The sequence below is a fragment of the Felis catus genome, chromosome F2, assembly GCF_018350175.1.
Source record: "Felis catus isolate Fca126 chromosome F2, F.catus_Fca126_mat1.0, whole genome shotgun sequence".
Lineage (NCBI taxonomy): Eukaryota > Metazoa > Chordata > Mammalia > Carnivora > Felidae > Felis > Felis catus.
The window spans coordinates 9,431,272-9,575,450 of record NC_058385.1 but is presented as its reverse complement, the minus strand read 5'-3'; positions in this window follow the sequence as shown (position 1 = coordinate 9,575,450).

Here is a 144,179-nt window from a genome sequence, read left to right as displayed (position 1 = left end):
GCACACATACACACGCACACATACACACACACACACACACACACACACTCAACTTGAGGAATTAAAAAAAAATTTTTTTGGGAGATGCCTGGGTGGCTCAGTGGGTTAAGCACCCGGCTTCAGCTCAGGTCATGATCTCACGGTTCGTGGGTTCGAGCCCTGCATCGGGCTCTGTGCTGACAGCTCAGAACCTGGAGCCTTGCTTCGGATTCTGTGTCTCCCTCTCGTTCTCTGCCCCTCCCCCACTAGTGTTAGCTCTCTGTCTTTCAAAAGTAAATAAATTTTAAAAAACTGTTTTTTAAATCTTGGTACATTTATGACCTTCATGTATTGTTTAGTCATTTTCTTTCACACAAATCAAATTTGATTTTCTCCTTCAAATATTTTCTTCTCTTTCGTTCTGAAAAGATGCAGGCATTCATCAATTTTTTTCACCCATCCATTTTTCAAGTGTTCATTATTACCTAAAATATGTCAAATATTACAGTAGGAGGTGGACAAAGAGGAGTGTGTGTTTCTTGTTCAAACAGGAGTGCCTATTTGGAGAGATAAAAGTCTGCGACGGTGTGCAAGAAAATTTTAAGTCCTCTATAGATACGGCAATAAAAAGGCAAATATGAATAAAACGGATTCAAATGATAAAAACTGAATTCAAACAATATATTTAGTTATTTTAAAAAAGAAAGGATATAAATTTTAAAAGAGAAAGAGTATAAAGACTATAATCTAGATTTCACATTATTTTTTTTTAGTCAAAGAAGAGTTTTAATTCATTTACATTTTTGAAATAAAGTTAAATATTCCTAGAGATATTTTTCTTCATTCCTTTTTACACTATTGACTATTTCTATGTTCTTTTTATTATAAAATATTTGTATGTATAAAAAAGTAGCTAATAATATAGTCAGTCCAATACCCAGCTTCAACAATGATCAACATATGGGAGATATTCCATCCATGTTCCTTCTCCCAAAACTTTTCTCTACACCCCACACTTAATTATTTTAAAGCAAATTCTAGACTCATATAATTTTTTGCGCCAATACTTAAGCCTCTATCTCTAAAGGAAAAGATTTTTTTTTAATTTTTTTTTCAACATTTATTTATTTTTGCGACAGAGAGAGACAGAGCATGAACGGGGGAGGGGTAGAGAGAGAGGGAGACACAGAATCGGAAACAGGCTCCAGGCTCTGAGCCATCAGCCCAGAGCCTGACGCGGGGCTCGAACCCACGGACCGCGAGATCGTGACCTGGCTGATGTCGGACGCTTAACCGACTGCGCCACCCAGGCGCCCCGGGAAAAGATTTTCAACATCATCAGAGTACCATCGCCACACCTGAAAAAATTTATAATGTACAGCAAACTGCAGAAATCATATAACGTCGGGGCATCTAGGTGGCTCAGTCGGTTAAGCGTCTGACTTTGGCTCAGGTCATGATCTCGCGGCTTGTGAGTTCGAGGCACAGAATCTGAAGCAGGCTGCAGGCCTTGAGCTGTCAGCCCAGAGCCCCACTTGGGGCTCCAACTCACTAGCTGTGAGATCATGACCTGAGTCGAAGACGGATGCTTAACTGACTGAGCCACCCAGGGGTCCCTGGCAAGACCCCTTGTTAGGTGATGCTGTGTACTTAACTGCATGATATCAGGAGGCATATAATGCTGGGTTATTCCTCTTTTCCTCATGGGAAGATGGTTAAGCAAGTTTAGGGATTATCGATGCTCAGGCACCGATTTAGAAACCTTGACATTATCCCTTCACACAATGGTGTTAGCAGCCATTGATGATTACTGTCTAGACTCATTATTTCTTTATTTCATTAACACTGTAAAATGCCAGTACTCTGATTCTGTCTCTCCGACAGCTTTTCTTAGCTGTAAATCTCCAACCAAGAAAGCATTTTCCTCATCAACTGGTTGGTTATCTTGAAATACAGTTTTTCCAAGAAAAGTAGGATGTATTACTGATCATTTTTTTATCGGTATTTTTAGAATAAAGACTTGGCCTAGCAATCTTCAAAGCTCAATAAGATTTTTCCCCATCATTACAGATTCATGTATTTTTAAAAATATATCTGTTGCTTCAACTTATTCCTTCTTTTTGATGCTTATATCGTTCCATCTTTGGCCCCTAGGAGCCTATTCAAGTTTTTTTCTGTTCGTATTTTGACCTGAATCTAGTGGCCATTGGATGTTTCCTCCCATTTCCATGTTATAAGACGTTACAACCTCATCCAGTACACTTGCTTGTTCTGTATATGGAATTAATCATTTCTCCATTTAAAAATGGCTTCTTTTCATGGAAAATCATTCTTACAGACTAAAACTGGAGCTATCCTTGTCATTCTTACTGGGCTTGTTCCTGCTTCTGGAATATCGATTGTGTGAAGCAAATATACCCATTTTTAAAAATAAAAATAACTTCCTGTGCACATAATGATATTTTCAATTCAAATTTAAGGTCATTGATTTCTTGTTTAGCTCCTTTTGCTTCTATATCTTTTGTCTTTGGGCTGAAAATTTTGCTCCCCAATGACATTAATGTAATTACTTTTTCAAAAGAGAACACGTGTGTATGTGTATGTGTGTATATGTCCAGAAACTATGGGTGCCCTGCCCTGCCCCCTTGTTCCTTGTCATTGCAGAGCACGGGATTGGTCAGGACCCGTTTGCGAAGCTGGGGCTGGGTGGGGTTCAGTTAGGAAGGAGGAGCCGGGCAGGGAACCCAACAACGCCCACTACAAATGTCTTACTATTCCCACTGACATGTTACTTCTAGCAAAAATAAATCATTTCTGGTCCACATTTTCTCCTCATCACAACGGCTTTTTCTAATGTCATAAATGTAGGGTCCTTCTAAATTTACTTGAGAACACAAATCAATATTTCAGAAGAAGACAGTTAACGTGAATGTGCAGTCAGTTCCTCTCTTTGAACTAAGGGCTCTTTATTTAGGCCTTGCAACTTTAAAATTTACATTTGCGAAGAAAACTTTATAATGGCTAAGTATTATCTCTCAGCCTAGTTTTTGCACTGGTTTCTGACAGAAATCAGGTATTTTAGTTCTAATTCCTAGAAAAAATTCAAAGAAGCTAGAGCTACAAGGAAGCACAATTTGGGGACTGTGGTAAGAAAAGCCCCCTTTTTTCTAACCCTCCAAAGATAGTTTTTGCACACACACACACACACACACACACACACGTGCGTGTGCTCTTTTGCTAAGTAATTATATTAATGTCACTGGGAAGCAAAATTTTCAGCCCTAAAGAGAAAAGACATAGAATCAAAAAAGCTAAATAAGATATCTAAAAATCAAAAAATTACTTTTCTGCTTGGTGTGATTAGCCATACCAGAAATAACTCTTGGTTAGGTGATTCTCTAATTATGGTGTGGTCACCGTACCAGGAAATCCCAATGGGCTTTTTGTATATGTTGCTGGGACTTCTATGCTACAGGTTCTCAGAGGTAAGAGAGACCTCAAACTGTGTCCTTCTGACACCCTTTGAATCACTTCATCTCTAGGTCTTATAATTCATGTAGGGGAAAATGGCAATACCTCCTGTTGGCTTCTGAGACGGACTGTAGTCTCTCAAGCAGAGTTTTTGTCTGTCGCCCCTCTATTACTTTCTAAGTGTGGTCCCTTAAGCATTATAGTTATCTGGAATCCTTTTTTTTTTATGTGGATAGTGCTTATTCCTAGTTTTTGGAGTGGATGTGTTCTTTTCTTATGTGTTAGAGTTTACTCGTTATAGACATTTGGGAAAAGAAGGAAGAGCTCAATGTCTGGGCTATTGCCTAACTCTTAGCAATGACTGGAAAAGAGAATTTAAAAACTGGAGGACAGAGTTTAGTGAATAAAAGGATATCATATACTCTGTGCGGAAGGGCAGCACGGAGGGAAGGTGTGGAAAGACAAGGCTGGAAAATTGGTTTCTCTCAAGTTGGAAGACCTACCTTCCATGTGATTCCATTATCAACACCAATCAGTACCACCATCTTTGTTCTCATCCTGGACAAAAACCAATCACTGGCCTCCTCTTTGTTTAGGGTTCTGTGCTCTTTGTTGGAGATTTATGCCACAATGAGTTACCCTTCAAAAAGGCAGTGTTAGTAGCTTCAAGGGTAGTCCTTGAAGGTTAGTCCCTTCAAGGATAATGATGATATTCACAGTGGCGTAGTGACGATGCAATGTATGGAAACAGATTACCCATGAAGGAGAAGGGTAGAGGGCAGATTGATAAAGACAGTGAGTGTGCGAAAGTGACTAAGAGAAAAGAGTTGTGTTTCTGCAAACATTTATTAAAAATCTAGTAGAAGCCCTGGTCTCCAGGGCAATGAGAACTAGCTGTTTGTTACTTATTCTGAGTTGGTTAAAAATCAGGGAATCATTACGTAACTAGTCACGCTTTAACATGAGATGTCCACATTGCTACATACAGCAGATTGGGATCTCTTCTTGTCTATCTTACATACGTCACATTTGTAAGGTGGTAGGTTGGGAGATGGGCAGTGTGCAAAATGCACTGAACAAGAACGTGGGGATGACTTAAAGAGCTACGTGACGAGGCGCCTGGGTGGCTCAGTCGGTTGAGTGTCAGACTTCAGCTCAGGTCATGATCTCACGGTTCATGAGTTTGAGCCCCGCGTCGGGCTCTGTGCTGACAGCTCAGAGCCTAGAGCTTGCTTCGGATTCTATGTCTCCCTCTCTCTCTGCCCCCCCCCACTTTGCTCTGTCTCTCTCTGTCTCAAAAATAAATAAACATTTAAAAAAATTAAAGAGCTACGTGACAGGATCCCTCACCATTCAGACCTCATATCTAGTTGGACATATAATGCATAATAGCAGATCTTAAGTGGGACTTTTTTTTTCAAGGAAAATTGAAAGCAAAGGATGTTAGGTGACCACATATTTTAAGAGAAGGACCAGATCCCCTATGCAGAACATGCTGAGGGTGACCCCCACCCAACCCCACATGCACACAAAGTGATCTGGGACCCTGAGCCATCTTGAATTTAGAAAAGGAGTCAAGGAGATCAATTGGACGATAATGGGGAGAAAAGATTTCCTTGGAAAGGGTTCCTGAATGGCTCTTTGTCTTGGCTTCCAGTCTGATGATGGCAGACAGCATTGTTCTCAGACAGTGAGAGTGCTCCAGAAGGAAAGCTGGACCTTTGGCTTCAAGAAGTGTGTTCCGAGCTGCCAAAAGTAGCCTAACTGTTGTGTCCAAGGACAAAGAAGAGAGAAGGAAGAGTACCTGTTAGCCCTAAGAGCTTGAGAGATGCAGCAAGTGTGTTGCCTAGAGAAGTCTGTGGGTGAGAAACTTCTAGAAAAACCTTGATGATGGAGCGAGTAAACAGAGTCATGGAAGAACAAAAGTGCCTGAGTGCTTCTGTGGGCCAACGAGACCCTGTGAATGTAGGCAACCTTGAGCCATCCTGAGAATTTGCTACACAGGTTGAGACGATAGAGGCAGCCGGAGGGGGGAGGTGTACCATAAAATATCGATGCCCAGAAGAGGTGGAGAAGCTATTGGGCAGAGGGGAGAGTTCCTGCCAGCAGCGGTTCATGTGCAGGTCTACACAGAGGAGATCTCTGAAGAACCTACAGCAGGGCTATATGTTAAAAAATGCACGCGTGCGTTGAGTTATCTGTTATACTCGAGAGTGTCGCAGCTTCAGTAGAGTAGATCCTTTCTGTCTGTCACCTTTTTTTTCTCCTGCCACTCCAATCCCCAAGGAGCCAGAGGCAGAGGGAAGAGTAGAAAAGGAGGGATGGAATATTAAGGTGAAAAGCAGCGAAGATATGGATGCACCTTCCCTTCTTTAGGCCTGAGCTAGGGGAAGACAGAAGTCTTGAATTCAGAAGGTTTGACGTTGTGTTTTTTTTTTAATGGAACTGAACTACCTACCTAACACTGTTTACCAAGTCCTCAGGAAAAATGGTAATGGGGTGAAACCATGGAAGTAAGTTGTGTTTTCTGATCATTGGGAGTCCCATCTAAGTTGTACCATCTAAATCCCTTAAATAATTAACAAAATTTGATATGTTCTCATCAATTTTGCACCCAGTTGGAACTTGTGCGTTATTGTTAAATGTAGGATTAGCTTGAACAGCACCCAAGGTTCTTACTGCCACAGTTACGAATTTGGTGTTTTTATTGCAAGGTAACATCAATTTTCTAGAAAGTTCCATGCCGCTTGTTTGGTGTTTGTTTATTTGTTTTTTAAGTCTTGATATAAGCAAACATAAGCAAACATTTGAAATTTATTTCATGCTATGAGAAAAGCTTATCTTGAAACAGATGTACTGTTGAAGAAGGAAGAGTTCATAACTGCCCAAAAGCTCCGATGTTCACCTCTGATGCCCCCCAAGTCTCATGCTTGGGTGTAATTCTTACACCCTTAGGTGAGTTGGAACTGGATAAGTATAAGGTAGTGGGTAGTTAATGGGTACTTAATCAAGTTAATCTTTATTAAAGTGCAATGAAATGACTATTTTACCATTAAGAAAATGTTCACTATTCACATCAGATTAAGAGCAGGCTAAGGGTGTACTCTTATGTTGAAAGGCCCTCTAGTCACACAACAAGAGGGGCTCTTAATGTGTTTCTAAATTTTGTAAAATTTTATGTCTTAGCACTGCAACAGAGAAATTTTATCCAGAAAGGGCAAATTCAAGACTTTCCTGCTCTGAATTTATCCTTCAAACAACTTACAACTTAAGCTGATTTTTCAAGAGCAGCTAAGCACCAAATCTGACACTTACTTTGAACTTTGCTTGTATTTGTGGATAGATGGCTGGGTTTTCCCCATGTCTAGAAAGGGCTAGAACATTCTTCCCTGCTTCTCACTGTTCCTTCCCTTTGTCTGTTGGGCTCATCCACCACTTCTCTGCTTATCCCTCCAGCAAATGGTGGACTATCCACGTGGGCTGATGAGATTTTGTTGGTGGAGAGGGAGGAAATGGAAGAGAGAGAACTAAAAAGAAGAAATTCGTCTCTAATCCAAAAGATTTACATGAAATAAACACTTTCTGGCAAAACTGCTGGATGTGTTGCTGATGAGACTCTAGAGTCTCTGTGCATGGAAGTCAGGGGTGGCTGAAGTATGGTTTTGTCAGGTGGAGACCAAAGTGTGGCCCTCACCTTCACTGGTGGCTTGGCTGGAGGCAACTCTGGAAGGTCCCAAGCTCCCCCCAGCTGCCTGCATGGTCACCCTGCATGTTTTTACCACTAAGTATTTGAGCTGAGAGGACCAAGAAGCATGACCTATTGAAAGGCCAAGGAAAGATTGATTTCATTGTGAAGAATAAACTGAAATGAAGAATTTGTCCCCAAACACATTCTCAGGCCAGTGCATCCATTAACAGAGAAGTCTGTGTGGCAGAAATTAAGCATTTTGGTCTACAGAGTGCTTTGGCTTCCCCCAGTTGAGTTGCTGTGGAGTTAATCCCAAGATAAGGACAAAAGATGCTGACCTATTTTTGTAAGGATTAGCACCTCAGACAACTATTATAGGTGAACAAATGTCTGATCCATTTCCACGTGTGAAACCTGGTCTGCAAGCTGGTCAGACGGCCGCTGCTGAGTCGCAGCAAAGAACAGTGCAAGGGCATCTTTTAGGGGCCAGAGGCATCACGACAAGAACCCAGACAGCAGGCCCAGAGTCCTAGTTACAAAACCATGACAGGAATCTGCTGCAAATTCAGCTCCACCATTAGAGCTGGAAGGTGCTTCCTTATCCACCACAGTCTTTGTTCTGGTCGCCTGGTGATTTTTCTCCCTGTGCTACTACCGGGCCTACGTTTCTTAGACAGAAAATTCAGTTGAATGCCGCTACCTGCCATTCCTCTGGGGGGTCTGAAATGCCATGACCTTGAATTAGCCTGCAACATGGTGCGTCTTCACAGGTCTGTGAGCATATTGCCCCAGATTGGATAAATCCCTGGGTTCCAAGGGGTTCAAGTGCAGTCTATGTGTGGTGTCTACGGTGGACCCAGGTGTCTGATTACTTGGATTTGAATCCCAGTTTTCTGACTTCCGTGCTGGGTACCATTTGCTAAAATATTTCACTCTCCCTCTCTGTGAAAAAGTGGGGAGAATGAAGTACCTAACTCACAGTGTTGACAGAGGAGCAAATGAAACAGCGTATATAAGGCACTCAGCGCAATATCCCACTATTAATGGATAGTGATATCTAAGAACAAACATGATGCTAATCAATCAGGTAAATAAATAAATAATGATACAATCTAATCAAACTGGCTGATCCCAACCAGATCTTGTCACCACAGAAATGCCCCTGAGGCTGTCCAAATATTCCAAGTAGTTGCAGGAGTGAGAAAAAAATATCCTAGGACGCTGGGATTTTACACCTTTTCCAAGGATGGGTGTGAATTTCACATGTTCCAACACTCTCAGCCTTGCCTCTCCCCTACAGGCTATTAGAACAGGTTGCTTGCTAAGTCAGCTTCTTCCGGGGAGACACAACGTTTAGCACCTCGCTTCTTGCACATGCCCGGGAGAGATCTTTATTGGTTCCTATCTGAAACAAGGAAGTTCTGTCTGGGGGGGGGGGGGGAGGGCACAGTAGATGGCATCCTTCTCCAGAAGGATGAATGGCACCGTGACCTCCTCTATCAGGACAGCTGTGGCAAACAGGATGCTGACCCGCTCAGAGTACAACACGGAGGCTCAGTGAATCTGAGGACCCACGAGAGCTCCACTTTATCACGAATGCAGCTAGTGTCTTCTTTAAGAAACCCAGAAATAGGGAAAGAAATAAGTTTTTAAGTCATGTAACTGTAAATATGCTGTAAATATGTAAATATATCCAAGGTGATTTTTCATTAATAACCCTATTCTATGTTCATGCATGTTCTTACCCCCCAATATGTCAGTTTGAGGATTAATTTGCAGAAGGTATAGTCAGAGAAGTCTAGAGACTTGAGGTGACCCCCTCAGTGTGTGTGTGTGTGTGTGTGTGTGTGTGTGTGTGTGTGTGTTGGAGAGGGATAGCATAGTGAGTAAGTACATAACATTTAGAAAATTTGGTCCCAGTTCTCAAGACACCTCAAGGTATAACCTAGCATGACGCTAGGCACATAGAAGGCCAGAAATTTCTGCTAAATAGTACATAGTGGTACTTTCTTCTCGAGAAAACTCACATGTATATGCAATACTATGTCAGCACATGAATTTTCCCTCGGGTGTATTACCAGTTGGGGGGATACTCCTGCCTCCTTCCCTCTTGGATGCAGAGGCCAGGGCTGGAGTGGGGGAGCACCCTAGCTGTGGCTGGCCCATGGGCTGAAGAGCCCAGGCTGGCCTTGGTACAAGTTGGGATGACCAACTCCTCTCCAGTGCTCCCTCTCTGCTCTCTTTTCTTGTCTTCACAGACTCCTTCCCCGTGGCACATCCCACCGTGTTTAGACACGATTTTACTGTTTCTGGTACTTAGCAGTGTCTATCAGAATTACATAAATAGCTAGACACTTAAGGCGAAGTATAAACAAGCCTACGAAGATGTTGCTGAGACTCTTGCATTTGTACTTTTCCAGCTGCCAAAGAAGACCTTTCAAAGCTCTTCTCTACAGTTATGCAACAACAACAACAAAAAGACAAATGCTCTATGTTGACCTTCTGAATATTTATTTATTCATCCAAATATTGTCCAGGGTCAGGAAACACAGGGTCTAGGGAGGACCATGGCTGTTGCTTGTAACAGTTCCTCAAGCATGTTCATGTCCCAGACTACGCGCCACCCGATTTTCAAAATGCTTTAGTCAGACAACGCTTCCTGGGGTTTTCCTCTTTAGCAGTGCTCTTGAAAACAGGCAATTCATCGAACGCATTTTGTCACGCATGCAGCTTTTATGGATATCCTAAGGTGTCTACCAAAAGGGTGGAACCATTGCAATTATGTAAAAAACACTGACAGAATGAGGGGGCCAAGTTTAAGTTTGTCTTGAAAGCACGTCATGCCACATATCCATTGCTCCATGGAAAACCATAGGGTTCACACCAAGTTTTACGCTGAAAGTCGTCTGTGACCTGGCTGCCACCACTCTTCCAGACCTGTTAACACTCATTCTTCACGTGTCCCAGACATACCCAGGTATGCAGTGCTCTCTCTTCCACTCTCCTGTGCCTCTGCTTTTGCCAACTAGCAGCATTTCACCTATGACAATACTCACTTTGTGCTTTTCACTCCTTCTACGCGTTTCTTGTCGCACGGACTAGATCGCATGGATGTCTAATACGCTAAGGATATGAAAAAAACGTAATCATTCATCAGCCTTTCCAGGCAGCCCTATTGGAAGAGCGCACCCTAATAACTAGAGCGGATTCATTTTCTGAACACAAACATATTCATCATCTTCCGTGTGGTGTCCTTTAAAATGACTTACGTTTTATGTAGACATACAGATAAAAAGAAGCCGCACAGTTCGAATATCAGAGAAGATGTAAAGGAACACAGTGAAACGGCTCCTTCCCACCCTTTTTTTCTCATCCATCCTGCTTTTCGGCTCCACTTTATTTTTCCTTTGTCTTTACTGAGGTATTCCGTGCGTAGAAAGTCAACATCAATATTCCTTTCCTCTCCTCCATTTTTACACAAATGACAGCACACATATACGCTTTCCTGCAATCTTTTGTTAACTTTACAATAGGATCATCATCTGGGAGATCTTTCCCTACTAGCATATAATACGGTCTCCTTTTTTTTTTTCTAGTATCCGTATATTATCATATCTTACGGTTGCATGGACCCAGAACTCATCTCTCACGTGTAGGTGGACACCTGAGTTGTTTCCAGTCTTTTGCGTTTACAAATGCTGCTGTGGTGGGAACCTTGCCCTGTCTCTCTTTTCATGTGCTGGCATAACTAGAATGCATTGTGACAAGAGGACTTATAAGATCAAAGGTACATGGTTTTGTGACTTTGGCAGATAATGCCTGCTTGCCTTCCAGACAGCTTATACCACGAAAATGCCCACTCAGGTGTGTGGGGACACCTGTCTCCCCACATCTTCCCTAATTCTATTGCTTTCACATACGATATTTGCTAGTCTGATAAGTGAAAATCAACACCTTAATGTAATTTTTATATGCCTTTCTTCTTGGTATGAGTGAGATTGAACCCCTTTTCATTATTAAGGGCCACTTTTACTTTCTTTCCTATGCGCTATCTATTCATGGATGTTGTCTATTTTTCTTTTTGAGTATCAAAGGCTCTTTACATATGGGGGGATTAGCTCTCTGAGTATATTATATGTTTCATATATATTTTTCCATTTTATTGTTTGTCTTTCAGAATTGCTTAAGAGGCTTTGGCTCCAAAGAACCCTTCCCTATTTTATATCTTTAGCTTTATTAGTTTTTTTCTTTCTTTTTTTTTTTTTTTATTAGTTTTTTTCTATCATCACTTCAGAATTTTGTGTTATACGCCCAGCCCTTTCTCAACTCTGGGAGACTGTCCTGCTCTGCCTGGTTTCCCTTCCCTGCACTTTGGCCTGGAAATTCAGTCCAGGTAGTACTGGGCCACCTCAGTATACACCAGGAGTAGAATTGTTGGGTCCCAGGGTGTGAGTGCGCTCAACCTCAGCTGTCAGGAAGTTTTCCCAAATTACTGCGCCAACTCACAGTTCCTGAATGAGAGCCATGGCTGTCCATTCCCTGGCTACCACTGGTTATATTTGTCCCTTATTTTACTCATTTTGGTGGGAATGGTTTTTATATTTGCATTTCCCTGATGACCAATAGAATTCAAGAGAGGAAAAATGGACCGGTCTTTCGTCTTACGCCCAAATGGTAAGGATATACTCATAGAACTGGTTTTAAACCGGCACCAATCAAGTGATCGCAGAGAGCCAAGGGATTGAGTGACTTCCCTTCCTGGTCTTTTGCTGAGATTCAGTTGTAACATAAGCCTGTCTGTGACGGGGAGCTGTGTTCTCTGAAGGCTACCTGCTGATAAGTAGAAGTGCCTAGCTTTAATTTACTCCTATTTGTTCACTTCTTCAATGTGGGGGGATGCTTTCTTGTACCGTGCTAGAAATCTTTGCCTATTACAAGGTCATAAAACATTTTCCCATGTTGTATTTCAGAAATGTTATTATTTTACCCATCCCTTCTGATCTTGTAAATGTGGGATTGAGTTTTTTATTTGGAGTGAGGTAGGGGGTTGAGATAGTTTCTAATGTTCTGTGTATCCAATTGGCACAGAGCCATTTATTAAGAAAATAATTTTTCCCTTTTTCAATTGCTCTGCAGTGCCGTTATTGAAAGACATCAAATGTTCTTATAAGCATCAGTCTTCTTCTGGATTCTCAATCAACTTGGAATTTTCTATTGTAGGAAGATTTTTAAACACGAATTCAATTTGTTTTGGGCAAGAAGTTACATAGATTTTCCATTTCGTTGTATGTTTGTTGTGTTAAGCCGTGTTTTACTAGGGGTTTATTCTTTTCCTCTAAATTTTCAAATTATTAGAATACAGTTGATCATTCTACTTTCTTTCTCCTGTGCTTTACTATGAAAATCTCAAACACATATGAAAGTAAAGAATTTTACATTGGACACCTGTATACAAACCACTCATATTCTGCAATGCATATTCACTATGCCTCATTGTTCATTTATTTGCTTTTCCATTCTCCCATTTATCTTATTTTGTAATAAATTTCAAAGTTGGAAATGTCAATACAGTTTCTTCAGCTACTTCAGAATGCTTAGTATTAATCTGTGTCCAATTTTCTTTTTACTTCTTTTAATTTGAAGGTAAAATATGTTAAACTATACATTATACATGTCTTAGATGTACCATCTGGAGAGTTTTGACTTTGCAAACCAAACCCCTACCGAGATATAGAATGTCATTATCACTCTAGAAACTTTCTTCATGCCCTTCTCAGTGAATCACCCTTTCCCCCCAGAGCCAAGCATTATTGTGATTTTTTTTTAACCACAGACTCATTTTTCCTGTCCAGTGTTTTATGTATGTGAAATTATATGGTATGTTCTTTTTGCTTTTAAGTTCCATAGCAATGTTCCTTTTGTCATTCCAGATATAGATATTCCTCTATATTTGACTGTCTTCCCTGTTTGTGTTTTGGGTTTTTTTTTTTTTTTTTTTTGTGGAAGGGAGGATTAGTCTCGACAGGCTTATGTCAATTTTATTTATCTTTTTAAAGAAATAACATTTAGCTTCTCAGTGTAGGTAGTTTGTTTCGGTTTTATTAATTTCGACTATTTATTTTTTTCCCTCCCACTTTCTTCTAATTGAATTAGCTGCTTTTTTACAAATGGCTTTAAATATTTAAATATTTAAGGGGTGTCTGGGTGGCTCAGTCGGTTAAGCTTCTGACTCTTGGTTTCATCTCAGGTCAAGATCTCACGGTTCGTGGGTTTGAGCCCCATGTCTGGCTCTGTGCTGGCAATGCAGAGCCTGCTTGGGATTTTCTCTCTCCCTTTCTCTCTGCCCCTCCCCCTCTCATGAGGTCTTGGTCTCTGTCAAAATAAATAAGTAAAATTTTTAAAAAATTTAAATATTTAATATTTATGTTATCTTTTTATCTGATTTATGCATTTATGACTTACTTTCGTTATAAGATGGATTCGTTTGCATTTTGTGTATTTTGATACATTTTATTTTTAATATTATTTGATTGAGTATATTCTTTATTCCATTATGATTTCTAAATTTTTTTAATGTTTACTTATTTTTTTTAATATGAAATTTATTGTCAAATTGGTTTCCGTTCAACACCCAGTACTCATCCCAACAGGTGCCCCGTCAATACCCATCACCCACCCCCCCTCCCTCCCACCCCCCATCAACCCTCAGTTTATTCTCAGTTTTTAAATGTCTCTTATGGTTTGCTTCCCTCCCTCTTTCTCACTTTTTGTTTCTTCCCCTCCCCCATGGTCTTCTGTTAAGTTTCTCAGGATCCACATAAGAGTGAAAACATATGGTATCTGTCTTTCTCTGTATGACTTATTTCACTTAGCATAACATTCTCCAGTTCCGTCCACATTGCTACAAAAGGCATATTTCATTCTTTCTCGTTGCCACATAGTATTCCATTGTGTATATAAACCACAACTTCTTTATCCATTCATCAGTTGGTGGACATTTAGGCTCTTTCCGTAATTTAGCTCTTGTTGAAAGTGCTGCTAAAAAACATTGGGGTACAAGTTAATGTTTATTTTTTGACAGAGAGTCAGAGACAGAGCGCAAGTCGGGGAGGGGCAGAGAGAGAGAGGGAGACACAGAATCCAAAGCAGACTCCAGGCTCTGAGCTGTCATGACAGCACTGAGACCGACGCCCACGAATCTTGAGATCATGACCTGAGCCGAAGTTGGATGCCTCACCGACTGAGCTACCCAGGCGCCCCAATTCCATTATGGTTTCTAAATAGATTTGGATGCATGGGTTATATAGAAGGGTGTTGCTTATTTGTAGGTGGGGGGAAGATGGGTTCTTATCTTTAAAAAATTGCCTTCTAGCTTAATTACAGTGTGGCCGGAGAGAATAGTCCATATGATTTCAGTTCTTTGACAGTTCTTGTCATTTGTTTTATGTCAGTTTTACCAAATATATCTTGTACAGTTGAAAAAAAATAGACACTCTGTAATTGTTGCTGTCAATGTTTTTTAAATAGAATAGGGTCTCATTGTTAGGTATACCCTTCACATTTTCCTTTCGTTTGCTAATTGTTTTTTGAAGCATTTTGAATTTTTTCATGATAATGGTTTATTTCCACCTCTGTAGCTCTTTCAATTTAGCTTCATATATTTTGAAGCTTTATTATTGGGAACCTACAAATGTAGAATCATTATATTTTCCTATTCAATTAAGAGTATCGTTATTGTTTTTTTTTTCCAACGTTTATTTATTTTTGGGACAGAGAGAGACAGAGCATGAACGGGGGAGGGGCAGAGAGAGAGGGAGACACAGAATCGGAAACAGGCTCCAGGCTCTGAGCCATCAGCCCAGAGCCCGACGCAGGGCTCGAACTCACGGACCGCGAGATCGTGACCTGGCTGAAGTCGGACGCTTAACCGACTGCGCCACCCAGGCGCCCCAGTATCGTTATTGTTTTAAATATTCCTTTTTATCTCTAGAAATTCTTCTTGCCTATCTGATACTGCTAGAGTTACACCAGTTTTTCTCTTGATTAGCATTTTCACGGCATATTTTTTCACATCCTTGCACTTTAAAACTTTCTATTCTTTTATGTAAAATGTATCTCTTGTACGAATATAATGTAATTTTGTTTTCCTATGTCTAAAATTTTTATCTTTATTTTTAGTGAAATTACTGTCCTACTTGAGCTTAAACCTATGATTATAATGTTTGTTTTCTTTTTGAAAAAGTTTATTTATTTATTTTGTAGAGGAAGTGGGGGCAGAGACCTTTGTTTATTTTATTTTTTTAGTTTTTCTTTGGTAGATGCCTTAGAGATTTCAACAAGTATCTTTAACTTATGAAACCCAATATTACTCAGTAATTTTATCATATCTAGTACTGAAAGAAACTTAGAATATTTTAAATCCATGTGCCTCCTGCCCCCTCTCACATATTATGTTATATCTTTCCATTACGCACACACACACACACACACACACACACGCACGCATGCACATATGAAGATATTATTGCCTTATATGCTAACTGATCATTTAGATGATTCCTTTCTGTGTTTCCATGCTTCCCTATGAGATCATTGTCTATTTGCCTAAAAATACTCCTCTTAGTGTTTCCTTTAGTATAAAGTTGCTTGTGATGATTTCTTTGCTTTGTTTGTCTGAAGAGTCTTTATTTTACCTTCATTTTTAAAAGATATCATTACTAGGCATAAATTGTCATTATCTTCTGCTTCCCATTGTACCTGTTGAGAAATAAGTTTTTAGGCTTATTGTGGCTATTTTTAAGAGCTGTTCTCTTTCTCTTTTGTTTTCAGCTTTTTTAAGTACAATAAACCCTGGAATATCTCTTTTTTAAGTTTTTTTATGTTTATTCATTTTTGAAAGAGAGAGACAGAGCACAAACAGGGGTGGGGCAGAGAGAGAGGGGAACACAGAATCCGAAGCAGGTTCCAGGCTCCAAGCTGTCGGCACAGAGCCCGTCGTGGGGCTTGAACTCAAGAACTGCAAGATCATGACCTGAGCCGAAGTCGGATGCCCAACTGACTGAGCCACCCAGACGCTTCCCCCCCCAGAATATCTTAATTGTATTTATTCCTTTTGGGGTATCTAGCATTTCTTGAGTCTTTGGTCTTGTACCTTTAATCTCTCTGGAAAAATTATCAGCCATTTTGTCTTTAAATATCTTTTTCTGCACTGTTTTCTCTCTCTTTTTTTTTCTGCAAGTCCATTTCCATATATGCCATACTTTTGACTACATTCTGTATGTCTTTTATACTCTGTTTTGTAACTTTCATCCGTTTTCCTCTCAATAATTTGGTCTGGATACTTTCTTCTTATCTAAGGTCCAGTTCAAGAATTCACTCTATAGCTGTGTCTAATTTGCTGACAAACACATTCTTAGTTTCAGTTTCTTTTTCAGGTTAATAATTTTCATTTGATTATGTTTTAGTTTCAAGTGTAGTGCTGAACTCCATCTTGACATCTAATTTCTTGAATGGATTAATCAAAGTTATTTTTAAGATCCTATCTTATAACTCTGTCATCAAAATCTTGTTGGATCTGTTTTATCATCTTTGATTTCCCTGGATATTTGAACATGTAGTCTTATCGTCTATTTGCTTGATAATTTTTGATTGAAATCCTTCTATTCTGTTTGGTGAATTACAGAGAAAATTTAAGACACTTGACGTTGCTAATTTCCTTTAGAGAGGATTTGTTTTTGTAGTTAGATGAGAGGAAATTAAGTTAGAGGCAGAATTACTAATCCATTCAGGGATTCAGTGTTTTGGGGAATGCTCTACATCGTGTTTATCCCTATTCGTAATGTATCACCCTTGAGAGGGCTTAAACTGAGCACTCAAGGTGTTCACAAACGCGTATTCTTCCTGGAGAGTCTTAAGCTCTAGGGTCCAAGTTTTGCACATTAAATCTGTAGGGTGGTCAGTAACTCTGCTCAGATTTTTGTCCTCTCAAGCTTCTGTTTTCTTCTCTTCTTAACTCCCATGTTGTACTCAACAAATTCCTCGAGAAAAAAAGTAACATCCAGGTACCTCTGTGCGCTTCTTTACCTGGATCTTGGTGCCTCAAATCTTGTTGCCTTCCAACAAGGGTTTTCTGTTTTGTTTTGTTTTTAAACATCTTTTTCGGCTACTCTAGTTCTCATGCTAGACGTGTCCTCCAGTCATCTATCATCTCGCTCACCGTTATCATAGTCAATGCCTCTTAGTATCTTCCTTAAACTACTAAATATGATTTCAGTTCTCCTGCTTGATATAAGGTTTTTGAACTCCAGCTATTAGAGGTGAGGCACGTAGCATATGCCTTCTTCTTTCCATTTCCAATTCTCTTTCCTACATTTTATGATGTTTATTACTTTTACAGTGTTCAGACATAAATCATATTATTCTACTCTGCCAATCAAATGTTCAGGCTTATTTTAGTGATAGTTTTGCTACCAAATGTGGCTAATGTTTACATCAAGTATTTCTGAAAACTTCTTTCATCTTCATTTGGCTCCAGTTCTTCTTTTGGTGGTTTTTTAAGCATTTGGGGGAAAAGTATAATCTGATTTCTCAAGTGCCTACATCCGTCTGCTTATAGGCTTTTATCTTTGTTATTTATAATAGGTTTGCTCGTTACAAAACCCTTGGTTCTTTTTCTCTCGTTTAAAGTATCTTACAGACATTTCTTCATGTTCTCGTTAGCTTTCTCCTACACGTTATGACACTTTGTGTTGTAGACTCAAGTCTTTTATCTCGAAACGTTTTCTTGAATTATATCTTACATGTTCGTGTTGGTTTATCACTTTGTGTGTTTTCTTTCCTTTTACAAATACAATTGAACGTATGTTGTACATCACTTGCTTTTCTTTGTCATATGCACACGTATCATTGGTATTTTTTTTGTTTTATTCCCTCCTTTCATTTCTACACTCCCTAACCTATGTTGTATATTCTGCAGTATCTATCTTTAGAGACTTGTTAATTTCACTCCATTCATTTAATGGTGTTATTCCTCTTCCATCTATTAAATAAGCTCTTCAAGTTCACATTTCACTTGTTTCCTGTTCTCTCACCATTTTCTTCTTGAATGCTGGCATTTCTGATGGGTAGCCTCTTGCCATAGACATTGTTCTTCCATTAAATTATTTTATTTTAAATTCATGCCAAAATATTTGTCCATAACTTTTATCAGCCCTATGGGAAAGTTTTCCTTATGAATATTCTTCATCTTTTAAGAAGTCTTGCTACTATTCCTTTCTGTCTAATACTATGTTTATATACTTGCAACATAGTTCTTTTTATCATTTGTCATTAAATGAGATGGTTTTCCTGGCCTAGCCATTTGCAAAAGTGTCTCATATATATGAAAGATCCATACATAGGACATCTCTTCAACTGTCAAAGTCTGACTGCTTGCTGGAAACATGGCTTGCTTCTGTGATTGATCAGGAAGCACTGTCTCCTCTGTTCCTCTGAAACAAATCAGATCCAGGATTGCTTTCTACAATCAGCAGTTGGCCCAGTGCTGTTGCAGGCAAGAATTTTCCCTTCAGACTGCTCCTCTCACCTTTAATGAGTATAGTTTTGGTGGGGCTTTCTGTGATGTGGTATTTTCTCATTCAATGTGAGATCTCTCCTTGGCTTCCCTGAACTTCTTTCCATATGGGCCATGCATGAATGTTACTATTTTGCCAGTCTATTACATATATTATTGCGTCCTTTCCTTGTTTCACTGAAAACAAAGATTTTGGTTTTCTTATCCTTCTTCTTCCTCTGAGTAGTTTCAAGAAGGAGAAGGGGGAGATGTTTTAAGAACCCAGATCATACCGTGTATGGCACAGCTACTCATCTGAAGATAGTGGTTGCATATGTGCATGCCGAATAGAGAGTCGGGAGACTTAAATTCGCTGGTTAGTGTCTGAGCAATAAAGAGAGCCCACTCAAATGCCCAGTGGAAAAGAAGTCTTGAGGATGGGAAGGACTCAACTACTCAACTGCTGAAAACCAAGAAGTGAGGCCAAATGTGAAGATGTCTAATGAACACATGTGTTGTTCCAAATGAAAGAAATCTTATTTGGGGGATTGGAAGGAGGAGGAGGAGGAGAAGGAAAGTGAGGGAAGAAGAGAAAGAAAAAAAATGGAATCCTGATCCAAGGCTGATACGTGGTGAAAATAGACTGTTCATGGCATCCAGTCATATCTAGTTTACAACACTGTCTAGGGTCATTAGGTAGCAATCGTGTTCTATTGAAGAAGAGATAAATCTTTGGAGATAAATCTGAGAGGAGAGAAACTTTAGCTGCTTAACGAGGGATACAAACAGAAAAGATGTGTTAATCATCAGAAATAATTTTCCAATCTGCCTCTGCCTTGGGATGGACTCATGACTGGGAAGACAGGATGAGCAATTTGCAACAAAATGCAGGTTCTAGATACTTGGAAGGTGAGGAAGAGAGAGCGACAGAGACATAGAGACACAGACTGAGAGAGGGAGAGATCAGTTCTGCGAGCCTGGATCCAAGAGCATGCTTGTCTCCAAAGTTCTGTATGCGTTGTATGCAAGGATCCTGAGATGTCACTCAAGCCAGGGAAAATGCGCCCACATAGATCTGGGGTGGATGGTGGGTGAGTCAGAGCATACACTGCGTTCTAGGGAAAGTGGGAAGACTAAAAACCCTCTCAAAGACGCATGTGCCAACTCAAACAAAGAATTATATTGATTCTCAGGGTAATCTACTTAATATTTTGGGTTTTTTTAAAAGCATTTCATTTATTTCAAGTTTTAACTATAGCTTTTTGAGATTTCAAGTTTTCATAGGAAACATGGTGGAGACAAATTCTGTGAAACTAAACACCTAGAGAATTGAATTTTTAAATGCAAGAATGGAGGGGCCCCTGGGTGGCTCAGTCAGTTGAGCGTCCGACTTCACCTTAGGTCATGATCTCATGGTTTGTGAGTTCGAGCCCCGTGTCGGGCTCTGTACTGAGAGCCCAGAGCCTGGAGCCTGCTTCAGATTCTGTGTTTCCCTGTTCCTGACTCTCCCCTGCTTGTGCTCTCTCTCTCTCTCAAAAATAAAGAAACATCAACAAAAATTAAAAAAAATATATGAGAATTGAGCTGCAACAATAAAGATCCTTTTTCTAGATACTTCACAGAAAACTGAGAGAGGACCATTCTGAGCCCTCCCGTCGGCATCACGGCTGGTAACAAAAAGACTCACTGTCCATTTTGTCTCTCAGTGGCAGTAGTAATGTTTCGTACATTATGTGGCTCTCTAAGGTTGCAGAAGAAAACCATTCCAACTTGGGAGTCAGAATAACAGCGCAATATGACAACTGTGCATGCATGTCTGTGTGTGTGTGTGTGTGTGTGTGTGTGTGTGTGTTTTCAGTGCCGGATGCTATAAGGAGGTGGGAAATACAGCTTTTACAGGTGATGGGCCGATCTCCTTATAACCCAGAAGTTAATCCACTTGATATTTAAGATGAAGGAAGGGAACAAGATGTGCTTACATATATTAAGACAATCCCTTTCCTAGTACAGTGGGAAGGATCAGGCTGAAGAAGTCCAACATAAGACAATCCTGTAAACATGTAAAATAGAAACTGTTAAGCCCAAACGGCCTTAAGAGGACAAACCCTGCAGTCACCCACCCCCCTGCCACCCCAGAAGCCACATGCCAGCCTGAGTGCCTGTAATCGTGTAGTTACAGTGTGAGGTCAGCAAGAGCAAAGTGCGTGTCCTTCAGTAATGAAGAGAGATGGGCCCAAAGCTGGTCACAAGGCAGTGATTTACGTCATCTGGAAAGCTTCTCAACTCAAGTGCAAGACACATAATTTACGCCTGCATAAAGTCATTTGGGTTTGAACCTGAGATCCTCAACTTAAAGCAACTTAAAGATGAATTCAATGGAAGTTTTTCAGAGATCATTCCATATGCGGCTCTCTGGTTATGTTATGATTTCATCGCCTTAGTCTTTTTGTTTATCTGTTACTGGATGGTAATAATACTCAGTGCTATTTATTTGGAAAATGTGGTTAGATTGGAAATATTTTAATGTAGTTAGAGTACTCACTCTAAAGCTGAACAGGGAGGGGTGGCTCACACTAAGATTTGGACATATTGTAGGAATCGTATCATAGGATGGATAGTTCTCCCAGGGGTCTGCAATTTTGCAAGTTCTGGGAATCCTTGAGGAAAAAAGGTGATACAAATAGAAGATATATATACATATACACACCTACATATACACACCTACACATATACACTCCTATATGTACACACATATATATTTACATTTATTGTATGCTTATATTATATATAGGTATATAGAGGTATTATATTACATAATGGTATATATATATGTGCATTTATACTTACATGTATTTACGCATTTACATGTATTTATATATGTGGATATTATAGGTATTATAAAAATCATTAGATTTTGGTCCAATACCAAACCATCTTATTCATCGTTTCTTTGTAATTATAATGAGATTACTCCTAGCCCAGGTAAGAGTTGCATTAAAATTACAAAATCGCAGCAATTTTCTGGACTGTGTTGGGACCCACAGGGATTATCTTTGCCCTCAGAGTTCATGCTCTCTGTGGTCTGTGCCACACACAGCTCATGACCTTGGTGTAGGCTCTGGTCCTTCTCTGTGTCTTTCTTCTGCCATGGGAAGTACTCAGATACTGCCCATACGTGTTTGCAATACAGTCCTCAAACCTTCCTCCTGTCAGCTGAGGCCTGCCTTTCTCTGCAAATGCACGGTCGTCCCCCTCTCTGCCCCGGCTCCTGCTCCCACGACCTGCCACATGCTCCAGTGTGGTCGACCTCTGCTGCTCTTGTCCGGTCCAAGTGCAGCCAAGGCCGGGACGTCTCATCACCCGTGATCTTCACTCCTCACCCTCTCCTCTGTATCCCCAACCCTCCTCAAACCCTCTGCCTGGGAAGCGATTCTTCACTCTCCTTTTCTTCCTTGGCCTTTGCTCTTACCTTCCGAAGCCATTCTTCCAATTCTGTATGTCAAAGTCAACAGACCAGACTAGCAATTCCCTTAGAATACAAGGGGAGCCAGCTAAGCAAGGGGGAAAAAAAACGTGCTTTCAGTGGGCGTGTGGGTGAGGCAGAGGAGACTCCCATACAAACCCATTTTGTCCGAATGTTGCTTATGAACATGAAATCCTTTCTCTTTATCGTGTAAACATATTCCAGATTCCTGCATGCTTAGGTTTTCAGTTCATGTTTAAATGGAGACCTCTCTTAGGAAGAAATAATGGAACACAGCAGTGCTTGTCAAAGTTTAATATACACACTAATCACTTGGGGAACTTGTTGAAAAACCACAGACTCTGGCCCCAGGCTCAAGTGATGCTGCCTCCAGGCTCAAGTTCACACTTGGAGGAGAAAAGCTACATACAGACTATGGGGTCTGAAATATTTCATAACTTCTAATTTAAGACATATTTTACCTAAAGCCTTTAAGATTTATATTTGGAAATCAGTATGGAATGATACAACACTTTCTTAGGGGTAAGACTCAGAAAAAAAGCACACTGCATTTCTTTCCTCAGAACATCTACCAAATCGGACCATCCGCATCCCCCCGGGTGCTGGGCACCAGGAGTCTCAGGAGAATAGAGAGGGAGCTGGGCTCTCTGCCCTCTTCCCTGCCTTCGTGTAGCCTAAATGTCGCCCACAGTCACTGCACAAGACTCTCCTAGGAAAATAATGGTGAGAGCGTGTGGAGGGAGTGTTCTTGCTGAGAAGAGGTGGACACAATTTTGGACTGTAATTTTATGAATGAATGATGGAGAGACATATTCACTTCTATGTTGCTCCTACCAACAGATCCTCTACATAAGCAGCAAAACCAGACCGCCCGAAAGGCAGAGGGAACAATGTGACATCCTAAATACATGAAAGATTTTGTGTAAACACCCCAATAATGAGTACCAGGCAAGGCTGGTAACAGAATGAGGATATCCGTGGGAACCACGCTGGACCTTAAGAGAAGCTGAGCTTAAAACAGTTTCAATGTGACTCACGAAAGAAAGGAACCAAGTCTGGAGTGAGGGCCAGGAAGTCCAAGGAAGATGAAACACATGAGCAGAGACAAGACAAGATGTGTTGGATGGGTTTGTCTCCAGAGGTCCTCACCCAAGAAACACACACCAGAGTCTAGGGTCTCATCTCAGCAGTTCAGCAGTTTCCCCAGGCAGGATTGTGGCCACAGAGTAAGGGCGCACGTGGGGTAAAAGGCAGACAGAACAGTTGTTCCAGCCTGAAGACTGGGCATAGCATACCGAGGTCTTGAATAGGCAGGACTACTCAACAAGAGAAAGTGAGGACATGTAATGAGGGAACAGAATCTTGCGGTCTTCTGCCCTAAGAGCCAACAGATGTATCCACAGAGAGATCCAGGTCAGACCGTGCTGGTCAGTCTATGAGGAGACAGGACTCTCCTGGTGCTGAGATACAGGAGAACCTCTACGAGTGGTGATGGGTAACGGTCTGTTAATTTGGAGTCACAAACTCCTTTCAGCTGTGTAGCCTTGGGTGAGCGGCCTAACCTTTCCGACTCCCTGTAGAATAATACTAATATCTCCCTTGGATTATTGTCTGAATCAACAGTAATGATGTAAAGTGTTTCTTTGTACCTGGCTCATAGACAAGACTTAACAAGTTGGCTCTGTTAACGTGTCACTTAGCGTAGGATTATGGCATAAAAAGACAAGACGAACAGTAACTTAAGTTACTTAAGCAACTACGCCATTTTCTAGATGACGCAAACAATGAGGAGGATGGAAGAGGAAAATACATGGTTTGGGGTCCAGAAGGGTTTCACGGGTTTACCCAACCAGAGCACGAGTCGGTCGTCCCACCCGCGTTGCACTAACTTTTGCATTGCGAAACAAGTTCAGCTCTTCCAAGCTGGCCAGGTACTCTCAAGTACCAGGATTTTGTTTTAGCCCTGTTGCCATTTCCGAGGCAAATACTTAAATCCCTTCTGAGCTTCTTCTCCCAGCTGAGCAACAAGCAAGTGAAGGCAGTGCAAGTACAAGGTGTTCAGCTTTATTGGAAATGTAAGAAGACAGTTAATTGTCCGGTAAAAAATAAAGGTGTGACCAGCGAGGCAAGCTTCTAAAAAAAGAAAGACCCGGAAGCAGGCGCCCTTTCAATAAAAAATAAAAAGTTGATGGTTGAGGGCCACGGTTAGTAAATCTACGATTTCATTAGAAGTTGTTAGACCAGACTTGCTCTTTGAGAAGTAGATATAATAAATTATGAACACCTTCGTTAGCGATTCCTTTAGGTAATATTTTTGACATATTTTTCCTCGAGACTGTCAAAAAGAAAAAAAGAAAAAAGCGTTTAGCATGATGATTCATTGAAGCACACTTGTCAATCCCCTTCTTGAATTGAGTTCCCTTCATCCCCAAGGTTCAGAAGGGCATTATGTAAATCATTTTTTTTCCGTAGATGTGCTTTTTGTTCCTCTGAAATGCAGCCGATTTCCAGTAAGCTCTTTGGATATCTGTATTCTTTTTTTTTTTTTTTCTTTTCAACTTTTTTTTTTTTTTTTTAATTTTTATTTTTGGGACAGAGAGAGACAGCGCATGAACGGGGGAGGGGCAGAGAGAGAGGGAGACACAGAATCGGAAACAGGCTCCAGGCTCTGAGCCGTCAGCCCAGAGCCCGACGCGGGGCTCGAACTCACGGACCGCGAGATCGTGACCTGGCTGAAGTCGGACGCTTAACCGACTGCGCCACCCAGGCACCCCTGTATTCTTTTAATCGAACACTCCATTCCAGGTCCAGACGCCTTGCTCCTAGCTGCTCCCTGGGCTGCTTTGGTCCCATGGCAAAGAGGGACGCCTTCGTGGGTTTGGAATCCCCACCCCCCGCCCCCATGACTTTATGTTACGTATTTATTTTGGGACCTCAGGGACACAGACCTGAGTTAACCATGTGGTGGACTTTTGTCGTGCTACAAGCACCGCAAGCACTTCTCTTGTTTGATCATATTTTGGTTTTCGCCGTCCCATCTCTACTTGGATGTAGCGAACGCGCCCCTCCCCAATTCACCCTCTGTGTGTTTATGTAAATATGTGTAACCGTATCCTGGCAACCTGGCAGGATATTTGTGTGTTTTTAAAAATTGCATAAACTGAACTGTGCCATGGGTCTCCATTTGCTTCCCTTCCTTTTCTTTTCCATTTCAAGTCCTTCTGATCTAGCCACGTTGTTATAAACAAAAGGAGTTCGTTATTTCTGGCTGTCCAGAGTATGCACACATCAAGCTCATGATCTTTTCCTCCAAATTAGGTGGCTCCCTTGTTGCTAGGGCTAATACTATGGCGATTATTCTCGTACATGTGTCCTGATGGATCTGAACAGGTATTTTGCTAGGACAGAGCCGGGGGTGGGATCGCTCGGTTCCATTCCTACTTGATTTCTTTAAGGAATTTTAGGTTGCTCTCTAGCTGAGCTATACCAACGTATATTTCTACCCACAGTTCATAGAAGGTTTTCTTCCCCACATCCTGGCCAGCACTTGCTGATAGGTTATAAGATGCCCAACTCACTAAAAATTGGAGACGGAACTCAGACTTCACACGTTTCCACCATTATTTCTTCTTCTTCCAGAGAGAGGTGGTGGTGTGGTGGCTATAAGCAGCATTTGGGCTGCATGAAGGCAGGGGAGAGGGCAGAGAGCCGGGCTCTCCCCTCTGTTCCCCTGACTCCTGCTGCTGGACACTCGGAGAGGATGGCTGATGGTCTGATGCGGTAGATGGAAGGGAAGGAAAGGGAAGAAACACAGTGGAGTTCTCAAAAGTCTCAAAAGTCTTACGTTTAAAAAGTGCCAAGTGCTTGGACTGATTCACAAACGGTTTTTAAAACCCGAAGGTAAAATATTTCTCAAATTCAAAGCTATCAAATATTTTATATATTCTAAAATCAGGTAAATATCTCTTCCCTCCTTATTGTTTAGTTTTCAAGGTTTTACCTTTCATATTTAGAGATTTTTCCAAATTGGGAGTTTGCCTGGGGATGATGTTTGAGGTTGGAATCCAGCTTTGTTTTCATACTATGTATCTGTCGATGTTACCAGCATCATCTACTTATTTTAAGGGAAATCTTCCAATTTTAACTTATTCTTTTTTTTAAAGGTTTATTTATTTATTTTGAGACAGAGAGAGAGAGAGAGAGAGAGAGAGAGAGAGAGACCACGTGCCTGCACAAGTTGGGGTGGAGCAGAGAGGAGAGACAGAATCCCAAGCAGGCTCCGCACCATTACCACAGAGCCCAACGTGGGGCTTGAGCTCATGAACTGTGAGACCGTGATCCGAGCTGAGATCAGGATTCAGACACTTAACTGACTGAGCCCCCCAGGCACCTCTCAGCATCGTCTGCTTAATGTGTATTTTCCCTAATGATTTTCGATTTTCTTTGTTTGTTTTGTTAATGTTAGGAACATTTGATCCGAATCCCTCTTGTTCATAAGATCAGCTTTTTTTTTTATGGTATTTTATTTATTCATTTTTTAAATTATTTTGTTTCGATTTTATTTTTTATATTAGATAGAATTTATTGTCAAATTGCTTTCCGTACAACCCCCAGTGCACTATCTATCCTATACCAAGCTTCCAAGTCCACTTCTGGGATCGCTGCCATGTTCCCTTGTATTCCATGTTCTTTGTTCTCTATATGGCTCATACTGTTGAAAAGCCATCTTCATTATCGGTGGAAATGTATCATTTTCTATAATTGTTAGAACGCATAGAGAGAAAAAGTCCCCTCTCCGATTCTGCTGGGATATTTGGTTCTAATTACTTGACCCTCATTGTGTAATTTGTGGAGACTGACATCTTCATAATTTCAGGCATCCCGTCTATAAACCAAGTATATATTCCATTCGTTCAGATTTTCTGTTGTATTCTTTCGTAAAGCGTGATTACCTTTTCTCCCCATGAAGATTGTGTGCATTCTTGGTAGAAGATTGTGTGCATTCTTGGTAAGGTGTTTCCCAGTCTTCTTTGTTTTTGTGCCAGTTGTGAATGGCTCCATATTTTCTTTTATATTTTCCAGTTGGCTGTTACCAGGGAAGGAGACGTCCTAATGATCTTGTCTATAGCACCCGTCATAATCTTTCACTGCTCGGTATTCATTATTCTCTTCCAATCCTTATTCCGCCACCCGTTACTCTTACATAACTTTTTTCTTTGACCCTCAGTACTACATCGAAACTTACAGGAAGGCTTCTAAAATGTCCTTACTAAAAATGAGGTTTGATTTGGCTCCTTTAGATGCTGTTTTGGGTGTTAAAACTTTCTCCGATTCCTGAGGTAAGACGTAACTCAGCATGAGGTATGTTTTCCATACACTATTAGGTTGTATCATTTAATGTATTATTTTAATGTTTGCATTTGTGTGAAACTGTCTTCCAATATCATTTTTTCTTTGAACTGTTCTTCGTAGCATCATAAAATAAGGGTGACAGCTTTCTCCTTTTCCTATTTAATGGAAATCGAATAAAATCATCTATTCCTAGAGAATTTGGCACGACTTAAGATATAAAACCACCTAGCATTGGCAGTTATGTTGAGGGAAGGGGGCTGGGGGTGCGGTGTATTGGTTCTTGACCCACATTTATTTATTTTTTTAATGGTTATTGGTCCATTTGTTTCTTTAGAATTTTAACATCTCTATAACAAATCTAGCTAGACATTCTTTTCATGATTATTTGGCTTATACATAGCTTTTCTTTTTTTCTTGAGAATGTATAAATAGACATTTGTTTAAATTAATAGCTTTTGGGGAGCACCTGGGTGGCTTAGTCGGTTAAGCATCCAACTTCAGCTCAGCTCATGATCTCACTGTTCCTGAGTTCGAGCCCTACATCAGACTCTGGGATGACAGCTCAGAGCCTAGAGCCTGCTTGGGATTCTGTGTCTCCCTCTCTCTCTGCCTTTCTCCCACTCAAGTCTCTGTCTCTGTCTCTTAAAAATAAACATTAAAAAAATTTTTATAAATTAATAGCTTTTTTAAAAAATCCAGTTTGTATTTTGTTAATTATTTCTATTGTATTTTTGTTCTGTTTCAATTTCACCCTTATTTTTATTCTCTTTCTTCATATTTACTTTTATTCAGTTGGCCTTTCTGGACTTGTTTTTTTTTTTCCTGCCCTCCTTTCTTGTTTTCTAATTTAAGCTATAAATTTCCTTGAAAGCAATTTTTAAACTAGTTCTCATGAAAAAACACGTGATATTTTCATTGTCATTCAGTGATCAGTATTTTTAGAAATTTCCTCATAATGTCTCATTAACCCAATGTTATTTTAATTATATATTTTTTGTTTATTTTTAAATTGATTGCCCGGCTATCAAAAATATACTCTATGTTATAGTCGGTTTTTTTTCATTTATTGAGATTTTTCTCTGTAGCTTAGTGCATGGTCAATTTTTATGATTGTTTTCTGTGTGCCCAGAAATATATTGTCTGTGTTTATAGAACATAAAAATTCGGTTTATCCATTAACCCAAACACATCAGCTTCTGTGTCTTTTTCAATTATTTTGACTGTCAGCCAATTACTTTTCAGGAAGAATTTATTGAATTTCCCATCAGTTGTCAATTCAACTGTTTTTCCCCCTGTAATTCTGCCAGTTGTTAAAACTGTATTTCTAGGTGCATATAGGTTCATAGTCATAACGTCTGTTGGATTATTGTTTCTTTTACTAACACTTAGCAGCCTTTGCCTTTTTTAATTTTTTAAAACCAAACATCATTTGGTCTTATGTTAAAGTTCTTTCTCTGGATATAATTTGGTTCATATTTCATGCGTATATCTGTTCCTCCACTTTTATTTTTGAACTTTTGCCTTTTGTTTAAATACGTTTCTTTTAAATAATATGGTGATAGAGGCACCTGGGTGGCTCAGTCAGTTAAGCAGCCGACTTTGGCTCAGGTCATGATCTCACAGTTCATGAGTTCGAGCCCCGCGTCGGGCTCTGTGCTGACAGCTCAGAGCCTAGAGCCTGCTTCCGATTCTGTGTCTCCCTCTTTCTCTGTTCCTCCCCTGCTCATGCTCTGTCCTCTCTCTCTCTCTTTCTCTCTCAAAAATAAATAAACATTAAAGAATTTTTTTTTTTGTAAATAATAGAGTGATCGTTTTCGCTTTTATTCAGTCTGAATCTTTGGCTGTTCATTGAAGCCTTTTTGGTAAAAGCTGTCACCTAAAAACTGTCCTATTCTATTTCCTATTTTTACGTACCACGCATTCACACACCTTTTTCTTTGTCTCGTGATTTCCGACCTTCAATCAGATTTATGAGGTTTCCTTCTTTTCTTTTTGAAGTTCACCATTTTCCTGCTATTATCGTGACAATGTTCCTGTTAGCATACTTGTCCTTATTTTTTGTCTTTGTTTTCACACATTCTAAAGCTCATCCACAACTGTGTCTTCCTCTCAGCCAAGACAAGTTCTAGGTTAGCATCCTTCTCCTAGTCTCTCCCCCACCCTTAACACGTTAAAATACTCTTAGAGTTTTATACACATATGTGTGTTGCGTTGCTTATTGAGACAATCGTGAAATTATTGGATTTTGAGGCACTCTTATGGGTGGTCATACGTTGCTTTCTCTGCTTTCTGGACTCCTCCGAGAGTGCTCTCAGAGGATCTTTGTATAGTTAGCCATGTGGGGCTTCGCATGCCTGATAATATCTTTATTGTATCCTCACGTTTAGAAACGACATTAGTTCTTTGTCTTTCGCGCTGTGAAACCATGACTCCGTCGCTTTCTTCTATCCAGGGTTACGATTGTGAAATCGGTTGCTTCTTTGAAGTGATGGGCTCCTGTTTCTTTCCAGGAGATTGTAGAACGTTCTGCACCATTGATTTCTTAAATATTACTCTAACGGGTTTACAAGTTGGGGGTTGCTTATCTATCCCGGTCAGGTGTTCCTATCGATCTTTTGTCTGAATCTGGGAGGTCTGCAGGAAATATTTTCTTATACATCTCCCCGCCTCTCATATGCTTATTTAATTCTTTTCTTCTGTGGCTCCTCCAAAATACCTAAATCCCTTCAACTTCTGCCTTTGTCTCTTGATGTTTCCCTTGTTCTTTGTGTCACCTAATTCTGTTCGGATGCCTGTTCTAAGAGTTCTCAGACACACCTTGCAGCGTGGTAATGTGCTCTTTTTTCTATACATTCTGTCATTTCACCCATCCACCTGCCCTTTATTTCGGTAGTTACATTTTGCACACTCAAGAACCCACTCGAACATTCTGCTATTTTGTGCACATGCCTCCTGTCCCTGTGTCCTTCCTCATATCCCTGAAGATACTTATTTTCGCTTCCTTGAAATTCTTGTTCCGTCTGGTTAGTTAATTCTGCGACTCCTGCCAGGGGGTGTAGTTTCTTGCTCTTTAAAATGCTGATCCTTCTCGGGGCGCCTGGGTGGCGCAGTCGGTTAAGCGTCCGACTTCAGCCAGGTCACGATCTCGCGGTCCGTGAGTTCGAGCCCCGCGTCGGGCTCTGGGCTGATGGCTCAGAGCCTGGAGCCTGTTTCCGATTCTGTGTCTCCCTCTCTCTCTCTGCCCCTCCCCCGTTCATGCTCTGTCTCTCTCTGTCCCAAAAATAAATAAATGTTGAAAAAAAAATTTAAAAAAAATGCTGATCCTTCTCAGATGTTACTTTTTCCCTTTGAGTTCTGATTCCTTTGGAATCCTCTGTCACCCAGGGCCGGTGATATGGGTCTGGGAGAGGGGAAACGTTCCGAAATCCCAGCTTGTTCTCTCCCACAGGAAGTTTGGGTTTAGAGGTTGGGTCTCAGGACAGAGGAGACTTGGGTCTTGCAATCTAAGCTGTACAAATCCCCTTTTCCTCTCCTCCTCTCTATCTGGTGAGTCTCCCCCCGGAGGAACCCCAAAAGCCCCCCCCCCCATGTACTGCTGTTCCCCATCATGGCATCCTCCTATAATTTCTTAATGCAGGGGTGTGGTTGGGGGAGTGGGGGGAGGGGATTCCCCACAGTGACAATTCCCACTACATCTCCCGCTACTGGAACTTTACCCTGCACGGGGTCCCCAGCGCCCTCCCACAGGACCACATCTCCTGCTGGCTTGGGATGATGCGTGGCCCCCCTTTTCCACAGAAGACACGGGGTTGACCGTGGCCACCCCTATGTGTAGAGCAAGGGTGTGGGCCAGAAAAGGGCACAGCAAGGGTGGCCTCTTCTCAGCCAGTCTCCTGCCTTTGACAACTGACTCCCTGCCTACGTTACTATTTCTCTTCTAAACAGGAATAACATTTTCTCTCTCTCTCCAGGCATTCCTCACGGTTTTTCTGTTCAGAGATTCGTCCACCGTCTCACTTTTGTGGCCTCTCCAGAGCGCGATCAGGAGAGGAAGCCACCAGATCACGCAAGCTTACCGTTCTCCGCCAGAGCCAGAAATCGTCGCTGACTTTCGCAGACAACTCCTGCAATAGCACCCACTGGTCCATGTATCCATTTATTTCTTTTTGAGAATCACGTCCACAGGCATCAGCACTACCGAGATCAGGAGATTTCAAGTCCACTGCAACACGGCCACTTACCGACGTTTCCCGGAGCGTGTTTACTCCCTGAGCTCCAATTTGCTCATCTGCAGGTTGGCAACATAACAGCGATACCCCTTTTGATTCGGTAGCCGCTGTGTGTTAGGCACTGAAATGCAGCCCCGACCACCTCCCGAGGCTGCTGGGAGAATCGAAGGAGAGATTACGTAAAGTAGCTGGATTTACCCAGTGCGCCCGTATTGAAGCGGAAAAGGCACGTCAGGATTCTGTCTCTGGAGTGACAAAGATGCACATTCAGATCTTGTCTCTCTCGCTCAGCTCTGCGACTTTGAGCCTGCTACATGATTTCTGGGAGCGTTAGTCTCTCGCATGGTAAAGGGGAGATGATATCTATATGGAAAGATTGCTATGGACTTCACGGAGATGACCTAATTAAGCACTCGGTGGTTACCCAATGCTATTATGTGTTCATAATATTATGTCTTCAATAAACATTGAAGTCTATTATGTGTTCAATAAACATTGGCCGTCATTAGTGTATATATTGGCTCCTTCCTTTCCGGCAGGGCCCCACAGCCTTAATTACTTGTCAAAGGAAATTAAAGGGACATTGACCTTAGGTCATTTGATGTTGCAGCATCTAAATGCAGTAAGGAGATTCTTTATTAAATACTGAGTGACTATGATCATTCTCTCTTGCCATAAAAGCATCTCTTGAATTCTTGAGTGATCTGGCTCACTGTCATGGCCTTTGAAGCAACAGCGATACGTTGTTGAACCACTGCCCAAGAACCCGGTCTTGCGGCCACTGAAGTGTGTCAGGAGGAAATGCTTTGAATCGTCACCGCTAAAAACTTGAGGAAATGTGTGCGGAGGAGATTAGTCGATGGAGGGTGGGGAGGGGGGTGTGGGTAGAAAGGAAGAAAGGCAGAGGTTATAGGCTGAAGGGCGGGACTGCCGTGGCAAAGCCCCCAGCTCCACTGATCCCAGTGTGCATTGCAACCCAAATTGGGGGGATGGAGAGGCATATTCTGGAACAGGACTAATGTCTCCTGTCCCATACCTAGCTGCTACCAGGTGGGGCTCTTACACATCTGAAATATGGTCAGCGTGATGGAGCCGGACTTAAATTCCATTTGATCTCAACTGATCTCAATTTCAGTCGAAACAGCCACACGTAGCCAGTGGCGGCTACGTTGAAAAGCGCAACGCCAGAAAAGAGAATTGGCAAAACATGATGTAAGACGAAGAGTGGGTAATGAAGGAGTGAGGAAAAAAGGTGTTCACAAAGACCCCCGGGGGAGGGCTTCAGGGAGCCAGGGGGAGACAGATATCCTTCGTTTCCTTCAGGGTCCTTGAGACAGCCATCTGTCACTGCCGCATTCCACACTCTGTGCCTCTGTAACCTTGTCATCACCCTGCGATGCCTGTTAGCGTGTTCCCTTGTCATAACCATAACCCCGTGCTCAGAGCCCCGGGGAGCAGCACGCCATATGGCACGGAGCTCCACCAAGGCCAGAGGAGCAACACTGATGCCAGAGGGCAGGGATTAGTATTCACGGCATCGACGGAGGTCCTTCTGTGCACGCAGCACATGGCACCCGTGTGCTGGCACGCGGAGGCCACAAGTACCTCTTGAGATGGTGGTGCGATCTCTGCGGACTCATCGAAAGCCAGAGCCTGCAAGCTACTGAAAAGAAATTTTAGCTCAATGTCTTGTATGTTTGGGCAGGATGTACATTTAGATTTGGGAAATGGTGTGTGTGTGTGTGTGTGTGTGTGTGTGTGGTTAAAAACAAATAGCCCTGCAGCGTAGATAATAGCATTCTGGGCAGAAGAAGCTTAGAGAAAGGAAAAGAGGTACTTTCTCTTTTTAGAAGTTAATGATTTGAAGATGACCTTGTTGGGTGCCGTCTTCTCAGCCTTTTCCCGCAAATCTGGAGCTGTGTCGAGATTTATGCACAGAAGTCCCCTGGTCTAAATAGCATGTCAAATACTCTCCCAGGAGCACTGCTGACTCACCTGGGTATGGGTCGCGGCGCTAGAGACCCCCCGATGGCCCCCTTTTTGGAGCCTATGTAGTGGGGAGATCTTCTCTAAGTAGCAGGTAGGTGGTACGTCAGAGCTATCTCTGGACAGAGCAAAAGAGCAGGTGGACCTCGCAGGAGGGGCGCAGCGGGGGTGTTTTGATCACCAAGACTCCTTGCCACATGGTAACAACTCTTAGTGACTGGAAATCTGTTTTGTGGTTCCGGGGAAACATCAAGTGTCTTCTGTGGTTATGGCAAAAAGCATTTTCCCATCTCCTGAGTGGTGCTCAAGTATTTACAAGGTATTATGCAGCTGAACGTTGCAGTTAGAGGAACCCGAAAAGCTGCTATTGAATGTATTATTGGCCTGAATCCTAAACTAACATCAAGTTCACGAAGAAAACATATTTAAGATGAAAAGCTTCTCTAATCTTCCATTACTGAATAAACTATATTTAGTCCTGTGACCTTTATCCTTATTTATTTGCACTCTGGAGCAGGACCCAGACTTCTATTATACATGTAATAAATATACACAGATCGCGGTTTCAGATAAGGTCTATTTTCCTTCACCTGCTGTTTGTCGAGGTGACTATGTGACGCCCCCAATTATCCGCCGTACCCTAACCCACCTAACAGGCGCGCGGGGTGGTTGGCCTAAAGCATTCGAGTTCTCCTTTTCCCGCATGGTACCTTGGTCATTGCTCCAAACAAAAGCCGGTTGGCCCCTGTTTTATCAGTATTCGCTTTCTTTTGCTGTTGCTGCTGGCGGGCTGCTATACATCCTGTGTGGCTCTGCTGAGCTTTCTCCCCCTTCCCTCTCCTCCTAAAAACACGCTCACCAGGTTCTCAGCCGCAAGAGCTTCTATCCAGACTGGACGTGCCTTCATTTCACTGCACCACCAGGTGACAATTGAGCCGGCTGTGTTTTCCTCTCACCCACGTTACTTTTATGAACAAGCGACTCAACCCTCTGTGCGAGTTTGTCCGTTGGAATCTAAATGTGGAAAAATAATCTAAGCAGGACTAGGCAGGTGATCTTTGACCTATTACGGCATCTGGTGAATGATTTTTGAAAATGATTTTCGAGGGCCCCTGGCTGGCTCAGTCAGTGGAGCATGAAACCCTTGATCTCAAGGTTGTGAGTTCGAGTCCCTCACTGGGCACAGAGCCTACTTAACGAAAAAAATAATAATAAAGAACTTGATTTTAAGGTTCTAAGGTCCATAGAAAACCTTAGCAACTCAGTTCTTGAAGTTTTCCTTTTCCTTACTCTTTTTATTCAGGAATTTAAATTAACACTACCTCGGAGTCCTATAAACCATAAAGTGTTCTTTAAAACCTTTTGATTTCTAGGGGCGCCTGGGTGGCGCAGTCGGTTAAGCGTCCGACTTCAGCCAGGTCACGATCTCGCGGTCCGTGAGTTCGAGCCCCGCGTCGGGCTCTGGGCTGACAGCTCAGAGCCTGGAGCCTGTTTCTGATTCTGTGTCTCCCTCTCTCTCTGCCCCTCCCCCATTCATACTCTGTCTCTCTCTGTCCCAAAAAATAAATAAATGTTGAAAAAAAATTAAAAAAAAATAAAACCTTTTGATTTCTTTATTGGTTACTTTCTTTTCTAAAATCCACTAGTTAAAAGAAAACAGTCGATCATAAGAGCACATCTTTGCATGATGCTTGTTGCGGGCCAGGTCCTTGTTCTAGGTGCTTTGTGCAAATTAAGTCACTTCATCCTCGTAGCTCACCTAGCTCAACTGTTTTGTAACCTTGTTTGAAAAATAAAGAAATGGAGGCACATTTTCATGCAGTCCAGGGCTAACGATCTTGACTTCAGCCACGACACCTTGTTTGTCCGGGGAGTGCTGGGTCGGTCATCACTTTCAAATGATTATTAATGTTTGGATATTTACTTTTAATTTAGCTCGTAAGTATAGACCTGTTTGAATCCCATAAAATGTTGTCTGCTCACCAATAAGCCATGCAAGGTGCTGCCTGCCTGGGGAACCCACTGGTGCCGTGTTGGGTCTAGGGATTACTGTGGGATTTTTGTCAGCACGTACAGTGGATTCATTTCTCTGAAAAGATTCACATCAACCTATCTCGTGAGGTGGTAAAGCTGATGCCAAGGAAATTGAACAGCTGGGATCTCTGGCCTGCACCTTCTGCGGACATAGATGAGCTCTAGGGGCCCGTAAGCGTGCCCAGTGAGCTCATATCAGTAGGGGGTAAGGGATCATGCGGTCTGAATATTAGCTGGCGTCAGGTTATTACAAAATGCTTGATACGCTGTGGATAAGCCCATCATTTAATTTTTTTTTAATGTTTATTTTTGAGAGACAGAGTGTGAGCAGGGGAGGAGAAGAGAGAGAGGGAGACACAGAATCCGAAGCAGGCTCCGGGCTCCAAGCTGTCAGCACAGAGCCAGACGCAGGGCTTGAACTCAAGAGCCACGAGATCATGACCTGAGCTGAAGTCCGACGCTTGACCGACGGGGCCACCCCAGGCGCCCCTAGGCTGGTCATTTACACTAGACAGATCCAATCCTTCGGTCAGGGCCCCCTTGACCCTGAGTCTCAACAAGATGGCTCATACAACTCTCCCTTCCCAGAACTTAATTTTTGGCCAACCCCTCCCAACCACCCAGATGACATTTAGTTTCAATATGTTCCTTCAACGAGTTAAGCCAGGAGATTTCAGTCCTTTTTGACCAGATGCAAAATAAGAAATGCGTTTGAAATTCATATTCTGCACTGGCCTGTCTTCCCCTTCAACTTGTCGTGGCATTTTACCTCCACTGCCTCGCACTGGGTTTGTAGAGTGACTCTCGGGAGGCAACCTGGCAGGCACCGAGGAGGTACCCAGCTGGTGCTGTTTTCTCCCAGAGATCACGCAAACAACGTTGCTCGTTGAGGAATGATCAGGCCTTCGAGAGGAAAACCGCTGCCCGTCCGTCGGGTAGCGCTGTGGCTGCGGTCCCATCAATGCATTCGAGTTATTCATTGATTCGATAATTCTTTATTAGGAGCCTATTATTTTACTCATGGCTCAGTTAGGCAGACAATTCATCGATTTATTAATTCTGCTTAGAGTGGAAGTTGCTGCTCCTGACACACTGTTGTAAAACCCTTGGGCACTGTGCGTCTCAGACCAGAAATACCTTACCTTAAAAACGTGAATGAACAAATAAATAAATAAATAAATAAATGTCATAATGTACTATTGTTCTTTTATGGCAGCACAGGTGACGTGTTAAAAGGCCACCAAACCCGCAATGCAAAATTAATGGGCTGTGCCCTCGGATTTGGTCTTCTACTCCATAACGTGTACTTTAAAAATTTTTTTAATGTTTATTTTTGACAGAGAGAGACACAGAGCATGAGCGGGGGAGGGGCAGAGAGAGAGGGAGACACAGAATCCGAAGCGGGCTCCAGGCTCTGAGCTGTCAGCACAGAACCCGGCACGGGTCTCAAGCCCACGAACCGTAAGATCATGACCTGAGCCGAAGTCGGACGCTTAACCGACTACCCAGCTACCCCCAGAAAGTATACTTTTAAAAAGCACAGATTTTGGATCTGCAGAAATGAGCCACTGCATACAAGATTCCTTTCTAGTAATGTTTTTTTTCTTGGCTTAGAGAAGTTTCATGTCTTCCACGAAATCCTTCTCGACCACACGACCTACAGTGAGAGCTGATTCCTGTGATTCTTTCCCTCCTCACTTTGCATATGTGAATTTGTGGCCTGGCTGGGGACCTGGTTAACTTGGGTTAAGTCGCCTGGATGGCTCTGCTCTTGTGAGTGTGTGTGTGTGTGTGTGTGTGTTCACTGCCGGCTAAGGTAGATGCACTTTTAGCACAGATACAGCTGGCGTCTGTTGTGACCATGTAGTACGAGGACATCCGGTGTGAGAGGATCCCCTAAGGAGTCTGCTGAATCAATGCTTCTCATCCCCAGACCCTGGAGAAGGCTGGCGGGGGGTCGGGGAGTGGGGGTGGCCGTCACCCATGGCGGCTGCGTGGTCTTCAACCATCTGCTTCAGGGAAAGAGTTGATTCGAACAATCTGTTCTTTCTTTTCCAGGGCAGTTTTCAACACACCATTTGGTTTACTTTTGGATGGCCATGAAAATACAATGAGGAAGTAATTTCTTAGAAAAAATTCCTTTATTTCTAATCAAGATCTACTTTTGGCCGCCGGATCGGCCTGTCCTTTCAAGTCCCCAGATTCCCCACTCTCAGCGTGCTTCTCCTGTATCCCCACCAAGAGGACCGTCACTTCTACGTGGCTCTGCCTTGTGACAGAAACACAACCACCGACACCGTTATGACTCCCCCAGCTATTGACGAGGAGAAGACCGTCCTGTTTCTGTTTCTAGGTTGCCTCCTTCCTCCTTCTTTCCTTCCTTTTTTTCCTTCTTTCCTCTAGAAACAGAGAACGCAGAGGATAGATCAACGTTTTCTTGACCATTGAGAAAAGAGTGGAAGCATCAGGGAAATAATGAAGGGAGAGCCTCACAGTCCCAGATCCATGAGCCCTCGGAAGACCTTCTGAAGCACTTTCAGAGAGGTGGGAGGGAGCGTGAGATCGCAAGGGAATTTTACGAAATGCTTGACTTTGAGAAGAAAAGCAAGCTCATAGAGTAGGGATGCATGTGTGATGGGGGTTTGGGAGAATGCGGCAGAGAGCCAGGGAAAGGCAGTGACATAAATCAGGCTTGTGCTGAGTTTCCTGCTTTTTTATTGGTTTGTTCCCTGTGGTGCTTTCACTGCAACTGCTTCCTCTTTCTCTACATTCATTTCGTTCCCCAGTCCAGAAGGTCTTGGATGATGTTGGCGAGATGCCAAACATCTGGGGCTTGAGATTGAGAGAGAGACAGAAAGAGACCGAGAGGGAGAGAATTGTCTATGGTTAAGTAACTCAATCTTTATGTGACCGATGGGATATGATCTGAGAGGTCTGCTGACTTCCATTGCCACACATGGGTTGAGCCCTGTGAAAATCATGCCCGACCTCTACCCGTTTAGGAGATGAACGAGAGGTAGTCAAGTTTATGACATTTTCATAATACCGAGTCATCATAATTACACCATAGCAAATACGTAATATTTTGATATTTTATGTATAATTTCTATGCATATGATTATTACAGTGCTCATTTTTAGAGCGTCACTCTGTGCCAGGCCCTGAGAGAAGTGGTTTATGTACATGAGGCCATTTAATCCCGACAAGAATCCCAGTAGGTAACTGTTATCGGTCCTATTGTATGGTCGAGAAAACTGAGGTTCATAGACCCTCCATGACTTGCTTCGTACTGTCTAGCTAGAAAACAGTGAACTGATACTTAAATCTGGGTCCTTCTGACTTAAAGAATCCTGCACAATGATGAGTGTTGACATTTCCGTTGATTCTGACAAACATCAATGCAAATGACGACACTCAAAGTGAAGCAGTGAGATCTTTGGCTTTGCTCATTTGAAGATGCGTAATTAAAATATTGGTCTTAATTTTCTGCACTTTATTTCTTTACTTTTGTGTGCTCCGCAGTAGTTAACAAAAGGAGGTGTGACCTGTTTCTTCATGGGGAAAAATTTAAAAACCTTTGATAAATTGGAGGCTATAAATATTTAATTGAGAGAAAAAAATAAAGCATTAGATTAAAACGTATTGACCATAATTAAAAAAAAAATGATACTTGGGGCAATCACATTTCTGTCTTCTGAATTGCCTTCTAAATTCTAAAAGATTGAACACTATTACTATGAGCTACTTAACGTCTTTACGTACAACTTCTTCAGTCAACTATTGTTTTTGTAACAAACTACTCCAAAACTTCATAGCTGAATGCAAGGACTACCTTATTACATCTCACAGATGCTGTGGGTTAAGCATTCAGGAGTGGCTCAGCTGAGCAGCTCTTCTGGTTCATGTGATATTGACTGGGATCGCTTGGTAGTTTTCAGCTCCTAGCTGGGATGGTCTAGAGCTGTGCTGTCTAGTTATATGTATGCATCTAGTTTACAATTTTCTAATAGCCACATTTAAAAAGCTTAAATAAGCACAATTAATTTTAATAGTCTATTTTATAGAACCCAATGTGTCTGATATACTATTTTTTTTTTAATTTTTTTAATGTTTTTATTTATTTTTGAGGCAGAGAGAGACAGAGCATGAGCAGGGGAGGGGCAGAAAGAGAGGGAGACACAGAATCCAAAGAAGGCTCCAGGCTCTGAGCTGACAGCACAAAGCCCGATGTGGGGCTTGAACTCACAAACTGTGAGATCATGACCTGAGCTGAAGTTGGACGCTTAACCGACTGAGCCACCCAGGCGCCCCTGAAATACTATTTAAACATGGAATCAATATAAAAAAGTAACGGAGTCTTTTCATATATTTTTTGAAATCCAATGTGCATTTTATTTTTACAGCACATCCCCATTTGGACAGTTTGAATGCCTTCATGTGGCTATGGCTACCATATCGGATGGCACAGGTTACCTACCAGAAGACGCCAAGATGCCTTCACTCCCATGCTTACCACCCTGCTGGAGTCGGCTGGAAGGGGGGGCTCAGCTGAGCCTCTCCTTTTTTCCAAGTATTCTCAGGCTTTCCCAGGTAGTTTCTTCCAGAGGAAGTCAGCCTTTTTACAAGGCAGCTCAAGTTCCAGGAAATTGACATGGAAGCTGCCAGTCCCTTTAAAGGGGAAGTCCTGAACTGCCACACAGCATCACGGCCTCCGCCCCGAGGACAACAAAGCAGTCCCAGGCAGCCCAGATTCAAGGCGAAGCGAAACTTCCCCACCTCTCAATGGAAGGACGATCAAAGAACGTATAGCTATCTTTAACACGTCAGGAAAACCTATTAGTTTATCTCCTGATACAGTAAAGTTGCATGTTTTAAAAGCCATGTGCACACATTTGTAGGATATTGAGATACAGTGTGAAATGGAAGGGAAGCAGTAGTTACACACGCTTTGTAGACCCTTTATAACAAATTACCTTATTTCTGTTTGGACTTTTATTTTAGTAATTGTTTTGCCGTGAAGGTTCTACCAATGACTCTAAACCTTGTCTGGATGAATATTTTGTAAACTGGAGATCGTGGTTTGTTTTCAATCCACCAGCTGCAACTATGAAAAAGTAGACTGTAGCAATTAAAAAACAGAATATTAGGGACTTATTTTCCCTTGAAGAAATTTTACAGGGATTTGGATGGGTCAGGTGAAATCTCACCGCTACTGAAATCAATCATGTATGAGCACTAACTACAGAAAATGAAATTAAAGTGCAGAGAATGAAGGACTTAAGGAAGTGCTGTCTCAGGGTAGTCATAGATTGTGACTCTGAAATAGATTCTGTCATGAAACTAGAGAATGGTAATTGAGGTTGACTGATTCCACATTGCTATCAGAGTCCTTGGCTTCCTCTTGAAGGAAATGGCCTCCATGACCAGTTACAGAGTTCACCCAAGCTCATTGGTTTTGACAATGACACGTCTCTGCTTTTGGGCTTGTCTCCACTCTGCTGAGCAGAGCTGAGATTAGAACGTTTATCAGTTGTAGTAGATATCCATAATGGATCAACCAAGAAATAGACCATTATGTGAGCTGGAATTGAATCCCTTTGATACAGCAGCCAGGATGAATTTACCAGGTCTGTGAATCCCGAAATTTCATGATGTGCCTGCAAATAGGTGGTAATTGAAAATATAATCCCTAAGGCTAAAAAGGAGAAGTAATGTTTTCTGTTAGGATCTTCCCTGGGTGATGCAGAAGATGCCAGTATACAAGTTTGTACCTAAACCAGACAGTTTCAGATTCAAGAAACAGATAAGAGGGATTAAGCACATTAAAATCCACTTAGCTTTCATTTTTTCAACTTCTTTATTTACTGTCTCCCTACACGCGTTCCTTCAATTGTACACTTACCGCCGAAGAACGTTCAGCAGGAGGACAGTGACCTAATACTTGTGAAAACAAATAAAATTTTTAAAAATACATTTATAAAAGCCAGTGTTATGTGCCACGTAGTGTGTAAGGCAATTTGCTATTTTCCTATTTATTGCTCACAACAAATATAGGAGGTGAATGCTATTATTGCTTCTATTTCGCAGATGATAAAACCGAGGCTTGGAATGATTAAGCGACATGCGCAATGGCCCCCAGCTAACCAGGGCCACACAAGGGATGTGAGCTCACCCTCGCCAGTCTCTGAAGCTCTAACTCTTAATTACCGTTCAAGGTAGTGACAGCGGGGGTCCCAGTAAGAGTACAGGAGTCAAGAGCTAACATTTACTGAGTGCTTACTATATGCTAGTGTCTGACTTTCACCCCAGGCAGCTGGCCCGCAGCCTTCCTGGACTGAATCACCCAGAGAACATGCTAGACCCCTACAGCATACCTACAGCAGTACCTAGTGAATTCTCAGACTCGACATCTCCCTGTGGAGAGTCTCTGCAGCACCCAGGGTGCAGATTTCCAGCAAGTTCCCACAGTGAGACAACCGAGTACCGTCTCTACCACCAAGTTGATTCACTTCTGTGCCCTTCCCACCAGGTCTGGGTCCCAACCTGGGTGGTGGTCGGGGGGGGAGGTATTCCTTGAGTGCCCTGTCTCAGCCCTAGGAGCTGTGATTGTCCTCTTGTCTGCGTGCTAGCATTTTCTTTAACACTCAACAGCCAACTCCCACGATTCCAATTCTCTGTTACTCATTCTTTATATTCACCTTTGTGTTTGCACACGTGGTGTGGTTCTGTCCCCTGCTTGTACCCTAATACAACATGCTGCTTTCATGAATCTACACAAACAAGGGCAATAATCAGTTCCTTTTTACAGGTGAGGCAACAGAGGTACAGAGTTCTCATGTCTGCTCAAATCTGCTAGTTCTGACAAGTGAGAGGACTACCTGTCCTTTAGCCCCCTCTTCTTTCAAAGGCTGGGGGTTCCCGGGGTTCCATATTCAGTCAGTACCCAGTCTGGGCCGCTTTGCAGTTCTTAAGGCTCTTGGGAGCACCCTATTAAGGACTGAATTGTGTTCTCTCAAAATTCAAATGCTGAAGCCTTAACCCCCAATGTGACTATATTTGGTGGTAGGGTCTTAAGTGAGGTGATTAAGGTTAAATGAGGTTATCAGGGATTAATCGTCTAGGACTGGTGTTCTTATAAGAAGAGGAAGGGACACACAAGAGGGACCATGTGAGCACACAGAGAGAAGGCGGCCGTTTGCAAGCAAAGGAGAGAGGCCTCACAGGAAACCAATTCTTCCAACACCTTGATCTTGGAATTCCAGACTCCGAGCCTGCAAGAAAATTAATTTCTGTAGTTTTAAGCCACCGAGCTTGTGGTGCTTAGTTATGACAACCCCAGCAGACTAATACATACCCCAAAGCCCGTGAATCCTGAAGCCACAATCTAGCTTCAGTTGACTCCCACACGTCTCCCCAGTTTTCAGACTTTAACCTTCCTTCTCATACATGTTCTGTCCTATAATGACAGAACCTCTTTAATTATGGAGTCATTTGAGCCACAGATCCCAGAATCTTCCATTTCCTTAGTGTCTCACACACTTTTCAGTCATGACGCCTCTACCAATAAGATATTCAAATTTTGTATAATCCAGCAATCTTATTCCTGGGTATGGATCCCAAGGAATTAAAATCAGTATCTCGAAGGGGTGCCTGGGTGGCTCAGTCACTCAGGGTCCAACTCTTGGTTTCCGCTCAGGTCATGAGCTCATGGTTCAGTTTGTGAGATCAAACCCCACAAAGGACTCTGTGACGACAGCACGGAGCCTGTTTGGGATTCTCTTTCCTCCCCCCTCTCTCTCTCTCTCTCTGCCTCTCTCCCACTCTCTGTCTCTCTCAAAATAAATATAAAAAAAAATAAACTTTAAAATTAGTACCTGGAAGAGATATCTGCAAACCCATATTCACTGAAACATGATGCAGAATAACTAAGCCAATGGAAACAATCAAAGTCTGTCAACAGATGAATGGATACGGAATGGTATACATATACAAGGGAATATTATTCAGCCATGAGAAAGAGGGAGAGCCTACTGTTTTCAATAACATGGATGGATTTTGAAGACATGCTAAGTGAGACAAGTCAGAGGAAGACAAATACTATATGGTATCACCCACAGATGGAATCTAAAACACCTGTAAAAACAGAGAGTAGGATGATGGTTATGAGGGGTGGTTATGGCGGCACCGGGGAGGCACTGTTTAAGGGTACAAACTCTCAACTAGCTGCGAAATGAGTTCTAGAGAGCTGATTTACAACATAGTGACTGCCATCAACAATACTGTATCATAAGCTTCAACTTTGCTAGGAGACTCAATCCTAACTGTTCTCAACCCCATGAAGAAAAAAACGTGTGGCATGATCAAGACGTTAGCTAATGCAACTGTTGTAATCATATTGCAATATACAAACGAAACAAACCAATTAGGTTCTGCGCCTCAAACGTATACGATGTTGTATGTCAATTATATCTCAATTAAGAAAATGATAATTTTTTTTTAAAAGAAAGAGAAAAGCAAATCAGACTTGTGGCTACCGGAAGACGGGCAGTGGGGGAAGGGGAACTGGAGGAAGGTGGTGAAAAGCTACAAACTTCCAACTGTAAGATTAACAAACACTAGGGCTGTAATGTACAACGTGATGATTCCAGCTGATGTTACTGTATGGTATATCCACAGGTGGTTAGAGCTTAAGAGTTCGCATCACAAGGGAAAAACATTTCTTTCTCTTTTCTTTTTTTTCATTTCTTTCTCTCTTTTTTTGTATCTGTATGAGGTGATGGGTCTTAACCAAATTTATCGTGGTGATCATCTCCCAATACATGTAAGTCAAATCATTATGCTGCACACCTTAAGCTTGTACGGTGAGGCACGCAAATTATATCCCAAGAGAACTGGAAAAAAAAATTACTCAAACTTATTTCCTCCTGTGTTTCCCATACTGCTTGCCTAGTTCACGATTTCACTGTATTTTTCTTGTACCATTGCCAGAGACGAGGTGATCTCCTTTACTGGCCCACCTCTTTTCAATTCACACCTTAAAGCCAGGTCGGAATATGTCACCTTAAAAGCCCGTAACAGCCTCTTGGCCACAGTAGCCTTTCTCAAACTGTATCTCACAGAATGTCGCCCAAGAGGTATTCCTATGAAAATAATTTTGTGGTGTGGGTCACAAAACTGCCCGTATATGTAGTACAGGCTCATAAAAGACCCGTAGAAAAGTCTTCTATTTAATTTTATTTACTCCAACACTTTTCAAAAGCAGGAACCATCTTCTCCCACCGCCATCCCATTTTTCTGTCTTTGTACATGTTTAGAAATGTTGTAAAGATAAAAAAAAAAATTGGTCGACTTTGATGGCAGACTCTGTGGTTGTCACCCCGTTGTGGACACTCACTAGTGCCCCACCCACATCTCCTTGAATCCCATTATTGTTTCTCAGGGACCACACTCAAGCTTCTGGAGTCCAGAGCCCCACCTCCAACCCCCAGGATGGCCCAAGCCTGGGGGGAAGGATGCCAGAGAGGGAGGAAAATCCAGCTCTCTGGCCTCAAGTCTCCATAACCATAACACGTTATTTACACCACAGAGCTCTTCTGCGGGATCCTGCCGACATGGTTATCACGGGAACTTTGCCTGAAATCCTATTTTTCCCTTCCCTGGGCTGCCTTTTTTCATTTTCTCTCCTGCCTCCTCCATTTCTGCACCAGATTCTCCTGGGGGCTTTCATAAGCCACTTACATATAAATCCTTTCTCTGGATGGAGAACCCGACAGAACTTGGTCCCCCACGATCCTTTTAAGTCTCCCTTCCCGTGTAGCAGTTACCTGGTTGGAAGAGAGCAAGAATGCCATCCCTTCTGCCCTAGTGAGTGACTCATGAGAAAGCAACCCTGAGCAGATCAATGGACGTCATTTTGCAATGGCATGATCCAGAACTGGAATTAGTTTTAGAATGTTCATACGATCCAGCCCGACCAAACACCTGAGGTGGGGTTCGTCGTACAAGTAAACACAGTTACCCGAAAATCAGAACCAAAGGCATTTGTCGTTAGATAAGCATTCCTGTGTCTCTGAATGTCAGCCCTTACGACACCTAGGGTAGTTGATGATGAGCTGAGGCTCTATCTTCAGTGACATAAGTCTTCGCAGACACTTGTTTGAGAGCGTGAGAATAAACAAAAAAGAAACAGTGTCAAGGGGTGCTGGGTGGCTCAGTCGGTGAAGCGTCCGACTTCGGCTCAGGTCACCATCTCGCCATCCATGAGTTCGAGCCCCACGTCGGGCTCTGTGTGGACAGCTCAGAGCCTGGAGCTGCTTCGGATTCTGTGCCTCCCTCTCTCTCTGCCCCTCCCCTGCTCATGCTCTATCTCTCTCTGTCTCAAAAATAAATAAATGTAAAAAAAAAATTAAAAAAAAAAAGAAACAGTGTCAAGATGATTCTAGCATATTGGGGAATTACATATTTTCATTTGAAAGAAACCTAAGTAAGCAGTTTTATAGTCACAGAAGCAGAGGAATCTATTTCTCCACACCTCATGGTAGCCGGGTGTCGACTTTGCAGAAATGTTCCTAGCCGTTCTGTACCAGAGGTCCTCAGAGTGTCGTCTTAGGCCAGCAGCATCAATATCACCCAGGAACTTGTAAGTACAAATTCTCGAGTCCCAAGAAAAAAAATTACCGAAGTGAAATCTTTGGGGCGGTGGGACCCAGCAATTCATATTTTCATAAGCTGTTTGTTAATTTGGCTGCTTGCCAAAGTTTGAGAAACTCTGTTAACACTTTACCTCTTATCCCTCCTCTGTTTTTCCATTCTCCCCCTTGTCTCTCTACCTATACTTCCTTTTTTTTAAAGTTTATTTATTTTTGAGAGAGAGAGACAGAGAGCACAAGCGAGGGAGGGGCAGAAAGAGAGAGGAAGACACAGAATCTGAAGCAGGGTCCAGGCTCTAATCTGTCAACACAGAGCCTGACACAGGGCTCAAACCCATGAACCTCAAGATTACCACCTCCGCTGAAGTCGGATACTCAACTGACTGAGCCATCAGGTGTCCGTCTACCTATACTTTCTTAAATGTAGCGTGTTCTGTCATCTGACCATTGCTCTGATTCCAAATATTGTATATTACAAAGAGAATAAATTCAATTCCATACGTTTTATACATTTTGATCTCAGCAATCACATATTTCTTATTGCCATCATGGCAAATAATATCTTAGCTAGAGTTTTCTTAATGTCTCACAAGTCTGCATTTGTGTTCAATGTGATGCTTTCCTAAAGAGAAAGGTATGTATGGGGTGGCTGAGTGGCTCAGTCGGTTGAGCGTCTGACTTCAGCTCAGGTCATGATCTTATGGTCCGTGAGTTCAAGCCCCACACCGGGCTCTGTGCCTAGAGCCTGCCTCACACTCTGTCTGTCTCTCTCTCAAAAATAAATCAACATTAAAAAAAAAGAGAGAGAGAGAGGTATGTATGCATCTGTATGTATATACAGTGATTATTTTCGTAAGTGAGCCTGATTATATATATATAAATATATATTATATAAATATATATATAAATATTATAAATATATATAATATATAAATATATAATATATTATAATATAATATAAAATATGTAATTATATTATATATTATATTATTATATAATATATATATTACATATTATATAATTTATATAATTATATATTATAATTTATATAATTATATAATTTATATTATATAAATATTATATATTATTTATAATATTATATAATATTATTATATTATTATCATATACTATATAAAGATATAGTATATAAATATATAAAATATATATAAATATAAAATATTATATTATAATATATATTATAATATATAAATATATATTATATATTATATATTTATATATATTTGAGTGAGCTTTATGCCCAATGTTGGGCTCGAACTCACAACCCAGAGATCAAGTTACATGCTCTACAGACTGAGCCAGCCAGGTGACCCCAGCCTGCTAATTTTTTCTAACACAGTAGTGTGTGCATTTCACTTTATAAAGACAACTTTCATGCTTTTTAAAATACTAGTTAGTTAAAACTAATTCTACAATGTAGTCTAATTATTAGAAGTTTTCGAATTGCTTTAAACTTCCCACCCATCCCCAACAATAATTAGTAATGCTTTGGGAAAGTTCATCTGGTTTTACTTTTATGTTTTGCAAATGGGTTTGACTTTGCTTTGCTACACTTTTAAAAGATAATTCTGTCTAGATGATCAAGTTACGTAGATAAATTTCAGTAGAAAATATGACCAGAATTCTTAAATACTCGAGCACTGGGCAAATATAATGAATTATTTTTTATGGAGCTATCCAACTAATCAAATGTTTATAAAAATGTGAGTCTAGAAAACACTGGGGGAAGATAATTTTGAGGTTAACATTCCACAGTACCGCAACGACTCGTTCTTAAATGACGATTTCTGACAAATATGAGCATTGCTCTCTAAAATCTTCTAAGCTGAAAGATCTTCTACCCGGATCTCTGCTTTTCAGTCTGGGGAAATAAGAATTTGGGAAAAGGGGCGGGAAGGCAAGGGGGTAAGGCAGTCCCAGAGAATGTTCTAGGGTGATGTGTTGTGCCTCAGCGGGTTGAAGAGAAAGAGGAAGTTTGCTTGCTTGTTTGCCCTTTGGAGGAGGATATAGGTGAATATACGTTTCTAAAAAGAAACATGGCTTTGTTATGGAGGAAACTGTGAAATTTACATGACCTGGACGCTGAACAACAAAATTAAAGGAAATAAAAATCTCAGGGCCAAAGGCGGGAAGATTTTTCGTTTTGATAGGCTGGGGGGTTGGAGAACTTTCTGGCTGGGCCACTCCGGAGCTGGTGCTGCTTCTCCAAAAGCCTTGTTTCCTTTCCTCTGTCTCTCCAGAAGCTCCAAATTGCTGAGAGGATGCCTCCTGAATAACATCAGTTTTATTTTGTTTTTTTGTTTTTGTTGTTTCCTGGAAGGATAAGTGTGGCGGTAAGGATTGCAGGATTGAGGGCACAGAACACTAGAAGCATTTATTTATATGTGAGTCACTCGTTACAGAGATTCTAAGATGAGAAGGAATGTGTTATAAATGTGAGAATCTTTTTAAGCCTGAACGTTTTCCGCCAGTAAAATGGGGTAACAAAATCTTCTCACCTGTTTTCCCAGAAGGTACAAATAAATGAAATTTGCAAAGAATCCTTACTTCCCAGGGCTCCATTAATGCTCCGTCTTTCTGCGCGTCCCACATACGTGAACCCTTAAACACCGCTGTGAGAGCCAAGAACTCTTGCAATTTGGGGGATCGCCACAGGTAGTGAAAGACTTCACCTTTGTAAAATAGGAGTGTGTGCGTTATATATGGCCAAGCACCCAGGTATCACCATGGAGTTAATTAATCTGAAGGCAACTATTAAGATTTTGCACTGGGCTAATTGCAATTCAGCACACTAAAGCTAACAGCTGCCAGAGGGATGGCTCTTGGGATATTTCATTATGAAACTTTATTTACAAGAAAAATTAAGTTTGATTCCCCACTTCCTCGGTAAAACTCAGTGTTTCATAAGCATCCGAGTATTGAGGACTTGGGTCTGCTCCCCACCAATGTTTCCCGCCTGGGGACACTTCCTCTGCTAATCTGTGTGTGATAATTACTCCGTGGGTCACCGGAGACCATTTTTCATCGCTGCTTTACTGAGATGTGGGCTCCTATATGTTCTGGGAACAGGGAGGGATTCTTTCAGAACAGTTGGTTTGAAAAATATTAGACACAGAGCAGCTCTTGATTGAAAGTCGATTTTAGGCTTGAAATGTATTCCATAAAGGTACACGGAGGCAATTCCGAAAGAGGTAATCCCGGAGAAGCCACTGGAAGATTTTGTTAAAGTATCTCAGTATTGCTTTAAAACCCTGAATTGGTGACTATTTCCTACTGTGGAATTTTAAAACTCTACCTACATTTTACTCTGTTGATGTGAAATCAATATGTCTAATCCATCATAATCAAAACCAAGGAACAAACAAAATAGGTACAAGGTAACTTAGAGCCTCTTTCTCACGGTCAATGTCCCTCGTGGTATTTATATTCTCTGTTGAACAGAGAATTCCAAATGTCCTTCTTAAGTGAAAAGTCCATGTGGCGCCTCCTGTTTTATATTAAAAATTCATGTAAAAAAGATCAGATACTTCTTTCCTTGAAAACTAAAGCAATTCAGATTTCTGTCTCTTCCTTCCACCCAATTCTCGAAAATACCACATCTGTACACGGGCTCTTGCCTTGTGCTTGTCACTGTGGACAGAGACTCCAGCCTGCTCCCTAATGACTACTTTTTTAATGACCATGTCCTCATAATGGATTCTGGAAACCAGACGCCAGAGCAGTCTTTTAAAAAATAATTCTAGGAGTGCCTGGGTGGCTCAGTTGGCTAAGCGTCTGATTTCGGCTCAGGTCATGATCTCACAGTTGGTGGGTTTGAGCCCCACATCTGGCTCTATGCTGACAGCTCAGAGCCTGGAGCCTGCTTCGACTCTCTCTCTCTCTCTCTCTCTCTCTCTCTCTCTCTCTCTCTTTCTCTCTGCCCCTCCCCCACTCATGCCATGTCTCTCTCTGAAAAATAAACATTAAAGTTTTTTAATTAAAAATAATAACAAATAAAAAATAATCCTAGATTAAATTAATTTACTTATATGCTTAAATTGCTGCCCAAGGCCACCCACCCCAATCAGAATAACATCCAACCCCTTGCCCTGACTCATCATGCCCACTATGATCTTCCCTGACCTCCACCTAACCTACCACTCTTCCTACCCTGGCCATCTTTAATGCCCTTATCTCCAACCCACCAACCTTGCTATCTGCCTACAGCTGAGTTAGCTGTTACCTCTACCTGGAACATTCTTTCCCCTCATCGTCAGCCAGTGGTCTCCTTCTTGTGGTTCAGATCTTTGCTTAACATCTTCTTCCAAGAAACCTTCCCGGACCCGTCTAAAAGAGACACCCCATTTGGGTTGATCGTGCTAGCCTGTTTTAATTCTCTGCATAGTATCCAGATATGTTCTTGTTTATTTGTTTATAGCCTGTCTCTCCCTCACTTCATGGGGGGTGTTTGGCCAATTCAAGCTGTAACCACCAGCATAAAGATATAAGTAGTAAAATTCCTCTGGGTTGATTATTCTTTTCTTTCAAAACACGGTTGCTTAAAAATAGAGCCTGTTTTGACAAACATCATGATGTTATCAGGCATGCATTTTAATTGTATAAATGGAAACCTGTTTCCCATGTCTTCTTGTCTCTATCCATGAATATTACTTATTACTGATGTAGACTTAGAGTTCCACACCAATTCTTGTTCCATTTTCTGGTTTTTGGAGATTTAAGAGCTGAGTAAACTTGTTCAAATTAGGAAGTAAAAGGTCACGAAAGTTGTTTTAACAGCAGTGTCACAGTCTTTAATAATACGCCCAAAACGTCTGTGCTCTATCATGAAATACATTGCTTATTTTTTGATGATTGGTCAGCTAGAACTATAAAGTCTCCTTCCACTTCGTTGAAAGGAGGGATGTGGAGGCCACCAGCCTTGCAAAAGGGCATTTACTTTCTCAACCCAGACTCCACCAGGGAGACTTGCCACCCTAGGGTGTACTCCAGGGCCAGGCTCCTTGTGCAAATCACAGGAACAGGGGAAAGGTAGGCTTCTCGTCTGTAAGATGGGATGAAGGGGGTTGTGAAGGAGAGCATCACACAGCAGAGCTCATATGGCCCCAAGAATGTTCTCCAGAAGGTCAGACTTAACCAAGAGTACCTCTGGGACAAGTAACCGAACATGTGGCAGTGGACGTACAACGCCCTTGTAGTCTGGGGCCAGCACAGCCGGCTAGAAGTTCACAGGCCAAGAGCATGGGGGCCTGGAGAGGCAGGTGTTGGGCTGCAGGAGGTGGGGAGGTAGAGAGGGAAGTAGGGGGATTCCTTCCGGCAAAGTTAACCGTTTCCGGTTTGTGGATATTATTAGTCCTCATGCCTTCGACGGCGCAAACCATATTCCCTCTTTAGCTTCCTGCTGGAACGTCTCTCTCATTTGCCCCATTCCCTTCCTGCTACTCCAGATTTCTTTAGTATGCCGTAGTCTAGAAACACTGTGGGTTAATTAGTGGTAGAGATCGTTCAGGGAGCCATCGCTATTTTTCTCTCAACAGCAACAACAGCAAAGAATCTAACTTTCAAAACATGTTTGAAGTAAGGCATCTCCGCCCCCCCCCACCTTTGATTTTGAGGCTCGTAAGAGAAAAGAGGATTGTTTGGGTAAAGAAAGAGAGAGCTCTTCTCTGACAGTCCTGGAATACATTGGTCGCTTCCTTCGTAGCCTTTGAAAATAATTTGCAAACTCCACCCCTCATCAGAGTTCCCAGGGCAAAGCATGTCATAACCAGGGGGGCCCCCCTCTGTGGTCTGTAGCTGGGCCCGATGTAAAGCCCAGGTGCCCTGCCAAGCCACAGTTCATCGTGTCCTGTCCCCCTGCAGGTGAGCCCCAACAGATAGGCACAGCGAGTGCTTCCCCACGTCCCCATGAACAACCCCCTTTGTCCCAGAGATAAATCGCAGTCTGAAGGCGACGTCCGGCAACACAAAGGAAAGCACCATTAAGGGTTTTTGCTTTGCCCTTTTGGGTACTGACAAGTATTTTCCTGGGGTAGACCTCAATGAGAAAGCACCCTCGTCCTTCAACGCTTGCCGGTTTTCTGTTTGTTTCGTTCACAGTGTCTCCTTACGGAGTTTGAACACCTTCCAGACTGTCTTGCCTGAGTTGGGGGGCGGGAAACAACAACACCTGCTAGACTGAATTATGCTCTCCACCAGCGGCTGGCTTCGTTTGTCCCCTTGTCTCCAAGCACGTTACCTTCAGCCTCCGTCCTCTTTAATTCAAATAGACTCTCCCGTCCGGGGCCCGGCACACAGAAGCAAGCCTGCCCTCACAGTTTGCATGCCCCGGGCTGTCCTGGGGTCCCCGGACCACTGCTGGGTGTCTCCTGGGCCTGCCTGCCACCCTTCGTGTTTTTGTTTTCGTGGAAATTGCCTGTTCTGTGTCTGCACAGCTCTTGCGTAAGATGTGGAGCTGAGACCCGACAGACCCATGAATCACGAGCATCCTCGATCTGTGAAACTTGGGGGATCTGTGACAAAAGGGTTTGGGGACCTGAAGCCCGGGGAGTGGCCCCAGGGAGCGATCACAGAGCCACCCTAAGGAGTCTGCAGACCTGACGTGTGGGAGACTTTCGTCATGACTTTTGCTTCTCCTGGAAGTCAACCAGCTGTGCAAGCTGAGGACACGCATTTTTATTAAGAAAAAATAAAATAAAATTAGAACATCGATAGCTCATGGCTCAAAATGCAATTTGGTTTTACATATGTAAATAATATAAATAGAAAAAGTGTAAATGAAAACAATTCCTATTTCCTACCCTGCTCCCACTTTTCCGAAATAACCACACTTCAGCTGACTATTTGTTCCAGGCATGCCTCCTTCCAGGTTTTCTGTTGATGTTCTATATAATGAGAGATAACTTTAAATTAAAAAATGAGTTACGGGGGCGCCTTGGTGGCTCAGTCAGTTCAGCATCTGACTTTTGATTTCGGCTCAGGTCATGATCTCGCGTCCGTGGCATTGAACCTTGCATTGGGCTCTGCACTAAGCATGGAGGCTGCTTAAGATTCTCTCTCCCTCTCTCTGTCTCTCTCTCTCTCTCTCTCTCCCCCTCTGTCCCTCTCCTCCTCCTCTCTCTCTCTTTCTCTCTGTCTCAAAAAACAAGACAAAAGAAAACAAAAAACCAAAACCAAAAACCAGAATTATGCCTCACATACTACTTTTCAACTTGCTTGTTTCATGTTGAGCATGGATATTTCATTGTGTAAGTATATTGATCATACATACATAAAATATTGTATATATATTTATAATAATATATATTATGTTACATAAAATAGAATATATCTTTTATACATATATAAAATCACATATAGAATTTATTATTTAAATAGCTATATAGAATTCCAATGCATATGATATGTTCACACCCAAATTTCATTCTCTTTATTTTTTTTATTTTATTTAAAAAAAATTTTTAATGTTTATTTATTTTTGAGACAGAGAGAGACAGAGCATGAACAGGGGAGGGTCAGAGAGAGGGAGACACAGAATCCAAAGCAGGCTCCAGGCTCCCAGCTGTCAGCACAGAGCCCGACGCGCGGCTTGAACTCACTGACTGTGAGATCATGACCTGAGCCGAAGTCGGCCGCTTAACCGACTGAGCCACCCAGGCGCCCCATCATTCTCTTTATTGAGGAAGGAGTAATCACAAAAGCCATTTGTTGCTTTGAATTAAATTCCTGCTCATTGCAAACAATTCTTTTTTTCTTTAAGTTTAATTATTTATTCTGAGAGAGAGAGAATGAGAGAGCGGGTAAGGGCAGAGAGAGAGAAAGAAGGAGAGAGGGAACCCCAAACAGGCTCCACACTATCAGAGAGGATCCTGATGGGGGACTTGAACTCACCAACCGTGAGATCATGACCTGAGCCGAAATCAAGAGTCGACCACTTAACCGAATGAGCCACCTAGGTGCCCCTCAATTCTTGTGTCTAATCTCTTTTCCCTATTAGTTGCATGGATGATTGAATTATCCATAGTGTATCAGAATTCAGCTTAACTTAAATATGAGGTAGTTTCAACATTTGGAACTCATTTATAAATTAAAAAAAACCAACAATGTCGTAGCACTATAGATTTTAAGGCTTTAGACTTTACTGGAAGGGTCACCTGGAGAGTTGCTTGTTCACATGCAAATCTCCCCTCCATCACTACAGCCAAGAGGCCTTAAAGGCTGTTTGCATGTGGCCAGTGACAGGGAAATCATTACTCCCAGAAGCAGTAAAGTCTTTCCAGACAGTGTGAGATAGTGGGAGAAAGCATGGGTTTGGGGCTCACCACACCTCGATTGAACTCCCTTCTTTTATTCAGACATAAGACAAGTCTCCAAAATGTCTCCATACCGGCTCTGCTGTGACTTATGTTAAAACTATGTGCTCAGACTTAAAGCACCGCTCTCGATATGGACAGCTTTTGGAATTTAGAAAATCCCTTTCCCCCTCTACGGAGCCCTGATTTCAATTCTCTTGTCTCTCTGTGGGTGAGGAAAAAAAAGTCTAATAAGCAACTCAGAACCACCTAAGGACATTTTGTTTTCGGTCTCCTGACCCAACCTGCAGGGACTCAGAACTACTTTGGGAAAGAATTTTCAAATATATTATCATCGTCCTCTGTGTTTGGGTGAGCTGTGTGCTAGCTATCTTCATCGAGGGGCACCTCTGTATCGAGGGACCCCAGACCTTCATTTCCAGACCACATATCTTTTTTGAGGCTCAATCCCATAACGTAAGCCTCGGTTCATCAATTCGGCACAATTGCTACTGACCTTTTCTATGCGGGAGTCATGCTAAAGACGAAAACATGAATAAGATACTGCCCTTCGTTAAAAGACAAACGGAAGCATATTCATATTAAAAATGGTTCAGAGTTCATCTGCGCAAAAGTCAGTTCATCTCAGGCAGGAACAATCTGGAAGTGGTTAGGAGCTTTCCACCTACAGGAGCTGAAGAGACACTTACTGGAGAAAAGACAGGCACCAAAGCAGGGAAATTATTGATTGGCTATAGTTTAAAGCCTACTTAGCTGCTAGTGATTGATTGTCTTTAAGTTCTGATTTTGTGACCTTGAGGCATGTACAGGATTAGATTTTGGTTTGCTCACATGGGGTGGTAAGGCATTGGGGCCCCCTCAGTACTATGGCCTCCTTATTTCATTAATTTAACACCGTGTTCCGAGGCCTTCTCGAAGAGACAGGCAAGTGAACAGGAAATGGTAGGATCACACGCAAAGGCCAGGGATACTGGAGCACATAAAGTTTGGACTGAGCCTTCATGGAGTTAGCAGTCAGGCTTTGGTGGGTGGGCAGGGTCAGAAGTGAGGATTAGTGGCTACGTCTTGGAGAGAAGAGACACGATGGAAAGGCATTCCGTGCATCGCGGTCAAACCCGAGACACTTGAGAGAACACCTGTTCCTGGGGGGTCACAGGCAGGGCAATATGAGTGGTGTGGAGAGTATCAGCAGGCAGTGAGGAGAGAAACTCAGAACACTGGATTTCATGGCTGCCACAACCAATGACCACAGATGGCATTTTCTAACAACTCGAATTTCCTATCTCCCAGTTCTGTCGCTCAGACGTCCGGTACAGGGCGCCTCGGCTGTGTTCTCTGCTTAAGAGTCTCTCTCGGGGGTGATATTAAAAATTGGCAGGGCTGAGTTCCTTGCTGAAGGCTCTGGGGAACAGTCCGCTTCCAAGCTTAGTCAGTTTGTTGGCAGAATCTGGTTTCTTCGGTGTGGGACTGAAGTCCCCATTTCCTTGCTGGTGGTTAGCCAGGGGTCACCACTGTTAGCTCCTAAAAGCCCCTGTCTAGTTCTTCCCCTTGATTCCTTACATCTCAGAACAAGGATGGAGCATCAAATCCCTTCCCATGCTTGGAATCTCACGGACGTCTCCCCTTGCGTTCCTCTTCTGTTTCCAGGCTGAGACAGCTCTCTACTTCAAGTGCTCCCGGAGTTCGATTGGGCCCGCTCATGTAATCCAAAATAATCTCCCGTTCTCAAGGTCCTTAACTGAATCACATCTGCAAAGTCCCTTTTGCCTTGGGGATAAGACCATGGGCATCTTTGGGGGACATCATTCTGCCTACCAGAGTGCGGCACATCAGCACCAAGAGATAATCTCAACGTGTGTGTGTGTGTGTGTGTGTGTGTGTGTGTATGCATGCACAGGAACTATAGACAAGTCAGGATTACACAAGCCAAAGTTACCAAAGTAGAGAAATACAGAATAACATATTCCTTTCTTGGAGATTCAGAAACATATTTTTCTGTTAAAGACTGCACTAAGGAAATCTATAACTTTCCCCCCGTGTTCCCCAAATTTGTTTTACCTTATTTTTTTTTCCTTCTTGAAAATTCCTTACTAACTCCCTTAGGAACTGCTATCATACAGACTAGCCTTTGGGAAACTGAGTCCGAGAAGCAAATCATGATGTTCCTTCACCACACTTAGATATTTGGATATTGTCTCAAAGGCTACTAAGTGTCAGTGTAGGAGTTTCCACAGGGAAATAGATCATCAAGGAGATTTGTTTTGTAGATTTTTTTTAAGTGTACCTATTTATTTTTGAGAAAGAGAAAGCATGGGGGAGGGGCAGAGAGGCAAGGAGAGAGAGAATCCCAAGTAGGTTACATGCTGTCAGGGCACAGCCTGTCTCTGGGCTCGATCCCTTGAACCGTGAGATCATGACCTGAACTGAAATCAAGAGTCAGATGCTTAACTGTCATCAAGTAGATTTTATACGGATGACCCATCCCGGGTTCCTGCCTTCATTGCCTCTATCAGACTGACTGACCAACAGTCAGACTAACAGTCTGACTCCATCACCAAGTTCTATGATCAATTTTCTTGTTTGTCCTCCCCTAGAGCTAAGTTCTATAAGAAAGGAAGCATGAGTTAACTGTTGATTTCCAACCATAGCACATTTCTTGGCATGACACATGGCCTCAATAAGTATTTACTTAAGGAAGGAGCAAATGAATGAACGAAGTATTTCACCTGAGTAAGAGAATTTAGGGTGAAGAATAAGGTGTGGCCATAAACTTTTCCAACTGTTTTCTCATACGAGGATCACTTATTTTTTTTTTAATTTTTTTTTCAACATTTATTTATTTTTGGGACAGAGAGAGACAGAGCATGAACGGGGGAGGGGCAGAGAGAGAGGGAGACACAGAATTGGAAACAGGCTCCAGGCTCTGAGCCATCAGCCCAGAGCCTGACGCGGGGCTCGAACTCACGGACCGCGAGATCGTGACCTGGCTGAAGTCGGACTCTTAACCGACCGCGCCACCCAGGCGCCCCGAGGATCACTTATTTTTATAGAAGTTTGCACATCATTGAGATAACTCAATATGAAGGATAACCTGAAAATTTCCTCCTCAAAAAGAGATGTTAGACCGTTGGCAAATAAAATGGAAGTGTTCGCTGTAATAGTTCCATCAACCCCAGAAGCTCCGGGCTTTTGTCTCCAGTCTCTCATTGGTCTGAGATCACTTTTTTTTAATGCTATTCATTTTTGAGAGAGAGAGAGAGCGCGCGCGTGAGCAGGGGAGGAGCAGAGAGGGAGACATAAAATCTGAAGCAGTCTCTAGGCTCTGAGCTGTCAGCACAGAGCCTGATACGGGGCTCAAACCCACGAACTGTGAGATCATGACCCGAGCCAAAGTGGGATGCTCAATTGATAGCCACTCAGGCGTCCCTGGGCTGAGATCATTCTTGAGTGACACTTTAATACGCATCAAAATGGAACATGGATGTAAGAAAATGGAGAAACCCTACTTTATGCTTTGTTAGCCATACAAAGCTTGAAGAGCTTTTAATTACTCCCCATTTTCTGGTTGTGACCCAGTAAATGAGCCCCTTTGTCAAGTGTGTTGGAGGGCAGCACTCGGAGTAAGTGGAATGATGTTGGCCGCTTTGAAAGGGATGAAACCCATTTGGGGGTTTAAGGTTTACTACGTTAGAGTTTCAGAGCCACTTTTTAATTAGTAATCACCCTGCACAGGATGTAAATAAGACATTAGACCGAGTCTTTTCTGGAAAATGAGCAAACCTAAAGCAGGGATTTGATTTGTAGCTGAAGGGGACAGGGTCTGAGGAGGTGTTCTGAAAAACTTCTGACAAATAGCTCTAACCTGTTTCTGTAACTGTACCGTTCAACTCAATAAACGTACTCTTTGTTTTTTCTGATTGGCCTATGGTACGAGGTTGACTTACCAAGTTCACATTTGACTGATGCACAGTGGTTGTTGCTTCCCTCACACATGGTGGTCAGGCTGCTTCAGTCACGGTGTGATAAGCTCTGTTCAAGGCTGATGGGTTGGCAGACGTGAGACCTTACCCTGTCAGGCCATGCCAAGCTCCCTGATGCAATGTCGCACCTTTGTCTGAAGACGCCAAGCTTGGCTGTCAGTGATCCGTGAAGCCGGTAAAGGGACACAAGCTGGATTTAGATATTTTACTCAGTGAAGGAGAGAGATTGCTGGAATTCTTCATAAAAATGATGCCAGGACAAACACAACAGCTCTCTTCACTGACTTGCTTCAACTTTTAGCTAGTTCTGTGAACCTTACTACTGACCTTCTTTTGTCTTTATATACCTCCTGTCCATTGGTGTGGGACGGCCTAAATTCCAATTTTCCACACCTCAGAAATGGAAAGCCACCAAAACTCCTTATTAAAGCCATATTTTAGATTTCAGAGGGATCTTTTTTGGATAGCCATTTTTTTTTTTAGTAGCAGTGAGGCAAAGCATAAGGGAAGGACAACCTTGAAAATGTCAAGGTTTTTAAACCAGCAGATAGGAGGCCAATTTTAATTAACAAACAAGGAGATGGAGACTGCTGCTCTCATGTGTTGCTTTGCCGCCGACAATGACACAGTCACAAAGAGCAACCACTGCCAGGAAGTCTTCCGATAAGAAGACAGGAACAAGCCGTACATGTGGATGCTTTGCCTCTTCCGGCTTCAGAATAATCATCAACGTCCTCAATGTATCCTTTTCCCGGGTTTCATATTCATGCTTTTAGAGATGTTCAAATCGTGACCACAAAGTAGAAGTGACCTCTACTGCTGAGTGTTCGCCAAAGACTCTTTCAAGGCTTTTTCTTTTACATCGAGTGTGGACTTGAAAGGAAATTTGAAGGTGGTCAGTTTCAAGTTTAGATGACAAGACAAGGCTTTGGAATTTCCCCGTGGGATCAGTATAGTGTTCAGGGGGAGTCTCAGACCCTACTACGTCTCTTCTTCATCAAAGAGGCTTTCAAAGGCCTCTTCAGTTTCTACTCTGATCGGGCTTTCTGTGAATTTGGGGGTAAAACATCCACGCAGGTCTCCAGGTTGGCAAGGGCCAGCTTGACATGGCTTGCTTCACTGCCCCTCACCTGGAAAGGTTCCATGTCCTTGTCTCCCCAACATCAGGCTTGGCCAGATGACTCATGGTACCCCTTTCTGTGGGAAGATTATATTGGCATAAAACTTGAATTGAGGTTTGGTCACATGACTTGTTTTGACTGATGAAATAGGTGCGGAAGTCATGGATAATCCCTTGCAAGCAGAAACTCTAAGACATATTTGCTGACTCTGTCATCTTCCTTTGCTGTTGAACTGATATTAGCATATCTCAGAGATGCTGCTTCTGGAGTAAAACTGTATCTGATGAGCAGTCATTCATGTGAATGAAAAATAAACTTACCATTGCTTCCTATAAATGAATGTAAATTTTGTATTTTTATTTTTTAAAATTTTTTACAAATGTTTATTTTTGAGAGAGAGATAGAGAGGAAGAGAGAAATAGAGAGAGAGAGAGAGAGCCAGGGAGGGACAGAGAGAGAGAGAGAGAGGGAGACAGAATCGGAAATAGGTTCCAGGCTCTGAGCTGTCAGCCCAAGACCCCGATGTGGGGCTCGAACGCACAAACTGTGAGATCATGACCTGAGCCAAAGTCAGACGCTTAACCAACTGTGTCACCCAGGCGCCCATAAATTTTGTATTTTTATAAATATTTGTAGACGTATTTTATATTTGATAAATAAACTTATCTCAGTGTTCCTAAACACTGAGAGAGGGGGGCCAGTTGTTACCACAGTTACCTAACTTAGCCTAAACTGACTGGAATAATCACTTAACGCTGGTTGGGACCTCCTAGCAGGAACTTCAAAATAGAAATTAACCCAACCACGGGGTTGTTCACAGAAAGGGGTGAAAATGAGGAGATGCCAGCCCAGAAGGAACACTTATTTACCAACATTTGGGACCTGAAGACAGGAGCGACATGAGAAAGAAGGTGAAGAAGCAGAGTCAAGATGCTAAGGCAGAAATCTGTTTATCCATGCATTCATTCCTCCTTCAACAAGTATTTATTGAGCAGCTACCATTTCCTAGGCCGTAGTCTAAGCGCCGGGGTAAAAGCAGTGAACGATAAATTGCATTTGTTTTGTTCACCATCATATACTCAAATGCCAGGAATAACCCTGAGACGATTTTAGGAACTTCAATACTCAGAAGATAGTTTCTTAATTGAATGAAAGGGCACCTGTTAGGAACAAGGTCTCGTGGTGAATGCAAGGCCCTGGCGTCGCAATTAAGACTTAAAATATAGCACGCTTTGATGGCAATATCGCATCCTTGACTGAGATGAGCTCCCTAGATTTCCTGGCTGGAGTCCCAGCCCCAGATGTGATCTCGTACTAGAGCGTCTGGTGCCGTGAGGTCAGCAGAGGCTGGGTCCTGATGCTGTGCATCTGGATGCTCCTGATAAAACCAAGAATGTTTCATATGCAGACCTTGTCAGAAGGCTTACGTGTTCAAGCTGATTTAACACTGAGTGGTGCTGTCACAGGGGGAAAAGGACAAGCGTATTGTGTATAGGGTTGGATGCAGTTGCACACATTGGTGAGTTACATGACCCTGGGTAAGTTGTTTACTTTCCTTGAGTTTCCTTTTTTCTTTCTTTTTTTTTTTAGATGATGTTAATGGTATTTACGGCATGAAGTCATTGTGAGGATCGAATTAGATAATACGTGTAAGCAGCCGACTTCCGCTCGGGTCACGATCTCACGGTCCGTGAGTTCAAGCCCCGCATCGGGCTCTGTGCTGATGGCTCGGAGCCTGGAGCCTGCTTCGGCTTCTGTGTCTCCCTGTGTCTCTGTTCCTCCCCCGCTCATGCTCTGTCTCTCTCTCTTTCTCCTTCAAAAATAAATTAAAAAAAAAACAAAACATTAAAAAAACTTAAAAAAAAACATGTAATTCAGTATATTAGGTAGCAAGTAGTGACCACTTCCTAAGTGATAGTAGCTGACAGTTGACGTACAGTCATTGTAAGAGTCACCATGATCGTGATTTCCATCTGAGTGCCCCGGTCTCCCTGGCAGCTTGGCCAAGGGGCTTGGCATTATGGAATGTGGCCTGCCGTACTTGGCTATAGTCATCTAACGATGACTGTAATATGAATGTAATCCAGCTCTGGTTTTTGTCCATCCTGGGACTGAAATGTTATGTTTTCCATAAATGTAAGTTAATGACAGTGGCAGGACAAAGGATTAAAGGTGACCATTATACAAACAGACAGCTTTGGATTTAACCTTTCTCCCACTTTTGACAACAGTAAGCACTGTGCCAGAGGCTTTGGAAGTAGAAGAATTAAGGACCTCTGACCTCTGACCTCCAAGAGCATTCGCTGCCCTGAAATAAACGAGACACAGACCCGGAATCAGGTAGAAATGATAGATTTTAGAAAAAGGGGTAGTGACGCAAATCACTGGTGCACAAGAAGGTGGATTATGTCCAAGCTGGGAGGGCCTCATGGAGAGAGTGGCGGGTGAGGTGGGGCTCATTTTGAAGGAGCGAAGTTGTACGTGCATTTTGGGAAGAAAGAACAGCTTTGGTCAGTTCGTGGAGACGCTTGGTTACAGGCAGGACTGCCCTGGAAATAGACCCTGAGATGGGGACTTGTGTGCTTCGTTTGACATTTACTGGGACGACGCCCCTAAAGGGAGAGGAGGGTGCGGAAAGCAGAACCGGTGGAAGACGTTGTTGAACTGTGAGTGATCAACAGAGGCCACACCAGCGTTTAAGCGACAGACAAGGAAGGGTCAAAGGGAAATAAAAGGGACAGAGAAGGGCAAGAGAAGCAGAACAGGAGAACGTCCCGTAAGCCAGTGGGGTGGTTTTCCAGAGGCACGCGTGGCTGCCTCGCAGATATTTCTTAGATAAATGGACCAGTGGAAAAAAGCGACCAAACAAACAAGCGCAAAGGGTTTCGGTCACAAGCTTCTTGTTTCCCGAAAGCCAACATATCTTGAGTTTGTTTACCCCACAGCTTAGCTCCCCGATGACAAAGCAGGAGAATCTTCGTAGGTGTCGAATTCTAAAGAATGGAATGCTCGGGGCGCCTGGGTGGCTCAGTCGGTTAAGCGTCTGACTTCGGCTCAGGTCATGATCTCGCGGTCCATGAGTTTGAGCCCCGCGTCGGGCTCTGTGCTGACAGCTCAGAGCCTGGAGCCTGTTTCGGATTCTGTGTCTCCCTTTCTCTGACCCTCCCCTGTTCATGCTCTGTCTCTCTCTGTCTCAAAAAAAAAAATAATAATAAATGTTAAAAAAAAAAAAAGAATGGAATGCTCTACGCATCTGTCCTCCTCAGATACATGTGGAAATGGGGACTCTATCCAGCACTCTGTCGGAATTCAGAAAGTATCAGGAAGCCTTCTGAAGCTACAACGGTCTGGTCCCATCTTCTGGGTGTGGGTGGCGGGACAAGGCTGTTCTGCCGGAAGGATTCAGGCCCAGCTGGAACGAGCCCAGCTGATGTTTGCTGAGAAGTAGGTGTCTGAGGGCCCCTGTGTTGGCTTTCTGAGGTGCCCCGATTCTTTGGGTTTCCCGAGGATAAGAACCATACTTTGTCTCATGCTTGAAGGCCCAGAGCTGTGCAGGCACATAACACAAAACGGATCTCTGTCCACCTGCGCCCTGCCGTCTATGGCATACGAGATGCTCCGTATCAGATGGACAAGTTGCTCTAATGCACCAGCTACGCTCACTAGCCCCTCAAGTACATCTCAGTCTAAACCTGGAATGTCAGTGAAACTATGGAACGTAATCAAGTAAGTAATGTCTTCGTGATTTTAAAGGATTGGATAAAGGAAGTTACTTCAGACTGGGACAGCCCACTTGATAGACCAACAGATAGATGGCCTTTCCACTCTTGTCCGAATCTCTGAGCTGTTCTTCTCATAAAACCTGGAACTCTGGAAAATATAGCAATTACTACTCCAGCCGTACGTACTGAACTAGAGAATTAGCATAGCTCTTGAGAGTTTAGCTGAGGAGGCTACAATTGAACTGCCTCTTTGTCCCTGTCCCCCTCAAGAAATCAATATGCCCTAGAGGGTCCCCACGAAGACGTTGGAAAATCATCCCAATGGCGTAAGTACAATTTGTTCACTCTTTCAATTTCATCCTGGCTGGCACCTGAGAAGAAACTGACTGGGAAGCAATTATAAAGGTTGGCTCTCCACTGGACTAATTTTCGATAAAGTTGTAAGTATCTTTCTTAGACGATCTGTCTAAAGGGAGTGGGAAGGAAGGTTTAATAGAGGATAATGACCTTAAGATGGTATTATTAGCATATCTTTTCTTTGTCGTTTGTGTAGAATAGGCCTAAGAAAATCAACATTCTCATTTTAAGGTAGATATTGGTATAGAGGCAGGTGTTTCCTCTTGTTCTTTTAGGTCCAACCTATTTCTCTTACGGCCAAAGGAGCTATAAGTCCTTGCAGAAGAATGGCTTTCTCTATGGCCTGAGTGAGTCTGTAGTCATTAGTTTTAAAAGTAGGACAATCCACATAAAACCCTCATTCTTAGTTTATCTTGAAAGACCTGATCTAGGGCCCCCTGGGTGGCTCAACAGTGAAGTGTCCAACTCTTGATTTCGGTTCAGGTTGCGATCTTGGGGTCGTGAAACCGAGCCCCGAATCAGGCTCCAGGGTCCTAAGCATGGAGCCTGCTCGGGACTCGCTCTCTTCCTCTCCCTCTTCTTTGCCATTCCCCCACTTGTGCTCTCTCACTTTCTCTCTTTTTCTCTCTCTCAATTGAAAAAAAAAATCTAGAAACTGTGCTATATCCCTTAGAAGTTGTATCTGTTAGAGCTGAGTAAATGGCTTCTCCTTTGGCTGCTTTGTTACAGTCCCCACAGCTGATGTTTCTCTCGTTCCAAGTTCTCAAGCATGTGTGAGGCCAGCCCAGACCCTGTAGGCATCTGACTTTTACCACCCGTGGCCCACCGGCAATTCAGGAGGGAAGTCCTTGTCATGTCTCTTCTGTTATTCCACTTTCTCAGTGTGACTTTTTGCTGTGAACCTTATCCATAATAAGGTTACGTGTATTATGGTCCCAACCTTTTATTCAAGTGCATCTCCTAGAAATAGTGCCTAGTTCTCTGTGTTGCACTTGGAGTGCTCACAGCCTTTCTTGACAACGGGCTTTTTCATTGGGTCTGATTACGTTTGTGGATGTTCCAAAGTCGTGGTCCTGACAAAAGTCTCAAAAGTTGTGTTCCATGCTGCAATTCGTTTCTCAATCTGGAAGGAGATGCACGTTTAGGCACATACCTCAGGAAACAATATCTCTATGCTAGGTTCAAATTTTACTTTTATCGCCTAGAGTACGGACTCGCTATTCTTGGGCCAAATCTTAGGCCTCCTCCAGTGGAGACTGGACGTTTAGGGAAGTGGAATTTTTCCATGTCTGCTTGATGTGCTTTAGTCTAACGACACAGTTCTTGTATTTTTCCCATGTCTCTATTGTTATCCTTTCCTCATCCCTCTAGGGATCCCCCCCACCGCAAGGACACCCTATCTTCTGGGAAGCCTCTGGGCCCACCAAGGCTAGAAGTGCTCATGAGAACTTTGAATCGATCCCTTCCCGTGAAATGTCATAAGTGAAGTGTCATACGTCCACCCACAGAAAATAACATTTTCACCCCTTTTATTGTAAGTGCTCGCTTTCTCGTCTGTCTTCATCCGACACATGAGACTCTGGCGGTCAGGGACCTTGCCCTTCATTACTACGTCCTGTTATCATTTAATAAGTAAGACACAAATTATTCCCCAGATGTGAGATTCAATAACCGGCATCATATTTTTATATCAAAAGACAGCTCTTTGAATTTCACCATTTCCAAATTAGGTCAAGCACATAACAATATTTCGTTAAGTAGATCCTCAGAATGGGAAAAGATGACATTATTTTCATTTTTGCTTTTACTTACAGTATTAGTCGTGGCTCCTAATACATCTTCCCATTCTCACTCCTTAGGGAAGCTGTTGTAAAACTTCAGTATGGGTTCTTCTGTGTCGTTTAAAGTTGGGTTGGGTTCAGTGGGGCACTGTCATAAATACCTCTAGCTCTCACAAACTTTAAAAATTACACTGTCTTAGGGGCGCCCAGGTGGCTCAGTTGGTGAAGCATCTGACTTCAGCTCAGGTCGTGATCTCATGGTCCGTGGGTTCGAGCCCCGCCTCGGGCTCTGTGCTGACAGCTCAGAGGCTGGAGCCTGTTGTGATTCTGTGTCTCCCTCTCTCTGTCCCTCCCCAGCTCACACTCTGTCTCTCCCTCTCTAAGTAAATAAACATTAAAATTTTTTTTAATTTAAAAAATAAACAAATAAAAATTACTGTCTCTTAAAAGAAATAGAGTGGGTGTTTTGCCTTCACATAAAACGAATCCAGAGGTAGTCACTGAGGACTGGAAAGGCAACCATCGAGGGCTTCACAGTTTTCAGGGGCTTGGGACACTTCCATTCGGGTCATCTCTAATGCAACCATATCCTCCTCATTCCAGCCAACAGGGTGAAGAAAGGCGAGAGGAAGAGCCCATGACTTCCATATTAAACAACCCTCTTACTGCCTTTCAACATCGGTGCTTACACCCCATTGGCCAGAACTTGGCCAATGGCTCTACTTAGCAACCGGGGAGACGGAGAAACGTGCATTTCGCGGGATGGCAATGTGCCTTGAAAATCAATACGGTGTTCTATCGGCTTGTTTCCATTTTTATTTTGTTTCGTGTTGTTGTGTTTCGTTTTGCTTTCTAAAGAAAAAGAGCAGAGGGGAGAGTGGACGCCGGAAGGGAACACCCCCTGCCGTACCTCTTCCGGTTATTTCACATTAAGATATTAATGTTAAGATAGTTCTGTTTAAGATACATTCATGTTGAAATCTATTGATGGGCCACAATTGGGTCCTGTGATTTATATTGTTTGATTCTAACGTCAGCCTATTAAAAAAAAAAAATCGCCACCTGAACAAGTTTCCACGGTAAGCAGCCACCATTAACCATTTCTACCTTTACTGTTCGTTTTCCATTTGCCCTTCTGGGATTAATAGCTGCAAGTTATCTCTGGGGATCTATGAGGGCTTCCAACAGAGAAAACTCCCCTCTCCCTCCTCCAGCCAAGGTTCAGAGTTGTAAGGGATTGAATTGTGGCTAACAAGTGCCTTGGCTTCCCCTGGCCTCAGTGGTGGACTGGAAAATGGGTGCGTCACCATCAAAGTCCAGGTGAATGATGACGAGACATTTGCTGCGGCTTTTAGAACTGAAGGGGCAAATCCTTTTCCTTTGCGGTGTACCTGGGAACGTGTCACTGCTCACAGTGTCACTGGCCACTACACGAAGTGCAAGAGAGTGAGACCCCGTGCAAAGGGACGGGCATGAAAGACAGAAGACACCAGGCCCTAACAATTTCACTGACGTCCCGCTCAAGCCTTGCGTGAATTCAGCCCTCCTTCCGGAATTTTCAGGTGTGAGGCATAATGAACTTCATTTTGGTTAGGCCAATCCGGTTGGGGTATTCTGTCACGACATTTCACAGGAAGGGATCGATTCAAAGTTCTCATGAGAAGTGGACAGTGAGGTGACTGATAATATCTTCCCTCGTGTCTCCGGGTTTATAGGAGACGGGGATACCTCTTATCTTGCAAAACCTACACGTTCCTAAGAATGTGCTCCGTGAAATAGAGATGCAAACTTTTTGCCGAGGTGAAATAAGCCGAAACTCCTTAAGTAATAATAAGAAAGGGGGTGCGGGGGAGAGGAAACTGTGGGTGAGGGGCATCGAGGGAGGCACTTGTTGGGATGAGCACTGGGTGTTGCACGTAAGCGAAGAATCGAGGGAATCTACCCCCAAAACCAAGAGCACGCTGTAGACGCTGTAGGGTAGCCAACTTGACAATAAATTATATTAAAAAAAAAGAAGAAGAAGAAAAGTAGGGTTGGCAACGTTTGCACGACAGAGATGGCTGTCTGTCACGCTCTCCATGTTTTTGTACCCCAACGGGCATTTCGGAGGCCAGACCCAAGAGGACTACATGATCAGACACTGAAAATGACCTTCTGCCTTTGAAGGAGGAGAAGTGGGTTTTCTTCCCTCACCCTCTGCTCCTCCCTCCCCTGACAAATACCCTTATTTTCATTACGGGCAGAGGCAGGGGCTTGGCTTTCGTCACACACTGACAGGTTCTTGTTTATCTTGAGTGAGAAATGGACAAAAGGAAACACGAACCAGATGAACGGGCAAAAGTATGAATAAACAACTCCGGCAGGCCGAGAAGCAGATGGCCGCGAGGCCTCCATGACTCAACAAACTGCACGGTTTCTGGAAGGAGATACTTGTTAATGTTTTTCTCAAGCAGAAGTTACAGCGATAGAATAAAAATGACCTCATGGCGGACCGTAGCCTTCCAGATATATTAAAAAACAAGAACAAAAGCAAAAAAACAAAAAACAAAGACAAGGTTTTAAAGAAGCAAATAAAGGCACTGCTGTTTAAGCCATCCTTTCTTTTCTGATTTATATCACATCTCCAACAAACCTCCGCTGGGGCTCTTTGTAGCCGATCGTGGGGTACCCGGGATGCCAAGAACCCAAGGACTCCCCCCATCATCCCCATCTGCCCCTCCCCCCCAAAAAAGTTCCTAGAGGAATCGAGAATGTCATACGTAAATAATACATGTTTAGAAATGATAATGCACGTAAGTGATAATGCACACTGTAAGGCTTCCACGGCGAAGGCATGAAACAACTTCACGCCTTGTGAAAATGGCAAATGGGCTTTCATAACGGCAGACAGACCTGGGGCACCCGGGAGCCTCCGTCGGTTCGTCACGCAATTCTAGATTTCGGCTCAGGTCGTGATCTCAGGATCACGGAATGGAGCCCCGGCGTGGGGCTCTGCACTAAGAGTAGAGCCTGCTCAAGCTTCTCTCTCTCCCTCTCTCTGACCCTCCCCAGCTCATGCTCTGTCTCAAAAAAAAAAAAAAAAAAGAAAAAGCAGAGAGACTTGACTTTGAATCTTGGGTGTGGCTCTGCAATGACTTCCTTAGCTTCTCAGAGCTTCAATTTTTTTCTTGGGAACTTAAAATACGAATACTTCTACCTTTATCTACTCAGCCAACATTTATTAAAAGCAATCTCTGGCCCTTGGACACTGCAGGAGGGAATGAGAGGGCTAGGAAAGGGGGTACACCCTTAAGGGCATCACCTTTCTCAGAGGCCGTGCTGAGAATGCCTGAGGGGTCTACCCGGCTTGGGGTGGGGGGAGCAGCTGTGGTTGGAGCCTACACACCATGGAGCCAGATCCCTGCAGGAAAATTGCACCTCTGAGCTTCCTGTGTGACCTTAGGCAAGTTACTTAACTTCTCTGGGCCTCTGATACCTCCCTTAAAAGATGGCGCTAATCAACAGTCTTCCTGGGCTGTTATGAGAATTAAATGAGTTAATAACACATGTAGAGACCCTTGTATAGGTCCTGGAAGCTAGTAAACCCTAAAATATGGGGAGTGTTACAAAAGTAAAATAAGATAACATGCAAAGCACAGAGGGTCCCTACTCATAAAAAAGCAAAACAAAACAAAAAGCGCCTAGTATATTTTGCTTCCGGAGAAACAAACAAGCCCGGCACACGTTAGGTGTTAAAACAACCCGTAGGTGAGGTTTTTGATTACAGAGCAAGCTAACTATCACAAGTTGAAAAGATGTCTCACCTTGAATTTGCTAATTGTAATGTAGAATGCAATAATTAGACGAGAAAATCCAACAGGCTTTTAATGTTAATTAAATTTAAACCTATTTAATTAATTAATTGATCATTTACGTAAATTAAGTATTAACTTTCTTGTGGGGCCAAGCTTATGTCAACGCAGCCTCTGGTGTTTTCTGCCCGGATTGTGCCGCGGGACAACCCAAGTCCCTCTGCTATGGATTTAGGAAAGTGGCGAACTGGGACTGAATGGGGGGCTGTGCGCTGTGATTCACCCAGCACAAGTGGGCAGGCGCTGCACGCTTCCAGGAAGCCCTCTGCCACGGCTGTTGAGATCCGGAGAGAGGCACAGGCTGTCTTTGAGACACCCATTTGGCCAGAGCCACTGCCAGTGAGCGGCTTTGGGGGGCTGTATTTTCCTCATTTTTCAAAAGATCCTTGTCACTCGGGTGGAGGTAACGCTCAGGCAGCTGCTGTGCTGTGATCAGCCATGCTAGGAGACAGGTAGATGCCCAGATTCAAGGGCATCCGCAATCACTTGCAGGGTGCTAGGGAAAGACGCCTGGTGAGGCACCGCTGGTCTAGTTTCCACCGCACCATCGCCCCCAAGTCTGGGAGCACCATGGCACCCAAGCCCGAGGGAGCATAATGGCACCCAAGCCCTAGGGAGCACCGTGGCGCCCAAGCCCTAGGGAGCAACATGGCACCCAAGCCCCAGGGAGCATCATGGCACCCAAGGCTTGGGGAGCACCATAGCGCCCAAGCCCCAGGAGCACCATGGCGCCCAAGTCCCGGGAGCACCATGGCGCCCAATCCCTGTGGAGTACCATAGCGCCCAAGCCCTAGGGAGCATCATGGTGCCCAAGCCTTGGGGAGCGCCATGGCACCCAAGCCCCAGGAGCACCACGGCGCCCAAGCCCTGGGAGCATCATGGCGCCCAAGCCTTAGGGAGCGCCATGGCGCCCAAGCCCCAGGAGTGCCATGGCGCCCAAGCCCTGTGGAGCACCATGGCGCCCAAGCCCTAGGGAGCATCATGGTGCCCAAGCCCTGTGGAGCACCATGGCGCCCAAGCCCTAGGGAGCATCATGGTGCCCAAGCCCTGTGGAGTACCATGGCGCCCAAGCCTTAGGGAGCATCATGGTGCCCAATCCCTGTGGAGTACCATAGCGCCCAAGCCCTAGGGAGCATCATGGCGCCCAAGCCTTGGGGAGCGCCATGGCACCCAAGCCCCGGGAGCACCATGGCGCCCAAGCCCCGGGAGCACCATAGCACCCAAGCCCCAGGAGCACCATGGTGCCCAAACCCCGGGAGCACCATGACGCCCAAGCCCCAGGAGCACCATGGCGCCCAAACCCCGGGAGCACCACACACCCAGGAGCACGACAGGGCTGAGGAGTGCAGGCCCAGCTCCCGCAGCCTGGACGTGCTCCGTTTCTGCCTGCCGGTCTCGGCTTCGGCTTTTACAGCCCTGGAAAGATCCCATGCGAGGCGTGACTTGGACTCATGCTTGGTGGCTCGAACTCCTCCTTTTTGATATTGCCCTTCGTTTTTCCCGGCTTGTGAAGAAAAGGAGGTCTCTTACGAAAAGGAGAAAGCCCACAGGTGGCCGGCTGCCTCTGCACCCTTTGCCCGGGGCTCAGCATCACAGCACCCTGGTAGAGAGAGGCCGGCCCTCTACCCGCCACGCGGTGCAATGAAGCAGCCGCTTCGCGAGTGGCACGTGACCGCAAAGAGTCTAACACACACCCGGGAGAAAGTTGGGGAGTGTGAGTCCCTTTGCTAAGAGCACAGGGTTAGCACTGAGCCCGGAGCCCCGAATCCCCCACCCCGGCCATGACCGGCCGTGCACCCTGGTGCTCGCCCCCCCGGCTCAGGAAGGGCATCCTCTCGGCCCCTTTCCTCCCGGAGAGGAAATGACAGATGACATCCGGCCACCCATACTCGGACCACGCTGACCGTCTGGAGAGACTCCCCTGGCCAGTAGCAAGGGGCATCCTCAGCCAAGCTTTCTTCCTCATCGTCCCGTCCCTCCAAAACCCTGAAACCTTGTTCGCTGCCCCCATTATTATTATTATTTAGGGAAATTATATTATAATTTGGGGAAACAAAAGTCAAAAATGACTTAGTGCTTCCTTTACCTGGGGACACAGAATCTGATGGGAAGACTGTCCCCTGCATTTTAGGTTTGCATTTTAGAGGTACTAAGGCCGCATGAATGGAGTGGTTTTTCCCACCCGAGGCAGGCAAGTGAATTAATCCAGTTAATAAGACATTTTGCTAAAATGGACTGTAGTCTCCGGCACAGAGAACGATGTTAACAAACCGCCTCAGTGTTTTTGGTGACTTATGGTATCACTGCGCCTTCAGTCGAAAGAGCCCTGCACCGCGTCATTGTTAGGAAAACCCAAGCTCTTTCTGCCCCAAGGCCTCACCTTCCTCCCTGCTCTCAGAATCTTCTCCCTTCTGTTAGTGGATGGGGGGAGGGGGGGGACGGGGGGGGGGCAGGGAATTGCCCTTAGAGGTAATTAGAAGGACCTTTCCCAGAAATGGCACAGATCCTATCACAACTTCAGCCACATGGCCACATCCAAATGCAAAGGAGGGTAGAAACAATAAACCAGACGGACACCCTGCGAGGAAAGGGGGACCTGCGTTTGGGGGTACCGCGCGGACCCGGACGTGGAATTGTGTTCCCAGACCGAAGTCCGAACGATTTCCCTGTTTTAAAAGGGTGGCATTGGCTGAGGCCTCCACAGTTAGGTGCGGACCAAATCGTCTCCCTCATTCCCTGTTAACAGAGGCCCATGTCGTTTGTTGGGCCCGGTCCTAGGTGGGAAACGGTCAGTGTTCCAAGCTTATCATGACAATTCTGCTTCTACTTGGTTCTACTTGGCTTCTGCTTCTACTTGGCTGACACAGATACTCAGCTTTTCTTGCAGCTAATGGCGGCCATGAGCTGTCGGTAGATACCTACTGAGGGCTTCTCAGAAAACCCTTTCTTTCTGACAGAGGGGCAGGGCTGGGAAACACGCTTGCGATCACGTTCTCTCCACCCGGCTTGCGCTTGACTGTGGTGATAGGAACAGTGTTCGGAACAGTGGCAGCCATATTTGGACAGTGAAACAAGAGGATGAGAAGAAAAAAAAAATGATGTAACTCTACGTACTGCTTTACCTAAGACAGTCCCAGGTCAATTCCACTGCCCCCGTGCAATTTTTGAGAACGCCCCCTTTCATGCTCAACAGGGTCATGAATTGGACAACAAATTCATGGTCAGCGCTGGAAAAATCTCCGGTTGCTGAAGCCGAGAGGACGAAGGGATAACATCGGCGTTGTAGAGTGCCTGGCCCACTTCTGGAAGCTTTACCTCCTGATGTTGGCTTTAAGTAAACAGCACCTGTCTCCCGTTTAAGCCTGTGTTCATCCGGTTTTCTGTTACTCTCGACTGAAGGCTTTCTTTCCGGATACACTTATCTTCAAATTGGGGGTGTTGGAGGGCCGTTAGAGCTTGCCCGCTAATTTCAAAACTACGGCCCTTTGACGTTCTGAAGTTTGGGGGGAAGTTTCTCGTTCCGTAATCCCTGCATTGGCATGATAATTACCGCAATGGTGCACAGAAGGCTTGTTCTGCGGTGTTTCCAACAGGAACCAGAAGAGGAAGCGTCAAAACTCTCACCAGAAAGCTTGTTCCGTGCTGTTCCACCCAAGCTGGCAGCCTCAGGTGGTTTGGAAAGTACAAATAAAAGGCAGAAAAAACTTTCCTCAATTCATCTGATTTTCCAGTTCTTTGGGTTTCAACTTCTCCAAGCAGACAGGACGCCTCTCATAAATCCTTAAAGGTTTAAATGATAACCTTTTTTCCTTGTTTTGTCTTAAATACAGAATGAGTTGTCAAAGAAATGAGGACTAGAATCCCGGGGGGGGGGGGGGGCGGAAATGTGACACGTGGCTATTAAATTTGAAAAGACGCATTGGTCAGCCCTTACTAATGAGAAGGAAGTGCCAGGTATCTGGGAGAAATTAAATTTCAAGAGAGAGAAAAGTAAGTCACTGAGAGCATTTAAAGGGGAAGTGACAAATTAGTAGAATTAATTCCACTATGCATTTCATATTTGCAGCATGGTGTCATGTCAGGTTGCAGAGCGGTCCCCCAGCCTCCACGCACCCTCACCCCTCCTCCCCACAGGACAATGGGACCACAGGATGATGCGGTCATGACCTTAGTTCATTAGCACTAATTGCTGACTTCTAGACAACTTGCATATGCTTGTAATAATTTGGTGCCGCTTGAGATAAGTTTCTAATATGGCCGATAGGTTTTTTTTTTAATGTTTTTCTCGTAGATTTCATTATCCAAATAGTCATTCTCGGGGTGCTGGGTGGTTCAGTGGGTTAAGCATCTGACTTTAGCTCAGGTCATGATCTCATGGCTTGTGGGTTCAAGCCCCACATCAGGCTCTGTGCTGACAGCTCAGAGCCCGGAGCCTGCTTTGGATTCTGTGTCCCCCTCCCTCTTGGCCCCTCCCCCACTCACACTCCGTCTCACTCTCTCTCTCTCTCTCTCTTTCTCAAAAATAAATAAACATTAAAAAAAATTTTAAATACATAGTCATTCTCCTCACTTTATCCCATATGTTGCTTCTCTCGATAATCAGCATCACTCAGATCTGAATACATCTGATAAGCGTTCGGGTCTCTTCCTTAACATTGCTTTTCTGTGGAGTTCCTTTGACATGTGGTTGCTAGTCTGTCATGCTAATTAATGGGTGATTTTTTTTTACTTCTACCCATTTGGGTCACTAAGAAGATGTTCTGCCTGACCTTCCTCTAATCGATTTTCCACACAGTTGCCAGAATGGTTTTTCTCAAACACCAGCGCGATCCCAACCAACCTCTGGCTGAAACCCTGCAGTGGGTATTCATCCCCAGCAGGGCAGGGCCTGACCCCATATTCCTCTTAGCAAGGACAGCACAGCTCTTCCTGATCTGGCCCTCTCTTGCTTTTCTGGACTCACATGTCCCTACCCCATACTGCGTTCTTACCCCAGCCATAAGGAACTTCTTTTAGTCCCTGACTCGCGGGGAAGCTCTGTCTTCCCTCTCTGCCTTCTGTGGCTCTGTGCTTGGTATTTCTCCTCTGGGGAATATTCTTCTCATCCCCACAACCACAGCATCCTTTGACTATGCCTACATATCCCCCCAATCTCAGCTTTGGTATCACTTTCCCTGGAAAGGCTTCTCTAAACTGGAAATTCCGGCGAGGTGACCCTTCTAGGCACCCCTAGACTTTCCCCACCAGCACTAAGCCCACTGTATGGTGACTGCCCACTTACTTGTTTAGATTCCCTACTAACCGGAAAAGCCTGTTACACCAGTGGGCAGTGCACTCACCTCCAGGGATGTCCACATCCTCCCCTGGCAAACCATGAGTGTGTGATTCCTCCTAGGGTGGCAGATGGAATTAAGGCTGAGAATCAGTGACTTTTAAGGTAGGGAGATCATTCTGGATTATTCTAGGTAAGGCCAATGCAATCACAAGAGTCCTTAAAAGTAGAAGGGGAGGCAGAAGAAGAAAGAGAGAGATGTGCCCGGAAGAACGACCAGAAAAACGCACCGTTGCTGGCTTTGAAGATGCAACGAGGGAGCCATGAGCCAAGGAGTGTGGGTGGCTTCTAGAAGCTGGAGAGGCAAGGAAATGAATACCCCTTGAGCCTCCAAAAAACCAAACAACAACAGCAACAAAAAAAAGAATGTACCCTTGGGGCGCCTGGGCGGCTCAGTCGGTAAAGCGTCCTACTTCCGCTCAGGTCATGACCTCGCAGTTTGTGAGTTCGAGCCCCGCTTTGGGCTCTGAGCTGACAGCTCAGAGCCTGGAGCCCGCTTCGGATTCTGCGTCTCCCCTCTCTCTGCCCCTCCCATGCCCACGCTCTGTCTGTCTCTGTCTCTCAATAATAAATAAATGTTAAAAAAAAATTTTTTTTAAATAATAAAAAAAAGAACGTACCCTTGCAGACATCTTGATTTTAGTCCACTGAGGCCCATTGTGGACTTCTAACTTACAGCACTGGAAGATGATAAACGTGTTCTTTTGGGCTGCTGAGTATATGGCGATTTGTTACAGCAGCAATAAGAACAATAATATGGGAAAGAAAGGTGGTCTCTCTTGCTCATAATTTTATTTATTTATTTTTAATTTATTTTTTATTTTTTTAATATGAAATTCATCGTCAAATTGGTTTCCATACAACCAACTGGGCATGAGCCCAATGCTCAACCATTGTATGAGCCCAGTGCTCATAATTTTAGCCCAAGGTGTATACTATTCTCTGGGCTGTGGCAAATGGATAGATAGCCATTCAGTGGCTGGGGGAATAGAATGTTGGGCCAAAGAAGGACTGTTAGACAATACTCTGTAAGAGCCAATGTGACTCAGTGTGATGTTCACAGCCGTCCTCCCGCCGTCCTTGCCTGTGAAGATCATTCCCCATGGTGTGTTGGTTTCCGTATTCTCTTTTTAGCTAAAGAGGAAGAATATTCTTCTGTTTGGGAGAGGTTACGAGGATCCATACACCCAAAGTGGAGACAGGGAAGGAAGGGGAGAAGCTGGGTCGGGAGAGAAGGTCTTGGCACTCTCGAGAGTTCAGGGCGACTGACGGGCACGGATGCTGAGCACCAGGGCTTTTGATAGATGTTACTGAGGATTATGAACAAGAGTGCTCTGGTGTCTTTGTGAGACAAAAGTCTCACAAAATGGGATTCTTTTAAAATCACCTGTGACTATTAAATTGCATGCCTTTAGAAATCCTTCTTTCTGCAAAGACTGGGTCATTTGGGCATTCTACGTCTATGAGGGTTACACTTCTTTTGACACAACAGCACAATATTGTGGAGTCCAATAACTGGGGTATGTGAAATTTAAGTAAGTTAGGCATATACCTCTGTTGACATTATATCCTCCGCTAATTGAGCTCCTGGAAGAAAACACATGAGTGCTTGGTGCATCGCGTTCAACATAATGTACAGCAACATGCTGGGATTTACCTGGGCACCCTTGGTATCCTTCATAAACAGGAGTTTCAGAGGTATCAAAAAGTGCCTGGAAGAATTTGGCTACATTACTGTTATATCCACAATTATCTTATCCTTTTGTTAGTTGCTTTTTTCCTATTATAAATCTTAAATGAGAAGAAGCTTTGCTTACTGAACGTAACTTTTAATAAGAAAAGATTTAATATGTTGTCTATAAGCAATTTTCTTTTTTTAAAATTTTTTTTTAATGTTTATTTAGTTGAGAGAGAGACAGAGCATGAGCGGGAGAAAGAGGGAGACGCAGAATCCCAAGCAGGCTCCAGGCTCTGAGCTGTCAGCACAGAGCCCGACGCGGGGCCCAAACTCATACGCCGTGAGATCGTGACCTGAGTTGAAGTCAGACGCTTAACCGACTGAGCCACCCAGGCGCCCCTGTAAGCAATTTTCTTAAAATCCAGCTACAAAGAAGCGAAAAATGAAAGGGAACCCTTAAGGAAAAAAACTTTTCCAGTGTTTTGGAATTTGAGACGAGTGAGGAGGATAAAGCTGCCACGGATACTGAAGAGGAAACATTTTCCTCCCCAAATGCTTCGGTTTTAGGACAAAAATAACAACTTTGAACTGCAGGCTCGGAGAAAATTAGTCACATCTATTTTCTGTACATTTGCTAAATAGGACACGAACACTGCAAGAATACAGATGCCAAAGGTTGATTTTTGAAAGACGAAATTGACGGGCATCCTTGTAGCCATGCCGACCAAAAAATGAGGTTTCACGAGGGAAAGCCCACAGGCAGCAGGATCAGAGCTACAGGTCGTCTGCAGTTCCCTTCGACTTTTTGCTCTTTCCAAGAGCTTAAACTTCCTGCACCAAGGAGTAGGTCAGGAGCAACTCAGCGTTACTCAACTTGCAGATGCTTACTTTCAAAACTGCGTTTCCTCGCAAGAATAAAGTACACACAAGCTAAAAATAAATTGAACCAGCTTTACAATGCAAAGGCATTCTCGAAATTATAATTATAGTGGGCTTTTTTGTTGTTGTTACGATTTGCTAACGGCTGACCCTGCCACTAGACCCTTCTATCCAAGAGGGGACGGATATTGTATCCAATCACCAATAGTGACAGAAATTTCCATAGTGTCCCAAGGAGAGCTTGGCATATGATGGGCTCTCAAGGAAATCCTTCTTGGCTGAAACATTAAAGGAAACCAAAATAGTCTGATACAAGCTTGAGTGCAAAAGCATCATGAAGGGGGTGTGGCAGGTCTAGGAAAATGAAATGAGTTGTAGCAGAATCCAGAAGGAACACCAGGCTGCATGATTCAGTTCAGGGTTCTGATTTTCACCGGCAATCTGGGTTGAAATTCTTTCCCTAATAATCCCCAAAGAGAGATTTTCTCATGGCAACCAGATTAAAGACCTCCTCCACAGGGCTTTCCCTGTCTCCCACTCCAAATTAAATGCCTCCAAGGTACCTATGGCTTGCCCAACATTTTCAGGTAAAGGATTAAGGACAGCCCCTCCATTAGCAGACGAAGAGTGGGTACTGTGTATGGCCTCAGTATCTCAAACAAACAAAACGCCAACAAAAAGAACAGCAAAGAAAGGTGGAACGATGTATGTCAGGACATCACTGATCTCCTTAGTTACTTCTCAACCCTCCTAAAAAACGGAGCGCCAAGTGCAGAGAGAAAACAAAATTGCTCAGCCTTAAAACTTCACACCATCTGCTCCTATCCAATGGCGGGGGAGCTTGGGCCACTTCTCATGAAATTGTGGAAATTAGGCAATAAAGGGCTTCACAAAACACTCCCAATTTGGTTTTCACTACCTATGGTACCATAGGTACCTTCAGTTATTAAATTTCCAGAGAGGAAATTCAAGTCTGAGAAATGAAATAGACTCTCTCAAATTACATGAAGAGAAACTAACACCCAGAATCCCATTCTCTTTGAGGTCTCCCCGTACCTTGTCCCCATCAGAAGGATGTCACAAAGATGCTCCATGTGAGTTAGTTGTCCCCCTGCAGCAGCCACATCCTCAACTTTCTTCCCAGGAGGTGGCGGATGGGGAGCTCCTTCAGCATCTACAGAGTTGAATGACTGTTAACGTGAGCCCTTCGTGGACCTCAGTTTTCCATAAAGCAACAGGTCAATGGGACAGATTGAATACCTGGGGTCTAAACCCACATCCGCAACGTTTGGAAACTAACACGCCATTCTCAGCAGGTCTACCCCAACAGGCATATCAAACAGAGGTATGGTTTTGGAAGTAAATGGATATTTCAATGCAGATTCACGCTGCTGTGGAGTGTGATTAGCCAAGAGTCATATCAGCGAAACCTTACAGAAGACACAAAAGAGGCAGTCTCCCTGATTTTAGCTTTACAGGAGGCCAGCTCATTTCTGAACTTGGAACTGTATCGCTGTGAGAAAATTTTCTTGCATGCCCTATGCATCCTAAATTCTCAGAAAAACATTCATCTTACACACTGACTCCCTTCTCAAGCAGGGGTGATTTCAACACTCTCATCTGGCAAAATGTAGGAATTTGCCGTGGTGGGATCCCAGGGGATCTCCAAGGTGTTGTTTTACCTTGGCATTATGAAGGGGACTAACCATGGGCTCCATCTAGACACACAGCTCTTACTGCCTCTGATGAACATTCATGCCAGAGAACTTTCCATGCAAACCTAGTACCCGCCTTCTCCACAGCCCCAGTGTCTCCTGATCTCCCTACTTCAGCCCCAGAAAGCTCATAAGATATTACGAACCATTAGCCACTGTTTCCGTCTTGGAGTTCCATAGACGTGTCTCGAAGGTAGTTTTGCCCTGATTCCTGAAGAATTATGCACAGCAGTCCCCTGAACCAAACCTGATTTTGCTGCTTCCAAAACTCGTGCCGCCAGAGGGTCCGGAAAAATACAATCTGTTCTCTCCAAGATGCTTTTTGAAACATTGCCTTAGTCTGCTTTTTAATTGTCCAAGCCTGGACTAACTTATGTTACGAAAATGGTAGCAAGATAATTCCATTTTGCCACTGTTTTTTTCTTGCAACATAGGATATGACTCCGATTGTCCTCCAGCCTCTTTCAGGGAAGCTGAGCTAAATTTGTAAAAATTTACCTACTTCCAAGTTAGTTCTAAACTTACTCTTCTATGTGTAAGGCCAGAACCAACCAATCTTCCTTCCTCCTTTCGTGCCTGCCTTCCTGCCTTCCTGCTTTCCCACTTTCTCTCCATTTCCCTTTCCTTTGGGGTCAGTAATTAGTATCCTAATATAGCTGCAACAGCAGATTCTACATGGTGGGAACCCACAGAGTGAGACTTAGGACACAGATGAGTTTGGGCCAAAAGTAATTCTTTGTGAAGCAAATCCTGCCCACCTTGCAATTGCTAGGAGGCATAGTGCTTCCAAATATGATTCCATTTCCAGTCCAATAATTCATCCAAGACCGTACTTTAATCTGCTCTTCTTCCTAGATGTTTCCTTCTGACATAGGCACTATTTGTCCTGAGTCTTTCCTTAAAGTCCTAATTCCATTCCCTGAAGAGTAAGCTTTGCTCAGACTCTAGGAGCAGGCAACACATCTGCCTCATTCACTGCTTTGTAATCAGTGCCTATAATATGTCCACAGTAAGTGCTCAGTAAATATTTTGTGAAAAAGTAAGTGAATAAAAATGGCATCTTGAAATTCACTGCAGAGTGGCTGAAATATTCTCTGCTTATCTTTACAGTCAGTCTTTTACATTCTGTCCAGATCCTGTATAACCTTGACGTGTAACTGTCTTTATTTTTAAGGTCCCCCTCCCCAGGATTGACTCCCCATATCGGTTGTTAAGACATTATCTCATAGCGATTTCTGTCTCTAGGTTCCCACTTGTAAAGTTATTCTAATCTTCTAAGACTCTCCCTTTCACTGACAGCTCAACCTTGCTACACCATAATCATCTTCCCTGATCTACTCATAACAAAAATATCATCCACTTTTCATCTTTAAAAGAATTAGAGTTAGGAAAGCTCCATTGTCCTGCTTTATTATTTGCCTAAGTTGTCTTCCTACTCACTCCTTCCTCTAAAGATCTTGACTCGGGCGACCGAATCAGTGACAATTTGTAGTAGACCTAAAAGAATAAATACTTTCACAGATGGAATTTTGATAATGTCTTCTAAATCTCGCTATGATACCCCATGAACACAATGTTTTATAATTTAAAAAAATGAATGAATAAACAAACGAATAAACATGATGTTTCATAATTTGAAAAAATGAACGAATAAAAAAATAAATAAATAAATCAGGGGGATAGTGAGTGAGTGGAGATAGAGAAGACTATATGATGTAAGGCAAATTGAGTTACAATCTGATGGTGACTCTAGCAGATAGTCAGTGGTCTAGCTGATCGATGGCCTTGAATCCCAGGATAAGAGGTCAAGGCTTTATTGGATGGACATGGCTTTCTTCATCGAGATGGGATCTGAGTTATGCTTTAGAGGTTTTATATAGGATGGAGGTATGTAGAAAAGGTTAGAGAGAGACGTTGGACGTGAGGGCACCAGTAATAAGGCAACTGCGGTAGTGCTAAAGAGAGAAATTAAAGACATTTATTGCACTGGTACTATTAAGAAGTGACAGGAAGCTATGGTAAATGCATTTACACAGTACAAAGGTGCTTCCAATTAATCTGATATGGAGAGTAGGGTATTGGGAATAGCCAAAGTTTAAGCCTACGTGTTAAGTCCTAAACCACGGTAATAGGATTTTAATAACAGGTAAGGAGAACAACGACTGATTTAGGGGCGAATTTCCAAATGCCTGTGTCCATAACCCAGCCCTTCAGGTTATCTCTGCGAACTTGGGAAAGTCACTTATTTGTTCTGTGCCTCAGTTTTCTCATCAGTAAAATGAGGGAAATGGTAGTACGTCCCTATGATGGTTGTTTTTAGGTCTGAAAGGAAAACTACTAGGTTAGACACTGAGAATACCAAGTGGCACATGGAAAGCCCTCAGTAACGTAAACATTTTTGAATTTAAAACCTTAGTGGCATATCCAGGCGGAGATATTTAGGGGAAAGTTAAAACTACGTGCCCAGGCTTTGGAAATAAGTGACTAGCGGCGTGCTGGATTCGCTGTCGGAACTGACTCTGAGAGTGAGTGAGAGCACCTGGGGAGGGACAAGTATACTTGGAACAGAAGAGGGCTGGACAAGGAACCCTGGCAGAAGAGTCAAGTGACCCGAAGAGGGAACCGTCATGGTACAGATGGTGTGTGTTTAGAGGGGGTTAGTATAATGGTGGCCATTAACACAAAAGGTTGCAGGTGAAAATGAAAGGCAGGAAAACTGATTCTGGTTAGCAACCACAAGAGGATGCTTCAGATACATGGCAGGGGGCAGGAATCAGACATCAGGGATTCGGGGATTCAGGGACTGACTAGCACGTGAACACACGGAGGCAGTGACACAGCTCTGCCTTCAGCAGCCATTGTGGGGAAAGGAGGAGCCGGGGACGTGGCAGGAGTAAAGCAAGTTAGGTGTTGACAGAGGATTCTGGGTATGTTTTAGAAAGACACTGCATCTGAAGAAAGAGGGAGAGTCGGGTTTTTGTTTTTTTTGCTGAATATCCTCTTCACAGCCTTATCCTGGGCCAGTGGATTTTGTGTTCGATTTCTTACGATGGCCTTGTTAAGCGCTGCATTCTTAGGCCTATGTCCCTTAAATCATTGAACATTATCATTGCCTTGTGTAGTTTTTTTTCACTAGGCAATTCCTTCCCTGAATTGCTTTTGTCTAGAATTCTCCTTGTCCCTGTTAAAGTTTTATAATCCACCCTGTTTTCTTCTTATTTTTAAGTACCTTTTTCTGTTTGATTTTTTTTAAAGCACTGCCACGTAATAAAAAGAAATTCAGATGGAATTTGGAAGGTTTCTTCTTCCACAAAAATATTTTCCTATTGTTTCTCTGTCATTGAGGATTAACTTTTGTCAAAGGGAAGACTAAAATGAATAGCTTCTGGTCATTAGAAACAGCTCCATACAAAATTATAAATCATTGAGATTTTACTCATAGGTTTTCTTCATTCATTGAACAAGTGTTATTGCGAGGCTTCTGTGTTCAGGAATGAGGTATTCCCAGGTCTCAGACTTATATTCACCTTCCACAGCTGCACACTCTCCCTTCTTTAAACAATCCTCATCCTCATACTATCGTCCCTCCTCCCCATCAAAAGCTGCTATGAAAAAAGAATCTAAAAATCACTTAGACTAAGATGTGAAGGACTGACAACAGCTTAAATTTAGAATCCATCTCACAAGTATGTTAACTGCACAGTGAATAAAAGTTACAAGCAAAAACAAAGCCAAGACAGTAGTATTTCAGAAAGTATCAGAAGGAGGCTTTCTGTAAGAGGAGTCATCTTGACACAGGGAAATGATGCCATGCAGTCCTCGCCTGTTTTTTTCAGTTGTTTTAGCTTCTCAGTTGATAACGTCCACTGTGCCTAAATGATGGAGAAATTCGACTTACTTGATGTGTACGTATTGTTCGTATGGTTCGAACACCATTGCTTGACTTCTGCCGCATGCTTCTTGTACAGCTTGTAAATAAATGATAGCCACGTGAGAACTTGTGAAGAGATAAATGAAAAGATCAAGATGACACCAGGGTGTAATGAAGGAAGGGCTGTGATGTTGGATGTACTAACTTAGCTCATATATTTAACCTCTCTTGTCTCTTCCCAGAACGCTGTTGTTACTTGTTTCATTTCTCGTCTGTCTCCCGCGTCTTTTCTGAAGCATTAACCTTGTATAGAAACCTTCCCTGCCTCTCTCCAACAGGTAGTAAGTGATTATCTTCTCTGCTCTTACTTTGGTCTCTCAAAGCACAGGTCCGTCTGTGCTCGTGTCTACTTCAGTATCGGTCACATTACATGCGTTAACAATTTCTTGGTTTACCTCTGCCATTTTGTTCTTTGAAGGTAAACACTTCCTTTTCTTTTCTGAACACTCTAGGCCGTTTTAAAAAAGAATATCCCTTGAAATCTAGAGATTTAAAAATGTTTGTATGTAATAAATACTAGGGTTAAATTAGGGGAGACGTTAGGAATTACCATAAAGGTACACTCTACGTCAAGTTGATTCTATCAACTCCTGCAGTCGTACATGTATTACAAAGTTTATGATTAATTTTACAAATTACAGAGAATTTTCAGAAGATAGACGAGTTCCTCAAAAACCATTTTATGAGTGTTTTGTTGTTGTTGTTGTTGTTTGTTTTTTTGTTTTGTTTTTTAGTGGAAGAAACGGAGTAAAAGAAAGCTTCTTGTAAAGCTTTTGGATAATCCAGAAACTCTACCTCAAACACAATTAAGCTGGTAGTGCATTATAAGTACGGCCAAAGGAGCGATGCCTAAAAAAAGTTATTTGGTCACTGGGAAAGCTCCTGAAAATTCTGGCAAGAGATAAAGTTATTAAATAAAACATGTTGCATTTTTTCATTATATTGACCAAGCAAATGGCCACACGAGCTCGAAGTTAAGGCTACACCCAAAGCATCTCCCTGAAATCTTTGATACAGATGATAAAATTTTTTGACAGTTGAAAAAAGCACACCTGTGACCATGAAATGTGTCACAATTGGGTCAACAATCTCCTTATGTTCTAAGGTAACATCAAACTGCCTTCCCTTTCAATTTATAACACACAATTTTAGAAGCCATAAACTTGTGAAGACTTCAATATGAGTTTTATAGTCTCATCTTAAAAGAGCTATAGTCTCTGAGAAATCTATCATATCTTATGCACACCCTCCAGACATGCTCATACTTCACTGAACCCATGATAGCCACTCATTTTTTTTCCCTACATCACTTCCCAAACAAGGTACACACTATTAAAACTTTTCTAATTCTCCGTGTAAGATCCCTTGCTCCTTTTTCTTTATTCATCCTGTATTCAGCTGCTACTTATGTTATATTGCTTTCTTATATTAGGTATTATTAGCTTTTTCTGAAGGAAAATACCTGTAGGCAAAGGTTCTCATATGGAAAGATTTTGCAAAAAATGTCTTTTACAGAGTAGATTAGTGACGAGTACAGCTGAATGAATGACAGAAGGTTCAACAACTCAAAGCAAACATCTTCATTTCTTTTTTCTCATGAGGCATAATCTGAGCTGTCAGCACAGAGCCCGACGCGGGGCTCGAACTCACAGACTGTGAGATCATGACCTGAGCCGAAGTCGGACGCTCAACCGACTGAGCCGGTGCCCCTACTTTTGCATCATCATCATCATCAGAAAACCAGAACCTGATGAACCAAAGATCCCGCCTTTGGACTGAAACTGAAACACCACACCTCTTCCTGGGTCTCAGTTCTTCCGGTTCCCACGTCTTTAGACTCAGACTAGAATTACACCATCAAGGTTCCTGGGTCTCCCGCTTGCTAACACACCCTGCAGATATTGGGACTTGTCAACCTCCTTAGTAACAATGGCCAATTCCTTATCCTCAATTTTTATACAAGATGGTGCCGTTCTCGTCTGAGTCCAAAGGCCTGAGAACCAGGAGAACTAATGAGGTAGTCCCCATCCGAAAGCCAACAGGTCGGAAATCCAGGTAGAGCTAACATTTCAGTTTCAGTCCAAAGGCAGAAGAACACCAGTGTCCTAATTTGAAGGCAGACAGGTGGAATTCTCTTCTACTTGGAGGATGGTCAAAATTTTGGTCTATTCAAGCCTTCAACTGATTGGATGAGGCCCACCCACCTCAAGAAGAGCAGTCTGCTTTAATCCATCTACTGCTTTAAATGCTATCTCATCCAAAAACACCCTCACAGAAACAATCAGAAAAGTATTTATCTATTAGAAGAGCACCCCATGGTCTAGTCAAGTTAACACATAAAATAAACCATCACAGTCCTCATCATTACTTAAGCATCAGTAGAAGACATCATTTATTAAATTTCTGTAGAATAGCTTGCTGGTCTTATCACTACCAGGGAAACAAAGGATCTTCCAGTAAATCATAACCTAAAATAGCATCAGCAACAAAATCATCTGGGAAAAAGAACAGTTCGAAGAAAAAGTATATATATTTACATGACAGATGAGAAAATATGTTCATGAACTAAATAAAAAACTTGGCTGAATATTGATGAAAATACCATTTGAAAGAAATAGATTCAAAATTAAATCTGAAGTCTGTTGAATACTGTTTTCTCAAATCCTCATGTCAGTAATTTCTTCCTCTGTATCAGTTATCTAGAACTTGTCTAGAAGTATGTGATATCAAATTTTATGCAAATTCCAATACCAGAAATGCAACACTACAAAAAATAATAGTGTTTTAGTTAGAGCTGTATCATGAGACCACATTTTGAGTTAGTGGAAAGAAATGATGTTAAACCAGGGAACAACGGTTTCTCTTGAGGGTCATTTTTGTTTTTATTTTTTTCCCCCTTTGGTTTGTATCTTATGATGGAAGAAAAAGAATGACTTAAGAAACAACCTTTCAGAAATGAAAGCTTACTTTGTAAAAGTACAGTGACTTTTACTGCAGAAGGTAGAACACAGACGTAGGATTCCAGTGGCTCATAAGAAAATAATAAACTTTTAATATAGTAGTCTTATACATCATCATGTAAAGAACGGTTAGGTCAAGGCAGCATGAATGAGATAGGTTGGGTTGCATTTACCTCTGAGTGAAGGCTACTTCTGTCCAACAGTAATGCATTTAGCAGTTTATTTGTTTTGTTACCATGTGTTGAACATCTTCAACGTGGGGGTAAAATATCCTTCGCCGGCCATATTTGACCTCACAAATGCGTCGCTCCTTTGGGCGCGTTGCTAGAAATTTAGTGAACGGACAAAAGTCAGGTTGGTTGTTTATATAAGGCCGTGCCAGCAGATAGAGAGAAAAATGGAGGGATTGCCTTCCCTGGGAATCCCTTCAAAACCGGATTCCGATTTGCTTCCCTGGGATCATTTCACTTAGCCCCTCAATCTTAACTAGACAGACCAGGTCCACTTTTGCCTCAGTTACCTGGCAAATTGAAATGAAGGCTCTGTTTTATAACCTACGCTCTCCAGAAGGACTGCCTCCATTATGCAACTCCATCATCACCATCAAAACACAAGAACCATGGGCAATTCCACCCAGAAACAGGGAGTCCCATTCACACGTGGCTAGCCACGCCCTTCCCCCTTCCCCGGGGAGTGTGGTGCCCTTCTGGCAAATGCTGCTTCCCTTACAGCTTTGCTGCAACCAAGGGCCACCCTTTGACGCTGCTCCTTGAAACCGGGCACACATCGAAATCCTCCAGTAATTAGATCAAGGCGCCTCCAGACTACGCTTGCCTTGGGCTCCATAAGTTGATGGGAAATCTGCCAAAACTTCTGGCTGGTAAAGTGTAAAATAGGGCCATAAAGCTTCCCCGACCAATGTCTTTCAAAGCAGACGATTTTTTTCTTTCCGATTTTATAGGCCTCCTGGGGGTCTTGGTAGGGTATAATTCTCTGACTACTTATAATGGAAATATTTCATGCTGGATAAAGAGACTGAATTTAATTGGGGAGAAAACATTACACAGGTGGTTCCCTCGCATACGTCCCCAGAGATCGTAACAAGTGGATTTAATACTCACTACCTCAATGGCGCTTTGACAAAGCAATAAAGTAAAAATGATTTGGACTCCGAAATCGGCCACAGGTTCAGCTTTTTCCGCATGAACCAGGAGCGAGGCAAATGTGTTTGTATGATGGGGGTGACATGGGTTTTGGAAACAGCCTGTTACAGAACAAGGAGGGAGAACGTTTGGAAGAGAATTTTTTGAGGGGGCAGACTTCAGAAGCTACCGTAGGGTTAGGAACGCAAGGAGAAAAAAAAGAGGAGAAGGACCAAAATGGCAAAGGGGAGACCCCTGAATTCTTCCTCACATGGATACGCCAAATGTGCTGCTACGGACAGAGTAATTTCCTCTGAGAGAAATCCAGAAGCCAGCTGAGTGACTCTATACATGGAGCAAACGAGGAAGTATCCACATGGAAACGGGTAAGAAGGGCTGAGCCTCCCCTTTCACGCTGTCATGCAAAATGTGAAAGAAACCCCAGTTCCCAGCTTCCCCCTAAGAAGTAAAGGACTGCACATCCAGTGGCCCAGCTTTTATGGCTTCCGCCCAAGGGATGGCCCCCCAAAACACCTAGCTCAGACAGTAAACAGGAACTTGCACCCATGAGGCTACTGAACTCTCACAAAAAAAGAAAGAAATAGTTTTTAATGGGCACCACTCACCATGACATCTCCTCAGGGCTTCCTCAGGGCTTAGCACAGAGGGAGCAGGCCAAAAAGCCCAGTCCCAGTCTTTCTCTGGAAGGAGTTTGAGGGCATACTTTATATGCTACTGCCCCAGGGTTCAGCTTCTAATTAGCATGTGTCTAGGGGCTGGCCACGATCTTTTCCAGAGCCTGGGAGAGCTGGTGGGCACTTTCCCTTCTCCCTCCATCTCACTCCAATGATAAAACCAAGCTGCTAGTACCTCTCCAGAGGAGGATGTACATGCATCTGGCACCCCAGCTTTTGTGGTTCCACTGGAATGATGGGTACCAGGTTGCCTGACTGTGCAAGTCCCCCATTCACAAGTCCCACAAAAGTGTAGCAAACAAAAAAGCAGTTTTAAGTGGACGCATCCACCTGGGCCCTCACCATGGCTATCCCCCGAGGGCTCAGTGTTGAGGCAAAAATGTCCACCTCTGTCTTTCCCTGGAAGGGGTTTGACTATATACTTTACAAGCTGCCGCCTGAGGGCCCAGCTTCTAATTAACACACATAAATTTTGCCTGTGACCTTCCCCAGACCCACACTAGCCAGTAGGCACTTCCCCCGCCTTCTCCCTCTGGCTTGTTCCAACAATAAAAGCAAGCTGCCAACATCTCCTTGGAAGGAGTTTATGGGCGCATTCGGCACTCCAATTTTTATAGCTGCCATTCAGAGGACAGCCCCCTTCCCAAATCAGCCAGATCTGATAGCCAATGAGGCTTGCATTCATTCATGATAAAATAACAACAAAGAAAGCAGTTTTTAAATGGGTACAGGAATACCTCCCCATGGCTATCCTGTGGGACTCAGTGCAGAGGAAATAGGTAAAAACACACATCTTCTAGTTTCTCCTTAGAAAGACCTTAACTACATACTTTCCCATTTGCTGCCCAAAGACCTGGTTTCTAATCGGTCTGCATCTAGCAGCCGACTGCAATCTTCTCGTTGGGACATAGATTGGCCTTGGACCAGTCTCAACTACTGGGAGCCACTAAGAACAAATATGGTGGCACAGACAACTACAAATGTTTGAGAAACGACCAGGAGCTTGGGCCATGCTGATCGATGAGATTCGTTTTCTACAGAAGACCACCAGTATGTAAACACCGGAAGAGGTTGCTACCCAACGTGCAGAAATTAACACAGAGAGTCAAGAAAAATGAAGAAAGAGAATACGTTCCGATCGAAAGAGCAAGATAAATCTCTAGAAACGGAGATAAGGGATTTACCAAAGAGAGAGTTCAAAATAACAGTTCTAAAAATGCTCACCAAGATCAGGAGAACAATGCATACCAAAGTGAAAATTTCAACAAAAATAAAATATCAAAACACCAAACCATAGAGCTGAAGAAAACAATAACTAAACTGAAAAATTCAATTGAGGGAGTCAAAAGCAGACTGGATCAAGTGAAGAGGGCCTCAGCAAATTAAAAATCTGGGCAGTGGAATTCATCCAGTCAAGGGAACCAAAAAGGAAACAAAAGGAACAGCAGTAAAGATAGCGTAAGAGACTTATGGACATCATGAAATAGATCCATATATGTATTCTAGGAGTCCCAGAAAGAGAAAGGGGGGAAATCTCATTCAAAAAAAGATAATGACTGAACCTGGGGAAAGAAACAAATATCCAGAGCTAATGAGCACAGAAAGTATGAAATACAATGACTTCTAAAGAAAGCTACATAGAGATATATTAACTGCCAAAAGTTAAAAACAAGAAAGAATCTTAAAAGCAGTAAGACAAAAGCAGCATATTATGTACAAAGGAATTTCCCTAAGATTCTCAGCAGAGTTTTCAGTAAACATTTTGCAGGCTAGAGGGAACTGGCATGACATATGCAAAGTGCTGGGGGGAAAACGCTGCCCATCAAGATTTTTCTACCCAGCAAAGTTGTGCTTCAGCATTGAAGGAGAGAGAAAGAATTTTCTAAAAGACAAACAGAAGCTGAAGGAGTTCATTAGCACCGGACTGGCCTTACAAGAAATTTTAAAGGGAGTTCTTCAAGCCTAAACAAAAGGGTGCTAATTAGTAACGAGACAACATGTGCAAGTATAAAACTCTCTGGTGAAGGTAAATATATAGTTAAATTTAGAATACTCTGATATTGTAATGATGATAGGTAAATACTTTATAATTCTGGTATAAAGGTTAAAAAATAAATATTTAAAAAATAACTATAACCAAACTAATTTGTTAATGGATACACAGTACAGAAAGCTATTACTATGAAATGTGGCAGGGAGTGTAATAATGTAGAACTTTTGTATTGATTTCAAGTTAAGTTATCAGCTTAAAATAGACTTATAACTATAAGATATTTACATAAATTTCATGATAAGTACTAAACATAAACTTATGGTTTCCTTTTTTTAAGTTTATTTATTTTGAGAAGGGGGGAAGAGCAAAGAAAGAGAGAGGGAGAGAGAGAATCCCAAGCAGGCTCTACGTGGTAAATGTGGAGCCTGATGTGGGGCTTGATCCCACAAATCCATGAGATCAAGACCTGACCCAAAATAAAGAGTTGGACACTCAACTGACTGAGCCACCCAGGTGCCCCCTTATTGTTTCTATAGTGGAGTCACAAAAGATAAGAAGAAAGTATACCACTACAGAAAATCATCAAATTGCCAAAGAAGAAAGTAAAAAAGGAATAAAGGATAAAAGAAAGTCAGGGCACCTGCGTGGCTCAGTCGGTTAAGCGTCCAACTTCGGCTCAGGTCATGATCTCACGGTTTGTGTGTTTGAGCCCTGTGTCGGGCTCTGTGCTGACAGCTCAGAGCCTGGAGCCTGCTTTGGATTCTGTGTCTTACTCTCTCACTGCCCCTCCCCTGTTCACACTCTGTCTCTCTCTGTCTCAAAAATAAATAAAACATTGAAAAAAAAGGATAAAAGAAAGTGCAAGAGCATGAGTAAACAATTAACAAAATGGCAATAGTAAGTCCATACTTGTCAATAATTACTTGAAATGCAAATAGACTAAATTCTTCCATCAAAAGACATACAGTAACTGAATTAAAAAACAGAACTCAACTACATGTTATCTGTAAGAGTCTTACTTCAGCTTTAAGAACACACATAGAAAGTTAAATGATAGGAAAAGGTATTCCATGGAAATGGAAACCAACAAAAAGTATGAGTAGCTATACTTGTATCGGAGAAAATGGAATTGAAGACAAAAACTGTAACAGAGACAAATAGGTCAATATCTAATCATAAAGGGGTCAATGCATCAAGAGAATATAACCATTGTAAATATTTAGGTGCCCAACATTGGAGGACTAAATATATAACACAAATATTACAGACCTGAAGGAGAAATAAACAACACTGTAATAATAGTAGGGTCCTCAATACCTCACTTTCACTAATGAATAGATCATCCAGATAGAAATTTAATAAGGAAGCCATGGACTTAAGCTACACATTGAACCAGATAAACCCAACAGAGACATATAGAATATTCCATCCAACAGTGGCAGAATAGACATTTTTCTCTAGCACACATGGTACATTTTCCAGGATAGATTATACGTTTAGGCCACAAAGTAGTCTTAACAAATTTAAGAAGATGGAAATTATACCCAGCATCCTTTCTAGCCACAGTGGTATCATACGTGAAATCAATTACAAGAAGGAAACAGGAAAAATTACAAATATATGGAGATTAAACAACATGCTCCCAAACCACCAATTGGTCATATAAGAAATCAAAGGGAAATTAAAAAATTATGAGACAAATGAAAATGGAAACACAATATACCAAACCTTACAGGTTTGCCTGTAAGGCAAAGAACTGCCTAACAAAAGCAGTTCTAATAGGGAATTTCATAACAATAAATGTCTACATTAAGAAAAATGGCTCAGTCGGTTGGGCGTCCGACTTCGGCTCAGGTCATGATCTCGCGGGCCGTGAGTTCGAGCCCCGCATCAGGCTCTGGGTTGACAGCTCAGAGCCTGGAGCCTGTTTCGGATTCTGTGTCTCCCTCTCTCTCTGACCCTCCCTTGCTCATGCTCTGTCTCTCTCTGTCTCAAAAATAAAGAAATGTTAAAAAAAAAAAAAAGAAAGACAAACGGAAGCTCTCAAAGAACGAAACTTTACACCTACAAGAACTAAAAAACAGAAGAGCAAATGAAGCCCAAAGTCAGTAGAAGGAAGGAAAAAACAAAGATCTGAGTGGAAATAAATAATATAAAGATTAAAAAGACAATAGAAAAATAAAACTAACAGCTGGGTTTTTTTTTTTTTTTTGAGAATATAAAAAAAATAGACAAACCTTTAGCTAGACTGAGAATAAAAGAGACTCAAATAAATAAAATCAGAAATGAAAGAAGAAACGTTATAGTTGATGCCACAGAAATACTAAGAATGATAAGAAATTACTATGAAAAAGTCTATATCAACCAATTAGATAACCTAGAAGAAATGGATAAATTCCTAGAACCATACAACCGACTAAGATGAATCAAAACCTCCCAACAGACAAAACCCCAGGACCGGATGGCTTCACTAGTGGGTTCTACCAAACATTTGAAGAAGAATTAATACCAATTCTTTTCAAACTTTTCCAAAGATTTGAAGAAGAGAGACACTTCCAAACTCATTTTGCAAGGCCGACATTACCCTGATATCAAAGCCAGAAAAGAATACTCCAGAAGAGAAAGTTACAGGCTAATCTCCTTGATAAACATAATGCAAAAACCCTAATAAATATTGGCTAACCGAATTCAAAAGTACAAAAAAGAATCATATCTCATGATCAAGTGGGTTTATTCCAGGGATGCAAGGACGGTTCACCATCTGCAAATCGACCAATGTGAGACACCACATTAACAAAATGAAAGATAGATATCATATTACTATTACAACAGATGCAGAGAAAGCGTTTGACTTTATTCAACATCCTTTCATGGTAAGAACTCTCAAAACACTGAGCATATTAGAAATGTGCTTTAACATAAAAATATCGTATATGACAAGCCTATTGCTAACATATTCATGGTAAAATGCTGAAAGCATTTCTCTAAGCTTAGGAACAAGACAAAGATATCTACTCTCGCCCCTTTTATTCAACATAGTACTGGAAATTCTAACCAGAGCAATTAGGCAGGGGAAAAGAAATCAAAGGCATCCAGATCAAGAAGGAGAAAGTTAAATTGTCTCTGTTTGCAGGTAAACATGTTATTATACAGAGAAAACTCTAAAGACTCTCCCCCCAAAGCTATTAGAATTAATAAACAAAATGCAGTAAAGTTGTGGGATACAATATCAATATACAACAAACAGTTGCATTTTATACACGAACGACAAACTGTCAAAAACAGGTAAGGAAAAAAAAATCTCATTTTCAATAGCATCAAAAATAATAAAATACTTGGGAATAAGATTCACCAAGGTGATGAAAGATCTGTACTCTGAAAAATATAGACTATGAAGACGGCATAAGTAAATGAAAAGATATTCCATCTTCATGGATTAGAACAATTAGTGTTGTTGACATGTTCAGACCACCCAAAGGGATCTACAGATTTGATGCAATTTACCAAAGTTCTAATAGCATTTTGCACAGAGAGAAAAATCCAAAAATTCATATGGAATCACAAAAGACTCCAAATAGCTAACACAGTCTTGAGAGAAAAAGAGCAAAGCTGGAAGCATCACACTTTCGGATTTCAAACTATATGATAATTAATACAATAGGGTATTAACATAAAAATAGACACATAGATCAATAGAACAGAATAGAGTCCAGTCATAAATCCATGCACATATGGCCAATTAATTTTCAACAATAGTACCAAGAATGTACGGTGAAGAAAGGATAGTCTCTTCAATAAATGTTTTTTTGGGGGGAGGGGGGGTGCGTGGGAGGCTCAGTCGGCTCAGCATCCAACTCTTGATTTTGGTTCCGGTCATGAATTCCAACCCCGTGATGGGTTCAGGGCTCTGAGCTGACAGTGCAGAGCCTGCCTGGGATTCTCTCCCATTCTCTCTCTCTCTCTTTGTCTCCCTCTCTCTCTGTCTCTGCCCTTCCCTTGCTCATGCTTTCTATCAATAAGAAATAAATAAATAAATAAATAAATAAATAAATAAATAAATAAATTTCAAAAAGTATTGTTGGGAAAGCTAGATATTTACATGCCAAAGAATGAAACTGGACCCCTATCATACACCACCCACAAAAATTAACTTGAAATAAATTGAGCATCACAAGGGTTGCTGGGGATGTGTAGAAAAAGGAACACTCTTGCACTGTTGGTAGAAATGCAAACTGGGGTAGCCTCTGTGGAAAACAGTATGCAAGTTCGCCAAAAAATTAAAAAGAGAACTACCCTATGATCCAGCAATCGCACTACTAGTTATCTACCCAAAAAGTGCAGAAACGCTAATTCAAAGGGATACACGCACCCCTATATAACAACTCTATAGGGCAATATTTGGCAATGTTTACAATTGCCAACTTTGGGAAACAGCCCAAGGGTCCATCAGTGGATCGGATAAAGAAGATGCGGTATTTATATATATACAATGGGATATTGTTCACATATAAAAAAAGAATGAAATCTTGCCATGTGCAATAATACGAATAGAGATAGAGAGTTTAGTGCTAAGGAAATAAGTCAGAGAAAGACAAATGCCATGTGATTTCACTCATGCATGTAATTTAAGAAATAAAACAAATGAGCAAAGGAAAAAAGAAAAAGAGAGAGGGAGAGAGGAGAGACAAACCAAGAAACAGACTCTTAACTATAAAGAACAAACTGATGGTTTCCAGAGGGGAGGTGGAGTGAGGGGTGATGGGGATTAAGGAGGGCACTTGCTGTGATGAGCACTGGGTGATGTATGGAATTGTTGAATCGCTGTATTATACACCTGAAATTAATATAACGCAGTATGTTAACTATACTGGAATTAAAACAAAATAATGAAATGAAATGAAATGAAATGAAGCAAAGCAAAACAAAATAAAATATAAAAGCAAAATAAAATAAAAACAAATGAAGTTAATACTGCCATTTCTGACCACAGGGATGAAACTAGAAGGCACTAGACTAGGTAAAATAAGCCAGAAAGAGAAAGACAAATATTACATCATATCATTTGTATTTGTGGGGTCTAAAAAAAAGAGTTGAATTCACAGAAACAGCAGAATAGGGGCGCCTGGGTGGCTGAGTCGGTTGAGCGTCCGACTTCGGCTCAGGTCATGATCTCACAGTTCGTGAGTTCGAGCCCTGAGTCAGGCTCTGTGCTGACAGCTCAGACCCTGGAGCCTGCTTCGGATTCTGCGTCTCCTTCTCTCTCTGCCCCTAACCCACTCGCATTCTGTCTCTGTCTCTCTCAAAAATAAATAAGCATTAAAAATAAAAAGAAACAGTAGAATATTAGTTATTCAGTGCTGGATGGGAAAAATGGAGAAAGGCTAGTAAAAGGGAGCAAATTAGCTGTTATATGTACAAGAGAAATAAGGTGTGAGGATCTAATGTAGAACATATAATGTATAGTTAGAATTTGTGGGGCACCTGGGTGGCTCAGCTGGTTAAGCTTCCAGCTTCGGTTCAGGTCATGATCTCACGGTTCGTGAGTTTGATCCCCGCCTCGGGCTCCCTGCGGTCAGCTCAGAGCCCTCTTTGGATCCACTGCCCCCTCTCTCTTTGCCCCTCCCTCCCTCACGCTCTCTCCCTTTCTCTCTCAAAAACCAATAACCATTAAAAAAAAAAAACAGTTTGCTAAGAGAGTAGAACTCAAGTGTTCTCATCAAAAAGTAAAAGGTGAACATGTGAAGTGATGAGAGTGTTAATTAACTCAGGGACAGGAGTCCCTTCACATTGTACGCGTGTATCAAATCACCACACTGCACACTTTAAATATGTTACGATTTATTCGTCAATTATATCTCAGCAAAGCTAATAGAACAGCAAATGTACTAGCGAAAGAGGTAGAAAAGGGAAGGAAGAGGTACAAATAAAAATGATCTAGGTATTATCCCTATTTGCATGGTGTGCTGTGTAAAGACGTCATTAGAGTTGCTGAGCCAATCAGTAAAAGCCTGAGTATACTATCTGAAGCTACAAAGCTCATCTCGAAGACACAAAAGTAGGGAACAAAAATATACATTGGCAAGAGCAGCGATAGCGTTAAACAAGGCAAACCTATAGCGTGACTTTTAAATCACAGGTGTGCATTCCATTATAAAAGTGTTTAAATATCCTCTCGGAAATAAATTTTACTAAACATTAAAAAAAAGATAGGGGGAGATGGGGAATAGAAAAGGGAGAGCCTGAAAGTTCCAGGCAAGGTAAGAGAATGCATTCCCATCTTCGGGGTGCCCAGAGATAATTCTTCCAGGTGGGAAGGAGATGCCAGGCTCAGTTTCTTTTTAAAACTCTTTGTCTTTTAGTCGTTCACTTACACACACACAACATATTTAAAAGTGTTGTTAACATGGGTGGTGAGTAAGAATATGCATAATGCCTAATTTTAGAAAGATTTTTCTCACGCCCATGACGCTGGTAATGACCAAGGCGTGCTCACATGCCTTCTGTTGGCTGGGGGGCCCAGCGTGGGAGGGAGGAAGGAAACCCAGCACAGGGAAGGTTGTAACCGCTGCTGGGCTACCACCTCCAGGGGGCGTGATCCTGTTAACACAAAATGGGAACAACAGACTCATTGGCATCACAAAGAAACTGGGGATTTTTTTTCCCCAAGTATTGCCTCTTTGTCTAGACATGTTTTCAGTCTTAGTTTATGTCAGGGACCTTCAACTTCTCATTGACGCTCTAATTCACAAACAGTGTTTAAGAACACACGGTCCTGTTTGGATAGATAGAATTTAACACGGCCAATAAGAACGCATCAAGTAACACAACGGAATCAATATATGGAATTTTTATGGTGCAAACCCAGCTGTGTAACGTTCTGCAGGACGTCCCTCTGGGCTGAACCTCACATCCTTCCCCAGAAGGACCCGCAGGCAGCAGCAGCCTTGGTCACCTCTACCCTTGACCCCTCTAACACCACTGCACATCAGGAAGTTGACTTAGTGGTCAGAACTCTCAGGCAGAGTAAGAAAATCAGCCCCACAATTTTTGTCCTTGTTTTAGTAGCCAGGATGAGAAGTCTTTCCGGAGCTTGGCTCCTACAGCTATCTGCCACCTGCCTATACCCCGAAAAGACTGACTTCTTCCTCTGGTTTAAAAGTGGATGCATTTCTGGTGACCCTTCCGGGATCTGTTTACCCTGGACAATTCTAATTGGAATCAAGCTTCTAGTTTGGAAACCGATAAGCTACTTATGCTGTTCTTGATGAATAGTAATGTAATAGGATCCTCTTTTTCAGAATAAGTATACAGAAGAGTCCAATTCTGTACCTTCTTGGCAGCTATTATAAGGGAGTGGAGTGCCTGACTCCTCAGTAAACCAGCCATCAAGGCTTCCTTCTTGTTGCTGATGTTGTTTTTAATGCATCTGCAAAAGTTGCAGGATTCTACGTAGGTGTTAATTAATTCCTCAGTTTTTCCCTAAACTACTGGCACCAAATGATATTGGTCAATTGTCCCTTTTCTTCGAGGTTTGTTCGGTTAATGAAACATCATTTTACATCAAGATCTATCAGAGGCTAATAAGAACTATTAGCAAGTATGGGCGAAGGAAGTTCCAAGCTAACGATTTGTGTAGAGAAAAAGGTGTTATCATGTATATATCTGCTTTCACCCCTAATTCGTTGTGTTTATTTTTAATCCAGGGCAAAAACAGTGATTCGCTGTTGTTACTCTCTGATTCGTCATTTTCCAGATGAGAGGAGGGAAGTGACAAATTCGGCTCCACGTTATTTTCCTCCCATATTCCTTCTTAAGGAAGAAAAAATTCTATTTAGAAGAAATCATCTCAGGGTAAAGCTAACCAGAACCTTAGAGAGGCAAAACAAATCATTTCATGTGTGTCACCAGAAAATAATACTGAACTCTTTTGAAACTCAATTGCTTTGACTAATTGTTTGCGCATATATAAGTATTACTAAAAACGATAATGTATGCTTACAGTTGAATTTAAATGTCAGTGTTAAGTTTTATGGTAAGAACATGGTAAAAAAAAAAAACTATGCTCAAGGATATTCATTGCATTTATATAACATTTAAATGCATTTATATAACAGAACACTGTATAGTTGTAAAGAGGGCTGTGGTTGACTAATATTTATTGACAGGATATCCGGATATATTGTTGATTAGATATGTCTGGATATGTCACACACATAAGATAAGGGCATGATGCAAAACAGTTGGACTTACGGTAGCATGCATATGAGGGTGTACGCGTTTGTAAAGAAGACTTGGCCAGTGAGTACAAAATGGAGAATACAAAATGTTGGTGGGGAAGGCGAGGTGAAATGTTCCATTCTAGAATGCTCCAAAACAATTCCATTCTTCCAGGACAGCAATACTCTAGGCTGCAAAACAGTGAGACCTGTTCCGGTTCATTTTGTTTCTTTGGCTCTGGAATTCAGGGCTGTGCGTGGTCTCCTTTTGAGATGTGGTACGCAGGAGCTCGTGTTGGGTTCTCCCCTTCATCGGTTAAAGCATAAAAGTGGTAGGTCTGTCTTTAGAAAAAATACTCTCAAAAAAAAAAAAAAAGGAAAGTCTCTCCCTTCACTGAAATATTTATCTGCACCAATACAATCATCTTTGTTAACTTGAAGTGAGTGGCTCTAATTAGGACAGTTACTTTGAAATTTTAAATATCATGGGGCACCTGGGTGGCGCAGTCAGTTAAGCGTCCGACTTCAGCCAGGTCACGATCTCGCGGTCCGTGAGTTCGAGCCCCGCGTCAGGCTCTGGGCTGATGGCTCGGAGCCTGGAGCCTGTTTCCGATTCTGTGTCTCCCTCTCTCTCTGCCCCTCCCCCGTTCATGCTCTGTCTCTCTCTGTCCCAAAAATAAATAAAAACGTTGAAAAAAATTTATTTTTAAAAATAAATAAAAAATAAATATCTTCATATACACCTGTTGGGAGGTCATTCTCCATGGGTCTTTTGAGTTTCAGCGTGCCTGGCGAGAAAAGAGACTGACTCTATCTGTTGCAGTGAGCAGCCTTAGAATATAGAGATCGTGTCTCCCTCCAGGCAAAGGGCAGGTGTCTTTACTCTCCACTGTAAGAAAGATATTGTGGCCCTCCAGAGTAACGTACAGACAGGCTTATTGCCCATTATGAAAGATTCTCCCATGAGGGACCCCACACAGCGTGTGCAGGATGAAGACGGGAAGCCTTCTGTATAGCAGGGAAATCACAAAAATGCCAATATTTTGTCTCCTGCTAGTACGGGGCGTAACTCTTTTTGTCTGAGGCAGGAGTCTCGTGTCATCTGCCGGCATCCACAAAACTGGAAGTCTACCCTGTTAACTGGAAAGTAGGGTAAAATTTCAGACCCTTCACAGTTATTGACTGGACCCTCTCATGACTCAAAGTTATCTAAGTTACAAGTGTCTCTATTAGGACATTTAATCACATAATTTGAAGTGAGAAGATTTATTTACTGTCAAACACTGACCTTGGATGTATTGACTTCTGACATTTCTTCTTAAAGTAATTTTGATCGACTTGATCACAAAGTGGCTTAAAATACTTTTATCATCATATAAAATAACTTTAAACATACATTAAGAAATAATTGTTCTTTAAAAGTTATTTCACTTATCCCAGAATAGTTTTCTGACAAATCAATAGAAACAGAGACCCTGTGTTGATTGATTTACCAAGGTTCATATTACCAGTGGATTCGCAGCAATTTGAATAAGAAAGAGAAGAGAATTGGGTCAATATCAGTGGTCACGTTAGATTGCATTCTAGCAGCAATGAAATGTCTTTAGTTTGTTTTCAAGTAAATAATCAATTGTCAGAAACAGCAGTCCTCACAGAGTATCTCATGCATGAATGGACTTTTGGTTAATAATCTCATTTCCTTCCTTGTGAACTTTCATATCACTTTGAGAAATCATTTTTTTCCGTGATTCCATAGAATCCATAGTAAGTACCTCAGTCAATCAGTTGCTTAAGTTGGCATCTAATGCCAGGCTTGCGCAGAAGTCTGACTCATCTCCATTCAAGTGCCTTGCATCACGGATTTAACACAGAAGGAAGCTGCTATAATCACAGTAGGGGCAAGGAGAGGGGAGGGGGTGATACACAAGACTGGGGGGTGAGGGGGTGGAAGCAGGAATGTCTGAGAAGTCTTTCTGGAAAAGGCAAGACTTCGCCTAAACAGGGGTTTATGTAAGACTTTTGTAAGCAACAAGTGGATCAAAGCCTGTTAAAAAGAGTGAGGTCACCAAACTGTGGACGCTGGAACAGAGCAAGGGTTGTCTAGGACACGATGTGGAGCAGGTGATAGCTGGAGTGTGTAGAGCTTTAGTGGTTTATCCAGCTTGAAAGATGATTGGTCAAGTTCAGTCTAGAAATGAGTAGTTGGGGGAATGTTTTCATTGAGAGGATGTCTGAAGCAGGGTCGTGGAGGAGATTCCCAAAGGAGAGAGTGTGGAGTGTTAAATGAGCTCATATCTTAACTCTGAAGAGGGCCCACGAAGGAAGAAGAACCCACCCAGGAGACCCGTAAGACCCCAAGTGCGCAAGCATGTAACTTAGGTACACACAGTAGTTGGGGGAGCGTCGGGGTACAGTTCAGCCTGTCTCGAAAACACTGTGTGACCTCAGCCAAAACATTGGCTCAACCTCAGTTTCCTCAGCTGTCCATTGAAGAATGAATCTCTGGGACCCACCGTGCTTCCTGCCATCCCTGAATCCCTAATTTTATTTCCCATGAGTAGTGACTAGAGAATCCAATGCAAGATCACTGACTGGGCAATATACTAAGGAATCGCTAGCACGAAGACGGGCATTACGAACCCTGTCCCGTCACGCAAGTCTTTTTGTCTCCGTGTCGATTCCAATGATGTCAGGTTGACACAGAGACACAGCCTTAGATCTATCCCCAAACTGGGTGTTGGCACTGTTAAAAACCAAAAAACCAAAAAACCAAAAACTGTAGCTATTGTGACACGGTAGAAGTATCAAGGCACAATCTATAGTCATAGACTGTATTTTACAAGACGCTTGAAGTTCATTTGCATGTTTCTGTGTCAGATCCTCTCCTAGCATGCAAATTAAAAGCTACAGTGGCTTTGGTACCAGTGGCATTCCAGCTAATAAAGTCAACAAGAGAAATGACAGTTGGATACATGTAACATGGTATGAGAAATCCAATTTGCATCCAACTCAAATCCGTTAATTCATGTGTTCTAGACTTAAGATAATAATAGGCTAGGGAATTTAAAGTTTGCTTTGATAGATGAAACATTTGCTGGAATGGTTTTAAAAAATTCAAAGCCTGTGTCTGTGTGCCAGGCAGGATCTCTCACATTATAAAAACAAAGTTTATGCCAAACTGTCTTATTCCTGGAAGTAAAGCAAACTAAAGATCCAACAATGGCAATATCTTAATTAAGGAGGAAGTATAACACAGTTCAGGCTGTTTTCCAAGATGATCTAATATCTTTATCCATACATTTAAAAAAAATCCTTATGGTTTAAGGTCTGGGTTTATATATTTATCAGTTGGCCTATTATTGGGGATATTTTATATCTTTAAAAATGTTATAGCTGATTGGAAGTATTTTTCCCTCAAGCAAATTAATTTTAGGGAAGAAACACACATACCGAGGGTGGGCTATGAGCCAGACACTGTGGTAGATGAGTCATAAAGCTCAGGAGATTTAGTCTTCACAGCTGTCCTGGAAGGAAGGAATGAGGAAATTAAGGGTAAAAATTGTAAGTATATCACCAAGTTACTTAGTGGTAAAAGTAAAAAAAAAAATTAATGTCTATTTATTTTTGAGAGAGAGAGAGAGACAGAGCTTGAGCAGAGAAGGGGAAGAGAGAGAGGGAGACATAAAATCCAAAGCAGGCTCCAGGCTCCAAGCTGTCAGCACAGTGTCCAATGTGGGGCTCGAACCCATGAACCGTGAGATCATGACCTGAGCCGAAGTCGGACACCGAATGGACTGAGCCACCCAGGTGCTCCTATTAGTGGTAAAATTTGAGTATCCTTCTCTTTGACACAAAGGAAATCACTCTTTTTTAGGGGATAGCTCCTGAACACAACATAAGTAAGCTTCAAGTGGCTTCACCTTTTCTGATGGCATGTTAAAAATAAGACCCTCTTCTTTGCAATCGTAAGGTGATAGTGGACACAGCACAGGACAGGGGACATAGGGGACCTGGCTCCAGCTTCCGTCTCTGTCAGACCAGCTTCCCAACCTAACTGGGCCTCTGCATATTCCTGAATTCTATGGTTCTCATTGTTTTCATTTGTATCTAATTTTACTCGGCAATTTCAAATGCTAGCGCCTTTTTGTCCCCAGTGACAATAATTATTAGAAGACCAGAGATTTTTCTTCTTTCTTTTCTTTTCTTTTCTTTTCTTTTCTTTTCTTTTCTTTTCTTTTCCTTTCTTTTCTTTTCTTTTCTTTTCTTTTCTCTTTTGCCTTGCCTTGCCTTGCTTTGCCTTCCTTTCCCTTCCCTTCCCCTCTTTCTTTCTTTCTTTCTTTCTTTCTTTCTTTCTTTCTTTCTTTCTGTTAATTAAGGATTTTTAAATTACAACTAGTGGGCTGGATCTATGGATAATAAGTCCAGGATCCTGCCTCAGTTTTAATTTATCAACCTGATTACTTCAAAATCGTTGGAGTTTCAGTGCCGAAGTTAGACATATATAAGAATCAAATGCAGCTGCCTCAGCATATTCTCCGCTGGCTACTGGCTTCAATGACCTAAGTACACATCTCATTATTTGTGTGGGCAAGGCTCCACCACTTTTTTTTTAATCCATAACAACTACTGAATTTGCATGCATTCACATTTCTTGGATGCCACAGCTGAGTTTCTTTCCAATTTCCCTGAAGATTAGTGGAATAAGAAATGCAAATGTGTGAAGTCCTACCAGTTGAAATGAGCCGTAATGAAGTCGGCCTTCTCCAGGGTAAAATTATGAGATTTGGGTCGCCAATCTTAAAGTTTTTCAAAGGCAGTCCCAGATGGGATAGAATTAGCTGAAGGCAGGAATTATTATTTTTCTATATTTAATCAATGTTACACCACTATTGATGGTCCAAATCTGTTCATAATTAGAATTTGAAGCAACTGAGTTTTGTCAAGAGTAGTTGTGGAATGAAGCAGAGCTGGGCCAGCAGGGATTGGCCTCTGACTGAGATGCCACACGGTCATGCCCAGAGTGGGGATGCTCCTGCCTGATGCATCTCGTCAGGCAGTTCATACTTGCTTACAGATTTATGTGACCTCACCCAGTGTCTGTGAAAAACAGACTTCCAGTTCTGTTCAGTAGCTACTGATCTCTTCATGCATTCTGTCTTCTCATAAATCGCTGTCCATCGCCATGTTCCTTGCTTCCACGTAACTGACTTCCTTTTCCATTGCACTTTTGCTCGAATTCTCTTAGCCTCCCACTTGTCTGAAATGGGACTGACTACAGGACACACGATTTTGTTCGCTGAATGTGTAGTGCTCTTTATGGGTTTGGCCCCTGCCCCCCGCTAGGGTCCGAGTTCTCGCCACACTGAGGAGCCAGAGAATGTGTTCGGTGCTCTTTCACCGGTGATGGCCTCCGTCACCAGTAACCAACAATATATGCTCGGTTGCCACACTTCGCAGAGAACTAGCGTGCTTGAGGAATGTGCCACGCGTGGTTTTCAGTGACAGGCGTGCGCTACTGACCATTGCTCGAGGAATTAAAAAAAGCAAAACAGCAGGAAGGGCTTTATCCAAGTGAGAGATGAAACCATCAGCATAGCAATTGTTTTTGTTGCCTTTGGATTTGCACTCATTCACAAGAGTCTGTCAACCAGCCACCTCTCTCAACCATTTCCATCTGAGAAGTGCTTTGTTGAGCAATTGCTTGAATTCTGCACAACTAGATTAGTGAAAAATAAGGCTCATTTCTAAATTTCTGAAGAGCCTATCATTCAGCGACTTTCATCCGGGCAGAGTTTAGATGAACTTTTATCATTTAAAGCCTGCATCGACATTGGTATAATCATATCACTGATGGAAGTGAAAGCTCCCTGCGAGACCCATCCGTCCTGAAGATCACATAGCTTTTGCCAGCTCCATGCCATCCACACCCTCCCCTGCAGGGGATGTTGTTAAAGTCAGCACAGATCCACGGGGCTGGATTGGACAGGTTCCGAACCTGGAACACACGCTTGTTTTCCAAGTGGTGTAGGATAATCAAAATGACTTTGGTCAACTGCCTTACTTAAACAAAATTGTTCAGGGAAGGGATCAGGAAAGAGGTTCCAGGCAAATGAGGAGGGTGTGTGGAGGTGAGAGGTGTTGGTTCCCACAGGGCAGGGGGGTTGGTTGGTGTGGAGGGAAACTGACATGGGTACAAGTGGACGTGGAGAAAGCAGTCAGGGAAGGTAGCCCTAGAAACATCTCAACAAGCAGACATAAGTGACAATAGATTCTATGCTACGATCATAGTACTTTGATGAATATTTGTTGAGTGCAGAAGCCATAGACATTTTGAGGTGATGGAGATTTCAAGAAAAGAACAGGCAGAATGCTTTATTTCAGATACCCACACACGGAAAACTGCATGAATTATAAGGTGTGTAGGAGGCTTATAGGCATATGTATTGCTAAGGCAAATACTTCATCTCAAGATATCTATTGAAACTCATTAAAAAAAGGAATCAGCAATATTGTCAGAGCACATATAAATAAGACTCGTAATGAGGAGGCTGGATGGAATCATTTCTGTAAGAGTGGGAGGTACTCAGAGTTTGAGCAGGGAATCAGCTTCATAGAACCCAGTATTTGCTTGTCATCGGAGTATCAAGAAGGCTGCATGGCGTGAGGAATGTTCTATTGCACCAGTGGCCAATGGCAGAGCAGAAAACTCTGGGGTATGAGGGCTCTCTCTCCTTTCTCTGGGGTGCTCCAGCCCAGGCTGAACGTGGGGCCTGAGGCATTGGCCTTGCTCCGTTCATAACATAAACTCACCCCCGGGTCTGCAGGAAGCACGGGATAGCCAGTGTTCTCAGGTTTCTAGGTAACAGATTGGGTGCTAAGTAGAACAAAGTCAAATGAGTACCTGCATTGTGTCTTGACTTGGGTAGTAGATGGCTTTTAGAGGGATGCATTGATTAGGAAACTGTCTTCTTGCTACTGAGTGATTGCCAGCTTCTAGAAGCAGTGATTCAGTGCTGACGGGTGGTGTGAGGTGTGGCACCCACTATACCAGATTAGCCTGCTGCCAGAACTTTCGGGCCAGAGCCAGCGACACTTGAGGTAATGTAACCGTGAAGAGTGCTTCTAAGGTTATTGCACTTGCTGAATATTCTCTCTGTAAACTTGCGTGGAGTTTGCAAGCACAAAACACCAAAACACTTCCCGAATGGTGTCTGGTGGAACCTGTAAGTGACTCCTGAAATAAAAGGTTTATTAATTCAATCAATTTGGGAAGCAGGACGTATTCACATCCCTCCTTTGGCATTCATTGACTTGCACGTTGAGCATAATTGTATTCGAACTTCAGAAAGGTGATGGAGCAAAGAAATCTGCTTAAGCAGGAATTCCTTGTTGATGTTTATCAGAAGCATTTTTAATAGCATCTGCAATTGAGTCGTCCTGGCTTATCTATTGAGCCTACTTCTCTTGGTATCACCAAGCATGCCCTTAAGCCCAAGAGTGGGCTTCTGACAGCCATGTTTATACAGTGGCCCTAAGGCATTTGTTGGGATTGGCAGGTCAGACAAGGAGGCAATGCTGAGGTTCGGAAGTATGTGCTTAAAGCCCACCCTCACAAGCCACTTCTCCATCCTCCACTCCCTGTGCCCTTCCAGCATCCCCTACTGATCAGCTAGATAGGGAGAAAGGAAGCCAAAATTAACTTCCTGGTAGCTATTTGCCAACTATGGAAAGACGAGTTACGACCGCTCTTTGCTCCCAGACCTATTCCCTCCAGGACCTCTCTGTCCACAGGATGGAGCTGGACACATAGACAAGCCTAACTTTTGGGTCTGGGCTCTCCCAGACTCTAGATTCTCAGTTTTCCCCCTTATCTCCTGCCTCCAGGAGACGCTACTATACAAAAATAGTGTGAGCATGCGCTTTCCCAAAGTGCAGAGCCTCCCTTCCACCTCCACTGGCTTTGAGGTTCTTTCAGTACTCTTCAGTAGTCAAGGGGCTGTTGGCAAAGACTGAGGGCATAGCTGCCACTACAGAAGTGAACCAGGCTCATGCAGACTCAAAGGAGACTCTTAATAAGATGTCAAAGAAACTCCAGAGCTGGGGGTTGTCAAGTTCTCTGAGACATGTCTAGCAAAAGGAGAGAGCTGGCCCACAGACAGAGGAGGGAAAGAAGGTGTTCAAGAAACAGGGAGAGGATCCCAGAGCCTGGCTCCAGATCCTTCCTGAAATCACTTTCAGATGCTTGGGCTCCTGGGAGCCCTCATATCTTTTTGTTGTTGTTGTTGTTGTTGTTGTTGTTGTTGTTGTTGTTGAGTCCATACAAACTCAAGCTGGTTCTTGTTTCTTGGGAAATGATCTTAACCAGTGCAACACCAATTAACATCACGGGGATCCAGTGCTCAATCAAAGCATGCTTTGTAGACCGGAAGGCCTGGAAGCTTCCCAGGAATATAAGGAACAAATATAGAGATGGTAAAATCTATTCTTTGTCCGTTTCACCGTACCTTTAACTCTTACTATTATTCAAAATCCAGCTTCAAACTATTCCATTACCTCAGTAGTGACCTATTAAGCCCACAAAAAATTAGGTGATTAGATGTGAGGGTATAACAAAGTTAAGACGTGATTTTAAAGGCAAGGGGTTCACAGCTTTGGGATGAAGAAAGACTAAATAAGTAAAGAAGGAAATCAGCAGGGAGCACGTAAGAGAAGGGCAAATGTCCAAGAGGTCAGAGTCAGAATTCAGTGCCTAACTTAAATATTTTGCTAAATTGTTTTTCCTAGATCTGGGTGGTACAAATGACTTAGCAAAACAGAACAGGATGCTAGGTATATAAAAACAGACTGTGCTTTCCACAACAGTACCTCCTATTCTGTGCAGTCACAGGCCTTCACCAGTTTGAGCTCTTGTACAAGAAATAAATGGCTCTTGATCCCGCAGTGATCTTCCTGGGCAATGTTAGTCTCAGCCTCTGGCGACAATCATAGACAAGAGAGTAGCAACCAGATAATTCAAACTGAGAGGCCACAGAACTAAATCAATCATTGCTATGGGGATTAACTTCCCCCATAGAAGAAACCTGTAGAGCAGACAGTCAGAAAGCAAAAGGTTTCCGTACCAGGTTAACAGAAATCCGAACAGATTCGTTTCTAAAAAATCATATTCAATTATTGTTACCGTGGCTCTAGCAAGGACGTGGGTGGAGAAGACTCCATGTTGGGTGGAGAAGCACCATTAAATGCCATTTGATTCAAGAGTCCCTCGTACGTCCGTGTGTTAAACTTGCCATAGTTGTCCATCGTTCCAGTTATGTGCTGCTTCAGAACAAAACCCCCTAACAGTGAATTGAGCAGGAATAGTTATTATTATTATTATTATTATTATTATAATTAATTACTCTCAAGGCATCTCACACAGTTGTAGTTAGATGATGGTTGAGACAGTAGTTAACCAAAAACTTCCTTACTCTCATGTCTGGTATTATGGCTGAAAGATGGGGTAGTTGGGGCTCTTCCAAGAGAAACTGCCGGAAGCTTCATGGCCTTTTCTAGCCCAGTCTTCCAAGTGATTCAATGTCATTTTCCCCAAATTATATTTTATAGAATCAGCAAAGCCCATTCAGGTTCAAGGAGAGGGAACAGACATACTCCATCCCTTAATGGGGAAGAGTTTCATGAAATCGGCAGATGTGTTTTAAACCGATCACATTCCTGCTGTCTAAGAAATACTTACCCTACGGAAAGTTTTTTTGTTGTTGTTGTTGTTTTTTTAAGAAGTATTTCATAACCATTAAGTGTGTTGGAGTGGCTTTAATTTTGCTTAAACCTGTTCTTTCACATATGTCTAGTTGCATGAACAGAAGAAATTTACATAACTTTTCTGAGGCTCTGTTTTCTTGGCACCAAAACAGGGATAATTTTTAGGAATGTTAGGAGAATTGAACAAATAATCCAAATAAAGGGCTTAGTATAACACGTGTCTTATGGTGGGTGTTGAATCAAGTAATAATAAAAAACTCAATTTCAAGCATCCTAATTCAAGCCATCCCTTCTCGATTTCTTGCTTCCTCTAAGCTACCATGATTCCAACAGTTGGCATATGATTCATGATTCTGTCACCTTTTTACTTAGATGTTTACAAATACATAAAATGGCACTAAACTGAGAACTGAAGCACTTTCTGGAGGGTGGAGGATGAGGGAAAAGGGACACTCACTTATCACTCTTTATCTTCATGGACACTTGGAATTTTTAAGGTATTAAGTCAATTTTTACCTATTTTGACCTATTTTATTACCTTTTCTAAAAAGCATATAAATATATTTACAGAATTTTAAATTGCAAAAAAAAAACCTCATTAGCCTCATTAATGAGCTAGGAATCCTTGTGTGATCGTAACTTTAATTTCAGCAAAAATAAGTGATATCATACTGATTATTGGTTACCCTGTAGGCTATTTAAACTATAATTTTGTAAAGTTCGCTTTCCTCTTTACAATTCACTCATCTTTTAATCAGCAGTTACTTCTTTATAATTATTTACATTCAGCCTCAATTATTCTAGCCAGCTCCTTATACTCTTTTTTTTTTTTTTAATTTTTTTTTTCAACGTTTATTTATTTTTGGGACAGAGAGAGACAGAGCATGAACGGGGGAGGGGCAGAGAGAGAGGGAGACACAGAATCGGAAACAGGCTCCAGGCTCTGAGCCGTCAGCCCAGAGCCCGATGCGGGGCTCGAACTCACGGACCGCGAGATCGTGACCTGGCTGAAGTCGGACGCTTAACCGACTGCGTCACCCAGGCACCCCAGCTCCTTATACTTTCTAAGTAAATGCAATTGTAGGATATCCGGCTTTTTAGAATTCCTAGACTTCCCTTAATAGGCCATCTATCCCGTGTTGATCTCCACAGGTAAATTGTATGGATTTCCTATTAGGAGACTTTTTTCTTACCATGCTGATCAATAAAGTGATTTAAACTATCTGTGTCTTTGTTTGCATTTCGATAAACCCTTTGCTATAGACTCGATTAATTCACATAGAGTAGTTTCACGTGTTAGGAGTAGCTTTAGAACATGACAAGAACCCTTCACAGAAGTCTTCCTTAACCAAGCTGAGGAAGAATTTTCGTGTTCCACCTGACCGTAAACTGATGTTGATCCCCTGCCCTCAAGACTGGGACTTAACACCATCAGTTCTTCTGGAACTTAGGCCTTCACACGCTGACCAGAACTACACCACTGGCTTGGTCTCCACCTTGCTGACGGCAGACTGGGGGACTTCTCAGCCTCCGTAATCACGTGAGTCAATTCCTCATAATAAAACTCCTCCCTCCATTTGGTTCAATTTCTCTGGAGAACCCTAACACACTCCTTTACACACCTTGACTTGTTAATTACCCCTATTTCCCCTCCAGGTATCCAGGTCTAGCCTCGGGTCTGTCTGCAAAGATCTGTTACCTTCATGTTCTGCATTTGGTTACCATTTTGCAGTTAGTGCTTCTCTTCCAGGGAATCCTCTAAGACTATCAAGTTTCTATAAATGAGAGGCTTCTTTCCACCCTTTAGCAGCATAACCTGTCTTTGCATAAAAATCCATGTTCCCCTTCCCCAAAGAATTTTTCTTAAAGAAGTTCAAAATCTGTCCCTTTGAAAAAAATTTCTATTCCCCAACTCAAGGAATATCTTAGTATTCCTGTTTTCCTGTGGAATTTCTTACACAAACTTACTCCAGGATGAATGAGTTTTGGCATTAGTTCAATCTTTGATGGACTGTCTTTAGACGATGAATCTTCCAAAGGGATTTAATCCTGAAGGAGTTTTCGGTCACAAATGTTTTAGCCACTGTGTCTGGATTAATCCAAACAACTCTCAATATTTAAATATATCTGTCTCCCTTCTTCCTGCACTTTCACATTCACTTTAACATAATTAACTTTATTCTGTTTTACAGGTACAATCAATATGTTTACCAAGAGCCTCAAAATCTACTCATTTCCAGGGTACTGTGAAATTAAATATTGGACAGTAAGAAGTCTTTGATTATCTCTCGCTGACCCAATCTTGGAAACAAAAATCAAATTCAAACATCAATCAATTATCATTAGTCAGTAGTTCTTATGAATGAAGGCATATATGGTGTCACATGTGAGTCAGCTTTAGCTCGTTTGAAAATTAATTGCACGAGGTCAAAGTCAACAACAACCACCAACAATATCAGGAGTCCCTAGGAAATGTGTAATAAGAGAAGAAAATTATTATAATCTGTTTGCCAACTGCTTTAATGAATTCAATTCTGACACTGGAGAAATATTCTCTGTTCTGTCCATCTGTTATTTGAGTTGTAATAAAGTAGTTTAAGGAGGTGTCTTTTGTGTTGTTCATATTTCTAGAGATTCCTTTGTCTCAATTTACACTGGCAACTGAACAATTGAAAATAATGTTAATAAACATTGAATATAAAAAGAAATAATGAAATAGATGACTGAGTAGTGGGAGAATATTTTTTTTAAGTTCATGCATTTATTTTGATAGGGGGGAGGGGCAGAAAGAGAGGGAGAGAGAGAATCCCAAGTGAGCTCTGCACTATCAGCACGGAGCCTGACTTGGGGCTTGATCCCATGAACCACGAGATCACGACCCGCGCTAACATCAAGAGTCTGTTGCTTCACCAACTGAGTCACCCAGGTGACCCCCCCCCTTTTTTTGAAGTTTTGTTTTGTTTTGTTTTGAAGTTGATTTAGTGGGAGAGTTTTATAGGCAATACCAACTCAACTGTGTCCCCTAGGTGGAAACAGCTAGTTCTGGGCAAATATCAATGATTAAACAGCACCTTTGCAAGAAGTCCCCTCCCTCTATGTCTTTTCCATTTCCCCCTTCTCTCTCAATGCTGTGGGAATAGCAGTCTCCTTATTTACTACTGGAAAATTCCTATGTCACCTCACATTCCTCCTCCTCTCGTCTCTATGGCCAAGGTCTCCCAACAACTTGGGGAAGCATTTGCTTTACTTCTCTTTTTAGCTACCTAATCTCTAGCCTGTGATTCAAAATTCTTCTACCATCTTTCTTTCCTTCTCTCTGCTCCTCTCAGAGGAATGACCACTTTCTTGGTTTTTAACAGTGGGTATGGCAAGTATAAGACCACCTTCCTCAGTAGAGCTGCACTTAGCAACGTTCCCTGGAGAGCAGGGACTCTTAGCCTCAAGGCCTTTCATTACAGCTTGTTTTAGAAAATGAGGCAATGAATGTAGCCTGAAGTGAGCACCAAGCCACATTATAGAGGTTTGAGTTCCAGGCCTAGCCAGTTACACGGATAAGTGTATATTAAAAAATGGGTGGAGTGGGGGAAAAAGAAAGAAAAAAAAATGGATGGAGTAGAAGCACTTCCAAAATGGTGGAGTAAGGGTCTTTGAAAATCTGCTCCTTCATAAAAACCATTACACTGACAAAAACAAACAAATGAACAACCACAGCAAACACATATTCAAAACTCTGGAAATTGATGAAATGCTTACAAAAACCTAAGGAGAATTTTTTTAAGGCTTATTTATTTTGAGAGAAGAAGAGTGCAAGCAGGGGAGGAACAGAGAGAGAAAGGGAGAGAGAATCCCAAGCAGGCTCTGCACTGTTAGCATACAGCCTGACGTGGGGCTCCAACTCATGAACCGTGAGATCGTGACCTGAGCCAAAATCAAGAGTTGGATGTTTAATTGACTGAGCCACCCAGACGCCCCCACTAAGGAGAATTTTTAGTGAAAAATGGCTGAACCATGATTAGAATAAGAAGTTTGTGGTATTTTAACTTTCCCTATTCCCTCTTCCTCTCCCAGCTCTCTGGTGGTCTTGAAGCCAATGGCCTCACAACCATGGTGGCTATGAAAGTCAGCAGTCTAGCAGCCCCTTGCAAGTGTGGGGATATATTGAGCCCCCTCAAAATCTCTACCTCAAGATAATTGGTGCTGTTTGTTCCTACAAAGTAACAATAGTTAAACACTGTAGAACCGGCATAAGGATAGACATTCTGATCTATAGGATAGATTGGAGAGCTCAGAAGTAAACCTATACATCTATGGTCAATTGATTTTCAGCAGAGGGGCCAAGACCATCCAATAGGAGAAGAATAGTTTCCTCAACAGATTTGCAACAATGGCATATCCACGTGAAAAGAAATGAATTTGGATCTCTTCCTCGCGTATATAAAAATTATCTCAAAACGAATCAATGACTTAAATATAAATGCCAAAATTATCAACTCTTAGAAAAAAATATAGAAGTAAATCTTTGTGCTCTTGGATTAGCAGTGCTTTATTAGATATGACTTCAAAAACAAAAGTGACAAAATTGGATATATTAAACTTCACCAAAAGGTCATAGTTTTGTGCGTTCGAAGAGAACACAAAAGACAGCCCACAGAATGCATGAAAGTATTTGAAACTCATATATTTCATAAGGGACTTGTATTTGGAATATATAAAGAACACATTTAAATCAACAATAAAAAGACAAATAGTCCAATTGAAGATTGGGCCAAAGATGTGAATAGACATTTCTCTAAAGAATATATAAAAGTGGCCTCCAAGCATATAAAAAGATGTTCAGTGTCATTGATCATGAAACAATGCAAATAAAAAGCACAAGATGCCACTTCATACCTACTAGAGGGGCTAGAATCCAAAAGACAGACAATAACAAGTGTTTACAAAAAGGTGGAGAGATTGGAACCTTCATATATCCAAATGTCCATCGACTGATGAATGGGTAGTGGTATATCCATATAACAGAATATTATTTATTAATGAAAAATAGATGAAGCTTGAAAATTTGTGCTTAGTGAAAGAGCCAGTGTTTCCACACAATGTCTAGAACGGGTGAAACCATAGACACAGAAAGTAGATGAGTGGTTGCCAGAGGAGAATGAGAGGGGCCGCTAATGGGTATAGGGTTTCCTTTTGGGGTGAGGGAAAATGTTCTAAAATTAGGTCATTGTCATCATTGTGCAATGATTTGATTATACCAAAATGGCTGAGTTTTGCATTTTACAAAGGGTATGTTTTATGGTATGTGAATTGTGTCTCATTAAGTCTTTTATTTTTTTATGAATATAATCTATTGTCAAATTGTCTTACATACAATGCCCAGCGCACATCCCAACAGGTGCCCTCCTCAATGCCCATCACCCATTTATCCCTCTCCCCCAACCCCCATCCACCCTCAGTTTGTTCTCTGAATTTAAGAGTCTCTTGTGGTTTGCCTCCCTCGCTCTCTGTTTGTAACTATTTTTCCCTTCCCCTCCCCCAAGGTCTTCTGTTAAGTTTCTCAAGATCCACATATGAGTGAAAATATATGGTATCTGTCCTTCTCTGACTGACTTATTTCACTCAGCATAATACCCTCCAGTTCCATCCACATTGCTGCAAATGGCAGGATTTCATTCTTTCTCATTGCCAAGTAGTATTCCAATGTGGATATAAACCACATCTTTATCCATTCGTCAGTTGATGGACATTTAGGCTCTTTCCGTAATTTGGTTATTGTTGAAAGTGCTGCTATAAACATTGGGGTACAAGTGCCCCTATGCATCAGCAGTCCTGGATCCCTTGGGTACATTCCTAGCAGTGCTCTTGCTGGGTCATAGGGTAGGTCTATTTTTAATTTTTTGAGGAACCTCCACACTGCTTTCCAGAGTGGCTGCACCAGTTTTCATTCCCACCAACAGTGCAAGAGGGTTCCCGTGTCTCCACATCCTCGCCAGCGTCTGTAGTCTCCTGATTTGTTCATTTTAGCCACTCTGACTGCCGTGAGGTGATATCTCAACATGGCTTATAAAAGTCTTTTAAAAGGAAGAATATTTATGGGGTGCCTGGGTGGCTCAGTGGGTTAAGCAACCAACTCTTGATTTTGGCTCAGGTCATGATCTCATGGTTCATGGGTTCAAGTCCTGCATTGGGCTCCACGCTGACAGTGCAGAGCCTGATTGGGATTCTCTGTCTTCCTCTCTCTCTGCTCTTCCCCTACTCACATGCACTCTCTCTCTCTCTCTCTTAATAAATAAATAAAATTTATTTATTAAGTACATAAGTAAAATTTATTTATTAAATACATAAATAAATCTTTATTGAATACTTAAAATTTATTTATTAATACATAAATAAATAAATAGAAGCATATTTATTATGATTAAGGTTTAAAAAATGTGGATTGATAGGTTATCATGCATTTTATGTTATCCAGAAGAAAAGATGAATCTCTTTGTAGAAAAGTATACTTGTCACTTTTTTGGACTTGGCAAAGTGTGCAAATTTTAGCTTTATTTGTAGGATAAAGTGGCTCACATGGGTATATATACAAATTTATCTGCCATCCAGTATGTATTGGAATTCTATTCTGTTTTCAAAACTAAAGGGAGGCCATTTTTACTTTCTAAAGAGATCAAAGTGTACAGACCACAGTGGTAAATATAAATCCTCTCGGGAACAACACCTTCTTAGCAGAGCCTAGAAAACAAATTCGTTTCGAATGGAAGATTTATTGACAAATGGAAATTAGCCTCAGTCGCTCTTTTATTATTTCAATATTAAGCACGTACGTGTACAAGACAATTTTTTTGTTGTTGGAGCTGGGAATAAAACTACTTGATTCCTTAGGATGCTGTCTGCCCAAAGCTCTGAAAGACTTTAAAATAGACATTAATATTTACTACTGTACTACTGAGCTTTTGCAAAGATGTTACACTTATAATAAAATTCACCTGTTTGAAAACAGAACAAAACAAAACAAAGTTCTTGCCCTTTAGTGGAGAAATAAGCAAGAAACAAATTGATATTTAATACTAGCTCAGGTAATGGTCACTGTTATAAAGACAAAGCAGGGTAAGGCAGAGAAAGTTCTGGAAGGGAAAGTCCTGATAAAATGGAAAGAAGTCCTTCCAATGAGTTACCATTGGAGTGAAGACCTACTTGAAGTGAGGGAGATAGTCATCTGCAAACATATCTCCTAAAGGGAAGAACAAGTGCAAAGGCCCTGGGGCAGGTTTGTGCTTTGCATGGCTGTGGTGTATTAAGGACTGTATTGTAGCTGGAGTCCCAAGATCAAAGTGGATCATGGACAGAGATGAGGTCAGAGAGAAACCAGGAGCATGATCACGTAGGGCCCTGGTAAGAGCTTCGAATTTTATTCTAATATCAATTGAGAAGTTAAAAGCTAGATGTTTTCTTTATTTTTCTGCATCTCTGATGCTCATGAAATGAATCAAAAGTTCAGTTTTAGAAGGTGTGCTGTCCTGTATTTTCCAAATTTCCGATAAAATCGAATTTCTCATTTCTTTAACACTTGCATATACTCCAAAAAAAAAAAAAGGGCAGGGGGACAAAAACTTGAAATGCCAAATGTTTTCTTTCCAAATCACATCGCCACTTAAATCTTGTACCAACCATCTTGCTAAAAAATCGTGTAATATGTGAGAATACTTCCAGCGACAGAGGATAGAGAGTAACCAGGAGGGAATGAGGACTTCTGAGCAGGTTTGCAGCAAACTTCGCTCATCTACTCCCTTGGGTGTAACAAAGGTACATGAGATAATTCAGTGGAGTCCTCTTGACCTGAAAAACATTGTTTCCCCAAGCACATAAACAAAAGCAGCTGGCAAAATTTATTAGCCAGTTAATTTATCAGAGCTTTCGCATTTTACTTGATTGCTTTATTGTTTTGGGTACAAATCCGAGTTTTGGAAATAAGGAATTTAATTAGTAATTCTCAGTCTAGACAATTATCTTCCCCATGGAGCTAGACAGAGAATGAAAGACAAGTTGTATAAATAGGTGTTTACTCCCTTCCTTGATTTGGGGGGGGGTGGCAAAAAACAGTAGCCTATAGAGTGGGGACTCAGAAAGCATTCACTTTTACCCCACACCACCTCAGGGCACACAGCATGAAACATGCCACGGATAGATTCCCTTCCTCAGTGAGCTCTTGAGAAAAGGACACTTGAGGAAAAGTCCTAAGATTTTTTGGTTTTGATTTCGTGAGGCAATGGAAGAGGCGGTGAGGAAAAAGTATAACATTTTATTCAAAATAAATTCATTCTAGCTGTCCTCTTTTGAAGTGTTTAAAATAGTTTCTCTACTCTTATGGCTCAGCTTCCATATTCTACCCCAGGGGAGAGGGAGGTTGGAGAAAAGCTCTCGGTTAGTGAGAGAAAGCTTTCTTATTGTTCTTCAAGCACGCCTGATGGAGAGGAGAGGCAGGATTTAAATTTCATTCTGCTACAGCACGTTCAAGGCCAATGCCTCGAAAAAAACACGTTAACTCGTGAGACAGTAGAGGGTGAGCTCAGTTGGAATGGGCAGCTACATGAAGGTGGGCCCTGGGGGCACTGGATGAATTTCCGGGGCTGAAACCAGGCTGGCAGAACATGGTATCCAGAGGGAGTTGCCAACAGCCAGAGGTGGTAATCTCGGGTAAAGACTCAGAGTCAGGGAGTGTTCATCCAGTTTCTAGATGTAGGTACGGGAGTAAAGGAAGGGGTTCCCAAAAGGAAAGTGGAGCATGTGAGCAGGATGGCTTCATGGGAGGCAGTGATTAGAGACCTACAGTCAGTTGGCAAAGAAAAACCCATGAACAGATCCGGGACTTAATCCCTAGATCCCATTAGAAGGAGAGGGGGCTAGAAGGGACGGACACAACTGGCAAGAATGGGGCAGATTTGGTCTAGTCTGATAGGGTCTGAGGGGTTAGACAGGTTATGAAGTGAAAGACTCAATGCGGGAATCAAGAAGGGACTGACGTACTAGAAGCGGGGAACGGAATAGAGGCTTGGGCTGGGGTTCAAAGCTCAAGTTCGATTCCTTCTGTAGGGGATGTAACAGCATGGCCCTTGCCTTGGAAGTCCCATGAAATAAACACGACAAGGTAACTCCATCAGCGTGTTTCAGGGCTCCAACACCTACGAGGGAGATTCTCAGACTTAAAAGGTGGAAGAAGCAGAATTGTTTAGTACTCGTTAATGTAGGTTAGGCTTGGTCCTGGGAGTGAGATCGAACTAGTGTTGGTAAGGATGATGGTGCCCGGATTATGGGGAGGGGCATGGGTGCTGGTCACTCAGGGTCTGACAGGAAACAGATGGCACATTCAAGCAGCAAATGAGGAAAATTTCATGAACACATAATTTAGGGAAATGAATGGATCTGACAGCCAGCCCACATCCTGGGAATCAGGATGAGTTGCATATACCATTCACACACACACACACATTTACGTACATACATATTATACATACATTATATATGTAAATTCCTTTCATACGATTTCTTATTTGTATGACTAAAGTTTATGTCTATAATGTTTATTTTCCAATGTTTTATAATGTCTATTTCATAACAATATTAAGAAAGAACACCTTTGTATTCAAGATACTTTTTCCTATATTGCATAGAGAACAAAGTTCTAACCTTTGTGTGGAATGTAGATGGATTTTTTTTAATAATAAATAAAATTTTTCTTCCAGAAAACCAATTACTAATGATAATTTCTTTACTCAGAGTTGCCAAAATTGGTCTTTATTACATTCTTTGAGTGTGTTGATTTTTTTTCCTCTGTTAATAAGTCAAAGTCCAATGGATAGAATATATTGTAAGTTTATGAGATTAGATAAAACTTACTTTCTGATATTCACATCTGAAGACTTAAGCAGTTGTTTTATTGACCTGAACTCTACCTCGGGACACACTGACTTACTGCCCAGACTTTGTCTACCAGAAGGGCAATAAAGATCTGGTATAAAGCAGAGTGTGCAAAAATAATGGCCTCCCTTTGCAAAAGAATGTCACCTCACGGACAATGGACCATGAGAAGGAAATTCAATCTTTGGGTTGAATTATGAATTTGCAGTGAGGAAATTTGACCACTCCACTGTTTTTCTCTAAATGGGCTCAGGAGTCCCATGTGCCACCGAAGACAAAGACACACACATATACTGTGCAGGCCAGTTAAATGACCTAAATGACACCGTGGAAGCTGCCAGAAGTAAATGTCATCCTGGAAAACAGTTTGAGAAAATTAGTACCATGCTTTCAATGCCTCACTTACCTCCGCGAAAGAAATGCAAATATTTGACGGTTTCTTCTGGAAGCCAGCATAATGTAGTCTCTTCCTTTTTTTATGTTTGTGTAAAAAGGAAAGACAGAAAATGGCTTTTTGGGACTCTTCGAGATAAATTCCTAGGGTAGTGTAAATAGCGATTGACTTGGGCCTAATTGAAGACTGGTGAGGTAAAATGATATTATTACTAATGACACCCCAGAAATGAACAGTGAGTAAAGTAATAACTCTTTTGAATAATTATTTTGGCAGATGATAAAGACAGGGCAATGCTGTGTCATTGGGAGAGTTGTGTTCTCGAATATTTAGAGAGAAAATCAGAATAGAGTCCAGTTGGATAATTACATGATGACTCGTTAAGCCTGTGGGGTGGACAGAAAGCATATAAACTATTACAGATGCACCACACAACCTGAAAGGCATGAAGGGCGTCACAGAATGACTTGAGTGCATGAACATCATTCCTAACGGCCATTTTCTGATCCTATGCATGACCTTCTATCCTCCACTGTCATCTCAACCCCAAGTGCTTGTTTAATATAAATTTTGGCTGATCCCATTGGTCTAATAGTTGAGATTTAGCTGAAGCGGATGTGAAGAGTAATTGCATTAGACCGATTTCGTTTTGGTTTTCTTTTCTTAATATCTTGGGGTCCCCTTTGGGTCCCATGTGTTGTGGCAGATGCCGGAGAGTCAGCACAGGCATTCCTGCCTTTGTCCTGGCAGTATCATCCAGGACCCATCATTTGTGGCTGCCACGAGTACTCACGACTTGGGCTCTACATCCAAGGTAGGTCAGCTCAGTGGTGAGAGGCAGCTTATGAACTTCCATGCGCTTTTTACATCCTAGAATTGGTACGTTTTGGTTCAGATTGGAATGGCGTCTTCTAATCCTGTGGTCTTTTTAGGTATGACATAGAAATCTTCAGCTGTCTTTGAACTTTACCTTTAAGCTTCCTAGGAAACAATTGGGCCATATTGGCTTAGTGATCCAATGCATAGAACTCTGAAAAAACTGGACGGTGTTAGAAGAAACCATGGAAGACATCTTCAGCTGGTCTTTGAAACAGTAGTTCCTGGGTTTCATAGGTCATAAGTTCAGGGACCACCTTCTCCCCTTCAATTTTTCTTTCAAAATCCTACTATTCTTCAAGACACATCCTTCAAATTCCCACCATCCTTCAAATGTCTGTTTTCAATGAAATCCTTCTTTATCACTCTAGACAAAAGAGCATCTCTCTTTTCCTAAATCACCTACGACTCCACCCCTCTACGCATTGTTGGATACTTACCCTAAAATTTTCTTCATCTATTTGATTACCCATCTCCTCTAAACTGGAGCACTTAGAGGTAAAATAACGCCCCTCTCTCTGTGCCTGTCCCCCACCTGTTCCCTCTCTCTCTCTCTCTCTCTCTCTCTCAATCTCTCTCTCTCTCTCTCTCTATATATATACATATATATATAAACTTGAAAAAAGGCAAAGTTTTTTTTAGTGCCCTTGCCATTAAGAACATACTAAATGAAGACATTAATAATGCCAAGGTGTATTAAGGGATTACAACTTAGAGTGTCTACCTTGATACTGAGATCAGAAATGGTAGCTTAATTTTTAGGTAATGAGTTAACTTCCCACTAAAGCATAACCATGAGGACTACACTCTGAAGTCGTTAGTTTTCCCCTTGACTGACTTTGCTCATACTCAGGCAGTGACCCTCAATACCAAAGCAATTTGTCACACAAGGGAGTTTTACTGCTTCTCACCTGGGCATAGTCAAAATTCCTCACCAAATGTCAGAGCTGTAAATACTAATAGATTGTGTAGATGTTCTTTTGGGATTTAAGACTGAACTGTGCCCTCTATTTGTGGGGAAAACTTCTGTTTTTCCAAGTATGAAGCGGACTGTCTCCAGCAAGGAGGTGACGGTCCCCTGGGACAGATTTGAGGGAATGTGAGTATTCTTTCATTATTCTCCAGTGTCCATTGTCAAAGCAAGTGATGTTGTAATCCTTCAAATTACCTCTTTCTTCCCTCTTCTGGTCTAGCTGGTTCATGAGATTGTAACTAGCAGAAAAATCACGTCATCCACTGAATTAAACTCTTGTTCCCAAAGAGCCTAGGTAAAGGTACACAGAATTTCTGTGGCATAGGTAACAGATTCACAGAGATTAATTTCTCAGATTAAACTGCTGTTGAGGAGACACGCTCAGTCCTGAGGGAATGAGCCACAGAGTGGAAAATGTTCAGGGTCTGAATAATGCCGGGCAAGGCAGCCTTGTGGATTTGGTCCAGGAAGTTGAGGATGGGTGGAGTGCCTGGGGGGCTTGGCCCCCAGGGGTGACTGGCCCAAACACAATTCTCAAGTGGTCACTTTGAGGCCCGGAGAAAGATGCAAATATTAATAATGCTTCGGGGTTTTGAAAATATTCTAAATAGCTAGGGCATGATGTCAGAGAGACGGGAACAAGGGATTTGAAAGGGAAAATTTGCATTCCAGCCAGTGGCTTTTTCCTTAACTAGCTACTGATTACTTGAGGCCATTTCTTTATTGTTGCAGGATGATAATTTTTTCTCTTTGCCTCGGGTTCCGTCTTCAGTGTTTCCTGATATCCCAGCCTTATTCACAGTCAAGTAATAGAGTCTCTGTACTAATTTCCCTGAGCTGTTGACTTTTAAATTAGACTTTTGCAACCCACAACTGAGAACATAGTTTGAGAAAAATGCTTATGGGTCTAAAAAGCCAGTGTTCTGATCATCAAAATTCAGACCTACAAGGGTGCCGAGCATGGTATTTAAGCCATAGCACTAGCTAGCTACGTGGGTCTCTCAAAAGTGGGAGAAGGAGCCAGTGGAGAGGAGGAGTAGGATGGCCGCAGATTGTGAATCGTGATTGGCTGAAGCCAACCACGGTGGGCCTTCCCCTTGTGCTGATTGGTTTCTGTGTGAGCCAATTTTGGCCGGTAAGATGTGAGCGTAAACCTGCTGAGGGGCTTATAGGAAAGGTTGCTGTTGTCAATGAAACTTTCGAGAATCCATGTTCATGTTTCGCCTCAGAATGTCGCCCTACAGTCATACTATCTGCACAATGATTTATTTTTTTTAATATGAAACTTATTGCCAAATTGGCTTCCATTGTAAAACGATTTAACACGATGATATCAGCATGGAAAGACTAAGGTTGTCGATATCCTGTATCACCCAGCACCAGAGATGATTGATCTCCGGAAGTGGTGTTGAGCTGTACATTTAAAATTATGGTGAGTCAGGGATTTCTGTTACCTGGAGCTGAAATCCTAACTTTTAGTTTTAAGACCGCTTTTAGGACCCCAAATAATGTCTCTTGAGTGATTCTTCTCTGCTCTTAAAATTTGGTTTAAGACAAGCATCTTATGGTCTGACCAGTGGTGTTGGTCTCAGAAGAAAGAAAAAAAAAATTCTATCACATACTTTGCACTACGCATGACCAGCTTCCTTCAAAGATATTAGATGAGGACATTAAAAAAAATAAACCAAGACACAAAACCTTGCTTAATTATCTGGGAATTGTACTCCCTCAACCTTACCCTTAGAGGTCTGGGAACAATTTCCCAACACGCCCAAAGAAAATAGTCTCAACCTCAGACACAGAGGGGAAAAATGTAAAAGCTATTAAACTGAGTTGGTCTCCTTCTTTATTTTTGCCTGAGGGAAATTAGTCAATTGAGGGAAACATTTCAGAAAGCACACAGTTTTAAACCAAAATGTCATCGTTAATGATTTTCTATCATTGTCGTAACCTGTACTTCTACAGTAATTGCCATCCTCTGACCTACTGGTCAAATGGTATTTTTCAGTTCGGAAAAATTATGTCTCTGTCATGTATTAATAAAGCATAGCACTGTGTTCTTCAACTCACTGTTAACAATTACAGATCTATATCCAGAGATGAGCCACAAGCACAAAGTGTGATCAAAATTGACTGTGCCTGTGAAGTCATAGTCATACGAGTCGCTCTATTCTCGGTAATGTTACATAAGAAAATGAGAAAGGAGATGACAACAGTCAAACCTACAACACAGCTGAACTGGTCTCTAACACCGGACCAGAGGAAAACAATGAGATTTGACACTTGAAAGTTATCAGACAGCTGAAGGATCTCAGCTAATTCACACCCAGTCACTGAACACCAAATGCAAATGGCACCGGGTAGATGATAGATAGTAAATGCAAAGAGCCCCCCTGGCATCAGACTTGGGGCAAGGCTGACTCTTTCTGACAGCGCCAATGAAATTCCCTTGGCCAGACGTGTTCGTTGAAAAGTTTTTCAATTTTTGTCCACTCGAGGGTGTTTCACGAGTTGGAACTTTCCCATCCAGAACAAGTTACTTAAGCCAACTGTATCTTAAAGCCTCTAGGAAAAATTAAACTCAGAATCTTTTCCATCATGGCTGCAGCTGGAAAATCCTGTAAACGTCCTGAAAGCAAGAAGTCCTATGAAAGATAAAGAATTGAAGGTAATTACATCTTTATCAATAGCCACTACAGGTGATTCAATAAACTATGGTGGGTAAAAATGAAAAAGTGTTTGGAATATGTTATTTTTACTTTTTTTTTAAGTTTATTTATTTTGAGATTGGGGGGGTGGGGGTTGGGTAGAGCAAGTACACACAAGTGAGGGAGGATCAGAGAGAGAATCTCAAGCAGACCCCATACTGTTAGTGCAGAGCCCAGCCTGGGGCTCAAACTCACAAACCATGATATCATGACCTGAACTGAAATCGAGAGTTGGGTGCTCAACTGACTGAGACACCCAGGCGCCCCAGAATAGGTTATTTTTCTGAGTCATTGATAGGCAGTCACTCTGCCAATGTTTTGGGTCTACAGGAAATCTGTTTAGCCAAAAAATATCATGTGAGTAATTCTGAAGTTTTGCCTAGAGAAACTGCTTAATTCCTCACCATTGAAGATTTCCAAGCTTCCGTATTTTGCTTTATCCCAGACTCTTGGCCCATCTCTGCCTCCATTTGTAGGCAACGGATCAGGAGATTTTCGTACTATCAAATATTTCTCCTGGAAGCCAAGAATTTGTTTGGGTCCACAGGTAAGTCAAAATGGTCAAAGAGCATTTGTGGGCAGCAGGATCTTTGGAAGGAGCACACCCATCAGAAGCCCCAAGTGCCAGTCTCAGTTTACTGTTCAGAAGCTTGCCTGGGCTCTTAGGTATAATTGTTAGTCTCTTTCTGGGCCTCGGAATCCCTACAGGACATCTCAAGAACTATTCTGCATTCTTAATGATAATACAATTTTGCCAATGTATGAACATCCTTCCATGACTCAACTGCCCTTAGTTTATTCATGAAACTCTCAAGAGTGTGCCTATTCTCTCTACTATGCTTTGTTGTTTCAAAGTTCACCACACACACACACACACACAAACACACACACACACACGCGGGTTGGCATCTTGGCAATTTATCCAGTATTGTCATTCTTAGGCAATACTGAGTTAGATAAGTTCTGCATCAATAATGGCCTCATTCCACTGAAACAAATATTAAAGATATGTCATAAACCTATAAAGGTAGAGAAATATGTACTTACATATAGAAAGAAATAGTTTTATTGGATAGCATAATAAATGTTGTATTTATCCAATGTGTCATGTGAATTGAAAAAAAAATGCCTGGTCCACATAAAACTCCTTGAATGGACAAAAGTTTCTAAGTATTGGGAGCGCCACCTTCTTACACGAGTATAAGTTTAATGGATTAAGAACCGATACCGAGAGCTCTATAAAATGCAAGATCCTTCAGGGAAGAAAATGTTCTCACTCATTGCTATTTCTAGCAGAAACAAGATTACTTTTGTCTAAATTAAGTACAATTTCTACTTAATTTATTACTTGGTATTGTACTTGGAAATACACTAAGCATGAAATCATCTTATAAATATAAATTTCCTTCTACTCGAATGCTACTGATGTGACAGAGCGGAATAATGTTGAATCGTTTTCCTGAAGAATTTAAAAGGTGGAAAATGAATTGAGAGTTGGCCATTTGTTTTATTTTCTAAATGGCAGGCTTGTCTATCTCCACAGTTTACAGGTACGAAAGGTAGTTCATTCTGAGCTAAACTGAGAGTGAAGTACCTTCTTTTTACTTTGATCCACAGGCCTGGTAAATTTCCAGAGATTTCCTGGCACTCCTTGCTCATTTCTAACATTTGATATTCTGTAATCAATTCACACTGTCATTTAAGTTTTTGATATTCAGACACAAATATTCACTAATCTTCCATTAAAGGAGTCAAATGATCTAAATGTGAAAACTTGAGCATGAAATGCCGGGATAGCTGAGAGAGGTTCTTGTGATTAAACTACCCCAACGTTATCTACTGCTAGTTAAGTTGTTTCTTCTTGTGTCTCAATATTCTTATCAATAGGAGAGAGTTAAAGCATATCTGTTCCCTGTCTGTTCCTCAGGAATGTTGGGCAGAAAATATATCAATTTTTAAAAACGGCTTATTATCACTTGGAGGTACAGCTGTAGAGGCAGGCAGCCATTAAAGAACTTGAGCTTGAATGAAATGACAATCACGTGTTTTTAGAATTACGGGTAGAGAAAAATAAGACAGAATTACAGGTAGAGAAAAATAAGAATTACAGGTAGAGAAAAATGCAGAATTAAATCAGGCAGTAAATAGTTTCGTTGAATACGTTTTCAGGTGATGAAAGAACTCATATAGGGATTGTCAAGACCCGTTGAAAGAAAGCAGATGAAAAGTGAGCAAATAAGTAAACGTACAGCTTGAACTAAGGGGAATGTGGGCACACGAGCCAGTTATGCAGAGTATGAATACTTTGCATTGGGTTTAATACAATAAGTACGTTTGTAATGTTTTTGATAATTTAGGACTTTAGGGGATTTGGTTTAATTTGAAAGCTATGGCATAAGAAATTTGACAATATTCATAAACATTTTGAAAAAGGAACTTGATAGTCACTGTATGTATTTGATTCATTCTTTTGTTTACAGGATTGGTTTAAGGACCTGGAAAGATTTTTTTTGTTGTTAGGGCCATAAACTGGCATTAAATGAAATGCATGTAAAGGAAATCGAATCTATTACATTGACACATGAATTTGGAATTTTAGTGCATCTTAGTTACATGAAAAGAAGGTTAAAGAAATTGAGTGAATCAAATATCAATCAGAGAAAGGGTAACAGTACTTATTTTGCTAAGGTTATAAATACATAATATTTGTGTGATGAACTTAAAGAATTAAGGACAAATATGCATGGGATTTATAACTTTTTAATAAATTAAATAGGAATCTAAAGCACCGTAGCTGTACAAGTTCTTCCTGTGCCCTTCTACACTGAAAGGTAAACAAAGCAAAAAACAGCCTCTTTAACTATAGAGAACAAACTGGTGGTTGCCAGAGGGGAGGTACATGGGGGGCTGGGGGAAATAGGTGAGGAAGATTAAGGGGTACGCTTATCACGATGAGCACTGAGTAATGAATAGAATTATTGAATCCCTATACTGTGCACCTGAAACTAATAGGGCATTCCACGTTAACTCTACTGGTAAAATTAAAGAAAAAAAATTTAAATGAAAAAAAGTTAAGATGTATAAATGCGACCAGGTGACTCCATTATTTAAAAACCGCGAGTGGCTCCTAGTCTATTTCAAGGCAAACTGGCAAAGCCCTCGGAATGATCTTCAGGGCCCTGCCTTATCTCACTCGCCTCATCTCCTACTGATTTCTCCAGCCAGCTGACCTGAGCATCCCAGGGATATCTTTGCCTCCATATCTTTATACTGGCTGTTCTTTATACCTGGAAAGGTTTTGTTGTTGTTGTTTTTGGTGGTGGCGGTGGTGTGTGTGTGTGTGTGTGTGTGTGTGTGTATTGTTTTGTTTCTCAGATAGCCCCATGGCTAGCTTCTTCATTTCCGTCAGACCTTTACTTAGGAGTCACCTTCCTGGGAGGCCTTCCACGCCCACCGATGCGATCTGACATTTACACTACGCCCCCTATGATACTTCATATTCTACTTGGCTGTTCTCGGCTTTACTTTTTCTCCTGTTGATGGGGTTTGGGGCTGATGGTGGGGTTTGGAGCTGGGGGCCAAGAATGAGTTCTTGAAGACATCTTTGGTGCAAACAGAGGATTTTAATTAAAACACAGAGAAAGGACCCATGGGCAGAAAGAGCCGCGTGGGGTTGTGACCGGTAACTGATTACATACCTTCAGGTTGGGAGGGGGTTAGGGATAGAGTAAGTCCCTAAGATATTTTGGAAGCCGGGTTTCCAGGACTTCGAGGGGCTCGCTGTGGTCAGGAAAATGACACGTATTACCGGTTTAGTAAAAACCTCACCCATGAGACCCTTCAGATGTATATCAGGGGGCTGTAAGCTTGGAGGATGACTGCCAGCCTCTATCTTGGGGCAGTTGACAGAAAGGAAGTTTCCAAAGGAGTGTTTATATGTTAAAGTAAACTTACAGGATCCTGGGAGGTCAGGATCACGTGAAGCCAAAATTCCTTTTTTTCCTTAACAAAGTGTCCTCATCGAGGCAGCTGAGCTCCTAGAGGGAGGTCCCTCTGCCCGTCTCAAGGACTTGCCAATGGGCTGTGGGCCATAAGGGAATTGAATTTTTCATTTGCCTTCGATTCCCACGTCCCCCTGGCAAACACTTAAACACCTTTCCTTGTCCGGGTAGCTAGGAGTGTTTGATATTGACATATTCCACCCGGGGGAGGCGGGGGGTTGCTAGCTTGTACTTTGCCCACATCTTGCATTCTGCCTCTGATGCCTCTGATGCGTCACTGGTGCCTCGCTCGTCTATTTTATTTGTTTGTTTATCTACTTCCTCTAATGCAATATAAACTCCGTGACATTAGCTTTCCAAACATGGAAGTCAGGTGCCAGGAACAGCTGCCCGGCACAGAGTAGCCTTCAGTCAATAACTGTTCAGTTGATGAGGACACGAATGCACATAGATCAGCGTCACATTCGGAGGATATAAAATTACTCAGATGGACCCTGGCATCTGGAATCATCTCCCTTTCAGGTATCGGTTTCGCTTGCTTGTTTCTTAACTTCCTTCAGGTCTCCTTTCAAACGTTGCCGAGAAATCTCTCCCCGACTTTCCCAGCAAAAGGAGGACCCTCCAAAGTGCTCTATTTTCTTCTCTGCGTTTAGGTTTTCTCTACAGGCTTTTCACCACCTGACACGATATTGGGTATTTCTTTGTTTCCCAACTCTAAAATGTAAGAATGATGAAGACAAAAATAGCCTTTTCTTTTTCCTGCTCATCAATACCTACTCCACACCTAGAACCCAAAACACAGCCGGTCAATATTTATTAAAGGAAGGATTGCATGAAGAAATGAATGAATGGAGCCATGACCCGTCTTTTGTATTCCAGACACACATCTCTAAGAGCCTAGTAAACACCACCTCATGGGAAATTTTTACCTCGAAGGCGTCAGGTTGTAAACTAAACTTAATGATTTCTTCCTTCCTTGTTCTTTGATTTGGTTGTAAGTATCCCTTAGCCTAGAAATCATAAATCATCTTGGCTTCTCCGGCTCACCTAATTTCCAGTCCATAGATGCCCCAAGTCTTGCGGGCATAGTCTGTCTCACTTCTGCATCCCCACTGACGTTGCTTACTTCAAAGGTCACAGATGTGTTTGCACTGGTCTCCTCTCAAGCCCTTTGCCAGTTCATCATCTCTACTGTTCCCAAAGTTAGATTCCAAAACTTCGACCCTCAGTTTTCCCAAAGATCTCCGCTAGCCCTTAACCGAATTTTACTTTGTGAGACAGTCATTCTAAGCCCTTCACAGTCTATTGCCGAGCAAATCTCTAGCCTGGACTCCGTTTACGTGTCCTCTGTCATCTACACTCAGGCCGGCACTTTTCACAATTGCATCTGGGCCACCGACATCGGAATCACCTGGAACACTAGTCCTTGGACCCCAAGCCAGACCTGTTGGTCAGAATCTCCAGACAAGCGGCCCTGGGAATCTACATTTTTAATAAGCTGCCCAGGCCATTTTAGGTACACAAACATCATAATCACACGGGATTATAAACTGCTCAGAAGAGCTCTCTGCTCTCCATGGCCACACTTTCTTTTTGCCTAGAATGCTTGCCTACTCCGCAGACCACGGTTATTAGATTTCCCCCTCCCTTTCCCCTACTTTCACTTACAGCACCCCCTTTGGGGTATTCTTTCTTTCTTTCTCTATGCTCCTTTTGACTCATATCCTGTTCATGTGTATAGCCTCACCCGTAGCATGTTCTTTTTCACCTAACAGGTCCTCAATCAATGTCCGTGCCGTTGAATTTTTTAAGTGCTCTAAGCTAGTTGAAAGCTAAGACACCGTTAAATCACAGGAGAACATGAGATTCATTCGCGCTGAGTGTGTCTGGCAACGATTTCACTGGTTCGCTTTTATCATTTTCGTGTTGCGAGATACCAGAGAAGTCTCCAGCTACAATTAGCAAGCACCTTTTCTGCAGGTAACGAATATGAATGCGGATAGCCTGCGGACTTCAGAAAATTGAAAGCCAGCTTCAGCATCATAGTCTCCGTATTTTCTCTTTTAAGATGTTCATATCTCTATGTGCAATGCAAGCATTTCTTTGATCAAAACTATATGAACTTTTAAATTTTGCTAAAGATTATTTTCAGTAAATTTGCCCTGAGCTGGGCATTGAAGAATAAGAAGGATTTCAAAGACAGAAATCATGATTATGCAGCCTAGATGAGGACAGGGGTGGGGAGGGGGGTTTGGGAAAACAGTGAGCAACTCTAATGCCATACTTAAAGAAATAATTTAGATAAGAGCTAGCTGGTGAATAACCATAGCTATTCTTCCAAGGGAATGTCTGGCCTCTCTATGCTTTGCCAGTGAGGTAAAACTATGTTGCTTTCAAGGTGAAATGTACCCCTCACCTCTGGAAATCAAAATGGCCGTCTCTATGACCGGCCAAATGGCATTTGTTCCTGGATCTGGCTTATGTTTTGGGAAATGCAGTTGGGAAGAAACTGGAAGTGAACACACACACAATGCTTCCTTTCTGTTGGCTCAGGGAATCTCAGACTGGTGTTGAAAAAGAAGCAAGTCTCATTTTCATGTTGATCACATCTGTAAATGGAAGAGAGTTTTTCACAGTCTCTTTGAAATAGATTCTAAACATATCATTTATAACCTATGTACTTGTTTTAAACTGTAGATCTGAAAGTTTTCGGTTGGGGGAGGGCACCTGGGTGGCTCAGTCCATTGAGTGGTTGACTTTGGCTCAGGTCATGACCTCACAATTCCTGAGTTCGAGTCCCACATCGGATCACTGCTGTTGCCTCAAATCCTCTGTCCCCCTCTCTGTACCCCCCCCAATCTACTCTCCCTCTCTCTTTCTCTCAAACTAACTAAAATTTTTAAAAAAGAAAGTTTTGCGTTAGAGAAATAAATTATATCATACACATAAATTTTAGATAGAATGAAAGTAGTTATTCCCAAATATTTTACTTGATTTCTCAGGCCAAATCCATCAAAATCCAATCTATGTAAACTTTGGGGAGGAGAAGAATGTACTTTTAATACCCCATCTTGTAGCCTAATTGCCATGGCTTCTGCGGCCATGATATTTATACATATCTGACAAAGATCATTTTATTTAACATGTGTCATGTTCATAAATGTGGAAAGGACCAAAAACAATCTTTTTTTTTTCAAGAAAAAAATAAACAACATAAAAGGGAGACGATACTAGTTAGTATTAGCATATTTGGAATCAACATATGATATAGAAAATAGGAAGTCAACTGTTTGTTAAGGAAAAATTATTCATGACATTTGTAAAATAATGGTAAGGCAGACTTTATTTAAGGAGTACCACGGTGGTAAGCGTGGGGACCACCGCAATGGGGTCTTGCAGTTTGGGAGAAAGATTAGGTTCCACTCCAAAAATAACAAAGAAAAGTGAGAATTTATTTATTTTTATTTTTTTTAATTTTTTAAATGTTTTTTATGTATTTTTGAGACAGAGAGAGACAGAGCATGAGCAGGGGAGGAGCAGAGAGAGAGGGAGACACAGAATCCGAAGCAGGCTCCAGGCTCTGAGCTGTCAGCACAGAGACCAACGCGGGGCTCGAACTCACAGAGTGTGAGATCATGACCTGAGCTGAAGTCGGAAGCTCAACCGACTGAGCCACCCAGGTGCCCCAAGGAAAAGTGAGAATTTATAGCCAAGGAGCAGTGTAGGGAATCAGTGGATGGAAAATTCAAAGAGAAAACATCAGAGATGAAGAGTGTTTCTGGCTAACCCAACCTAACAGGATTCTTCCTGAAGGCAGGCAGATGGCGGGAGGAGGATGTGAATGAGAAGATAAAGGAGAATAGATGATGAAGAACCCAAATCAGTAACAAGAGTGATCAGATAGGAAGGAAAGAGGATTCTAGCTAAACTCATGTAGAGGGACTCTTGCTGAAAAGGGACAATGCGGAGATGAACATGGAAACTCAAAACTCAGGACCTAGTTGAGAAGAAAGTTCATAGGAGCCTGACCAGAGTTTGGTCAAAGACAAAACTCTTTGTCGGTTAAAAAAAAAAAAAATAACAATTGTTGGAAACTTTCAAAGATATAACCCTTATTGTTTTTTCTACTTCAAGCTTTGCAAACATCTGTTTGTGAAGGAAAACAAAATAGGATAAAATCGGTAATTGCACAAAATGTTGGAAGCCGTTGCCTTTTTTTAATTTAAATTTTAGTTAGTTAACACAGTGCAATATTGGCTTCAAGAGTAGACTTCAGTGATTCATCACTTACCTACAACACCCAGTGCTCATCATAAGTGTCCCCCTGAATATCCATCACTCATGTAGCCCATCTCCCACCCACCTCCCTCCATCAACCCATAGTTTGTTCTCTATCATTAAAAGTGTCTTGTGGTTTGTTTCTCTCTCTTCTTCCCTGCCCCCGCCACCCCCACCCTCACCCAACTACCCAGCAATTTCCTTTTAAAACTATGTTTCCATGGGTGACCACCAACCAAAATGCTGAGGGTTGTTGCTAAAAACTGCCAGGCATTTCTCACAAAGAAGACTTCATTTTCAAACTACTCTACCTTATTATTGTTCCATTCTGTGGAAAACTATTTCACAATTTTCTGCCCCTGTTTTTGTTTAAAAAAAGTTAGCTCCTTATTTAACCTAAGAATTAATACAGCATGTCCAAAAATATTAAAATAAACAAATAAAGCCCCCAACATCCAAGATATGAATTTGATCAGAATTAGTTAACAGATTTTGTTCTTTCTGATGGATTTATTCAACAAATATATTTTTGAGGACTTGTTTTTGTGTCAGACACCATTTTAGGTCCGAAAATCATGAGATTAATGAGATACAGGAGCTAATATTACTTTGTTTATATTCTTCCAGCAGTACATTTTAAGATCATTATGATACAGCATTATCTATGTAGTAAGTGGAACATGTGCAAAGCAGGATACCCCAGTGGTAGTTTATAATTTCCTAGAGGTTCATGGGGCTATAAGCTATCATGACTTCTATTTTTTTAGAAAGCAATGAACGCATAAACTATTTTTTCCCTTTAAAATGAATGCAGTTTGATGGGGCGCCTGGGGCGCTCAGTCGGTTAAGCGTCCAACTTCAGCTCAGGTCATGATCTCACGGTCCCTGAGTTCGAGCCCCACATCGGGCTCTGTGCTGACAGCTCAGAGCCTGGAATCTGCTTTGGATTCTGTCTCCCTCTCTCTCTGCCCCTCCCCTGCTCACACTCTGTCTCTCTCAGGAATAAATAAACATTAAAAATTAAAAAAAAAAAAAGAATGCAGTTTGATAGTATCTGAGAAGATCTGGTGAGCTTGTGCAGGGATCCATAGAAGGTGCATAATGCGCTGATAGGTCACTGGTTTTTTTGTTTGTTTGTTTGTTTTGTTTTGTTTTGTTTTTAGCCACTCATCTCAGGATAGGTTTTGACTATTATATAATCTTAAGCTATTTTTATTAATTGTTGGCTATATTTTTCATAAATATTGAAGGATAACTTATATGCAATAAAATCCATCCATTTTAAATGGATGGTTCAGTAAATTCCCACAAATAGATGTGACATGCTCGCAATCAAGATATAGAATACTTCTATCGCCTCGAAGCCTATTTTCATGCCCTCGTGAAGTCTGTGAGCCCCACTCTCTACTTTAGGTAATCAGTGATCTGGCTTCTATCACTATAGCTTCGTATTCTAAAATTTCATGTAAAAGAATCATTCAGTGTGTACTCCTTCGGGCTTCTTTTGTTCAACATAATGATTTTGAGATTCTCCCATGTTGTTGCATATATCTGTAATTGCTTTGAATCGCTGTGTATAATTTCATTACTCTAGCACATTTGAGTCTTGTGAAAAGGGTCTTATGAAGTTATCAAATGTCGTGTTTTATAAATGTCAGTCAGGTCTATTTGAGAGTGTGGTATAAAGGTATCTCTGTACCTTTATTTTTGTCTACATCTTCTATAAATTACTAAGAGAAGTCTTTAAAAATATTTAACTCTGATTATAAATTTGACCGTTTCTCCCTTTACTTCGGTCAGTTGTGCCTTATGAATTTTGAGTCTTTGTTACTAGTTGCACATACTTTTATGATTATATCTTCTTGATGATCATTTCATTATTGCAAAATATCTCTCTTTATCCCTGATAATATTTCTTTTCTCAAAATCCACTATTTCATTGCAACCATGTCTGCTTTCTTAAATTCAGGGTGTACTATCTTTTCATACTCTTTAACTTTTAACTTGTTTGAGTCTATATTTACTGTGTTTCTTGAAGAAAACATAGGGTTGGTTCTTTCTGTTTTTATCAATTTTAACAATTTGCACCACTTTATTGGGGGACTTAATTGATATTTAAAACTATTATTGGGGGGCGCCTGGGTGGCGCAGTCGGTTAAGCGTCCAACTTCAGCCAGGTCACGATCTCACGGTCCGTGAGTTCGAGCCCCGCGTCAGGCTCTGGACTGATGGCTCAGAGCCTGGAGCCTGTTTCCGATTCTGTGTCTTCCTCTCTCTCTGCCCCTCCCCCGGTCATGCTCTGTCTCTCTCTGTCCCAAAAATAAATAAACGTTGAAAAAAAAATTTTTAAACTATTATTGGTGTGGTAGTGTTTAAATACATCATATTCTGTTTGACTCGCATTTGTCCTCTGGTTTTATTATTGTAATGTTATTGTTTTACTGCATACGGGAGTTAATCCAATATTTTTAGCACTCCATTTTATTTCTCCCATTGGCTTCTTAGTTAAATCTTGTTTGTTTGTTTTTGATAGTTTCTGTAGGAATAAAAAGAGTCGTCCTTAACTTTCATCATATTTAAAATTAATATAGTGTCACTTCATACTCCATACCTGATAATTATACTTTTTATTTCTCCGCATCATACTTTTCACTTTCATGTCAAAGGAATGACCATATAATGGTCAAAAATTTTTAAATATTTCTCCATCCTTTTTACTATTGTTGTAAATTTTAAGAACTTTTATCTGTAGTATAAACCCTTTCTATATTTCTTTTTGTTTTGGTATTCTTTTTTTTTTTAACGTTTATTTATTTTTGAGACAGAGAGAGACAGAACATGAACGGGGGAGGGGCAGAGAGAGAGGGAGACACAGAATCGGAAGCAGGCTCCAGGCTCCGAGCCATCAGCCCAGAGCCCGACGCAGGGCTCCAACTCACGGACCGCGAGATCGTGACCTGAGCTGAAGTCGGACGCTCAACCGACTGCGCCACCCAGACACCCCTCTTTTTGTTTTAAATAGACATTTGTTTTATAAAAACAAATTACAAGAGGAAAAATTAGCCATCCTTATGTATCACTTATTTTCCAATTCCAGTGCTGTTTGTGAAGTCACGTATCCCCAAGTTTTCATCTAATCTAATTTCCCTTAAGTCTGACAAATATTTTGGGGCACTGGGTGGCTCAGTCTGTTAAGCGTCCGACTTCGGCTCAGGTCATGATCTCACGGGTTCGTGTGTTCGAGCCCCGCGTTGTGCTCTGTACTGACAGCTCAGAGCCTGGAGCCTGCTTCGGATTCTGTGTCTCCCTCTCTCTCTGCCCCTCCCCTACTCATGCTCTGTCTCTCTCTCTCAAAAATAGACATTAAAAAAAATTTTTAAGTCTGACAAACATTTTTACATCTCGTGTAGTACAGATCATGGAAGCCAAATTCTTTCAGCTTTTGTTTACTTAATTTTTCATTATTATTGTTGTTATTATTCATCCACATTTTTGTAGGCTTTTTGTATTGAATACAGAATTCTGGGTTACCCCTTTTTTTCCTTTTAACACTTTATTGATGATGTTATATTGTTTTCTTGTTTCCATTGTTCATCATAAGAAATTAACCATGATTTTAGCTTTGTTTCCCTGTATGTAATGTGCCTCCACTCTCCTCTGTCCTAGCTGTTTTCAAGATATCTTTTATTCTTTTTTTCAACTGTTTGATTATTATGTGCCTAGCAGTGTAATTCTTGGTTGTGTTTTGGATTTATATGTTGATAGTCTTCATCGAACTTCAGAGAAGTTTGGTCATTAAATATCAAGTATATATTCTGCCTTATTCTCACTCTTCTGGTATTCTAGATCTGTTGGATCATTTATATCGTTATTTACGTCCATGAGGATCTATTCTCTTTTTTAAATCTGTTCTTCTCTCGGTTTAGACTTGATGAATTGTATTGAGCCTTCTACAGTTTACTGCCTCTTGTTTGTGCTAATACCAATCTGCTTTGATGATCATTGAGGGAAATTTTGTTTTATTTCTGCTATTGGTCCTCTAACATAGGCTTGTTTTCTTCCTTAGAGTTTCCATTTCTTTGCTGACATTCCTTACTAGCTCACTCATTATAGCTATAATTTTTGAACATATTTCTCTTACGTTGTTTAAATATTTTCATGATAACTACTTAAAACCTTTATTCTGCTAAATATAACATTGAGGAAATCTTCGGTTAACTTTCTATTGATCCCTCTTTTTTCTTGGGTGTGGATCAAATTTTCCTGTTTCTTTGCATGGCTAGCAATTTTTGTTGTTGTTTCATGAACACGGTGTTGACATATTTTAGAGATGCTAGTTTCTATCATTTTCTTCTGAGGACAGTTGATAGGCAATTCAGTTACTGGCTGACCTACTTCAACTTCGAAAGCCTTAGCTTTGTATATTTTGGGTTTGGTGTTGTGAAAAGCCCTGTACCATTTTTTATTAGTAGAACTTGACTTCCCAACAATATTCTGTGGATCCTATTGGTGTTTGGTTTTTAGAGTAAATCTTTTTAGAGTAAATCTAGAGTAGAACTTATTTTAGGTCATGGTTTTCGCTCCTATAGTACCTCTTTTTTTGGTGTCTCCACTGTGTGAAAAAATGATCAAAGAAGACAACTTACATAATACAAATTTTATTTAATGTCTAATAAAGTGGAGAGTCTCCTTTCTGAGAACTGCAAAATGGGGCTGAAGGCAATAAGCTGTTATAAGATAAAGAATAATGAAGAGACAAATAGCAAATATATAATTGGCTGGGCCACATAGTCAACTTTGTTTTGGGTGAGAAGGCCCAGAGTTGGTTTGGCATTTGGGAACTGGGCTGACTAGATACACCGTGCTTTTGATCAAGAGGAACACTTATAGGGGCATGTAGTTTTCTAAGTTTGGGTTTTCTGACGTTGCATCTTGGGTAAGTGTGGCTCTATCTTGAGCCAGGAACTTTATTTTGACAGTTGGATGGCCTGTGTTTATAAAGTCTTAACGTGTCTGTCCAATCTGGAATTCCAATGACCTCCACACTGATTGATCAACGGTAGATGTGCTTGACTCTCAAGTCTGTAGCTATTAAATCCTGGGAAAATTTAACACACACATGTCAAACACAGCCCTTGGACAGGGCCTCATGAGGATCGCCACTTGGATTTTGGGAACTCCTCCTACCTAAATATCTCCCTATTCTTTGGTGCATTCCTTTGCTGGTTGAAGCTATGTTAACAGTTGTAGACCCTGATTTCTGTATCCCCAGCTCAGTGGGACCATTGTATCCCACATGCTGTATTTAGGTCAGGAAACTGCTTCAAATATTTTGTAAAGTCTTGTGGCTGCTTATGGTGGGACGTTCAGTCTAATGTAAGTTACCTGATCATGGCCCATAATAGATGGCTGGTTACATTGAAAAAAAAAATACATTGGGTTTGAATTTCGATACCTTTAATTAAAATTTTGGATAGGTCTTTATAACACAGTTTTGCTGCAAAACTACTTTTACACTAAGAACAAAGCACTAGCAGGAGATATTTTTCCTGACTACCCCTCTGACCCTCCAGTACATAATAAACACACCTCTACTTCCCCCAAGGATTAGTGAGCACTGGGAGAAAGAGGTAGGAAAGAGAAAGAATCCATAAGATTTTCTTTTAATTCATCTGACACAAGAAGCATAGAGACTTCTCTCAGATGACGCAGCATATGGAAGAACTCAATGGCAAATGATCATGGGGGGGAGGGTGTCTCCTAGAATTCCAAGATGGAAACCTTCTGTAAAGAAATGATGGCATGTTGGAGGTATGTATCCTTTTAATTTTATGCAGGCAACAAATCTGTCTAAGATGGAGGGCCATTCATTCCTCTGTGAATTTCTCCCATCATTTCTGTAGGCTAGGCCTTCCATAGTGAAAGGTGTTCCACATTTTAGCTAAATGTCTTGACCATATTCCCAGTTTACAAAGTAAATGTATATTATGTATATGTACTCATTTCCTACAGCTTCAGTAACAAATTATCACAAACTTAGTGGCTTAAAGCAACAACACAAATAGAACCAGACAGTTCTAGAAGTCAAAAATGTTAGTTAGCATCCAGGTTGCTGGTCGGGCTGTCTTCCTTCCGGAGTTCCCAGGGCACAGTCTGTTTTCTTACCTGTTCCAGCTTCTAGAGGCCACCCTCGCAGCTCACAAACTTGTCCTCACATCACTCCAACCTCCCCTCACCACACTCCTTTTCTGACCTTGACCCTTCTGCCCTCCTCTTATCAGGATTCCTATGATCATATCGGGTTCACTTAAATAATCCAGGATTGTCTCCCCAATCCACGGTCTTTAACTTAGTCATATCTGCAAAGTCCCTTTGTGATATTACAGGTTGCAGAGACTTGGGAAAGGACATTCTTAGGGAGCCATTATTCTGTTTAGAACAGTATACATATGTGTTTGGACTAATAACATACCAGGGGTTTAAAAATTTTTTTTCAATATTTACTTATTTTTGAGAGAGAGAGAGAGAGAGAGAGCAAGTGGGAGAGGGGCAGAGAAAGAAAGGGAGACACAGAATCTGAGCTGTCAGCATAGAGCCTGGTGCGGGGCTCAAACCCATGAACCAGGAGATCATGACTTGAGCCAAAGTCGGACGCTTAACTAGCTGAGCCACCCAGGTGCCCAGGTACCAGTTTTTATATGTTATCACTTTCATATACAATAGTCCACACTCATTAATGAAGGTTCCCATTATTTTTGGGTCTAAAGGTGAAACAATCAGATATTGTTGAATTTAGGAAATCAGAGACTTCAGAAATTTGAGGATTTGGGCTCCAAATATCCCTTTGATGTGTCACAGGTTAGTGAGGGACAGGGAGATGCAAGGTGGTCTTACAAACTGAATTCAAGATTTGAACAGATTTTTAAGTCTATATCGTCTCAAACTTTTTTCTATAGCAATCAAGGTATTTTAACAAATTTTCAAAAAATCAAGAGTGTAAAGCTGTACAAACTCCGTATTTCATCTATTTAGAAAGAGGATTATTCACACCTTCCGTGTCATTTTGGAAGAGAACGGCTGGCAGAGTAACCTGTGAAAGTCTCTTAAGCTTGTCACTCAGTAACAAAATCGCAGAGATTATTTTTAGAACAAAATAAAGATTTCCAAGCATGAAGGTTTGTATGAATTTAAGACTCCACACTATAACATATATCTTGTTCCCAAACCAAGCACAATATGTTTTTATATTAATGATTAATCATGCTTTTTTTCCTTCATAACCTGGCAATAAATTTTTAAAAGTTGATAGTTCGTTAAATGGGAAGGATCAATATTTGTCTTGATATAATGTAAACATTAAAGATTTTATTAAATGAACTTTGTAATAAAATCTGTAATATCACACTGACCTAAAATTAAACCTTTTAGGGGCGCCTGGGTGACTTAGTTGGTTAAGCATCCGACTTTGGCTCAGGTCATGATCTCATGATTCGTGGGTTCAAGCCCCGCATTGGGCTCTGTGCTGACAGCTCGGAGCCTGGAGCCTGCTTCGGATTCTGTGTCTCCCCCTCTCTCTGCCCCTCCCTTTCTCACGTTCTGTGTCTCTCTGTCTCTCAATAATAAATAAATGTTAAAAAACAGTTTTTTTCAATTAAACCTTTTAACCTAAAACACTTCCCTATCACTCCCCATAAATTATCTAAGAGGGAACATGAGATTATGTTATTACGAAATAGTTTGTGAGTTGAGGCTCTTGTGAGGGCTCCCCTGTAGATGTAAATAGTTAATAAACTATGGACGCTTTTCTCCTGTTAACCTGTGAGTTTAATTTTCAGGCCCAGCCAGGGGCACCAAGAGGGTCAGGGAAAAATATTTTCCTCGTCTGTAGTAGCAAACAGGGCAACAGTACTCACCGAAGAAAATCTTTGGAAATACGAGGGGACCAGATAAAAAGCACGCGGGAAGGGGATATCTTCAGTGTATGTTTTCAGAATTTGACGGATTTCTATATTCAATAGAAATACACAAGAAGATAGAAAGTTAGAATAAACGGGTCTACTCTACAGTGTTGAACTCTGAGCCTCCACAAAGTGCCAAAGAACATCGGGATGTAAACCCCGTTACCCACTGTGTAACAAGGACACAGAGACGTCACGAATGCCAGTGTCCACGTAGGCGGGAAAAGAATTCCCAGACCAGGAGAGCCAGCTCCGAAGGCCCTGGAAGGAAGGGGAGTGAGGTGGAGCGTGTACAGAGCAGGGGGCAGGGCCATGGGAAGAAGCGGTGAGGAACCAGACAGAAATCGCCCACCCAAAAGGTAGGTCCCACCTGAAGTACAAGTGCACTCTGGAGGGAGGGCTCGCCACGGGGCCAGAGAAAGGAAGAGCCTCGCAAGTGTGCAAGTGTGCAAGGGGGCGTGCTGAGAAGGAGCCTCACAAGGGGGAACTGCCTTGCAGGCTCATCCAGGCAGGGAAAGAAGGGAGCCACCCACGGAAAGGAAGAATCCGAGGTAAAGCATAGCGTGGAAATAAGGAACAACAGCAACGACAACACCTATGTGTCCGAAAGGCCATGCTGCAAAGAAACTCGATGCTTGTGTTGCAATGGAAGAGGGCGTTTTTAAATTGGCATTTTATTTTTTTAAGTGAAGTATAATTAACATGTAGTGTTACATTAGTTTCAAGGGTATGGTATAGAGATTCAACAATTCTGTACATTACTCAGGGCTCATCACCGTAAGGTACTCTTGATCCCCCTTGATCCCCTGTTTCACTCATCCCTCCTCCACCTCCCCTCTGGCCACCACCAGCGTGTCCTATGTATTTAGGAGTCTGGGGTGGTTTTTTTTTTTTTTTTTTTTTTTTTTTGGTTGGCAAGGAGGCACTTTTTAATGGTTATTTATTTCTGAGACAGAGAAAGACAGAGCATGAACGGGGAGGGGCAGAGAGAGAGGGAGACACAGAATCCGAAGCAGGTTCCAGGCTCCGGGCTGTCAGCACAGAGCCCCACGCGGGGCTCGAACTCACGAACTGTGAGATCGTGACCTGAGCTGAAGTCGGACCCCCAACCTCCTGAGCCACCCAGGTGTCCCAGGAAGGCGCTTTTTAACTTAAGAACCCTCATAAGCCATTCAAATTCCTTCCCCCTTAAGGGAAAGAACTGTTATTAATGGTTTGGCAAAAACCTAAAACGTTTCCGAAGAACCAAGAGTCACATCCAAAGTGGAGGAAAGCTGTAGCCCAGCACGCCAGCATGCATTACAGATCATCCAAAGCAATATTAGATATGAAACAGCACCCTGAACCGACACTCGAACACCCAGCCCCAAAATTAACAGCAACAGCCACAAAAGAAAGATGAGAAGCAAGGCTTGGCTAATTTCAAGGAAAACTTGAGGACGGAGACAATATCATACTAGAAACGAACACCAACTACACACATCCGGTGGAGAACAGAATCAACTGCAAACATAAGGAGCCTGGGGAGGAGGCATGAAAATAGAAACATGAGAAACAAAAGACATAAAGAACCAAGTAAAGAGTATTGAAGGCAAAACAGAAGATACAGGTATAGACGGAAAAGGGTGTCACACAGGGTCCCTGAAGAAGAAAAGCCACGCGGTGAACTAAACTAATATTTAAAATTGTAATGAAAAAGAAAAAAACAAAACCTGGGAATAAAGACCTGTTAAAAGGGTCCTCTGTGGATAGAGGAAACTAGATCTAAAACAGTTGGGTCTGAGATGTATCCTAAAACACGCTGATTATGCTTGAAAGAGAAAGAAAAAGACCAAGTCACTGGGGCACCTGAGTGGCTCCATCAGTCAAGCGTCTGACTCCTGATTTTGGTTTAGATCATGATCTCATGGTTCCCGAGTTCACCTGAGTTGGGCTCTGAGCTGAGAGTGTGGAGCCTGCTTGGGATTCTCTCTCTCTCTCTCTCTCTCTCTCTCTCTCTCTCTCCTCCACTCCCGCTCTATCTCTCAAAATGAATAAATAAATACACTTAAAAAAATTCAGAATCTTTCCCGCCCCACACCAAAACCTGGGACAACCGTGTGCAAGAATAATACAGTGCCCAGTCAAGACCTGACACTTGGGATGAGCACTGGGTGTTGTATGGAAACCAATTGGACAATCAAATATACTTAATAAAAAATAAAAATAAATAAATAAAAAGAACTGAACCAGTCCTGAAACCTGGAAAGAAGACCCATTTTGATGCTGATTTTATGTTGTAATTAAGCTAGCAATGATCTTGGAGTTTCTAGCTCTTCCTTGAAATCCCCCCTTAGGCAATTTACATAATCCCTGTGAGGCTCAGTTTTCATTTTTGTGTGTGTGTGTTTTTTTTTAATGGGGCAGTGAATCCTCAAAGAGATAGGTGTGAAAATTTAGTGCAGTCACGCGCTGGAAACGTCTGGCACATCACACATGTCCACAGGAATGAAATTTTAAAGCTCTTAATAAATTCCTAAAAGGAGCCATTTTCTCAGAATTCACATTTAAAAATAAAATCCGTTTAAAACTGGTCATAACACGTTGTCCCATGAAAGCGCTGGATGTCGCTCTTAATATTAAAAACAGACCAAAATCCAAGCTCCGATTAAGTTTAAAATGTGATTCCTGTGGACCACGTTTTTTTCCCCTAAAGAACTTTAATGGATTCCCCAAATATCACAATACCTAACATGAGTTTGACATCTCACAAATCCAATGTTCAGAAAGACTAAATTTTCTGGATGAGCTTTCTAATACCAGCTGAAATGAATATTTGTCAGGAACATTATTTCTGATGCTATGGCTTCACACGTAGATTTCCAACCGCTTTCTCCCCGAATGGGGTCATGCCTTTTATCTCAGAAAAGATTTAAAATGAGTTTCCTTTCATTAACTTAGTTTGTTTCCTCAGAAGCATTTTATATCTGTGTCTTTTCATACATGATCTACAGTGTGGGGATTTTCTTTATAGCGGGCTTTTCAAAGCACCTAGAAAACTCTCTCAACCTTTCTGACATTTGTAACTTCTGCAAATAGGAAAAGGGATATGAAATCAGGCATCGCTCTTTGGACAGGCAAACGTAGCGCGACCATTTGTTTTGAAAAGCTGAGTTAAACAAGGCCCAGGAGAGCCAGAAGTATAGTTTTGCTTCTTCCACCAACCATCTGTTGTATTTATTTCCAGAAAAAAAATAAGGAGAGGCAGGGAACGGGCTGTTAAACAAAATGCCGGGGCGCCTGAGTGGCTCAGTCGGTTAAGCGTCCGACTTCGACTCAAGTCATGATCTCAAGGTTCATGGGTTCGGCCCCCGCATCAGGCTCTGTGCTGACAGCTCGGAGCCTGGAGCCTGCTTTGGATTCTGTGTCTCCCCGTCTCTCTGCCCCTCCCCAGCTCGTGCTCTGTCTCTCTCTCTCTCAAAAATACAATAAACGTTAAAAAATAATTGTTTTTAATGTCGTGGGCCACCAAGGAGAACATCACTATGAGAATATCAGACGCTTGCCCCATCTACTCTCCTCATTCGTCTGGGGAGAGGTGCATGAGAAAATAAAAGCCATGAAGTACTTTTGCTTTTTTCGGACTATGTTCCCTGGGCAGGGGACTCACAGAGAAGAAGATTAGTGGGTAGGAGGTTTATGGGGAGTGATCTTGGCATAAATACACATGGAAGGAAAGGAAGTAGGATCAAGGAGAGGAAAGAGACCAGCTGTAATGCAGTCACCTGGGCAACCCCAGGCACACTCTGAAGTCAGATGACTCAACAGAGCTGTCTCTAAAGGGGTCAAGAGTGCCACACCTTTATGTCCCCTGGCCAACTGGGGGCCAGCTGCCCTGGAATGGGTGTGACCTGGGTGAGGAAGCGGTCAGTGGTCGAGCTGATTCCTGAAGGTGCTGGCCGCTGATGAAGAGAGTTTTATATTGAAAAGTACAGACTCATAAGAGATCATCAAAAAAAAAAAGTTGCAATTCAATTCGAAATGATTTTAATCACTGTGTTCTGTGCATCATGCTGGGGACTCGGGTTAATTCCAAAATGATTAAGTCTTGTTCCTGCCCTTCGGTAACCCAAAACTTGTGGAGGGTCGAGACAGAGGTCAATGGTTACGCTGCAAAGCAGATTATGCTAAGTGGCATAAAAGAGGTAAAGTGATCCTAGAAAGCTCCGGAGAAGAGGTGGTTATATAGAGAACAAGTGGGATTCAGGAAGCATTTGAGATAGACTTTAAAGAGTTATTGGAGGGGTTGGGGGAGGGGGGGAGGGGCTAAATGGGCAAGGGGCATTAAGGAATCTACTCCTGAAGTCATTGTTGCACTGTATGCTGACTAACTTGGATGTATATTAAAAAAATAAATGAAAGAAGAAAGAAAGAAAGAAAGAAAGAAAGAAAGAAAGAAAGAAAGAAAGGAAGGAAGAAAGAAAGGAAGGAAGGAAGAAAGAAAGAAAGAAAGAAGAAAGAAAGAGTTAAATGCATTGGAACAAAAGAGAAAAGACTTCAGGCTGAGGGGATAAAGCTGTGTTACCTGTGGGCCCTTAGTAGCTGTTCATTGATGAGGACCTAAGAAATCTTTTGAAAGGTGGCTAGTGCATGCTTCTATTGTAGAATCAACGCCAGAGCCATTGAGATTTAAATTTAAATTCACTAGATTAGGAGAAAATAGCATCTAGTGTATATGGAAACAAATGGCCACATGACAGGCACCTGCATCCCTAGGCTTTAGAAGCACCTATGACTTCACATGTCTGCAGGGCATTGCGCTTAGGGAGGGGCCTTCACCATGTGACCCTTCTGCCTGGCACTCCATTAGCCATGTTTGCGGTGCTGTTTTCCAGTTGTTTCTTTTGTACGCTGTCATCTCCCTGACCGCACTGCAAGTTCCTTCATGGTCCAAACCCCTCTTGGAATCGGCCACAGCACTATCACAGGGCCATGTCTTTGAAGGTTTGGAAGAAATGCCTGACAATTTCGACCGACTGGGCACGGACTGCAAATGGAACAGTGCCACGCATTGCCATCGATGGGCACATACAATGCCAAGTTTAAGTCCCCAGGAAGCACGCAAGATTAAGATTCATGCTACTCCACCCTGCACACTTGGTGGCTGCTACCATTTTTTTTTTAGGTATTACTCTTTTCAGAGCTTAAGCCCACCCGGAGGAGAGCCTGGGTGGC